Raw genomic sequence first — 144,179 nt, forward strand, 5'->3', positions numbered from 1 at the left:
AACATTTCTTAAGATGCAGTAATTTGGACTCAGCCTTAAGTGTACATTTAGGGATTATTTTTTTTTTTTTTCCTGACGGTGCCTCTGAAACAAAAAATGGATAAGCTTTTATTTTAAAGCTGACTTTATCCTCTGGCTGCTGATTCTACACTCCAGTGTTTAGGCAGGCTCCAACTGAGAGAGTAAATGGTGGGGGGGTCTAGCTACCAGTCATGGTGGCCAGTGTCTGAACTGTCACTAGATGAACACAGTACAAAAATATTTTCATCTATGTGAATTGCCTTTAGAGATTATTGTAATGTTTATTTAAAATCAAAATAATTGAATTCTTAGCATAGGTAATCACATGATAAACACAGATTAGTGAAATTTCAGTGGCATTGGAATAATCGGCCCCACAAACATATGACCATTGCCTATGCATTTATCTACAACCTGCATCATTTGAAGGCAATCTCTAGCCATTGTCAGACAGGTGTCTTTTGTGGTGCTTAGAAAGCTGTCAAAATTGAACAGTTTTGATTAGGAGATTTAAAAACTTGCTGTATCATAAGACTGAATGTCAAAAGACTGAATTGCACCCTTCATGGAAGAGAAATCAAAATTCTATGACCCTTTAAAGGCTTTTTTTGTATTTTGAGTTGTGTGTTAGAGCACTGCAAAAATTATGCGTAAGTACAATCCCCGTTACTCACTGTGTGGGCACTGGTTTCATACTTCAGCGATGAAGTGATGTGCAAAAGGGCCTTATTTCAGAGAGAATTTTCTCACTGGCAGTGAAATGGACAGCGTAAATTCTTTTCCCTTTGAAATGTCATCTGTTGACAATAGTGACTGCTACTTGACTAAGAGTCCAGCAACACCAACTCACAAATAGAGGCTAATTTTGGAACATTTTGTTTGTTATCCTTAATGTCAGATGGTAACACCAATGTCTTCAATCCTGTTTTAAAGAGGCAGCAGTGACTTCAGAAACTTCATACTTGGGGCATTTTGGTTATTGGAACAGAAAGAACTGTATTTTCAGTGTCATGAAAGAAATGGTAGAAAGATTGAATGGGAGTACAAAAGGAGGAGTAAATATTATTTCACAATTGTCTTTACTCTTAAGGCAGCAATCAAAAAGCAGAGCTCCTACAGAGTTCTGCTTATAGGTTAAGCATCTTTTTCACCATGTGTTCATTCCTTCATTGAAACCTAGTCAATCCTCTTTTTCCCCACAGTGCAAAAGGTTGAAATGCACTGAACTTTGAATCTAGGAAACTATTGTTAAGGATGAGGGGTAAGGGAATCTCAAGCTTCCAGTATTTGAGATTGTTTCATTTTGTTTCCATCTGCATTTCCTTGTTTTAGAAAAATCTCTTAAAGAAAAAAAAAAATCAACAATGAATGAATTTTGTTAGGTTAATGGTTGGACTGGATGATCTTAAAGGTCTTTTCCAACCTAAACGATTCTATGAATCTATGAAAACCTCAGAAATCCCGAGTCATCTATCAAAAATAGGAACAATGTTCTTGGTTTTCATATTATTAGGCTGTATTTTTGCTAGTGTGGACTTTTGCTTGTGTAGCTTAATTTATAATGCAACAGTGACATTCTTCTATCAGGTCTGGTTTAGTGTAATGCACATGGTTTCATCTGTCTTTTCAGGAGAAAGAGTAAAGGTCTGAAGAAATCACGTATGATGGCTTCTGACGCTAGTCATATGCTGGAAGCAGCTTTGGAGCAGATGGATGACATCATTGCAGGTATAGTAATGCTTTATTTTACACCAGACTATTTTGAGATTTAACTATGTATGTCTTTTTCCCTCCTGCAATTTTCCTGTTTATTTTTTTACTTTTTAATTATTATTCTCAATTTGTGAAGTTCTCTGTGACGCACAGTTTTCTCTGGTTCAACAATTATGTGAAGAAAATTTAAAGTAAAATAAAGGAAGAAAACCCACAATTCCACCTCAGACATGTGAATATTGAAGTAAGAAAGATTTACTTTGCTCTAATGCTATATGGTAACTTAAACACATCAAGAGCTATACATAATTTTCTTTATTTATGATGTACATATTTAAAATAGTTTAGCTATTCATTACCTTCATGGCCTAACGCGTTAGAATGCGTGCTTTTTGTTGACTTTTATATCCAGGAGTGGAGCTATGAATTTCTTTTTATACAGCTGTCTACTAGAAAGGCATATGATGCCAGATAGAATTTGCTGTCTTTTGGTGCTCTCATGGTAAGGCAATTAAAAAATTTTCTCTCAACATTACAACATCCAAGAAGATAAGTTGATTTCTGTGGTTAGGACTTGGTAGCCTTGGGGTTGGTGCTCACACACTATTCAGTATGAGCTCCTAAAAGAAGTATCTGGGTAGGGCCATGATCTCACTTGTGCACAATGGGAAAGCATTCACTAAAGCTTTATAAATTTAAATAATGACACCCATGCGGTGCCTTTTTTTTTTCCCCTTAATGATGAAGAAGATTATATCAGCCTCTTGTTGCTGCAATTGTGCTTCTTCCTGCTCTTCTTCCTGCTCTTCTAGTAAAGCTTTCTATCCAGAGACTAATATGGAGCTTCAGATATTACCATCAGACTAACCATGATTAGGCAGAAAGTCATTATCCAGGATTTTTAGTTTAAAGAATCTCTACATTTTTTTTTTTCTCATCCACATATGAGTCTTCACTTTATTCTAAATGTGCAAGCTTTAACAGACTGCTAAGATATACAGAAGTGTAAACGTGAATATGTGATAGATTTAACTCCACAAATAACTTTTCACACCAATGGAACAAGTTTGTGCACATAGGAAAATTTAGATATGTATTTAATTCTCCCTTCTTTTTCTGAATACAAAACCTTATTCAAATAAGATTTAAACCAACAGAAGTTGGCTGGGATTTTATTTTTTCACCTCTTACAAAACACATTAAACAGATAGGGAAGCTTTGGCCTTCCCTCAGGTATCTAAAGAGAGAATAAGAAAGCAAGTCCCAAACCACAATTCATAAACTAGGGAACTGAAATAATTTCTTAGCCATTGCAAACTTGGGTTATCATCCTGGCTAGTGCTATAAAGGAGCCAAAGTAGCATAGAAACCTGTGTCCCTTTAATTATGCTATGGAACCTGTGCTCATAAATTGCCTCCATACACCTGGAAATTTTAACTCAGTATCTTTCTTCTGTGATGATTTATACATAGCCTAGCACACACTGGTGATATCATGGATGCACTGACGATTCTATTCTTCAGAAAAAGCAGGAGAAAGAAAAATAAATTGATTTTCAGATTAGACACTTATTTTCTTCCAGGAGTTGTCAGAGCTTTGTGGTATGTTTTAATTTGAAGGAAAGGGTTAGAAAACTTGTCATGATTTTGAGGATTTTCAGGTTTGTCATTCCAATGGATTTCATCTGCTTCAATGTTTTCTGTTAATAGATTGTGCTTCCAACATATCTCAATACTTGAAGGTGCCATTTCATATTCCCTTCAAAAAAGTTTTGCAGGCTTACAGGCTGTATGGTTTTTCCACTGAGAGGATAACATTGCTACTCAGCAGCGTTTCTATGAATGGAAGCTCTGAAAAGTGGTTGTTGTGAGGCTAGTTCTGGGTAAGATTATTGTGGTAGTTAGTGTTGGGTATTTTTTCCACAGTATGGAAAGATAGCCTTGTAATATGTGGCATAACTGATTAAATAGCAATATATGACTGCCTAAGAAAATCACATACTTCATGCTAGAAAAATAATTGAGGTCAGAAGCCAGGTTTGATTTTTTTGGTTTTAATATTATTTTCATTTTCCCCACTCCTTTTTCATATTGTTTGTGCCCATGACATTTCAGGGTTTAATCTTGATAAGTAAGGACTACAATTAAATTATTCCAGGCTTCCAAACAACACCGCTTTTACCCCCTTCACTTAGTTGCCATGATGGTGGAGACAGTGATATAGAGAAGCGAAGCAAACGATGGAAGAAATGTTCTGTGTGAATTGGCAGATTGCACGTCCCATTCACAGCTGTTTTGTAGTAGTGTTGGTGCCTAAGCTCTAAAACAAAAAGATTCAGGCATGCTAGTGGTATGTAGAGTTTGTTTCCACAGTGCATGAATAGGTCATGAGCAAATTGGCAACCTCTTCAAGAGAGTTGACTTTATGACTTCACATTACTTACATTTTTAGTCTAATGTCCACTGATATTAAGTAAAATGTGGAAAACAGGCCTATATATCTAATGGGAAAAGAATCAAGATATTTCCCAGACAATGCATCTGTCAAGTCTCATCAGTGTTAATTGAATACTTCCCACATGATTGCAGAATTATAGCTACCTGTACCAATAAAAAAAATCATATTGCTTTATTCCTTTACTTATTTTTAGTTATAACACAAAGGAAAAGCTCAATTGGGTGGGAAGGTAGTTTACCTTATTTATTTATTATTTTCCATTACTAGAAATAGGTAAGACATTTTAAGACAGATTGAGTTAAGTCTGTTCTGGTCATTCTCCTCTAGCTAATGTTCTGTGTGTTCCAGAACTGTTTCTTGAATGTTCTGGTATGATTGAAGGACCAAATATATCTGCTGGAGCCTATACTTGGATAGGGTTATTATCCCAATTCATCTCAAATTAAGGAACATAGTAATTATTCAACTTTGATTCTCTCTAATTCAATCCAGTAAGCTTCTGTTTGCAATTTGGGCAGGGACTGGAAAATGGGAATGTTCTCTTGTCCTGTATGGCAAGAGAAAAAATAAGGTAGGAAACTCCTTCAGAGGGAGGACTGGAGGACTGTAATGAAACAAATCAGGACTGAGAGTCTTCTAACTGCAGATTTATATATACTATATTATGCAAATATTGGACATCTGTGCAAATGTAGCTGCTCTTAGAGTAAACTGGAAACAGCAAAAGATCAACTGTTCAGAGCTTGTTCTATTTCAGTTCACTGTATCCAGATTCTGTGGATATCTCTAGGCAGCGCTGGGTTCAAAGACTGAGGCTAAACTTTATGACTATTGGAAACTTACGTAGCTGATGAAAAAGATGTTTCCTATGGGATGAGGCCTGAGTGGGTACTAGGAGAGCTATGCTCTTCTCTTGGCGTCACAAACCTTTGCTTTAGGCACAAAATGAGCATTAATCACTATTTTAGAGAAGTGAGAAGTCCGTAGATGTATATCTCGCATTGGTTCATTTTTGAAGCTTGAATAGATGTGTACATATACACATGCAAAACCAGCATTCCCTCTGTTTAAGGAGAAAACAGTCCTGATGTCTTTTATTAGCTGTAGTTATTAAAATATTAGATTGTGGTCTTGTCCTTTAAGGTAAGAACTGGGCATGCAAATACATAGTAGAGATAGTTACAGATTTGCAGTCCTACTTTTAGCCTTCTAATTTTAAAAGTTATGTCCCTTACTTCAAATGTTAACATAGCTCATATGTGATTCGGATTAATCCAAATAAAAAGTCTCACTGTAGACTGTGCATCTCAGTGCAATACAAAAAGTATTGGTGTTTAGAGTGCATGAGAGTAGGATTGTGAAGCAAGATTAACAAATTGAATTTCATGGGGCTTGATCGAATTTGACAGATAGGTCAGTGTTCCCAAGTCTTTTATGCTTCAGTACATCTGTGCTGATAACCCACCCTCATAGCTATATAAATTAGGCATGCTAAATGATTAGCCTTATTTGACTAAAATAGCAAAAAGGGCTAATGTGATTGTCAATGAACATTACTTATCCATTAGCTAGAATGACTTGCACTCCAAACAGAGGCTTTCTCTAAAGAAAGTGCCTATATGTCAGATCTGTCTATGCATTCTTTATTTGAGGCGTATGACTTTGGCATTGCTTCCCTCTGAAGTTTGACCAAGTCATTACTTTCCCTTTTATCCACCTTTTACCCGTTTATTAAAATGTGTTTCTTTATAGGACTATAGATTTAGATTATTTTTTCTTTGCAATATATCCTAATGAATTAAAAAAAAAAAATATTTTACTTTTATATCAAACTGTTTCTCTCTGTCAACAATCTGGAAATCTGTTCTTTCTTTTTGTGAATAATGACCATGATTGTAAGATCTAAAACCTCCTGTCACAATATTGTAGTCTGCTGCAGCTCCAGGGTCTCTTCAAATTTGCCGAGGAATCAGTGTAATTATTAACTTTCCTTTTAACCAGAGCTCCTGCAATTATTGCTTATTGAAAAATAACGAAAAAGTTAAATGTGTTATCACGTGGGTGTGTACTGATATTTCAGCATTAGTACCAAAAGATTAAAAAATATAAATAATTAAAAAGTTTTTCAAGAAGTTGTTCAAGAAGCATGCATGTTTAAATTCCCTTCTCTTGAGGCAGCAGAACGCTTGTGTTCAGTTCATTGCTTTGGCCGTGTGCTACAAACCCAACCACTTCCCACACCCTTGCTGAAAAAGGGGCCTTTAGAGGAAATGATATTTAAGAGATGAACGGGATTTTAATTCAAGTTTAATATATTTTCCTCATGGGAACTATTTGCCAGAATTTGAAGGAGGACCTGTTTGTGTGGTGTTTTGTGTGGTTTTTTTTCTTCTTTTCTTCTTTTTTTCTTTTACTGTTCTGCCCCATCATAACTTTACTATGAAAACAACAGAGTTCAAGTTCCAGAGTGGTGCTATGTTCCTGGATGTGTTAGATTATTAAGTCACCTCTAGTTAAGTGATTAGAACGTCTATTAAAAATGCAGGAATGGACAAAAAATACTAACACTCTCATTTGAACCCCTTTGGATGAATTTTCAGGTTTGTGGAATAAGGTTTTCACCGAGTTCCTACTTTATGTATAGGAAATCAAGATTTCATAGTGACCTCATCCTTTACCCATGAATAGTCATCACAGGATTCATTCAGAATGTAAGGACTGGTCTCACAGCACTTTAAGTGAAGAAGATAGACAACTCTGTTCTGCTTCATATGGGATTGAAATTGTCCAGACGAGACAGAGAGCACTTAATCGTATTTTTTGCGGTGTGTGTTGGGGGGGGTGGGTGGGTCTTATCTGAAATACATGCTGGTTGACATGCAGCTGATGGGTAGTATGAGCTGCTTGTAATTGTGTAGAATGACTAGAGAATAGCTTCTATTTTTTCTTTTCAATTTGTATACTTCCAGATGGCTTTATATTTTTATCACTTATGTCCTATTCAAGGTTCATAGTATTTTCAAATTCGAAACTTATTTTCTATAGTAAAGGTGTATAAGTTTTTGTAATTTTAATACAGAGATCTTTGTAGAATTTCATTTTAGAGCACTGATCTGACACAGACTATAGTTGAAATAATGATGAGAGAAGCAGAATAATTTAAATAATGAGCAATTTCTTTCGTTATAGGTCAGAGTAACTGAACAGCAACAGCTGTGGTGGTTTTCTTGTATTTTCTAAATAAGTTGTAATTGTGTTAATAGGCTGTGCTTCAGTTATGATTAGTGTATTTCCTTTTTATTTTCTGTTCTTTTTCAATCAATAATTTAGCCTTTTTTCCGAACAACAGAAATAATATATCTACAGCACTTGTTACTTATCTTGTTACTGCTATGCATTAATTAAGGTCAGCATTTGTGAAGTTGTATTATACAAGATACTATAGCAGCTTTTGGAAACCATTAGCTAGAGCATATTTACGCATAGATCTTATAGCAATACAGATACAAAAAACGAAATTAAATAAATTACCTGAAATCAGGTCTTTGATAGAGAAATATATAACTTCCTGTCATAACAGTTCCAGAAAATTATGTATCAAGAATATTGTGAGGGGAAAAAAAGACAAAAATGGTGACCATTATCCATCCTGAATATTAAAGGAGAAAATATAAAAAATATAACACAAATATCTAGGGTTTATAATTTATAGTTCAACATTTATCTTTATTTTATAATACTTCTTACAGCTTGTTAGGTGCTGACATTTAGCTTCAGATACTCAACTTCGGAAAAGCTAGTTAATTAGTTAATTCCTCAGATGTTGTCAACAATAACAGATTTATAACAGTTTAAAATCTTTTAAAACTTAAAAAATATAGCAGTTTACAGTCTTTCTATTTATTTAATCCATAATTTTTCACATCAGCTATCTGTGGTCTTTCTTTTAGGTTTGTTAACAACATGTAAGTCACGGCCTCACAAACCGTGCGCACTCTTGGATAACCATTACAGCCATTTGATACTATATTTTGTAGGGGCTTTACACATGCTGTAGCCTTCAAGTTAAGACCTTGCGTAACTGTTCAGGTGCAGTTTTGATCTGTGTTTTAAAAGCATGTGAAAATCATGGCAACTTGCATGTTGATTGTGCATGTGCAGTGTTGTCTACTCATTCCTTAACCAGGGTTGCCAGAGCAACCCGAACTTTGGAATTTCCTCAATTTTGAGTGCTTAACCTTGCCAAGAGGTCATTATAGCTATGTGGGCTACTGTCCCTAAACATGCTTCCCATACTCTCACTATCCTAAGCATATTTTCTCACAGATAGTGGGGGCCTGAGCACAAGATAGAGAGTGAAGACTCTGAATCTTGATTGTAGTACTGATGGATTCCCTCTGTGAACAGGACAGTACCACAGAATCTTATGGAGCTGAAAGCATTGAGAACTTGTTTCCTATAAACAGTTAATGATATTCTACAAAAATAGATGTTTAAAATTGTTTTGTATAAGACAAAATTGTCCTTTGCAGGTCCAAGTAAAACAGTGATTTACTGATCAAGTTGGTCTTTGACTTCCCTTGCATGTGTTCCTGCCTTTCAAGCAAAACAACAAGATTTGAAGTTTTCTTGAAAATAACGGTTAAAACTAATTCAAAATGGAGAAATCTTTGCAATTGAAACATGCTACTTTAAATTCTTTATCTCTGACTATAGATAAACAGTTCTGTTAGTGTAAAACAACAAAAATAGTCATGACCTAGACACCTACATCAACTTAACCAAAAATGCAGTACTGCATTGTGTTTGTGCAAAACAAAATCCATACATCACAGGTATTTGTATAAAGTTTTGAAAAGGATGGAAAAGAAATGGAAATGTAAATAGCTGCAGATACCATATGTAGCAAAGAAAGGCAGTTAAACCATGATGGCCATAACCCCATAGGATTGAAAAATCTGAGACACAAAGGTTCTTTTGTGGTTTATATGATGTGATCTGTTTTTCAGTACATGAGTCACTCAGTTGTTTAATAGGCTAATGAACAGATTTCTAAGATTTAAATTTAAACAAGTTTTATCAAACATGGGTTTTCTTTAAATTCAAAATCGTAGCTTCTCAACTTCCTACTTTAAGGCAATGAAATTAATTTGAAAGAGTCTTTTTAAAAATCAAAATAGTGTAAGTTTTATAAAACAAGATGCCTTTATTCCCTCACAAACTGAATGCTCTTATTTTCCCTATGCTTTCAAAGATTCACTTTTTTCATGAAACAGTACTCATGTTACCAGTAGCTTACTACTGCTTACTACAAACTATTATGGATTTTGTACTAAGAAGATGTATTTGTTGTCTCACAACACTGTTCTAATTAGACTACTGGTTTCACTGGCCCTAAATACAATTTTTTTGTGTGTGTAAATACAAAAAAAAAGAGAGAGAGAAAATTGGTGCAAGTATTTGTTCTTCATTGTCTTTAATAAAATGTGTTGATCCTGTTTTTCCTGTGCGATGGAGACTCAGCCTCAAATCTCCATCGTAGCTGCATAATCATAATCCATCTTCCTTTTTTCACCAGCTGTAAGGCTGCTGAGCTTGTGTTTCTGGATAGGAGACATCTTTTTGTTGTAGTTGTGTATACAGTACTTAATGGGCTGCACATCACAGCTAAGAGTCTATAAGCATATAAAAGGAAAAAGGTTGAGTAATTACATAGATAATTTCCATAAGAAATTATAGATAGTTCTTGAAGATTGTCTCAAGAATTCCACGTGTCCTTGTAAATAAAGCTCAGTTGAAAATCATCCGACCTGCATGAAACTTGAATCTGAATGTGGTCATTAAAGTTTCTAGGCTTGGATGTTTTTTCCTAGGCTTCCTGCTAATCCAGCTTAACAGTTACTGTTTCCTGTAGTTAAAGATCTAAAAGCAGAAGTTTGAGGAGAAGCTAATATGAGCTATGATTCAAAACACATCATTTGTGATGTATTTTGCATTACAGTATTAGAAGAAAGGACTGTGTGAGCTACCTCTTCACTCCTTTGACAGAAGGCTTAGGAACGAGGAGGCTGAATTATGTCCCATCCAGACCTTACTACTAGTTTACATAAATTAACATTTTCAAAGCTATCTTCATGAGAAAAAGAGACTTGTGCTTCAAAGAAAATTACACTTTGTAGTCTTGAAGGAGAGAGGAAGAACTTGGACAACCTATATACTCGTTGAGTAAAAACTCAGGTAAAAAAAAAAAAAGTTCTTTAGCAGTGTAATGATTGACTGAAAGGCCAGAGAAAACGTATGTTTATAATTTTATTCTAACCACTGTTGGTCAGATATCAAAACTGTTACCCTTGAGTATTTCAGCTTTATAGGAAGTCATCCTTACCCCAGCACAGAAGTAGCTTTTGGGTTTTGCTGTGGGCCTGTTGTTTTTTTTTTTTTTTCTCTTTTCTGGACTAAAGGAGTCAGCAGTTTTAGGAAAATCTCTTTTTAACCACTGATGGTTGTGTATTACCAGAGCTTCTTTTCTTAAACCTCAGCCAGTTTTAGAGTGAAAAGACTGAGATAATAAGGATGAATGCAGGTGATTAGAATTTAAGATGCAAGGAAAAGTGAGAGATCAGAAACTATCTACTGCTAAGAGTGATAAAAGTTGGGCGATGGGTGAATGTATACAGTATAAACTGAGGAGAGCGGATTTTCAAACTGGCAAGGCTTTCTGCTTCTTTCTTTACTTCTGCTTAGTGACTTACTTTTGCAAGCCACCAGTAGTGCTGTTTTCTGAATAGGTTATGTATTTGCCCAAAAGGAACGTTTCTTTAAAGCCATTCAGCTAATTGCAAGGAACTTTGAACTAAAAATGTGCTTGCATGGTCAGAGTGTAGGAAATGTGTAACTTAAAAGTTGTTTTCCGTTTTTTTTATTACTTTTGTTATTCTTTCTACCATGCATATACTGTGCAGCAACGTTTAACCTCCTTCATCCACTATCTGTATGTGCAAGCCCGAATTAAGCTGCTTGGAATGTCTTAGTTCCAATACTTCCCCCCCACCCCCCACCCCGTTCTTTCTTTCCTACTCCTCTAAGGTGGACATTTAGGGTGATTAATTGTATTCCAGTAGTACACTAGGGAACCATGGTATTGAGTATTATATAAACATAATGACAAAAGATTCCCCTGTGTCCTGTTTACTCCTGGAAAAAAGGAGGCACAGGAAGACTGTGACTTGCTCATACAAAATGAGTGTTTTTGCAAGAGCTCAAAACTGTGCTCATTTTCCCTGAGTGTCTATAAAATTCTTGTGCTTGAACCATGTTCTCCCCCACTTTAACTATTTATAATAAAGCTACACACAAATTAATTGCTGTTAATGGTCGAGTATACCGGTAACATGTAGTGTTGTTTGCACTGTGGCATCTCTTTTTTTTTGCATCAGTCTGCAAGGAGAACCAAATTCTTATTGTCTGATGCTAAAACTTAATGTGCTTTGCAGCATGATGATGTAAAGGTTTAAACTAATGCAAAGAAATATAATTTTTTACTCCTACGCACTTTTACTTCTGTTTTTCAGGGTGTGTTCTTGTCCTTCTGGTGAGCAATATCTATCCTACTTAACATGAAACTACATGGAAAGCAAATAAGAGAAGCAAGCCTGTGATTCATTTGAATTTAAGCACTAAAACAGGAAGCTTTCTGAATTAAAATGCTGAGTTGAATTCCGCATTTCCACATTTCTTTACCTAGTATAAAGTGCATTAGTTGTTGCGTTCAGAGGAATTCTTCATTTTCCATTTCAGCCAGGAGAATCAAAGGTACTACAGTAGCAACCCATAGCAAACCAGTTTAAAAATAATTTCACAAGGGAGGAGTGTATGCATATATTTGACGGGGAGGTGTGAAGGGTCATGTTCTCTTAGTGATGCACTGAGATCTGTGGGTAGCTCCTGTTCCAGACAAGGAGAGTTACTTATGGGCGGGCTTTGTAACTTTTGTTGAGTACTCTGGCCCTTATCCAGCAAAGCAAAGGACTTTTAAGTCCTTGCTTAATATTTGTGATCCCAGTGACTTGAAACTAGTGGAATTTTGATTGCTGAAAGCTAGAATTTTCAGGACATCTCAGAATTATGCCCTGTATTCTCAGCATAATAAGGGTACAGATATGGTTTGGGTTTTTGTTTGTTTGTCTTTCTGATGGTATCAGTCATGGGTACATTCTTCTCTCACCAGTGCCTGCTTTTTGAAGTCTAAATACAAATCTTGAATAGTACTGATATATATATATTTTTTTTTTTTGATCATTTCTTTCATGGATAAAAACCTCAGTTGAAAGATTTAAAATTATGAATGAAATCCAGCCTTTCAATCTCTACTTCCTTCATTTAACTTTAGTTGGTATTAATCAAAGAGATGTTTTTCCTTTCAAGGTTTAAGGGAACTAGCGCATATAAAAATTTACAGACAGTTCACCTGTAAGATCATTACATCTTTATTCACGTAAGCAAACAAATACTGTGCTGTTTACTATTATTGGCTAAGAAAATTTTGAAGTATCTTTATTGTCTTCTGCAGTTTAAAATCCTGTACTATTTATGCTCAAAATCAATTCCCTGTCATAAGTATGGGGTAAGTCATAAGATATACCAGCTTTTGTATGTTGTTAGGTAGTTCAGGGAACATGAGTTTTCCTTAAGGATGTCTTTGACAATTTTCATTTGTTGCATCTCTTTTTGTTAGCATTGAATAGAAAAATACTTCCTTCTGGCTTCTTTTTTATTTCTTATTTCATGCAAACTTAAATGGAGGAAAACTTGAGGCAGGAAATGGAACTGTAAGAAGAAAACCTGAAAATTCTTAAATTGACTTGTCTCAGTCACTAGATGTCAAGCTGATGTTCCTTCCCAGTAAAAACACATTACCACCTTCCAAATGTCCCTACACAGGACAGGACTGTGATCAAGACTCACCTTAGGTTACAACTATGGAAACTTGGCACGTGTGCCTTACACATGGACCCAGTTCTTGAGAGTTCTGAGAAATTATGACGTTCCACTGGTGTGTAAAATGTGAGACTTTGAGGGTGCTTAGAATTCTGCCGGTCTGAACAGTCAGTTGAAGAGCTTGGGATAACTGAAGCATGCATATGGAGTATGCCCAGGAAATCACATAACATATAATTCCCGGCTGGCCCTACCTGTGCTCCAGCACTTGAGAATTTTTACCTTTATAGAACTGAGTTTCTGAAGGGTGACAGTTCTTTTGCTTGCCAAGATTAAAGAGTGTGCATATATGGTTTTTCCTAGTGTTTTGATAGGGGCAAATTAAATAAAAGCATGCCAAAATCTGTGAGTTTCACTGTCATTGAATTTTCCTACAGAATTTAAAATTATTTTGTGTAGAAAGTAGATGTTACCAGTAATGTCGTAGCCATGATAATCTAAGGATGGAGGCAAGATGTGATATGTAGTGAGGCATTTAGACTGGTGAGGGAAGATGTCACCAATACTATCTTCAGAAAATTTACAGTGGTATGTATGGTACAGCTGTATATTTGGCTGTATAAACTGCCTACTTAGTATAATTAACTGAACTCCTGAACAATTGTTTTAAATCTGTATTTAGCTTAAAGATTATGGCTTTTATTTCACACCTGAAGTATTGGTTGTGGGCCTGAAAGTTTGTGTGGTTTTGTTTGGATTGTGTGGATTTTTGTTTGTTTGTTTCTCTCTTGTCTGTGTATAAAAAGTATTCGTATAAATAACATGAAGAATTCTATAGCAGAATGCTCCATTGAGTTCTTCCCATTCCATATCTATTTTAAATTGTCAGTTCATTGAAGGGGTAGCTACCAAAGCTGATTATGAAATAACTTTGGATCCTGTCTGCTCTTCTGATGTGAAAAGTACTTACTAAGCAAAGAGACAGAAAAATGTAGCATGGAGTTTTGCAAAAAAAAGAGTGAGAAAACTAGTTTAAAAGTCCTAATGTCACAATAACCAAGGAAGCCACATCTTTAAAAGTGGCATCAATGCTACTTAAGAAGACAGTGCCAGATTTCAGTATGTGTGCATATCTCTCTTGGAAAGTAAGTAGTGAGCCACTCTGGCTGAATGAAAAGATTTAAGAGGTTATATGATCCAAATGGGTCTTACACAATTTGGAAATCTGGTATTTTTAGTTGCTAGAGTTTAATATTAATCTGCATTAGGAAGTACATAAACAGAAACAACTAAGCTGGCATAAGCTGAGAGTACAGAAATACATAAGAAAATATCTTCTAGTGGTTAGAATACTCAAATCCAGCAAAACAGTTGATCCTTTCCTCAAAAAGAAATAATTGAGGAAGACAAGTTTGATTTATGAGGTGAAGTTGTCTTGTGTAGCAGTCTCTGTAGCACCGGATATTGAAGAAACTTTATCTTGGACATGGTCTTGGCCAGAAATTAAGATGAGGTCTCACACTTGAGGTATCAAAATAAACTCATAAGCAGCGGACGTCAACAGGACCAAACAGGGAATATTCTGAGTTTGAAAAGAGGTTAAGACTATACAAAATACTCACTCCAGTAGTGAAAATAGGAGTGTTGCTTTAAAAAAAAAAAAACTAAACCCTACTACTGAGCCTTGCAAAACTAGAAATTTCTAGGGATGTTTTCGCATAGTTTACAACAGTCAAACAAAAAAGCACATCATACAGTAGAATTCAAACCACACAATATTTTGCAAAGATAATTGATCTGACAGAATTCTTTGTGTCATGAAAACAGTGGTTGAAGAAAACCTGGTTAATATTATTTAGAATTTTCCCAAAAGCTTTGAGTAAAGTTAAGCATTCACAAAATGAGAGACAAATTATTGTCTTGGATCAAAAACTGATTGAGATGGGACACAATATTAGGATTAAATGATCAGTTAGCATTTTGTTTAAAAACTAATCTAGGTGCAGAAGGCATTTCAGTGTACTAGGACCTAGAGTGCCAGTGTATTCCTGAGCTGTATTTAGGTATTAGTTATATATCAGGCCATAGGTAAAAAGAACCATTGGGTTCAAACATGGTTTGTAATGTCCAAATCATGGTAGATAAATAACCATAGCAGGCAAACTAACATTGATTGATGCAAAGTAGTGTGCATTCAAGAAGAAAATTTGAATTACTTATACATCTGGGTTTCCAATTAGATACATCTGCTTAGGAAAAAAAACTTAGCAAATAATTTTCAAAGGCGCAGTGAAGATTTCTGTTCCTTCCTAACTAAGATGTAAATGACATTAAACACAGGACTACAATGAAGAATAGTATGGAGATTATTATAATCCCCTTGTGTAGATCAATGATACAGTCTTCTAAGGAATACTGTATGCTATGTGGATCCAACATACACCTGTAAAGTATGTTACAAAATAAAAGGATTGAGAGGAGTACAGCATGAATGATCAACAGCCCAGAGCAAATCTCCCATGAAGTCAAATAAAGGGGGAAAATGCGATTGCTTATGCCAGAGAGAACAAGAATGAAGACATAACATGAGTACAATCTATTATGTACATGAGGCAATGAATTGTAAATAAAAGCTACAGAAAGTAGAGCAAATAGAAGTTTTCCATCTAACTAGTTCTTAAAGAAACGAAGGGAATTTAAGTGAAATCAAGGTCTGAAATTCAGGGCTGAGAAAAGACAGCTCTTTTTAGCGTGCATCTCATTGAAACACAGGGTATTAAGACACAAAGATTTGGTGATATTAGAATTTGTATTATTTATAATTCTTCCATCAAGTGACATATGCTTATTGCTGTGTTTGTTGTTCTTGAGAAAATAATATTGGTGCTAGAGGGCTGGCAGGAGGGAGGTGGTGTAATTTAGAGAGCTAGCAAAGTTTCATTAGCCATTTTTATTGCTAACTTTTTGGGTTTTGCTCTCTGTGGGGCCATTTTAAACCTGCTCAAGGTCACATATTTTTCTAGTTCTGGTAACACGATTTATTTTCATCTACGTTCCTTGTCAAAGGACTGCATCAGTCTTTCTTTGCTTAACACTGCTCTGTGTGGGGACTTCTGTGTAGTTGAGAAGTTAGTGACATCTCATGGTAACCATGGAAAATTACAGGTGATTTGTGGTAAGGTTTTGGCGTTTGTAATTTAATGGACGTTGCAAATGTTTTCTAGGTGAAAATTCTTTTTTAATATGCTTGTACATACTTCTCACATTTAATTCTCCAGTGTTTGTTATTTATCTAGAGACTAACTCAAGTATTTCTAAGCCTAAAATACTGATACTTGTCAGCATCTGAAGTCCAAATGTTGTAGTACCTATATATTTGTCACTTACAAAACAATTATATAACATGATTGTCTCTCCTGGTTTTACTTGGTTTAGGTACAAAGTCAGCTACAGAGTATGCTAATGGTGGTTATGATATTGTGTCACCTGCTCCATCAGTATACTTGGGCACATTTCAAATTTTGCATCTCCTGGAAGATCTAAAGATGGCACTGGAAATGCTAGAGGATCCTCAAGAGAAAGAAGCATTGCGAAATCAAATTCCGGGGGCCACAGCAGTGTGTATACGGGAGTGGTTTGAAGAGAATCTGGTGAGTAGTTATTTGTAGCTTTTCCATTTTGTTTGCAAACAGCATTGATTCAAGTATTTGATACTTCAATTATTTTTATAATAGCTGAAATCTGCATGCTTAGAGAACTGCAGGGGATGGTGAGCAATCATAGCAAGCTGAGGATATTACCACGTTATGTGCTGATTACTAAAAGCAATGCAGTTATAGGAGTATAAGAAGTTGGTAAAAAACCTGATTTTGTCCTTGGTGAGAGAGAAGATAGTAAAAATGAACGACCAAAAAGGTTACCTTTTCTGTGAGTTTTTTTGGTTTGATTTTGTTGGTCCTTTGCTGGAGATAACAAACAAGTTTATAACTAGTTATAAAACTTGTCATTTTTAAACAACCAATTTGGAATATGGTGGCATTGTCTGTTGAAGGGACAAATTCAAACTGGATGATTCTCCTATCATTTTCCTTGCTACACTTCATTTACCTTAACTATCAGTATTATCAATCTCCAAAGTATCTTGTACACCAGGTAGTGGTGGTAAACACAGGAAAGCTCTAGCTTCTGAATGTGAGACATTCATATTGGGATAGATGGGGAATAAACATTTGACTATATTGGAAAAGACTGAGGCTTACCAGGCGAGGAGCAGATCTTCAGACAGACCTTAAAAGAAGAGACCCATTGGATGTAAAGGAAGAGAAACAGCAGGTCCTGCCAGAACACTTCTCTTCACCAAGCCTGTCACTGCAAGTGAATGGTGGTTTCCTAATGAGTAAAAGCTACCTATCACTTTCTCAACTTCAGAAAAGTTTTCTAGATGAAAGGATTTTCTTCTGGCTTTGTCAATGCATGTTACTTCTGTGTAATTGTGTCTGTAGCTTCTGGTTCAGTGTTTATAATCTGCTATAGCTGCCTTATGCCTGTTGTAACCTAGCGTTGTTGGAAAGGTAGCTGCTTTTGTTTGAACTTGTCAACTGCTGGTTTGTTGGCATTCTCCACAGAGTGCATGTCTATGGCTGGAAAGTCCTGTTTGGGACTATATGAGAGAAAGAAATGAGAATTTGGTACCAGTTTTGAAAGCAAAAGGTGGAGGTAATCTTTAATTTGAATTTACAATATTAGATTTTGAGTCCATATCCTCAGGCCAGCTCTTACTGAATTCCTGCTTTAACAGAAATTTTAATGCTTTTTCAAAGCTTTTCAATAGCTAAAAGATATTTTTAATGTGTAAAAGACATAAATTTTCAGAGTTGTTCACAGTAAAGTTGGCCCTGGACCACCAAGTTGAAGAGTTTGAATCTGGTGGTCTGGCTTTTGGCCCTTCTATTGCAGAAATATTAATTAATCTAGCTTTTCAGCTCTGCAAGGTAGGTAACACTTGATGTTTTGACTCCTCATATTAATCTGCATATGCGGATCTCTTCTTTTTCATGGGAAACCAGCCAAAACAGAAGCAACAGTTCCCTCTTAGAGTTGCAGTTTACTGATGTCTTAAAAGCCTTGTCTAGTGCATCAATAGTAGTATTTATTTGATAAAGCAATTGGGCAGTCTGGATTCAGAACCAACAGAACAGGGAAATTGGTGGTATAGAGTATCTCTAGTGCAGTATGTTGAGGTCACTGTTTTTAAAATATTTTGCACTATTCTGTATTGACAAATTCTGCCACTTCTTTTAAAGACATGCACAGGGAGGGTAGTGCACAGTTTCTGTGACTGTTATTTGAAAATGGATAGGAATCTATGTATTTGTAGACCTTTTTTATATTTTTTAAAAATGCAAATAATTTGTAAGCATGCACAAAGCTTCCATGGACTTCAAATTCGGAAAAGCTTTCTCCACTGACAAGCAGCAGTTTCACTTGGAAATTGAGAGGAAATCTGATAAAATTCAGCTCAGTTCAGTGAAATGGAATATGTATTTCATAGTTATGTCCCATACTGAAAATTCCTTAATTCCAGCCCAGAGCTGTGAAACTTGATACTTGATATGTAGAAAAAGATAGTCAAGGTAGTAAGCTATAGAGAATGAGAACTCTGTAGCTGAGTGAATCCATTCACACTGGAAGCCTCAAATGATTTGGTAATCATTAGTCTATGAAATGTTGGAGTGCCATAAAAAACCCCACTCAATTCCCATGGTTTAAACACATCAAGATTGAAGCGGTTTGCTGATTTATTAAAGACATAATTAACTAGAAGTCAGTGAACTATGTATTTAGGATCAACATCAGCAATACAACAGATAAACTGGAATACTAGATGCCTAAGAAATGTTGAGGAACACCTGCAAATTTCTAAATGCAGTTCTATGACTAATTCCAAGAAGTTAAAATCACACAGACGTGCACACATACACATTCACAGTTACAGACATACATTTCTTCTCTCACAGCTGGTGCTGGTTGCAAGCATGAACAGCGTCTTCTGTGGATATGGGTTCCCCTATTTACACACATCTCCTAATGGACATGTGGGTGCTTTAGCTTTTGTGTGTACCTGTGGAGCTCCCTACGGTCTGCTAACCCATGCACTGGTGAGCAAGCACCCCACGAGTTCACATAGGCACCCCTGAGGTGTGGGTCCCCGATTGTTGCAACTGGTAACTATCAGAGAAAACATCAGCACATAGAAAATGCCAGACGCTCTCAAGTGGAATTTGCTACAAAGTGTCTCTTCTAAGCATTCTCTTTAAAGTTTAGGCTAATAATTCAGTACAGAGATATGGAATGTATTTTAATTGTTGTATTCAACTGAAATGTAACATAAAACAATGTTTGATATCAGTAGCAATAGTTGAATTGTAACAAACTTTGGAGTGGATGTTGAACTGATGCTTTTGAGCTTTTTTTTTTTTTTTTAGAGCTATTATAGGTCGGCTTGGAGGGGGATTTTCTTTCATGGACAATTAATTCCACATTTTAGGGTCCATGCACCTTCATTTGAAGCTGGAGGCTGCTCTGGCGTATACTGAATAAGCCACTGGTTTTAGAGAATACAGCAACTGCTTTGTTCCTAACATTATACAGGAATAGGTGAGGTCAAAAATATTCCCAGCTTATCCTGACTAGGAATACATTAGAAACTGAAGGTACAAAAAGCAATGTGACGTTTCTTTTCTTGAAAGGATCATGTTTATCTGCTTTAAAAAGAGTGTAATTTTATGATTCTTCTTCACTTAAATGTGTGCTTGAAAACTGTATTAAAGATCATTGCAGCTGCCATCCTTAATCAAGAATACAAACAATGTGCCTTATGGAAGTAATCTGAATTTGTGTTTTGCTGCTGCCCTATATTGGCTTTTATGGAAAACCACAGAAAGGGGAGTCAGAAAGATGGCTCAAGACTAGTTCCTGCTAGATAGTATCAAACAACAGTATTTAAGAGCTAGCATTTTGGTTTAAGTAGAAGTATGGAACAGAAGTCCCAATTATTTTTTTGTGTGCTCCTTCTGCATTAGCAATCATCATAACCTAATGCAGCCCTGAAAGCTCTCTGAGACAGAGTATGGCTATCCCCGCTATTTCTATCTGTGCCACACACCAGTATTTGGGACTGCAGGTTAGAGGACAGAAAGTGACTGAACCTTCTTTGTATTGTTCATTTGTATTGGAGTATCATCTAGAAACTAGAGGTCAATTGTACTAGGATGGGAAAAAGAACTTCTGCAGAAAATTGCCCCTTGGCCTTATAATTCAAGTAGCTTTGCAGTTTTGGTAATTGCCACTTAGGGTGTTGTACTACACCTGGTGTTTAAATAAATAAGACTGCGGAGTTTGGCCTTTTGGTCAGCTTTGAGGCACATTGGCTTGTTACTGATCGGTCAGGAAGCTTCTGTGATGTTTATAGATACTATAGCTGGTCTCACTAGAGTGTTACTTTCCTTCAGTTCCATAGTACCAAGCTATGGAATTTATCAGACATGAAATATTAACAAGTTGTGGTTTGTGATTTGTTTGATTTATTTATTTATTTATTTAAAAAAACCCAATTGTAACTGTTATGTTCTCTGGTCTGTCTGCTACAGGTGTGAATACCAACGATGTGGGAAAATTTAGATATTCCTAGAGTGTGAAAACTTTAGACATCATGTTTCATACCTGATACTACCTTGCTTGCTTCCTCTTTTGAAAGCATCTGTTTTATTCCTCTTTTTATGGAACCATTGGTAGTGATTTGGTATTTCAGTGATTTGGTGGAGTTGGATTTTGTGCTTATCCTCTACAGTCCTCTAAGGAAGAGGCATACCATGTGTGGAACTAAAGGTGTGCTTTTTGAAAAGGCTCCTTTTTGTGTTTCTGTGGTCTTGGATCTGTGAACATATCAGGTTCTTGAGTTTACAGTATAACTGGGCACAGTAACTGTACTGCCACTGCTTTGAGATAGATGAAATAGGTTTGACAAAGTTAGCGCTGAATTTGGAAAGATTGTTACTGTGTATCATAGAATGAGGCTTTAATAGTTGCTGTAACTGCACAAATCTTTTGACAAAGCTAAAATAGAATAAAGCATCATTAATTATAGACTTTTAACTACTTAGGAACGGTATTAAAAATTTTTGCCTCGAAGTGAATGTCTGGAGTGTTTTACATGCTTTACGATAGTAAATTCTTTGGCCTTAAAAACAGAAGAAAAAAACCTGGGGATTATCATAGAGAGTTCATATAAAACAATTTTGTGTATAGTTTCAATGCCTCTTGTTAAATATTTTAGTATTGCTAGTGACCACATGACATATCACAAAGCAGGTAGTAATTTCAGCATTAAAAATTAACTGCTGCAGTAACAGCTGACTGTGTTTGACTTGGTGAGCTATGAGAGAATGTATTTAGTTACATTTCATAACTCTAACTTCTACGCTGTTAATTCCTTTTTTTTATTCTCTACATCTTTATGGAACCCTTTTCTGAGTAAAGAGGAACCTAGTGTTCTTATAGTGGTCCTAAAATGATATTAAGCATGAATGAGAGCCTCATTTCCAGGACTGCAAAACATAATCTTCCTTCCAGTGGAACATTTATATTTAAAGCAAGCCACTTCACCATGTAGCTTTATATACTGACCCTTAAAATGCTGATTCTTGAAAACTTGTTAGTGTTTTCCTGATTATGTTTTTTCCTGGAAGCCTAATTCTGAAAATCTTTCTAAATTTCTAAATTTGAGGAAACAGGAAGGGGTGAAGAGCAGAAGAAATAGAGGAATGTGTGGTAGAGGCAATTTGTTAAAATAATGTGATTTGTCTTATGATAGATACTGTGTTTTGTCTCATTTCATGCTCTGTGTTTTTGTAATGGTAAAACCAGACTTTTTAGCAGAAATAGGATAATTTTTTTTGAGTCTTGATTGCCATTTGGTCATGATTAATGTTCAGAAGAGATTGTTTCCACTGTGTGTTAAAATCAAGGAATGTTTTTCCCCCGTTGTCTTCACAGGGACTTGGATTAAAACAGCAAATCCCAATTCAGAATTCTGACTTGGTGGAGTTTGTGAAGTTTTGAAATTACTTCAAAGTTTTATTTTAAGCATGTGTGAAAGTGCTCTGCTGAAACATAATCACTGGTCTCTTTATTTCACTTTTGTCTAAGATTCATTTTACAGAGTTATCGGTCCAGAACAGAGGCAGAAGATGACTGCAATACAGGGCTCTTCAATATACATGAAAACATGCTTTTATAAAAGTGTCAATATAATTTTTCAGCAACAGCTGAGTGGGAAGAGAATATCTTCCGAGCAATGCCAGTTAAAGCCAGTATATTTATCTGCTGGTGGATTTGACTGTGGGACTCAACTGTTGAGAGTCACGATGGAGCTATATATAGCTGAATCTTCTCATTGCCAAGTGGTATTAACACGTGTTAAATTGAAAATGGACCAGTAGAGCCTGCTTGGGACAGTGTAGAAAAGCTGTCATTCCATAAGCATTCGTGTTTATTTTTGCCAACTTGAAACATTAGAAGGATATGTTTTCTGAGCAGTAGTCAGAGTCAAAAGTTGTATGACCCAGTCCTCCGCTGTGCTCCAGCTCCTTTTCAAGGAGTTGATGATGCAAGGAAGCCCTGAACTGGAAGATCTGGTCCTCTCAGAGTTCTCCAAGCATGTTAGAGCAATTCACAGCACACAAGAAACAGCAGAGAAGTGTCCTTCATATGTGCAGCTATTTATGAATACTAGAGAGTGCCTTGGAGCTAGCGGAAAGGGGGTGTACACAGGTTGCATGGAATGTTTTCTAAACCAGGCCTGATTTTTTTAATGTTCTGTAGTTGCTTTATCTGGGAGTCAACCCTGTCATCTCTGGCTGTGACTGCTCACTGTAGTAGCTGTCAGCAGAGGTAGGAAAGTCTTTGCTGCACGAAGAGCTAATAGAAGCTTAAAATAGCTTTGCAGTGAGTAGGGCTGATTTAGATCTCTTTCTTAAATGACACGGTGAGACTAGTTTTTGGCATTTTCTTTCCCCCTTGTAATAGTCAGTAATGCTTAACAGAGCCACCTTTAAACTACAGTGACTTGAAGCGATTAAACAGAATTGTGTTATGGTCTTAGGCTTAGGGTACTCATGGAAGAAAGGTGGTATTCCTGTTACAGTAGCAGGGCCTGTGTTTTTTATATGTTAAGTTTTCCAAGATTTCAAGGTAGTCTACTGACATATTGTGAAGTTTAGCCCTTGGGGGCAATCCTCACCTACATGGGCTATCCACACCTTGATACTGTCAGAGGAAATAGAGGACTACTCTATAGGAAGCCATGATTGTATCCAGAAATTGCATGTTGGCCTTCAAAAGCATTAATACAATTTATTTAGTTCCATTTATCTAAGACTCTTTCAGCTGTTGGCTTCAGTGCCTTCCTTTACACTAAGTGGCTGAATATCATGTTAGTTCATCTTTCCTTTTGTATCTAATGTTATGCATGATGTCCCTTTTTCATTTCACATTATGATCTGTCACTAGAATTTCCAGCTGCATTGCTTTTCACTGATTTAAATATGATACACTATATTAATTTAACTAACATTAATGTATAAATGAAAGTGCTGTGAAGTATCTGCTTTTCTAAGTGTCACTAGAGGAAACTTCAGAAAATGTTTTCCATGAAGTAATGAACAGGGGGATTGGTGAGAGAGAATTATTTCATTAAACAATGGTGCTAACAGATAAGGTATAAAGATAATGGTCATGTAAAGAAGCTGGGGGCATAATTTTCTTTTTAAAGGTCCTGTATTGATTTGGAGGTATTACTTGAATGTTAGAGGAAGGGCATAAGTTTGAAGTATTTCTGTATATAACTGTTATTCATATTCACAGAATTTGGATAGGTTGACATATTTAATTTGCTAAATGTTACCGCTTATGACAAACATAGCAATAATATAATTCACAACAAAATTATTTCATTCTTTTTTGGAATACTGTGCTAATAATAGTGGTAAACAGCCCTGTATTTAATTAAAATGCAACTAAATGTATTTTCAAGTTTTGTGATCTTTCAAAAATGGAAAAAAATTATACTTATTTTAGACATATTATCCAACATATTGGCATGCTACTCTTCTTCATAAGTAGATAAACATGTGCTTTATTTTTCTGAAATACTGACATGCTTAAGAAGAAAATAATGAGTATTTGTATATTCCTTATCAGAAATAAGGACTTGTAAAGGTTTATCTGCAGCTTATTCTGGTTTGGGTTTTTTACAATTTTTTCCATTCTGAAATTGAAAAGATAAAATCTACTGTGTGTCATACTGAGGAGAGGCAAAATGTTACCTAATAATGTCATTGATGTATGTGCAAATATTTGGTAAATATCCTGTTTCAAAGGTTTCATATACTGATTTACTGCATATTTAGTAATTTCAGCAGTGCTTTGAAACCTTTCAGAGTTAAAACTAAATCTGAATTATTGTAATATGTTGTGTGGTAGAATTTAAATATATTTCTTTAAATATTTTTGTTACATATCAGTGTACTCTTTTCTTGCCTATAGCAATTGGGCGGGGAGTGTTCACAGTGATTTTGTTCTAAGTAGAAAACGGTTTTTAGTTTTTCTGCAGAAACTTAGTACTCCAGTTTCTTACAATCTACACTTTCTTCTAAATAAGTTTCATGCAAAAAGTTACAGCTCTTCTAGAACTTGGGCTGGAAAAAGTATTTCAGCATCTGGCAAGGAATGTTTGAAACTGCCAAGAATGTGCAAATGTCTGTAGATGAATTAATAAACAGTAACTTCACCTAAGTATTGGTAATATATTCTTTATGCAAGCCAAGGGAAGAGAGCTAGTTATTACTCGAGCAATAACCAGAAAGGACATAGTAGTGCTAGAGATACGTGATATCATACAGCCTGCAGATGGGAACGACTCCAAAGATGTCAGCACCTGTTTGAAGTATTACACACACACACACACACACACCCCGCCCCCCAATATGCAATAAGGGTGAGGGTTAACCATGCTGGCTTGGAACTAATGGCCATCTTAAGTCCGATTATTTCTGAAATACAGATTTTAATCACAGAATTAAGCCATTAGGATTGAGTGCATTTCATGCTGGGAAGGGATTAGTTGTTTGTGTATCTACGTAACATTATTTCTAGTCGGTTTCCCCGGAGACTTCTTTATTTTTTTTAAATTATCCAAGTAAAGCAAATGTGCTTATATACAGGATGCAGTGGTTTTTTCCCTTTTGTTCCAAGAGTTTCATCTTTCTCTGTCAGGCTTTATCAGTTAGTCATGATTAAGACTCTAAGACAAATTATCTTGCTGGAAATGCTTCATCTAGATTTCTGAAGCCATTCCTCACCATGTAAAAAGGATTTCTTCCTCCATTGTCTTTTGCACAAGTGGCCTGAATTTGTTTTTGCACAAGTATTCCTGTGCAGGCATGTTCTCATAATCTCTCTTCGCTCTGAAGCTCTCAGATTTTTCTGCAGCATGAGTGACAGGTGTGTGAATTCACATGCTGAGGAAATTTTTGCCTTTTAAAATCTGGTCCTAATCCCTTTGTTTCCAAAGCAGCCCAAACACTAGGACTGGGAAGAGCGATGTAGGAAAAGTTGATACTAATTCTTGGGAATGAGTAAATTTTTGTTGCGTGTCCATACTCAGCTGGACTCCCCTGATGAGGCTGGGAAGACACGTAGTTGGTCGTTTCAGTTCTTGGCCTGAAAGGCCAGGTGTATGTTCCTTTGGTGTTTTCAGAGGCTGATGGGTTTTGAAACCAAAATGATCTAAAAGTTATTGCTGAAGAGAAGTGCTATACTCCAAGGACCTGGACCTGATGGAGGCTGAAGAACTTCTGTTGTTTCCTATTCCCCTGCCCTCTAACCTCCCAGGCAATGCAGTGCCAATACAAGAACGCTATTGACATTTTGCATTTGTGCTGCTCTGAAAAATCACAAATAACTGTGTTTTAGCACAAATTTAACTGGATTAAAAAGTAAAATGGCTAAAATAACAGTAATAAATAGAATTTTATAATGTCAATAGGGCCTCAGCTGGGTGGGAGAAGGAGGGACAGTGGTGGAAAAGCAAACAACTGTGCTTCCTCAGCTCCAGTGTTGGTAGGAGAAGAGGGAATACACCAGTCAGATTGCCCTTCTCCCACAGTTATAAAAGGGTTTGTGGATGTTTTCTTGCCTCTTCATAGGTCTGGAATGGAGGGACAGGAGAAGTGTAACCAGTTGTTTAAAGCATTCCATTACTTTCAGTTTCAAAACTGTTACAGCATGTCTGTTTACTATTTGAAACAGATTTAATATCTTGTTTGAAATATTTGACGTTCTGGCTAATAAAGTAATGGGTTGCTTAGCTGAGGTTTTTTTATGGGTTATGTATCAGCAGATGTTCATGCGGCTAGCACCTTTGGTGTTCTGCAGATGGAGTTTTTAGTTCTGTCAGCAGTTTTCTATGGAAGTACAGAATTGGCAAAGAAACGCTAATTGGTTTTCATACAGCTTGTGGAGTATATAAACTTTGTTAATTTTAAACATTTTAGCGCCCTACATTGCACTTATATTGCCATAACGTGTGTGTTTGGTTATTTTTTGAGACAGCACTGGAGAAAATAAACAATTTGGTGGGGGAAGGGAGTAATAATAGCTAGATCATTCTCTCCATGGGGTAACACTTGAGGGTGGTGGTACTGCAGTGTTTGTTTTTTAATTCTCCATTGAACTAGAAGTTAGTGCTCAGAGAAGAACTACACACAGACATGGATTTCCTACAAATAAGAAAAAAAAAATAGCGGTAACCCGATGAAGCAATCCCCAGATTGCAACATATTTTCCTTATTTTCACACTGCCCAAAGAAACTAACCTGCGTTTCCAGTGAAACAGAAAAGTATTCTAAGCAAATCTGGGGCAATTGATTTGCATTCGGTTTGTGTCTGAAACTTTTTCAGGCCAAAGCTCAAGCAGGATGTAAAGTTCAGCATGCAGGTGACAGGCTAAAAGTGAACATGTGACTGTCTGGAATGTATGTTGTCAACATTCGTGGCTGATAAGATGCAGAAAATTCAGACACGTTTACCTTTTAATCAGGAAGAATGACTGTAACAGAATCAAAAGTCTTTGCATGAAATCCAGGACAAATGACAAGGCAGAAATAAGGTATGTTTGTCATTTTAAATACTTTTAAGAGGAGAAATAGCTACTCACCTAGCTGCAGACTCTATACTGAGGCACTAATAAGTGGAGTAATACAGTTTTCCCGTAGTTGATTTAAATGAAAAACAAAGTCATTAAGAGATGATGTGTAGTAGAATATTTTGAGAGGTACGTTTCTCCCTTCCCTAAACAAGCCTGAAATTAGAGTCTTAGAGCCTATGTTTTGAAATGGATGAAATGCGGAACTTAAGGCTCTGTAGCGGCAGTGCTATGGGATACACAATACTTATTGGGAGATAAAGTTTGATGTATTTGCTGTTCTACATAATTATATAACCAGTTTTCTGGGGGAAAAAAGCACCTTAAGCTGTAGGGAGTTCATGTTTTAATGTCAAGAGAACCCTATTTGGTCTTCAGTTTGTCAGCCATGACAGAGGCTGTCATACACAGAGAAGTGTAGTATGTTAATTGCATCTTAATTTTTTTGATTTTTTTTTTTTTAAATAGACCATTGACAAAGTAGTGAGGCTTTTGCCAGATGGTGTGAGCTATTAAAGAAATAGCTGCTCTCATCAACTTTAAGATAGCATAAAAACTTCTACAACCAGCGTAGAATAAGTACATTCTATGTACAGAGCAACCCAAGTCCTCTTCAGGTCTGTCTTGTGGCATGGTTCACTTTTGGAAACTGACAGTTCTTTTATCTTGTCACATTTACTGGTGATTTTAGGTATCCTAGCACCTTTAGAAGACTTGTAAGACCCACTTTTTTAAAAACCTTTTGTATTTTTCTTGTCACATGACTTTAAGTAACAACAGGTAATAAATACATGAAGAAAGCTGGAAGTCTAGGTTTGTATCCTTGCCTCTTTGTGTCATGGAAGATCCTAAAAATAAGTCCATCAGGTCAAAAGGATCAAGAATAGTTGAAATAATAAAATCCCACGTCCCTTGCGGTAACTGTGTCATGTATCTGTATCTTCCACAGTTTGGAATGTGGGTAGATGGCTAAGTGAGGCAGGTCTGTGTAAGAACTGCTTTTCAGGGCATTATGCAGCTTCAGACTTTGAGTTCTTTGTATATATCATTAATATATCTTTGTATATATCACTAATGATATATCATTACTATGATGGGCAGCTTTGAAGAGCTTTGGCTCTTCCAAACTGCTGTTTTACTTTGCCTTAAATGCAGGAGTGAGTTTGGCTGTGGAAATGGAAGAAAATGGGGAGATAAGTAAATGTTCTGAGATCGTCCCATGGGGACAGCTGTGTTTTGGCCTTAATAGGTGTTGCCCAAGCAGTTGTCCTTGTGTGTAGAAGAATCAGTTGCCCAGTTTAAGGCCAAAGCCACTTTGAACTAGTAGGAGATACTGCATTGGAAACTGGAGTTTATTGGGAAAAATTAGAACTTAATCATAACTACTGTGTGGAGGCAGTAGAGGACACTGCAGTAAAAGGCAACGCTTTTAAACTTCCCTTCTTGCCAGAGCATTGCCTTGCATATGCATTTATCTTGGTGTTGCAAGTTTGAAAAGTTGCCATGCTATGAGACTTCAGCTTCAGCAGAAGCAGACAAAAATCTTAGAAGGGTATCATCATCTTTTGTTAAGATGGAAAATTGCCTCTTTGGCAATAGCCGTATTTATGGGATAATTCACTTATCCACAGGATTGTCCCTGAATTCCTCCTCTTTTATAATGTCTTTTGGGAGGACAGGCAAGTAATTCAAAGAGCAGAACTTATTTTTAGGTTTAGTCTGAGCCTGAAATAAACTGAGAAGGCTGAGTAGTGTTACGATAAACAGGGAGTAAAACAGAGACAGGAAATAGGGGGTCTTTGGTAATGAGTTCCAGCCACTCTTGAAACAGAAAGCCAGAGAAGGCATTACTTGAAAATAGTTTCTCAGTGACAGCTTCATAATTTTTAGCGTGTTATTCAACATTAAGAGGGAACAGTTTCTGCAGATTTATACTATTCTTGAAAGATCCTTTTTTAAAGATCATTTAGCAAGTTCTATTTTTGAAGTTTTTAGAGTTACATTGTTCTTGTTGCTAACTGCTCTGCTGTTTAAAAAAAACAGATGTTTGGGGGAGAGTCTGAAGTTTATACAGTTGTGTGTTATATATACATCTGTGAGAAGCATTTAGGATAAGACTGTGGGACAGAGGCAGAGATTTAGCTTAAAATGTGAACACGCATTCAAGATTGTAGCAGTTGAGGGTTGAAAGGGGAAGAAGTCACAGCTATATCCTGTAGAACAAAGCAGTGTGCTTGCTTCCAAAAGTTTCTTTTAACTCTGGGAATGTGACTGCTGAGATGGGCCCAAAGCATGGATGGTGAGATTGATATTTACAAGCACTTCACGTGGCTAAAGAGGGTAAGTGATTTGCTGAGCTTTGTTTTCTCTTCGTAAATGCAGTTTACCAGATCTTAGAATTCTCAGCTTTGCGAAAGGAACCATATTGAGTGCCTCAGACATAAAATAGTGTAAGTTTCTTCATGAGAAATGAATTAAAGATGTCTCTTCATGTAGGAGGCGGCGGCTTAGGGAGGGGGGAGAGAATCAGCTGTCTTTGTCTTTAAAAAGGAAACTCTAGGATCAAACTTCGAACAAATGGCAATAGATCCTAGCAAGTGCTCGTGCTTTCCTCAGATTGTAATACAACAAAGCAAATCCTGCATGGGAATGTATGGCAAAAAAAGGAGAATATGCTGTTTACCGTGTTGTGCTTTAAAATGGAAAATTACTTGCACTAGTTCTTTGCTTAATCAATTCTTCATTGGGTTAACTGTATGAGATATTTTAGGATGCCTTTGTTTTGGATAAAAGCGGTGGTACTTTTTTTCCTGTGCATATTACTCTGATAAAATTATGGTTTTTAAAAAGACAGTGCTATTAAAGTCTGAATTTTGTGTTGAACTGTCTGAACATGGATTAACTGCATGAGATTTGTTTTTTGTCTTCCTATAAAAGAAAAAAAGTAGGTTTGTGCAGTTGTCTCATCACCTTGGAAAAATCACTTTGTGTTTTTGTCAGCTTTTGGATTTTTTTAGGTTCCTGGTATTTATTTTTCATTGTTTTGAAAAATCCATGAATGGGTTTTGAATAGCTCCTTCACAGTATACTGGTTATTTAATTACAATATTCATTTGTGTGTCATGTAAACAGCACATCCTCTCGTTATACTTTTAAAATCTATTTTAACCTGTGTGTACTTTTCTTGCAAATTCTGTGCGCACCATCTGTGTCAGTGTTTCTGTATGGCACTGGATTAAAAACACACATGTATACATGTGCACATGCACTCTATTTTTTTACTCTATTTTATACTAGCTGTATAAACATAAAATGTAGGTAAATATGTGAAATGTGATTAGGAACTTTAATTTGCATAGTTTCTTGAATGAATGTAAAATAGTCATCATATAATGTCAGTCTAATAAAAGCTTGAGAATCTTGAAGTTAATTTACAAAATAGTTACATCGGGTTCTGGAAACTTTTACATTTCTGGAGTGTGGATGGGGAGGGGATTAAATGGGGAGGGAGTGGGATAGTGAAGAGAAGACAACAGGAAGTAGCAGTTGGTAACATTATACTATTAGTTTAACCTGTGCTCTGTGCAGTTAAAGCTAAATAACTCTTCAGTGGTTTTTGAGATCATGTATTAATTTGTTATTTAAATGAGGTTTTGAATACAGTATGTCTGCCACCCATGCTTCCTGGTTTAAATTTCATTTCTAAAAAGATAGGTTTGCTAACAAAAGGCTAAGGTGTGCTGTTACCAGGTTGTGTGGCGTTCAGGATACACTGAGGACAATAACATAGTGAGAAAGGGATCGAGAAATAGCTTCATTGAAGAAAGTCTCACACTGAAATGTTCACAGATTTGGAGGGGTTAACACAGGGTGTCTTTGGGATGATTTTCAAGTACTATATTCAGAAAGGATACTGTGTTCAAATGTAGCACAGGCTTTTACAGAAATTAATAATGCTATTACTGTGGTTGTGTGTAATTCCTTTTATGTAGGGTACATAAAGGAGAATATCAATACTGCTATTTTTCCTTGCAAGCTCTTTAAGGGGGTGAGCACGTGTGGGGGAAGGGAAGAGAACTGAAAATGATCTTGCATTGTTCCCAGGAGAACTTAAGCAGTCTGCTCCCAAATTCCTTTGACAAGTGATTTTTTAAAAAAGTAAAAAACAATCTAAGTTGTTTATTTTATTCTCATGTTCAAGAATCCTGATGTCACATGTCTGGCACTGATTGTGATAGCATATAAAGATTGCAGGCCCTGCAATCATAAACTGTTGCTCTTTGGCTGATAATGAAAGTATGAGTACCCTCCAGAGTAACAAATGGCACTTAACAGAGAGTTACTGCAACAGACTTCTCTAAACCCTTGGTGAAGTATGCCAAAGCTGGCTCCAATTTCATCATTAGCAGAAATCACTTCAGAGACCAGGATCAGTTTTGATGTTGCAGTTGGCTGGCTAAGCTAGATTTGTGTGGTATCTGTGGCTTGGACCGGGTTAGGGCAGCAAACATACAAAAATCACGAGATCCAGGCAGGCAAAATGATAGATACAACTGCTATTTTCAGATGCTTAGAATAAAGGATCTGGTTTTAAGCGGTGGTCTTGTAACATAATGTGTACAGTAGCATCATGCAACAGCAGCAGGGACAAAGCAATATTTAGATCAAATTGAAATAGGGTGTCACCAAACTTCAGCTCTTTCCATTGGACTTTCTTGATGTTAAAATGACCTGTGAAAAGTGCTGTGCCAAGAACGGCCATAGGTACGGACAAGTGGGCAGCAAAATGTAAGAGCAGATGGACAGAGCCAAAAAACTATTTAGCCTTGTCTCAGTTGTATATGAGGCACAGTTAATATGTTTTCCTTTGTTTACTCTTTTTTCTCCATTTTACTTTTTTCTGCTTTTGCCAGTAATAAAAAATGTTATTCTGCATTATTATTTCTCAAAAAAGAAAGAACTTTCTCTGATGATATCTTACCTAATATCAGAAAGACAAAGCTCTGCAATGGGTACAGCTATACTGTACTTCACGGTATGTGGTACTTTGATGGCAATTTCAGAGCTGTCCCGGTTAGCTTATTCTGGCTAAGAAGCTGAATGATACCTGACATAGGCACATAGTACCACCCTGGTTTCATGCAGTGTTATACGAGGTTGAAACAATGCCGACATTCAAGGATACCTTCTTAGTAGGACACAAAGCCCGGCTAAGGAGGTGACAGGAATTAAGGCAGGCATGTCTCTCAGCAGTCTGTTTCTAGAAGGATATGGAAAAGTTCATACAGTGCACTTTTAACATTACAGCTCAGGCAGCAGCGTAGTTCTCATAAAATAGTTGGTGGGCAGTTTGTGGGAAGCATTTTGGAGATCACTGATGTTGGGTTCTTTTACAGGGCCTAAGTATAAATCTGTCACTGTTAAAATTTTCTGTTGCAAGCTAAGGAACCTGAGACACTCCCCGCTACCTGAAGCTGAAATTGTCTCATCTTTAGCAAACTTTCTTCGGTTTTCTCAAGAGACTTGGGCTAGAGGGTTCACATACAATTTCACCTGTTGTTCTGTTGCTTCATTCTTGTCTTTCCATGTGGCCTTAATTGGAACACACCATTCCGAATAAAAATGGCATAACTCCCATTTTGGTATGTAGGTATAACCACAAGCTATTAACAAGCATCACAAACATAAATGCTAATATTTACTACAAAGAGTATTATAGGCTCTCTGAGGACAATGTAAATTAAATGAGCTGTTTGAACTGCAGTGGATGGAGTGTAGCAAAATGGAAAGTCTCTTGCCTCTGGAAAACTTTGTACAGTGGTAAGATGTCTCATTTTGAAAGAGAGACGCCTTCGTATGAAGTGGAGGCGCTTGATGACTGTTGTAGCTTGCTTTTGAAGTGCATGCAGCACAGGACTGATGGCTGACCTGAAATAGGTGTACATTATTCTTATGCTTTGCTTTCCTTTCTTCCAAATGCTATTCACAACCTGCACTAGCAGGAGGTGGAGCGATCAAACCCATGCTATAGCCATTAAACTCATGATATTGAGGGTGAATCTTATGATTTCTGTAAGGATATCTTCCTTTAAGTAATCTAACTGTCTGGAGGAGAAAATAAGTATTAGTATTAGGAAAAATTATCCAGGTAAAATATAAATATTTGGTCAAAATTCTTTTAAGGACTGCAGAAAGTGACCTAGCTCTGTCTTTACTTAATTTCAGACTATATGCTGTTAGCATATAAAGCTGTTAGCTTTTTCAAAGTGACTGCCACTTTCACTTACCCAACAAGGAACAATGCCAAATAGAAGGTCCTGTTGTTGCTTTATTAATTGCCTTCAGATGAAGGGCAAGAACTACAGATCCAGATCCAGAAATCATGTTGCAGCATTCTCCTCCTCAAGTATACTGAGTGAATGTACATATATTCAGATGGGTGTGTATCTGAGGTAGCGCTAACATGCCAAGAGATTAAGTTTGTATTACATCCATGCCAAAATAAAAATGTTTACTGTGTAGGCTACTCACTCATCACAACACAATTGCAACTAGTGTGACTCATAACATCAATTCTGCTGACCCAGAAGAGTAATAAAGAGATGGAAAGTCCATACTCTTCTAAATATTATCCGCTCCAGATAGGCTGGAGAAAGTCTATAGTGTACATTTTCTTGTATTGAAATATAATACTGTGGTCTGTGAGCCGCTGGTAGTTTGCGGGAAAACTGACTGGTTGAACTCTGCTGGTTATATTCCTTGTTTTGAGCTTCTAAACTGCAACAAAAGACAGTATGTCAAACATGTCCCTAATGTTCCCCATTAATGCAAATACTATAGTTGCCACAGGCATCTTATTCAATTATCAGTGGAACTGAAGGTGATTCATGTGACTGAATAAGAAGAGAGGAGGGTTATGACATAATCTGTCTTCTAAAAGAGGCGGGTGACTTGTTGAAAAAGCTTACAAATCACCACTCTAACTGACTGCCAGGTTTCTTTTCCCAGCTCCTCCCCCCTCCACAGCCCAATATGAGATCCATGGTATTAGGGACAAATTTCTGCGTAGCAGCTTGCTGATCAACTTCAGAAGTTGGTATTTTTTTTTTTTTAAATTAGCTGTGTTGGAGATTCTTTGAGCTGAAACTGAAACAGCACACATGAGGAGAACATAAACTGGCCTGTACTCAATTTTATTATCTTGCATATGTGCTTGCTTTAAGGGGCTTACTTTTACAACCTATCAAGATTCAGCTAGAAGTTCTGTTACTGAAACTTCTGAACAGAACATCTGTACAGAAGCGCTAGACAATGGTTGTCGTTCTGTTCAGACAGTAAGCTGCATTCTGAATTGTTTCCTATTAAAGTAACATGCAAAAAAGCATAACAGTCCATGCTTACCAGTCTCTGAGAAGGCTGTTGAAAAATGAAGATAGCTGAGTCAATGAAACCTTTCTTTCTTTTTTGCCATACACTTTTAAATTTTTGTTGATTAACCCAATTTTAAATTAGAGCTGTTGAATCATACTCTGAAGTCAGATTTTTTTGGTCATATATTCTGGAGGAATTTTTAAGCCTTTTTCTTGGAAAAGGACTCTGTAATGACTTGATCATGTAAGTGATACTTAGACAGTCAAGTTTCCAGCAGCTACCAATATTATGTCCGAGGTAGAGTAAAGACCATATTCCAGAGAGAGATTTGGAAACTAAAGATGAAGAAGAAGCTGAAGCAGGTGATGGAATGCAAAAGCCTTTTTTTTTAACTAGCACTGTGGGAAACAGTTGATTTGGAATTGTTTGAGGAAACATTTTATGTTAATATCTGATGCAACCTGATGGGCATTAAACTATATCCAAAATATCTATGGAGACAGATGTTTCACGTCATTACTTTGCAGCTCCCTTAGGCAAAGTATTTATGGTATATGCTTGACTTTTCATCTGCAGTGGTACTACCATCAAGGTAGTTTCAGCCACTTTGCCTTAGCATATCTTTTCTTCTACTTTGCTATCATGTGTTATCATAAACTTCTTTACATGTTTTATGCAATTTCTTTCATTCTTTCGTTACAAGAAATATAATTAACATATTTAGCTTATAATTTGTGGAGCCCAGGTAATGATTTTTGGTTTTTAAGACTACATCTTCTGAAAAAACATCTTTGTGGAAAATCTTGGTGATTCAGCCTTTTGGTCGTGTGGTTACACAAGTCTAGTGTTTTATTGTTTGTGAGCTCTTAGACCAACTCGACTGGTCTGTAGTCTTATGACTTTAGTGTTATAGGTCCTATATTCAGTTGCTGATGATACATGTGATATCTAACTATACTTGCTCAGTTTCTTCTCGGTACTGACTTTAACAACTGCAGAATGCACTCCAACCATCCACAGATGGCCTTGGTTCATATTACATTGTTTTATCTTGTCTTTATGCATGCCACAAAGATTTCCCAAGTCTTAAACAACTGCTGTGTGTCAATCAGCCAGTTTTATTTAGCAGGTCACTTTCTGTCTACTGTACCTTCCTGTACTTATCTGAGCACTCTCTGGCTGACCTATTGGCAGGGTTGGTTTGTTTTTTTTTTTTTTCCCCTTCCCCCTTTTCTGTTCACATGGGTGTGATTCACTAGGTTTTACATGGCTATTGAGTATTAGACTTCAGCAGGGGATATTTCACAGTCACTTGGTGCAGCAGACAACATCAGAGGCTATACATTTGGAAAATGTGAGTGTAGTAAAATATCTTATTTGTGATTTGATGTTGAACTAATTCTTAATTATTCTGGTTTGCATTCATGACAGATTGGTTATGTAAAAATGTGTTGGCAGTAATTTGACTCACTGTGCCTGTAAGGCTGGGGGGGAGTGGTTACACAAGTGGTTACAGGTATATTTCTTAAATCTAGCCTAGGAAAATAGCAAATGATGGCAGGAGAAAGGGTGCAAAATCTATCTGACTAGGCAGTCTTCATCACTCGGTTTTGTCATTAAGAGAATCTTTTCCTGCCTAGCAGTGTGCTGTTCTTCCCTGAATACTTGATGTTCTAGGTGCAGGGAAGTCTCTACCATTGTGTGTGAGCCAGAGACATACTGGGGAAGGCCTGTAGGCTCTCCATTGAGAAAACTCATTTAATGGTATGTAATGGAGCTTTAACCCTAATGGAAAGATAGCCGCCAAGGCTAAAGATTTTGGATTCTGAAGTACGGTATAAGACTTTGTTCTGCAAGTGGAGTAACAACCCTGGCAGAACAGCTGGCAGTGTGATTGAGGATACGTTGCCGAGGTTGAAGAATTATCTAGGCAGACATACGGAAATGCATGTTGGTTACTTATGAGGATTCCTTATTTTCATTATAGTACTACAAAAGTTAATAAGGAATAAACTTTAAGACTGTACGGACTGACCGACTGACCAACTTTTGACACAAAGGGCCTAAGTTAAACTGAAGATGCATGTTTTATAAATGGGGGGGGGGGGGGGGGGGCTGGGGTGTGTGGTATTTTTTTAATAAAAGGAGAAGTCTTGAAAAAATTACATTGAGATGTTAGCAAAGATGGAAAGAAATATTAGGGCACAGAAATTCTAAAAAAATTAGAACTATTTAAGAGAGGAAGATGGAGTAAAGTCACCATTCCTTTAAGGGCATTATGTACTTAGTGCCACTGTGTAAGTATATCTACAGGTGCCACTGTAAAAGCTACTAATTTGTCTGAGACTTCTGTTTGTGTGTAAGTTACGCACTCGGGTGTGCATATCTAGAGCCATTTCTGTGAGGTCTTGAATCTTAGTTGGACCTACTATAAACTGGTCAAAAGCTAGTGAGAAAAGTATATTCTGAGTAAAGAAATTCTTTTGATCACTGCTGGTAAGGTGTGGAGTGAGGTTCTGCACCGTCTGTTCTTCAGTGTTCTTGCTGACCCTTTAAAACAGGGAATAAGGACCAAGTGTACTGAATTTATAGGTGATTCTAGTTAAGCAGCACCTTGCAGCCATGCTAAAGGATGTGATTAAAACATAAGAAGAGCCTGATACATAAGAAAACAGTATAAATAATAATAGGACAGAATTCAGTATAGACTGGTGCAAGGTTATACATTTAAGCAGAACCAATGAGTAAACACAGGATGACGAACAGGATGCTAGGTAAATAAGAACATTAAAAAAGGATCTGGAAGTTATGGGTCCTAGGCTGAAAAAAAATCAGTGTTACTATATGGCTGACATGAAAAGAAATATGGCCCAAGGATCTGTGAAAAAGTTTTTTCCACTTCAGCCATTTTCAGCTAGAGTCCTGTGTCTACTCTTAGGCACTTAATTTCAAAAGAAGTCAAGGAACAATTGGTGAATAGGAACCAAAAGAAAGCAACAAAACAGATCCTGAAAAATTAACCTGTGAGGAAAGGACAGAAAAACTTGTGTTTGTTTAGCCCAAAGAGGGACCTGCTAATTAGAGATCTACAGGTGGTCTTCAAATATGTAAAAAAATTTCTGAAGCAAAGAACCTTTTTTTTTAATCCATGGTGGTATAATAAGAAGCAGTAGGTTGAAGTTGAAGAGATGATGATTCAGGTTAGACATTAAGAAAAATGTTCTAATGATGGGTAGCTAATAAGTAGATTATATGGGGAGGCTGCATAATCCATTTCTGGAGGTCATTAGGAGTAGGCAAGACAAGAATATTGCAAATAACCATCTGTCCTAGGATAGAATAATGAACCAGATGATCTCTTCAGGCACCTTTCAGTCCTGTTTGTTGGTGTCTTTGTGATTCTGTCAATTCCTTTCAAAAATGTCAGAGGCAAGCATGCTCAGTTCCTCAGAGCTCAGCTCATAAAAATGCCACACTTATATCTAGTTCAGCACTTTATGGCTTGAAAAGTGTGGTTTAGCTTTTGGTTGGATAAATATTTGATTTCTTGATTTGCATTAATTAGCACCATGTTTATTTTCATCATCTGTTTTACATTTGGGCCTGTAGACCTCAGTGGAGATCAAGAAGCCATGAATAGATTTAATATTAAAAAAAATCCTATTCACAAATCCTCTGTTGAAAAAGAAAGGAGAGTGGGGGGGGGAGGATTGTGCCATTGTACAAGCAATGATAAATGAGTAGTCAGCTGCAGACTAGTGTAGTTGAAGAGAACTCAGTGAAGTTGGATTCATGTGTTAGCTGAAAAGCCAGCCAAAGTGTTTTATTCCCCGGCAGAAATGCATTGCCTGCAATGGAGCTGGGAAGTGAACTACTAAGGGCTCATGTTACTTTTGATACTTTAAGCAAACAGCTTCACTCCCACAGTTACACAATGGTTTAGTATGCAGAATGAAGCTATGGGACTCTTCTAAACTTTTAAAAATAAATCTGCAGGGTTTTTTTTTATTGTTGTGTTTGTCTGTGCAGTATTAGAATTCATAGGAAATGGGACATAATAGTTAGGAACAGGCCATGGTTTAGAAGTCTTGCTCCTTAGAGCCACTTAGAAATCCATAAGTGATTACGTAGCTAGAATAGTTCCTGATAAGAATTTGATAATTTAAATAATTTGTTAATTGCTAACAAAAAAATTATACTTTCAGTAATTTCTAATTTCAATAATACATATGGCAATTTTTACCATTTAAACATAAACACCAAGATTCTTTGACTTTGGCAAAAGACTGCTGAGACCAGATATTTCAAATTAAATGTTTTTTGTCTTGATGAGATGGCATTTCCCAAGGAAACAATAATTTGCTGGAAAATATCGAATCTATTGCTATACCATTCGTGATTGCTGGAAGTGAGACAGTATTCAAAATCCAGCTAAAAAAAGGTACATACAAAAGGTTTAATGCATATGAAAGAAACAGTTTTGATCTGTAGACACAGTTTTGCTTTTTTTTTGCATTATAACAACTGCTCAATTTATATAAATTTTTATTTATTATTGCTTGAAATTTTAATATTTACTGTAAAAATTCTCATAGCATTTTTTCCTCCAGTCACAGGTTAATCATCATTCATCTAATAATGAAACCTATCAAGAAAGATTGGCACGATTAGAAGGTGATAAAGAGTCGCTCATTCTGCAGGTATGTCTTAAAGAGAACATTGTCTATGTAGTTGATACTCAGTGAATAAAAGCTGAAGTGACAGAGTATTTTCTGTTAAACAAATGTTAGTGGGTCACCAAATGTAACAGGTATTTAATCAAGAATTAATTTATAATTTGTATAATCCATCTGAGGTTTCATGGTGGGGTAACTGGGTAGAGGAGAAGGGAGTAAGAGGGAGAAGAATGATAAAGGAAAAAAAAACAACTTAAAAATAATGCTGTGAAGTCCCAAGACAATGCTGTGGTAGTGGTTCTCACTCTAGGTTTGCTAGGTTGTACCAGTTGATTTTCTAGGTTCTGTGTGCCAGCCTTTTTAATTAACTGGAAGACTGGCAGGTAGGTAGAACTGATGTTTTTCCTGCTTGTATACTGTACCAAAGTTGCTTTACATCATCAAAAAGCTTAAGGGGAGGTAAAGGGGAAAAAAGAAAGAGTAAAATGCATGCCTAAGCTCTTCCAGGTTTCCCATTTCTCAGTTTACCAAGCCTTTTTCAAACAGATCCCCTGTCCCATGTAAGTTTTCCTCCTGGATAAAACACATGTTGCACAACTTGAAATAAAAAAACTTAGGTTTTTTTTTCTGGATATTTTCACTATTACTAAACTGTACATTACATGCTTTTTAAAACTGAAGCTGGAGATTCTTTAAATGGTCTTTGCATATCCTTTCTCTTTATGCTTACAAAAGCATATTATAAGCATATATGTTTATATCAAACAAAACTTAACTATACTGGGTAGGTCTTCTCCCTACTTTCAGTTACTAGTTTCTGTAAGCATGTTTTATCCTGTATGTTCTGTTCACACTTGTGTTAATTTACTGAGCAGAATTCTCACTGCTGTTGTTAAATAAACAATAACTGGTTTGTGAGACATAAGCTTAGGCTTGGTTGCATTTTTTTGTTACTGTTAAACTAAAATTGCTATTACCAAATTTAGAAAAAAAAAATCCTGACTGAAAAACAAACTTCTGGTTGGAATTTAAATGTTTAAGTGTGTGCCGCAAATTCCCTTTTTTCTGAGAGGGAATCAGGTCAGGGGAGACAACATCACAACTGATATTTATTGGAACACCTTTTATTAATCAAGTGGTTATTAACTGTAACATCTTGATTCTATTAATAATAGCAAACAACTTTTCACACAGTGCATTCACTTCTCGCACAGTTCACTCACATGTGCGCAGATTTATAATTGAAGCAACAATTAGGAGGCCAAACTCAGCTGTTTACTCAGAAGCAGAAGGTTGTACTGATGCACCTGTGGCTTTGTACCTGAAGGCCTCCTTTGTTTCATCGCGTGTGTGTATAGTCCTGTAATCTTTGCCTGCATATAGCAGCCACTGTTGTCTTGGATGTGGTTCATGCTATACAGCCAGTTGTTGATGGTCATGTGTGCTGGTGGGCTTGTGGAGAATTGGCAGAATCTTGGTGTTCAAAGTGTATCAGCTTTTGTGGATTTAACAGGACTGCTAGTCTCTAGCACTTGTAAGTTTCTGAAGACTGTTCCAGGCTGCTTCTCAGTAGGTACTTTTCCTGTCTTTGTCCTGCTGATTTTTAGTAACTATTTCTTTATCCAAACAAATGCAGCCAGGCAAACTTGCAAAGAAGGGGCTTTTATGACGTGGTTTGGAGACCTACCTAGAGTTTTTCTCAAGAGCTATGTAGTAAAATCAGGTGTAGAAATTGTCTCTCTCTTGCCTTTTACCCCATCAAATCAAGAGGCTTAGTCAGTATTTACACATTTTTCCTATCCCACTGCACAGTATTGTAGTAGAACTCCAAAAACCCCAGGCAAATAACATAGATGGAAATCTCAGTCTGATAGATGAACATCAACAAAAACAAAAAAAAAAAGATGCCAAGATGGAGCTGGGGTTAGAACCTGGTTTACACCAGTTCTGCATATTCTATCTAGGCAGTCAAATAAGAGGAACACAAACACGTCCCATGCTGAGGTTACACAGGCCTGAGAGAGCCTGCTGGTACAGACCTGGCTCCTGGGTGTGACTGTTGGCATGAAGGATGAGAAAGCAATGGGAAACAGAGCACCTCTAGTCTATAGCTCATGTTGCATTGTGCCAGTGACTGTGGTCCATAGCTGTAATCTATAGGGAGTATGTGGTTGGGAGCACTCCAGTCTTGCATCAGACTTGCTGCAGAAGAAGCAGTACAAGGCACCTTGTAGTGGGCACAGGCAGTGCCCACTATCTCTGTCCACCACGGCAAAGTCAAACAGTGCACCTTGGAACCTGCTTCCACTCTTCAGTCTGTAGTGGAGACTGGAAATGCTACAGCATCTGGGATACCTTCTTGTAGCTCAGCGCCTGTGTATAGGAGCTAATGCACTTCTTTAGGTTTTGTTTGGTTTGTTTTTTTCTTTCACAAAGATATTTTAAACCCTTATACCACTTGATTTTTAGCTAATTGTTCAATATGCCTCACTTTTATAGATATTTGCAGAAAATATATTATCTTACAGAAAATATATTATCTACAGGCTGACTCTTGCGGGTGTTGCACTGCTAAGGCAAGATGGACTTGCCAGCATAGCATACGCTGGGGTTATGTTCTGTGTGCAGCCTACTGATTCCCTGAAGAGTCTGGCAGATGTAATCCTGAACAGAGGGGAAAATACGAGCTCAAAGTGGCTAATGTGCTTCTCAGCCTAACTACTGAAACATCCAACACGTGCTTCTAAAGTGTCTAAGGTTTTACTAAATTCCTTTGCAGGTCACATTTAACATACAGAGTTTTCCTTACAGGTTACAGTGCTAGTTGGAACCTAACCGACCCTTTAAGTAGAGCTTGCTTTCCTTCTCTGGAACCTGCATCAGACTGAAGGAGAGGATTCAGTTTGTTTCTTCTTGCTTTCTGACCTCACGGGGTTTTTCTTTTTGTGTGCCTTCACTCATTTAATGGGAGCAAAACAAAAAAGTAGACAAGCAACAGACTTCCTTGTGGGGAGTTCTCCCCCTGCCCCAGCTTGGGTGTATCCCCTGCCATCTGTCTCCACCCACTCCTTCCTGTCATCTCTCATCCTGCATTCATCTGTGCTCTACCCTACAGCCAACTACTTTAAAGGAAAAAAAATAAAATAGTCCCCTTTTTTTCTTTTTCTATGTTCCTTTCCCAGGCATGCTTGTCATTATGTTTGCAGATAAAACAAATACAGATCACACAGTCACTCCCTCTGCAGCTTCACTGAAGTGAACTCAATTGTTCATTGATTGGGTTTAGAAATGTTGCGTAGTGGGTACATCTTAAAGGTTTCACTTCCACGTACTGTACCTTTTCCTTTTTTTTTTTTTTTTTTAAATAAAGGTGTTGAAGGGTTGGATGTGAGGGCATAGATAAGTTTTGTTAATGCATTTCATTCAAACAGGAGTTTAAACACCTAAGGTTGCTGTTTTGTTTGAGATTACATTTTTCTAGTATAATCAAGGCTTTTATATAAAATAAATAGTAAAAATTAATATACAGAGTGTATGTGCTGCTTAACATAGGAATTAACACTGGGGTTTTTTTCTACATCCGTCTAATGTTATCCTGAATGTAGTTTTTTCAGCTTTGCAAGCTTTGAGTTAGGCTGCCGGGCTTTTCTTACTACACATTCGCCAGTCAGTACCATCATTCCCACAGTTCCTTACCAGTATTGCTTATTGTTTCTTTTCCTGGGATTCATTGTCTGTATCTCACTTCTTTTGCTTTCATGTTTTGGCTTGCAAAGCCTGGGAATTTTTCTTGGAATAGAACTTTGCCGCTGCTAAAACATGCCTTTTACTCATTGCATTCTTTATAACTTCAGAACGCTTTATTGATAGGTAAGCTGTTTTTCTGTTCTTGTAAGAAGTAAAGTAATTGGTTGGTTTCCGGATGAAGAGTTTTATTGTTTATCCGTTTTAGGAAGTGAAATGCCAGCAGAACCTGAAATGGCAATGCATGCTCCAAAACCACTTAAAATATTTTCAGTATCCTATGTTCTTGTTTGGTGCTTTCACATTTTTCAGACTTTTGCATGAACTAACTCAGGCTACCTATAGGTAGTCTTGATCTCTTCTAGAAATGCTCTTTCTTTTTTATATTAAAACAGAATAATTGGGGGGGGGTGGTGGTGTCAGAGGGTAGGGTTGAAGCAAAATATAGGTAAGACTGAAAAATTGTCTATCTTGATAGAGCAGGTTGCTGCAGTGCACAAGAATATTAAACTGTTGAGGACTTTACAAGAGAACTTGCTGTTAAAATGTGCATTTGGATGTTAATTGTGTAAGGTAATTGAAACTTATTTACAGTCAGTTCAGTAGCACTGTGCTTCTCTTCTCAAATTACAGGTGAGTGTTCTTACAGACCAGGTGGAAGCTCAAGGAGAGAAAATCCGGGACTTAGAAATCTGTCTTGAGGGGCATCAGCTGAAACTGAATGCTACAGAAGAAATGCTTCAACAGGTAAAAATCTGGATTGGAAAGCTTCTTGTATAATCTCTTCTCCAGCAGAGGGTTGAACATATATGGTCAGCTTATGGTCTGCATGTGTGAGTGCCTTTGGCCACAAGATAAAACAGGGAAAAAATTCTTCTCTTCTATTGTTCTCCTGCTGCTTTGCACTTTTTTTTTTTTTTTTTTTTTTAAAAATAAATGTTTCTTTGTGTTCCTGTTTCAGAAGCGTTTTAGTGGCTGGTTGCATAATACTGTACATGGCAGCATGTAAAATGAAAGTATTGTGTCTTATTTGTACTGTGCTGACTAACTAAATTTGGGCATGGTCGAGTAACTGGTTAGACAGGTTAAATGTATCTAATATATGTAGGAGTTGTGGAATTAAGTTTTATTTAAATATCTTCTGTTTTCGTATGGCTTTGAAGCTGAACAGGTAGTAAGCTGAATTACTGTGTCAAGTTTGGTTCTATAATCACTTTTGCTTAATTTAGGAGCTTTCCCCTTATTTTTGAAAGAAAATTAGTATATAAAGACATATTTTTCTTTATTTCAATCAACAGTTTCAGGCTATGTGATTTAATTTTTGCTCTTTCATATTACCTGTTGAGGGAGCAGAACAAATGATAAATTATATAGCTTACATTTCATGTGTTACTGCAGGGCTGGCAGGTCTGTTGATGCAAAAGAACTTGCCCAGTGCAATTTTCTGTTATTACAGATGCAGATCATCTACTGGTAATACAGTTCATAGATATCAAAAGTAGATTTGAAACTGTAAATAACCCTCAAAATCTATGCGAGAAATTTGCAGGCTCGATACTGTTCTTGATGAACGAACTTCCTCTCCCTACCCAAAATGTTGTGTTATAAATATACTATTTTAGTCTATGTGAAATACATAAGTCTTTCTATGAACTATTCATAGCTTTAAATTAGAGTTCTGTTAATCTCTATAAACTTAATTTACTATGATAAGGATCCGTCTATGTATGTATGTAAACAGTAGCAGTTTCTATAAGATAAACTTGTATCCTAAACCTTTTAAAGTTATAATTCTCCAAGCTTGTCTAAAAAACCACCTTGGTCTCACACAGCTTTCGCAGCCCAAAATGCTTCCAGCTGGGAAAAGTTTTATTCTCATACTTAAATGAGGGGACGTTTTTAAAAATGCAAGTAGCGGATAGTGCGTTGAGTTTTTCAGTTACATCTGAAGTGAAATTCAAAGAACAGTAACTATTTAAGTTATGAAAATCTGTTTTCAAACTTCAGGAAGGCATTCACAATAGAGTGTAGAAGCTTCCTGTTTCAATCTAAAACTAGATAGTTGTTCTGTTACTTCTGCTAAAACTGTTTATTGTTTCTCTGACTTAAAATTTTCTGCTCTGATAGTCTTCTGAGGAAACTGTGAATTTAAAGCCTGATTTAACAGAACACTGAGACATGTGAAAATAGAATAATGCATGTACATTGCTGTTTCAGTGAAAATGTTTGAATCTACCCGTCTGGCATTAGGCACGTGCACAAATTGCTTACAAAGCTGATCCTAAAGTGATAAGCTACAAAAGTCTGTACTAAAGCTACAAAAGTCTGTACTAAAGCTAAGGAAGTCACAGAATCTCCAAATATAATTAACATAAACTTTAAATCTAAATTTTGAGATCACTTTGAGAAGCTGTAATTGTTGCCAAATGGGAGTAATTTCAAATTTATTTTATTTCCTGTACACATATTAAGTAGTTAGCAATAAGCTCAAATTTGTTGTTTTGTATCATAGTTTTGAGACCTTGCATTTCAATATATATAGCTTACAGAAATACTGACAAGCTTGCTTGTTGATTGCTAAATTTCTGAGTGACTGATCTCTCATGCTTACAGCATATATGATAGCTTGAGTGTGTGTGTGGGGGGGTTTAAGAGAAAGAATTATCTAGGCCACAACTTGGTAAAGATTTGTGTTTCATTTTAATCCTGCGAGTTTGTCCATTTGAACTTTGCACAGATACAGACATGTACACAAACACATGCTTAGTATTTTAATTCTAGCATGAGTGATATACTTTCAGTAGCTGAACCGAAATTAAAAAATAAATTCAGTGTGGAACTGAGATATTTAGAATTTATTTTCTCACTGGAATGAGAAAAAATTATGTTGAGTTAACATTTTGGTTTTGTGAACAGTAAGAAGAGCAAATTAAGTGAAATATTAGAGGATGATGAGGGAATGGTAGTTGTGGTGTGTTTTGCACATGGATTACATCCCCCAGTAGACAGTGAGATACGGGAAACCGTACCATTAGATTTCTCAAAATCTCAACAGTCAGAGAAGTTACACATTTATTATGGCTCAGCAGAGGGCCCTATTTGTCTATAATTTATTTTGAAGGTTCTTTTCTCAGTTCATCTTGTTGAAAAGATTACCCTCTACAGGGAATGAGTTGAGATTTGGAGAGAAGGGGATGACTTGATAATATGATTAGGATGTTCGTGTAAGGTATGTGGCCAACAGGCCTTCTTGCAGTTAATTTGTCAAAAGCAGAGTGAGTATCTGGCCTCAGGGACTTCAATAGACTGATGGATCAATCAGGTTTTGGGGAGAGTTGGGTTCATATCTTCTCAACCAGCAGTTGCCAGTGTCCTGTATAAGTGCTCATGATGCTTAGCAAAGAGATGAGACACTAGTGTTGTCACTGAGTTTTTCCAGTCAAAACTATTTAGTGGGTCTTTCAAGACAGTATTTCTTTATTTTTACAGTAAACTAACTTATTTCTAATAAGAAAAAAATAATCTAGCTCTCTGTACCTATATAATTATTCTTGCTTTTCAGAAAGACTTTTACTATATTCCTAAGGTGCACGTAAATCCAATTTTATTTCATGGTTCCACTTGCTTATTTACAATATATTGAACTCCAATGATTTTTACCTTTGTGAACTTAAGTCAACTGCTTCTTCTAAATGGAAAATGGAACAATAAAGATAATTGCTCTTGCTTGAAAAAATCTTTAATGTATATTAGTAGAACTGCAGTATGGATAAATATACTATTTACTTATCTGGGAAACCATATACCTGAGTCCAGGATAAGCCCTGTCCTTTTAATTTTGGGAACTATAAGAAAAGTGACTCTTAATTCTGTGCCCAAAATGCTACAATAAAAACAAAAATCATACACTTTGTTAAGATAAGTTACTGATGGTATCTGGTAGTTCCACCACAGAAAGGGTATGTAATGCTACCCTGCAAAATAGTTTTTGCTGAATGTACGCTAGCAGAGACTTGTCCACTTTGTCAGGGTGGGGTTCAGGCTAAAATCCTCCTGGCTTATGATTTATGTACAGTTGTTTTGAACCCCGCTACAAAGCGATCATGGAAACACTTTTGAAACAACAGCTAAAAAAACTTTTATATGAATTACATAAAATGGCTGTTCAGCGTTTAGGATGGACATCTTGAATGCAGAATAGTTCCAACAGACACTGCTGCTTCTTTGCAGAAAATCATGATTCTGCATCACTCTAAGAGGACAGTGCAATATCCCTTAGTCGAAATGTGAACTTTCAAGAAATGAGTTGAGCCAATCTAAAGGTTACTGCTACATAAAGGAGAAGGTCTCTTTCTCTTTTCATCCTTCTCCCTGTTCCTGACCATGTGCTTCTGAACTTACTTTATACTGACTTTCATGCTCATCAGACTTTTTCCTCAATGACTCCACAACTGGGAGAAAACTAACTTGGGGTTTAAAAAGAAGGGGATGTTTTTCTACTAGGTTAGTGAGTTGAAACAGCTCACAGAAAAGGTCAAGGCATGGCATAAGGGCAATGGTGAGATGTGCATTTGACCTAGCTGCTTATGAAACCACAGCCAAAGAAAATACAGCTCAGCAGCGTTTGAGAAACAAGAGAATCCTGGGTAACAGATGCAGAGATGCCCTGGTATGCACAGGTACAGGTAATGCATTTATGTTTTCATGAGATATGATGGTTACGGTGTCAAACTCAACATTTTGCTTTTGTAAGGATACTTGTTCCACTATAGACTCTAATCAAGAGAAAAGCATTTTTCACCTTGAAGGTGTTTGCATTGTCTTTCTTTAAAATGAAGTAGGTCCTTCAAAAACTCATGAAAGTCAATGGCAAAACTTTAAATCAGTCCTTAAGTATGGTTCCGGTTTAGGCCAAAAAACACATTTCCCTGGTCATCCTTCACAGTAAAAGTTCAGAGAAGATTTTCTGGAGCATGACTGGGAGCAAGATGTCAGTTTGGTCTCACTGAATTGCCTTCCAGTGGTATCTCTGCCTTGCCATCAAATGTGTAAAGAATATGGAAATGCCAGCCTGTGTGAAGTTACCTGCCTTGCCCCTTAGCACATTGTAATGAATGTCTTGAAATTAAAAAAAAAAACAAACCCTCCTAGAATTATCTTATGAAAACAACTTAGGTTGTGACAGTCCATTCCCAGTATATTAGCTGCTTTAAAATGTAAAATTACAGTGAATTTTAGAGAAGAATGATGTGTATGTGTCTTGTTCTAAGTTAGTTTGTGGCATTTCTAAGTATTTTCTTCCAGTCAATTTTAAGAAATATTTTTTAAGAGAAGAGAGGGTCTTGAACATCTGCTCTTAGCCTTGGGGGAACCTTCTATCAACTTGCTATCAACTTTTCTTACAAATGAAGAACAGAATTGGAAAGCAAAAGTAATTTTTGCTCTATAAAGTAGCCTAAATTGTCCCATAACAGAAAGTACCAGCCATGCATAATGTAAACACATTGGTGCTATGGAATCTATGCTGTCAATCTTGACAGCTGTGTTAAGTCAGTCTGAAAAGTGAATTTTCTGCACATACAGATTTCACCTCCACAATTCTTTTAAGGGCATTTGTTATGGTAATTATCATGAGTAAGAATAGTTAGTTACCTCTTTGCTATTCCAGTGCTGCATTTGATTTATTTAACAGATCCTAGTTCCCACTGAAGCTCTGTGGCATAAAGCTTACAGTTTGCTTTGCCGATCAAAATGGTGGTCTGTGTGGTAGTGTCTTTCCTGTACCTGACCTGTACCAAATCCTAGGTGTGGTCTGACTGTGTATTTCTGCCTTCCATCTTATTTCTGACACATAATTGTGAGAAGCAATCCAGGGGACTCGGCAGACGGTTGCATTGTGTAAACCTGACTGTGTCTTCCAGCAAGTAAATTCTCTTGCAAAGTACAAAGCACTTGGCTTTAGGATTTTTTCTGTGTTAAAAATACACACAGAAACTGAAATGCTTGAATGCAAACAGGAGTGAATTTCTGTTTCTCATGTCAGTTTATGGCCAGCTTCTGCCTGGGTGCAAGGAGCAGGAGGAAGTGTGCCAGACAGTGCCCTTTGTGAGGCACAATGAGGAATCTTTTAAAAACCAGTGGATTAAAAGAATGCAGGCAGGAGCTGTATGAGAGTAGGAACTTGAACCCAGTGCAGTTTAGTGTGTACCTGTTCTGGTTTTGCAGTTGTCTTCTACTCAGTGAGCCAGAATCCCATCTTGGTAGCAGAGTATAAATCTGTTGTGTATCTGTTTGCTTCTCAGGAACTTTGCTGGCTGGCAAGGATCATGCCTTCAATTTTCAATTGCCTGAGTTATCTGATCTTAGATGAATTTCAGCACTTGTTTATAGCATGCAGTAACTTCTTGCCAGCAGCTAGCATAGTGTTTCAGATTTTGAAGTGTGTGCTGGTTGTGAGGCGTTGAGGTTTTCAGAGTGTGCTCTCAAGTTGTGCAGCATATCTATACAGGTGAGTATTACACTGCTTTGTAATTTTACAGTTAACGTAGGCACGAATCTGTTCGTCAGACGTATGCAAAGGGCCGTTCAAATTGGCAGTGCAGTGGGAAGTTCTGTCCTTTCCGTTGCTTAACTATATAATGGGCAAATGATGAATTGGAGGGCTGTAATTCAGTCTCTGCTACTGACTTGCACTTTCGTGGTGATTACACATGTACATTGCTCTCAGCTGTGTTTTCAGTTAAGCAAATATCTTATTTCTACCACAGCTGACACACAGCACTTGAAAAGTGCAGTCCTCAGTAGCGGTGGTTCTTGCTGAATTTTGCTTACCAGGTAGGTAGCTCAGTCTGTCTCTCTCAACTGTTTTAATAAGGGTGAAAAGTAAGGCATTTTTTGAGTGTTGTATTTTGTGCAGTGGGCAAGGGCAAAATGGAATCTTCGGGGTTTCCCCCCCACACACACTTGACTAAAATCTTTCTTATGTTTTCTTAATCAGTGTATGGCATGATTGTTTCTTCTGTTTTGTGGAGTGCTGAATATCCTGGAATTTTCTGTGCTTGCAGATGACAGTCTAGAATAGTGTAGTGTCCTCTTTCTAAGATGTTTTCTGTCATGTTAAATTTTATAAGCAGTTTTATAAGAATTACATATTTCCAAGACAACAAAATGTGGAAGTGAGATATACAGCACGTGCTTCAGTTTCATTGGGAATATTGAAAAGCATGATTAAATATTTTAAAAGTACGCAGTGTGAATTTTAAAAGTACACAGTGTGAATTTTAAAAGTACAGTTGTGTTTGGAAATAGTTTGCCGTTCATTGATCTGTTTGGTACATGCATATTGTAGCTTCTGCATGGCTCATCTTTGTAATTATTCTACTCTAAAATAGCTTTTTTCCTTAATTTTTAAACTTAAAAGTTGATTTGAAAAAAAAACCTACTTTGATAAATTAAATGATAGTACATTTTAGAATTAAAAACAAGTATCTTCTTTATAAATAAGATTCCCTAGAATATGTTCCATTTCTGTTCTGTATTTCAGCTCTTTAAGATCCTCATAAAGCTGCTACAGCCCAAATTACCATTTTGCCTGTCTTATATTATCTTTTTTTGCTTTAAAACCAATAACATAAATTTGTATTTTCTTTTCTTACAATTGCATATTTATTCTGGCTGAATTCAAGTTGCATCATACCACTGAAATACACTGTAATTTCTCTGTAACAAAATGGGTCACATTCTTAATGAGCTGTTCACTGTGAGCATCTGCTCGAAGATGAAAATAATTGCTTCCAGATGTTACCATTTCAAGAGGGGACATTTACTTTAAAGGGCACTTTCTTTCAAAGCAAAAGTTAGTCTCTCTAGATGCAAGAGAAATTGTCAGCTGTTTTCAATCAGTGTAGCTCCATTGAAAACAAACTAGGGATAGTTAGCTATTTTGTCTATTTTAAGGCAAGAGTTTTATGCCAGTTTACACTAGCTGAGGATTTGATTCTCCAACTTCAGAGAAAACTGTAAAACTTTGACTTGATTAAAAAAACAAGTCAGCTGCCTTCATGCTCACTTACACCAGGTAGCACCTTAGTGTTCACATCAAGCTACTGAACTCAGAATGAAAGCAGTGAGGTATTACTCTCCATTGCATAACTAAGTGTAATTTGGGAGTCTGTAGAAAAAGTAAGGAGTAATGGCAGATGGTGCCCTCAAAGGAGAGATCTTTTGTTAAAAATCTCTGGAGGGGATGCCATGTCTCTCTGCCTTATTAAGAAATCTTCCTGTTGTATGATGGAACACCATGTCAGTGTAAAAAAAAAAATTCTAAATGGTGTTTCAGCTCAACAGTGAATCGAGTCTGTCCATGGGGCCAAAGTCACCTCATCCTGCTAGCCTTTTTGATGTTCAGTGGCATTGCTTCATATCAAAGTTCTCATTTATAGCTATGTCTTAATCTGCAAAAGTCTGCTATGTTAACAGCTGTACAGAGCCTGTTCCAGTCTGGACTGGAATATGCCTCTGGAACTTGTGCAAAGTAGGTTTTTTCCGGTCGATAGAGGAGTTACTTGTAATTAAAATTGTAATTTGTAATCACCTTTGTAGAAAGCAGCTACTACTGAGATTTCATTAGGTGACTGCCTCTTAGAGTTTCTCAATAAAAAAAGTCAGTGCACTGTCTTTTCCCAATTAGTGCTTGATTTATTTCATTCAGAGAAAAAAAAACAAACCATGAGGCTACATTTCTGTTTATTTTCCCATCCATACACAAATATCATTGTCAGTGTCAGCAGGAATGGGCATGGCACTGGGAATAGTGGGTGGCTTAGATAATTGGTGTTGCAATGCAGATGCAAGTTGAGTACTATTTTTAATTTGGGCAGTATTCCCCACCAGACTAAAACGATCTACACGTAGAGGAGATTTGGGTTCCAAATAAACTTTAACTGTATAATTTTTAAACTAACCTTTGTGGTTTCTTTGGCTCCAAGCCATTGTCTACAACATATACAGTTTGTGGAAGAGTTGAGAAAAGGGTGATGGACAGGGCAGTTTCTGATCACTTGGTAACATCAGTGTAGATCCGGAATAACCATGCCAGCTTCAGTTAAGTCACTTCCATGTAATAATTCAAAGCAGAATCTGCTGCCATTCCTCAGTGCATTTCACATGATCAAAACACCGATGTGAGTTATGAATTACCAATTCAATTTTTGAACCATTTAGAAACCTACGTTCTTTTGCAAAAATTAATTAGGCGCTTGGAAAGTTAGGTATTGATTTTTTAGTAAGGCTTAAACTCCTGAATAGATTTTTTTTCTCTTTGAAAATGGGGGCCAACAGAAGTATTATATATATATAAAAAAATACACTCTGTTAAATTTTGGAAGATTTTTTGCTTTGGCTTTCTTGAAAACTGAAAGATGCCATGAAGGTGTGACTATTGAATGTTTTCCAAACATAGTGATGCCACTCTGTCCAAAGTATGACTTTCTCTGCAATCTGAAAAACAAACTCGGGGCACACAAGCAGAAGTCATGGCCAATTGTTTCTTGTTTACACTGTTACTCAGTTTAGGCATTGCCTTTTAGATTGCAGTTAGGGCATTGCACTTCTCATTCAGTGCTGTTCCCTCCAGAGTGCATAGCCTTCAAAAGTTAGCAAGTACTACATGGTGTAGACTTTCAAGTACTACTAGCATGACTGCAGAAATGTTGCTTGTCTTTGGTACTCTATTTTCGTTAGGGTGCTCATTCTGTAGTACACCCTTCATTCACTAACACGTGGTAAGAAGTTCTAAAATGTTTCATTGTAATACTAAAATGTAGCTTTGTCTGATGAGTATTTTAGGAAGTAGCCAACTGTTTTGTAATGTGTCATTCAAAGGTCTTCATGGCATTATGCAGGTTTGTGTGTGTTCACCCTTAGTATTGTTTTCTGATTTCATGTCTTGCCTGCGGATTAACTCTGCCACACGTTTTCTTGCAATAGGGAGGGGGATACAGTGGTTTAGTGATTAACACAGGAGAACATTTAGGTGAAAATAGCTGCAGAAATCAAGAAACACGCAGTTCAAACAGTTCAAAGTATACGTGCTGTGAAGAGAGGTACAGAAATTTGCTTTCATATGAATTTGCCGATCACTCAATTTTTTTTTTTTTAGTTACTTTTTCTGCCTGCAGTAAATGCTTACATTAAATCTATCTTGCTGCATTTTTTGCATTGTAAAGCAGTAGCAAGTGTGACTTTGGAAGAAGAGAATCATTTTGCTTTCATATTGAAAGCGTTAAAACGCTGGGGTAGAGACTTTTCTGTGGTTCTGCCAGTAAATCACATAGTATTCTGTCAGCATTCAGTTGAGTAACTGGAGAAAATGTTCTGCTCTGTTTTCAGGAGTTGCTAAGTCGAACATCACTAGAGACTGAGAAATTAGATCTCATGGCTGAAGTTTCAGACCTGAAGATTAAGCTGGTTGGTATGGAAAAAGAACAGAGTGAATATGAAGAGAAACAGAACAAAGCTGAGGTGAGTTTCTTTCATTAGCTTGGTTTGGTTTGGTTTGGTTTTCTTTTCCCTATCATGAGTCTGTGGTATGCTGTCATACACCTGAGCTTTTGACCTGAAATCAGCATGCAAGGGGATTTTCCATGCTTACAGCACAGGCTGTATCATTGATCCTGTGAATTCAGTGAGGAATATGATTATGCATTTTTGGGATGTGGTTTCTTTCCCCTCTCTCATTATACTTCAAAGGTTGCTGTTTGGCTTTAATCAATGCACAAAGTCCCTTCCAGCAGCATACATTACAATTGACATTCACTTAACCCTTTCCTTTCCACAGGAGCTGGACTGGCAAGGCCATGTGAGGCCTACCAGAGCTCTTCTCTTTCCGCATTTATGTGGCAGAGAAGACTAGACATGAAGACTCAGTAGTATCAGGTTGCTACAAACACTTAGATGATGACCCTTGGCGATTTTAATGTGTTCATGGCACTTGGGAGGGGAAGGCAAGGGGCAGGGCATTTTCCTCAAATGAGCCTTTCCCTTGTGGTTACATAATAAATAGTGCAAAAAACTGACATGCATTGGAGGAAATTCTAATCTTTACTCCCCTCAGATGTGGAGAATTCTGGACATCAAAGAAGCTTTGCTCTTTACAATATTGGTTAAGAAAGAGAGTATGAAAAGGGGAGTCATATGAACAACATCCATTTCATAGTAGTGAGCAACAGGTAGAGCTGGGAAGAAAGGTGATTGCGGAAGACAGTAATTCATACAAATTGCCACGTGTTGCCCTACTCAGTGGTCCTGTAAGGGGACCAATGGAGAGGATTACCGGGCAAGGGAGGATTACTAGGTCCAAGATTTGTAAATTGCTGACTGAAGAAAGACTTTCTATTCCACATTGACTTAGGAGAATTTGAAATCCAGGCAGTGTTAGAGAACTGCTTGTTCTCCATTACGTTGCTAGTGGAATATTTGATAACTATGCATAAGTAATTTACCTGCAGTGACATAATATGTTTGGGGTGTGTTTGGTTTTGACTTACTTATCCTCTGAAGTTTTCTTTACAGATTAAAAGATAGCTTAAAGAGAGCAATTTCTGGCAGAGGTTGCAAGTCAGAGAGGCACCAGCTGCTGTTTTTACCATCTGTGGCCTTCTCATGCTCTTTCACCCATAATTGTCAGTGTCTTGCATACAGAAGGCCTAAGCAGTCTTGTACTACCTGAAAATCTAAACGGGTCTGTGCAGCGCTTAATTGCTGCAGATGGCAGCCTGCTCCCAGCAGTCGCCTTCCTGAGAGACCTTCAGCACTTCCCGTTACATGTTGAATAGGAGGACAGGGCTGCTTGAATTATTGCAGGACGTGCACAGTCAGCCTGACTTCTGGAAAGCAACAAAGCTTTTGAGTGCATTTGCATTGACAGGACTTTTAAGTACTCAGTAGGTCTGGGCCTGTGATGAGGGTGAGGCTATGACCCGTGAAATTCTTCTGCCACTGCAACAAGGTGTGTGGCCCCCTTGGATGGAAAAGTTGAGCTTTATTGGCCTGGAAGCCTTTGTTGTATTGCGAAGTGATAGGAAACAGTCCTGCTGAGATGGAAAAGGATTCTAATCTGATGGAAAAGTTCAGAATCATTGTGTTAAGTGTGCCCTGAATTATTAACTACCCCAAGATGTGGTTAGATTTCTGGCCTGTGAAAGTTGCAAACCTGTGTATGCAAAGCAAGGAAAACAGGTGTTGTAAGTAAAGCTGTGGGAAATAAACTGCATTTTTGGTTTGCTCATTGAGCCATTTTGAAAATTATTTCAGATTGTTCTGAATAAGTGTTAATCCAATTTGTCAAGATGAATAGGCGTTGCTTTCAGTCAAACTGGATGCTTACTTGAATTCTAATGCTTTAACCCTGTTTCAGCTCCATTTACTGTAAATTTTACTAATTTTCAATACAAACACAATTTCAAACATCAGAATGACATTTATTAATACAATTTCTTTATACTATTAGACTACAGCTGCTGCTTAAATTGGGTATATCGTTGAGTGTCTTCCTGAACTCCTTGCCTCCACTGCCCAGCTACATTTTTCTGGTGAATAAACCCCTCTTATGTATGCCAACAGTCTACCTTTAATTTGCTCTTGTTTATGCATACACAGTTGTGTTGTGGTAACCTAATTGCTTCAGAGTGAGACAGTTCTCCAAACTGACAGTGACTGAATGTGAAATTAATCTTCTTGTAATTGTATCTCTGAATGTCGTGGCTACTACAACATGCTCTTACAGTGTATAATTCCTCAAATGAAATTGCAATTAGTATTTTTACATAAGTGCAATAAAGCTATGGGTGACAGAGGTAGAGCGTTTCTTATAGACTGAAGCTGGCCAATTGCTGCTTTCAAGACTGAGTTTAGGATTGACAAAGGTGAGCAGAACAGTGATTTTATAGATTTGCTACTGTCAGAAGTAATAGTCCTCAGTTTTCACCCTTGTGCATGTGTTATAGAGGCATCCAGTAGTTAAACCATTTTGAACAGCCTGTTAATTATACTTCATAGCTGACCCTGCCATTTCTAAATATAATAATGGGTTTTTAAAAGTTTAAAATTAAATGTGACATTGCAGAATAATTCAACTAAAACATATTTGGTCTGTACCCTAATTTTGTGTCAGCTTATTTCACAGCAGCTGTTTCCAGTCATGTAGAATTTATCTGTAGAATTACTTCTCTGGTTGTGCTGGGGGGAAACAAAACAAATTAAGATATCCTGCTAAAGATGAGCAAGTTTTAATGTGTCAGGTTCGTTTCACTTTATCTTGTGTAGCTGTGGTTTAGTTTTGGTTTTAGTTAGCAGCAAAGAGTTTATCAAACATCTCTAACCTCTCAAAGGTATTAATTTCACACTGAATGCCACTTGTCTCTGGCTCTTCAAAGCACATGCTAAATTTAAAGTGCTATTTACTTATATATATAACACAGGAGCTGGGAGAATAGCTGCTTGTAAATGGACAGTCTCACTTGGTTTTGTCATTTTAATTCCCTTTTTGTGAAATAATGTTCTACTTTTGCCGTAGTGATGCTGTGAGGGTTTCTGAATTCCCACCTGAGGGAGTTTGTGTACCTTTTCTCTTACCTGAGAAGCCTTAGAAATTTTGGAAATGTGTTTTCTTAATGTAGCAAGGTATGAGCCAGCAGCATTATCAAGTGATTAATGGCAGCCCAGATGCATGTTCTACCTGAACACAGACAAAAGAGACCTTCTGTCATTATCAGGAGACTGCAGGAATAATTGTCCATTTCAACTTGCTTAGCAGCCTTTCTCATACTTTTTTTCTTCTAGCATGGGATAAGTTTTGTGCGTTTTGCTTTTTCATACTGAGGATCTGAAGTTTGCTATAAGCTGCTGGAAAGTGTTTTTTGGCTCTTGTGTGGACACGTCTGAATTAAGTATCTAGTGGATAGTCACTAGCAATTTCAAAGCAACTTGAGTCAGTGAGCCACTGACTCTCACTGGGGAGTTTGGTCTGTTGTCTCACCTGAATCAAATTCAAGATAGAAGCCTTTTCTGCCTTGAAACTATAAACAACTGTAAAGGCATGTATTGCAGCTGGAGCTTGTCTCTTTCTCCTCCGTAGGCCTCTTATCCTTCACTGGGGTAAGGATTTCTGCCATTTCTGTACTGTCAAGTTTGCCCTGAGGGAAGTCTGTGTGGACACAGAGTGTTTCCTATTCCCGTTTTTAATGTGAGGCAAAAGAGAAAAGAATTACAAGCAGCAGCAGAAGTGTTTCTGAACTCTCCCATGTTGCCACAACTGGAGCAGCTGTCAGTTTGTGCTTAAAAGTCTGTGCATCTTGTTTGAGCAGTGGTTCTTCAGAACCTTGTATGGGTTAACGGTGTTCTCTGTCAAAGACAAGCGCAGACTAAAACCTTGGTGCTTAAAAGAAAACAAGAGATGGATGTGTGTCCTGATGTTTCCAGTTTCCAGTTGGTACTGCTCAGTGAGATGTCTGATTGTGGAGATGATGGAAAAAAAGAAACAAAATCAAAGCGTGGAAGATGGAGAGAGTGTGGATAGTATCTAAACTGTACATACAGCTAGTCCTACGCGTGTTCTACTCTGCAGCGTTCTGATAAGAGAATGAATTAGCTAGGGGGATGTTCTCCTCACCATTGTCTCACTGTGTTGCTGTGAAGTGGCTAACGTAGCCACTGAACTTAGGAAGGATATGGTTTCACCTAGGGGAGCTGATGCTGAAGGAGGCCATCTTCTACCTGTGCAGCCCTGGCAAAACATGTCAGCCTATGAAGGCTGGATATTGCAGAGTTGGTATGCTGGGGCCCAGTACTCTTTCCAAACTTTTTGTTTGTTTACAGAACTAATCCTCATTTATGTGCATAAAAGGTTTATTGGATGAAAGGATAAGCATCGAATGTTGTGATCCTGACCAAGAGTAATATGTATACAGTGAAACATATGCAGCTGCTTTTCTGAATTTCAGTTTAAGCACAGTGCCCTAGAAAAATACTTAACTGATGTGAAACCCTTTTGCCTAACTGATACATATGCTTTTGAAAGGGAATCTTTGTGAATGTTTAAAGTTTTCTGTGGATGCCGATACAGTTTGAGATTGGTTGTGTTAAATATTTACCTGGTCAGAGTAGCATCCAGTCCTTGCAGCAGCTGTTCCCTAGCTTTGAGATTATTGATTCACCAGAGAGTTGAGATTACAGGAGGACTGTTGTGCATTGTAATGAGGAAAAAAAAAAAAAAATGATGCCATCTCATCTGTTTTTGTGTCTGCTAAAACTTTTTCACTCCTTTGGGAGATGGAGTAATCTCATCAAATTTATTCCACTTGAGAAGATTGAGAAATCACAAAACATATGTTGTTAATGTACATGAAAATCAAGAGAAAGGCACTCCAAACTTGTAATACCTGAGAAAATACCCAGCACTATTTAAGTGAAATGTTATATAGATTTTAATACTTGTCTTTGGTTTGCTTTCTGTAGCTGGATTTTTTTGTGTGTATCACTGATACACAGAATTCCAAGAAGCTGGCCAGCAAATCAGTGCACTTTAAAAGCCATTACTTTTTCTCCTGAGGTATCCTTTGATTCTCTTATGTATGTTGCTTAACTCTTTCTCCATGTCAAGATACTGCCTAGCTAGGAAGCTAGGTAATGGAGTTATTTTTCTGACCCATGCTAGACCTGGAAACAGAATCACTTTATTAGTAAATCCTGTGTATAAATTGTGAAAGAGTAGGTTATGGCCCCAACTGAGCACTTAGCAATTTCTTCCTAGTGGATGATTTGGCTGTGTAAATGAATGTAATCAAGTCCATTTCAGCAAAATTGTGCCTCTGAGCCAGCATATTAAAATATGTTCCAGTTTTTCCCGATATCTGACTTCATGTGACTGGATAAGTTTCCAAAAATGAGGGGCCAAATTTCTGATCTTCACATTAGGATCAGAATCATGAATTAGTCAGGAATATAGATTCTGTTCTATTTAAACTGTAGCTTTGTGCAATATTCCAGATTTATACCCATTCACACATACTTTATCAGAAGGGAAACACATCATCTGTTTTTTAGTTTGCCTTTTACGTGCTGCATGTATTTCTTTGTGCTGCAACTGTAGAAGTATCTTCTTTGCATCATTTTCTTTCTCACCTGTCTTTTTTTGTCTTTTTTTTTTCTTTTTTTCCTTTCTTCCTGTGTTTTCAGTCAGTAGTGAACCTGATCAGTGAGCTACAGGAGCAGATGTGTAGACTGCAGCTGGAAATTAATAGTAGAATCCAAGAAAGAAAGTCTCAAGATAGGAAATCAGACTTGACACCTAATGGTCCTCAATCTAGTGCAAGATCAGTGGCAGAGACTCTCAGCCAGAAGAATTGCTCTCAGTGTGATGTATGAGATGTATACCTTAGCCTGTGTATTGCTGCTTCTCTTCTCTTGTAGAAACTAAATTCTGCTAACCAGAGCTACGTCGTGAATTATTGGCATTAATCTTTTTGGCTTTCATTAGTAAAGAGTGAGGTGGTCATAAAAATTACCAAAAAACCCCACCCCAGATACCCCACCCCTGATTATTGGGACAAATTTGGTCACCATTGCTGTCTGTCTACTACAGCACAGATACCTGCAAGACCCAATCACCTCTTTCAGGGTTGTTTTTTATGATTTTCATTTTACTTGTAGGTCTGTAGTGCTGGTGTGGTGTGGGGTTATTTGATTTAGTTTGGGGGTTTTTTGCCTTAGTTGTGATTTGTCAGTTTGATATGCAGCATGCTGGCATGGTTTGGTAGTTTGCTAATTTTCCTCATGATAACGTCGCCCTAGCTGTGCATGATGGTGCACCCTAACCAGTCCACTGAACACAGATTATTAATTCCTGAATATCTTAAAAGCTTAACACGGGTATAAAATACAGTTTCAGGTAAGACGATCTGAAATGTATCCTTTCTTTTTCTAATGATAATGTTAAAGTGAATGAAGAGAGCTAGAATAAAAATAATCTGCTTGTACCTTTAAAATAGCAAATGAAACACATTTTTGTTTATTTCCTGACATTAGCAGTTACTAGAAAGGCGTTTTTGAGTTTACATTACAGATCCTAGTTGTATTTGGTCTAAACTATGTCACATGTCAAAACAAAAGCTACTTTGCATAAACTGCTTAAATTTCCTGAAGGTGGAATGATACTGGTATGCCTGAAAAAGTCTATTTTAGTATTTGCTTTTAAATCAGTTTGCTTTAGTTGCCACATCTCTTCGCTTAAAATTTGAATCCCCGGAAGTTATTTTATAAATAATCTGCTTACGTTGTGAGGGAGTTTTCCAGTAATTTTTCTCATAGGTTTATTTTACAAAAATCACTCATGTGGGCATGATGCCTATTTTGAAAATAGTGCTGTTGTTTCTGAGCTTGTCTCTGTTCAGAACTAATTAGTGGACTATTGGACTACAGTACAAGCTGCATATAATCTGAGAGTCAAATCTGGGAGTCATTCAAAATAAACATTAATTTAATCCATGATATTAGTATGGTTGCTTAATGTATATACTATACAGGATTTCAAAATTGAGTTACACTTCCAAATTTTTCCATTCCTTCATTTGACATTTGGTCTCATCAGAGCTCTCTCAGGGATTAAATAATGTTGTCCTTCAGAACAAACAATAAGATATAGTTCTATCAAAGAAAGGGAGAAGGGACGTTTAAGAGACAACTTTGTCAGAGGAATAGATGCAGAATGTTAGGAACCCTGCTTGGCTGCAGCTCTAGGCTGCAAAAACTCAGTTTGCAAAGTGGCAGACATCAATGCTGAAAGTAGCATATTTGTAGTCATATTTGACTGTGTGTGTATGGTATTAAATGCCTGTAACTTGCTAGATACTATTTAGTCTGAGTGTTGTTTTTTCTTGGTAAATAGCTTAAGCACCTGTTTGGGGAGAGGATTGTCACTTTAATTAAAGTTAATAATCTTTTAGCACTGTGTGTTTCTGCTTGCTTTGAGGTGGCTGGAAAAAAAAGAGAAACAAAAAACCCAAACCAAAACAACAAAAAAACCCCAACTCCCCCCAAAAACCCAATCGTTAATGTCATATGAGACTGCAGTTGTGGATTTTTTGGCTCATTTTCACCGAGACACACATGACTTCACCAGGCTCAGCTGCATTCCTTAATATGACTAAGAAATTTGCTCATAATTTCAGGTGGAGAGTTTGAGAAAGTATTCCTTATTTCTCAATTCAAAATAATTTTTTTCATCTTAGACTAGGTCACAGTTTTTAATGTGGTGGTTCAGTGTTCATTACTGTGTGGCTCATGCGTGATCTTTAATTCAGGTCTATGGAAAATTAATATCTACCAGAGTAATTATACTTTTAGCTGCTGTTCTTTCTTTGCAGGGTTTGCTACAGGAACTTAGACTCCTCAAAATTAAAGTGGAAGAACTGGAAAATGAAAGAAATCAATACGAGTGGAAACTAAAAGCAACTAAAGTAAGCAGAATACTTGGCATTTCCTAATGACAGACTTATTTCAGCTGGAAAGGGATATGCTCCACTTCTCATCAATATTTACTCTTCTTACAATTGCCTTGTGTCACAGGGCCTACTATAAAGTCAAGTTTTCTTCAACCATCTTCGGAATAAGTATTTTGTTTTAAAGTTTTTGTAGCTTCTTTTTGTGCCTTTTGCTCCCTCCCTGCAGTTTCCAGTCTTCTACCTTTTTGTAATGCTTATTTAAAAAAAAAAAAAGGGGGGGGCATTTTGACTTACAAAAGACCTGTTTTGAGGAAAGGCCTCTCTGAAGGTTTTCTCTCTTTTATTTGTGTAATGGTGACAAGCCTCTGTGGAATATGCTTTCCAGACTGAAGAGACGTGCAAAGTTGGCTGGGTGTTCACTTACTATGGAATTTATTTTAATAGACTTTAAGCCCAAAATACACCATTAGATCATATGCTTTGACTTTGTGTATATCAAAGTGCATAGCTGCCTTACTCTTCTGTTGACCTTAAATCCTGGAAAGCTCCTGGATCGTAATCTGGAGAAACTCACATTCGAAACATTTCATCATTTTTCCCAGTAATTAATTTTTCTAGTTGAACATTCTCATTGTTAAACAGTTGCACTTTATTTCTAGTTTAAATTTTTAGCCCTTTTCCACTAGATTAAAAAGCACCTTACTATTTTTCCCTGTTGAGGTACACTTTTGTGCTGTAATCACATCTCCTTTCATTTGTGTAGTACTATAATCCCTGTTCATACAAATGACTGACTTTTTTGAGTTGTGGTTGGATCTTGGAAAAACAGTCCAAACTATTAAACTGAGTTTTCTTTTTAATACTCGATAGTTTCATCCAGAAATGACAGATAGCTATTATTTGTATTAGCATTTCTTTCTTTTGAGAATTCTTAGATGAATATTGAAATGTTGCTATTGTGTCTTTTATCATATTAAGATAATAGCTCTTGTATCTATGAAAATGTTTTCTCTGACGTGGTGGAAATGAAGAGTCTTTGGGAAAATATTTTCTCAAGCACTGTGTGGCCAGCTGCCAAGACAGATAAAGATTATGGAAAGTGTAGGAGCAGAATGAAAGTAAGAAAGAAGAATCGTAAAACCCATTGAGTGAGAGAAGATACAGGACTAGAAAGGAAGAAATGTACAGGGAAGGAGAGAGGAAGAAGAAAAATAATTGTAGAGATGACAGGAATGAGATGTTAAATGAAAAGAGGGCATTTAAAAGAACTATGAGATCAGATAGACCAGGGGAGGCAAATCCAAATCTGGTATAATGAGGTCTGCAGCTTTTGTCTTCCTGTTGCTCTAGCTTCTTCGATGAGAAATTGGAATATTTCCATGGCTGGATATAAAAAGCCTATTAGTCACTGGGAAGTGTAGAAGCCCTTCAGAGATGCAACAAGGCAGATTCTTCTATTCCATTGGGAATTGCAGGCAGAGTGGTGATATTTTGCTGCCATCCAGCTGCTTGCTTCCTGGTGAAAATAAGTTTATGTATTAAGAGTAAATGAGTCCATGGTTTTCCCTGTTTGGATAATGTTGTTTAGCGTTTTGCTTTTCTTCCTGCTTTATTTTAGCATTTTGAGAAACTGGTCACATGAGTGATTTTTTTTTTTTTCCCCTTCTTCCCTCCCCCCCCCCCCCTTTAACTGCAAGGAGCTTTGGTATGCTTTTGCTGGGAGAAATGCAGAATATTGATATATAAAGTCTTTAAGGCTGCCAAAGAAAATCTGAATGAAGCTACTGACTTAGTAAAGTATACTGTTGACAGTTTTTCTCATAAATAGGAAAAAGAGATGAGAGTCACTGTATTTCAAACTGGACAGTCACAGAATTCTTTTCTCTCTGTATTGTTGAGGTCTTTAATGTGTGATATTCTATCCAAATCTACTGGCAGCACAAATTGCAGTAAGTGTAAGTGAACCACTGATATTTTCTTGCATATATGTGGTTGTCTTCCAAGCCATGCTTTGCTTCTAGCCTGTCACTGTAGTATCTGATATGAGGACGAACGGTTTTGTCGTGCTGCTGAGAAAAGGGCTCAACATTAATAGATTCTTAGTTATATTAGTAGGTAGTAACTAGGATAAAAAACCATACCTTTTTAAAAATGCTGTTACCTTTTAGTGGTCTTCATGCAAAACTGAGGAGTTGCCCTATGATAGTGACTATTATATGACCAGCACTGTAGCAGAGAGCTTTCCAGAGGTTTTTTTACCTATATAAATCCCTGAAAACTTTACCTTTCTGTAAGTCTCTTTTCTCTGAGAGAGAATTGTACTGGAAAAAGTGAGCGTCTGTAAAAGGAACAGGATAGTAACACCATGAAATATGTGAGGCTGTTACAGTGTTTATGAAATGTCCTGAATTGGGAACAGGACATCAGTCAAAGTAAAGTGTTATGCTTAGAAGCCTTCTAGTTCATGGGAAGGAATCGCAGAGAATCGGTGACGATGTTATTCTGAATTTGTTGTACTCTCTTTCAGGCTGAGATAGCCCAGCTTCAAGAGCAATTAGCTCTCAAAGATGCAGAAATAGAACGCTTACAAAGTCAGCTATCTAGGACCTCATCACATAGTGAAGTGGCAGAAAGAGGTAAGAGGAGGGGAATTAAAATTAAAAATCTAAACCCCTACTTTCACTTCACTTTGGTAGTAGCCTGGCTCAGTATTTCAAAGGAATACAAAGAGGTATAAGAATGGACTTATAGAATTTATTTTGGGAAGAAAAGTGGTGAAAATTTATTTTGTCATCTAGTAGAGGCCTGTAATGTGTGAAATTCTGTCGCAGTCTAGAGCCAGCACAAATGGCAGTAAGTATCCTAAGGGCATTGAAACTTTTTCTACTGGAGTTTTATTTATAATTTGAAAGAGTCATTGTAGTTCAGTGGGAATATATTTTCTGTGTATACCTTCAAAATTTCTTTGAAAAATCTTTGCAGTTTCCATTTTTTAAGAAAAAAAAATTGTCACAGTAGTAGCTAAGCATAATGTTTAAATGTCCAAACATTCTAAAACATAGTCATTGATTCACATCTTTCCTTTCTTCAGGACTGTATCTCATTTAGGCTCCCTCTCCCATGAAAGGCTGGACCAGATGGTCTTTCAAGGTCCCTTCCAGCCCGGGCTGTTCTATGATTCTATGATATTGCAGGTTTCTGTTTTAAATCTGCACTGTTGATACAGGTCAATGGCAAATAAAACAGTTTGTTTAGCCTTTGGTCTCAACCAGTCACGTCACAGTTCTCTGAAATACTGACTCTCTGGAGCTTCTGTCAATTGCTGGGCTGTGAGCAATATGATATTAGTGACCTTTTTCTTCTAGAACACTGACACTTATTCATGCAGGAATATTTGTGTGTAGTTGACCACAGTGCATCAGCTTAGCTGCACTAACTTTTTTTGTGGGTGTTAACTAACGCTTCCAAAGAGTGCCCTTGTTGAGATGTGACTTGTCATGTGCTGTGCTGCCTCTTTCTTGGGGCTTATCAAGAATCTCCTTACAGGAATTAATGCAGACGTGTCTTTTCTAGAAGACTCTGTATTTTGACTGTTCTTTATTCCAAATAAGTGACTTAACGTATACTTGGTGCTGATTTCACTCAGCTGCAGACCTTGTGCATGTAGAGAACTGCATGTCTAACTAGAAAATTAGTTTGTCTAACAGCAGCATTTTGTAGAGCAACTCTTATACTAATAGAATTTTGTATTTTCTATGAGATTCACAAATAATGTATGATATGTCAAGGGAAAGATAGTGGTATGACAATAAATCAAGAGCTCAGCAACTCTCAGCTTCTAGTAGTAGTTCCTGTTCATGCTGAAGATGGGTGAAACTGTCCTTGATTCCAGTGGGAGAAGAATCAAACCCTGGACAGGTTCTTTAGGCTACATTTAAGGAAACCACTTAAACTATATTTGAATGGAAACAGTATGCAGCAGTAATAATTCTTCTGCAAAAAAAATACTGATTTATCAGACTTTTAGGTGGTCTTCTCAAATAAAGTTGGAAAATAATATCAATGTACTTGTAGTATGCTAGAATGCATATTCTAATTAAATTGCAAAATTTATCTAATATGTGCTTTTTCTACATACTTTATTTGACTCTCATCATTTACCATCGTAGAGGAAGTTTATAGGAGAAGGCTAAAAGAAAAACGTAAGCCTTGCAATTCACTTTTGGCTTTTATCTCACTGTTCCTTTCACACAAATTATAACTCAAATGCATTCTGCAGGAATAATTCAATGTTTGTTTAGATTTGGCTGTCTAATTGTAATATATATGAGACATTGCTTTCATTGCTTGCAGCAAGCAGACAGCTAGCTACTTGCCCTGTTTAGTAAGATTTCACTTCAGAAAAAAAAAATCAAGACATTCACAAATTGGATAGTTGGACTTCAGAGGGACATTGTCAAGGTTAACAGAGCCAAAACTTAACCTTTACCTCTTTTTATTTGTACATATGTAAAACCCATATAATATCTGGAAAGATGGCTTTAATTGAAAGCCTCCTTCCTTGGAGGAGAAGGATTTGGGCTTTTTTTTAATCAGTGCACTAAATTAAAAAAAAAAAACAGCCTGAATAAAAATGTTTCCATACTTGATGTTGTTATAAATATTGTAAGCAAAGTTTGCTTTAATGTGCTTAGAAATACCTTGACACCAGTTCTTTTTGAAGTCTAATATTTATAAAGAGAAATTAGTAGGACTGTGATTTTTAATGGCTTTTTAAAAATCTTCCAATTGCTTGCCCACTGCTTGCTGGCTTGTTTTTGATTTGGCTGTGTCTGTGCATGTCTTGTGTTACTAAGTGTTCTCTTTTGCAAGAAAAATGTTTGCAAAGTTCATTTACTTGTTTTAAAACTTAATCATTACAAGGTGTGTATTTTTCAGAATGACTACGAGAATAACTAATTACAGTTTTTGCCAATGGTCTAGATATGAAATTGTATGTTCAACATTTAGTTGTAAAATGTTTTTTGTTTTAAAGATGCTCTTTAGGAGTATTTTCTTTCTTCTCTCTCACTTCATGCCTGCCACATCTGGTTTTCATAGTCTTTTGTGAAACAAGTTGGTCTGTGTTAATGTCAAAGCATGAATCCCTTGAGAGGCAGTTACAGCAGATAAACTATTTCAGGTTCTGTCTCCATCATCTAGACTTTATTTAGTATAGGCTGGTACTGCAGGACTTGCTAGGAACAGTGTGCAGAGAAGAAATGAAAGATTTGGTTCAGCAAAGTTAGGATGACAGCCTCATAAATTTTCAGAGAGTGTTTTAATTGTATAACATTCCTGAATAACCTCTATCTTGTAATACTAAATTGTGCGAGGCAATTCTGTATTAGCTCTTGATGTAGATTTTAACTCAGTTATTCGTACTGAAATGTTTTAAGAAGAAAAATTTACAAATTTTCATCATTTCAAACTAGGTTTTGTTTGAAAAATTTTTCATTTCCAAGTTTCATGAATGTCCTTGAACTAAACTGGTGAACATTTTTCCCAGATGGAATATAATTAATTTTCAATCATCCTTAAATTTCCTTAAATGTATAACAGAAAATGCACTCTCATCTTTTGCAAAATAAGCTTTGATGTTTCTTTTTTTTTAATTACTTGACTTTTAGAGTATAAAATAATATTATGTAGTCTTTTATAAGCAAAACCAGCATGTTTGTGTTGTGTGATGCTTTTAATAGTTCAGCTTTTGAAAAGCTTAAAGTTAAATGTAGTTTTAAGAGGCATTTGCCATGCCACTGACATGGTTTTGGTTACTTGTAAGAAATAGGGAGAGTATCACAAAACATATTGTTTACACTAAATATAGCAAGTGTATTGTCCATATAACACTTTAAAAACATTTCTAGATCAAGAAGTTCAACGGTTGAAGATAGGAATGGAATCATTATTGGCTGCAAATGAAGAAAAGGTGAGAAAATAATCCTTGTTCTACATAGTAAGAGTGAAATGATGGTTTTGAATCTCTATAATGATCTGAATAACTTGCTTTCTGTAAGTGTGGTATTGCCCTGAGTTTTGGATTCTCACATGAGATTGTGACAGAAGGTTGATTTTTAAATAGAAATTGTGGCTGACCATGCTAACCTGGCTGCAGAACTTGGGAAGCTCATTAGATTCCAGAGGGGAGTAGAAAGCCAAGGCTGTAATGAGCAGAATCTCCTGGTTTCTGCTATCGAACAGATCACTACAGTTTGGTCACCTCTGGCAGCTCTTCATCTTCCAGTCTAATCTGAAGTGCATTGATATCCCCAGTTTAGAATGCGATATTGAAAGAAAGTCAAAGTGGTCTTCAAATCAGACTCAAATTTTGGAAGAAAGGGACGAGGATTCAAAAGACAAGGGTTTGTTTGTTTTTGGTTTTTTTTTTTTTAAAAAAAGAGGAGTACTAAAGGAGAGGAGGAGTGAAATTAAACTAATTTAAATGGTAAATATGTTTTTTGTCTCTTACACCTGTATGCTGTTTGCCTGTCAATCGGACAATTCAAGTTTGGGGTTTAGGGCTGTCTTGGAGGATGTTAAATCTCCACTTTCAGGTGCCATTGACTTACTATATAAATTGTTCCTTATTTTTGGAGGGGGTGGGCAGGGTTGAGGGCGATTAACTCTTGAGGAAATTGTAATCCTTGTTTCATGATGATAAACCAGGCCATAGGATTTTCCTTTATGGTGACACACTCGTATACAATCAAATAGACAGTAATATACATCCCTAAAAACTTCCTTTAGGAAGTGGGGAATCTGGACAGGGCAGTGTTAATTCTGGAGAACAGTAATGTGACTCATAACAACATTTAGTTCTTAAAAAAAAATCAAAAAGCCAAAATTTACATCTGGAAAATAAGACGTGGCATGATCGCTTGCAAAATTATTCCAAGTCTGCATAAGATTTTTGCATTTGAAGGGAACACAAAATATCGTCGCTTATGTCCTAATATCTGGATATACACATAGAAAAAGGAGGGTTATTTCTTTGGAAGCTGTAGTGTTTAAACTAGTGGACTGATGGTTGACCCACAGCTTCTTAAATGTTTAATGGAGAACTGTTAACTTCAATAATATTGCAAAATTAAAACACTGTTCCTGAGGGAAAATAGCTCTAAATAGCTTTTGGGATAACTCTATATGTTCCTGGTGTCATTTAGGACAGAAAGCAGCACTCAAGTTGCTAGCAAGTGATGCACATATTTCTCTTTTAAAAAACTGGTTCTTTTTTAAAAAATTTTCTATGAAGAAGAACCTATTGCTTCTGTCCATAGTTGGGATAACTGGGTATCTAGTTTAGGCCTCTTTTGTCTTGTCTATACTTGCTGAGGCGTGAAGGGAGGATCAGCATCATCTACCATTCTGTAATGTGGTAAAGGTCTGGTTTCTGCGCAGTTACTCCTGCAGCTCAGTTGGTATCTGCTGTAACTGTAATGAAGCATATGTGTACTGGCGCAGATTTTAATTGAAATATCTCTGACACTGACCTAGCTATGGCACTGCAGCAGCTCACTATCAGCTAATCAATTAAATACTTGCTAACTTCCCTGGAAGGTGGGGTTTTTTCCAGTGCCCACTTCTCTTCTCTGGATTTCCTGACACCTGCTTGTGAAAACTAGCTCTTTTATTACTGGCTTGGGTTTGTATTTGGTGCTCTGTAGTCACAGCACTGGGCAAGATTATTGCACAGGAATAGTTTAGAACTGGGGTCAGAGAAACAGGACAAATTATGAGAGTTCAAATTGCCCAATTGCACGCGTAGTGACTGATAGCAAGAATTTATTTGACCAGCCAGGTTAGCTCAGTTGGTTAGAACATGGTGCTAATAACACCAAGTTCACAGGTTCAATCCCTGCTTACTGCAGGGGGGTTGGGCTTGATGATGTCTCAAGGTCCCTTCCAACCCAAAGCATTCTATGATTCTATGATTATCATTGGGGACACAATATCATATAGAGAAATGACAGATCCAATCACATAATGATTACTACCCATCACTATGTTGCATCTTTGCAAAAGGCAAGCACCCTCCCTGAATACATAAATAAAGATGCTTTCCATACGTAATAGGAAAGTGTTAGGTATTGGAGAAAGAGTGGAGTTGGATAATGCATCAGCCATTCATGAGACCTCATTTCTTTGGTTCTGTACGGTTTTGACTGCCTAAGTTCAGAAAGGTGTGTTCAAAACTGGAATAAGTGTAGAGGTCGGAATGCAGAACATATCCTACAAAAAGGATTAAAGAATATGACTAGATTGTTAAACTATACAAAACGTAAACGTGATTTACTTTACGATTAGAGGTACAATGCTAGCAAAAAAACAAACACTGCCCACTTCAGGCAGTTGAGGTTCAACTCCAGAATATTCCTTTGACTCTTAGAAGTGAAAGTAGATTTCCAGATTATGCTTCTGTAAATAACTAATTTACTAGTAATGTCAAACTCCTTTGGTTTCCTTATATCCATAATTTCACAGTGTCCAGCAAATATTATGTACAATGGCAAATAAAAGCCAAAAATGTTCTTTACAAGGTATGTGGGAGACCTGATCCTGCTTTCTGGAAAAGCAGGCCAAAATCACAGAAATGATTGTGTAATACAGTGTTTCTGCAGGTTAAAAATGTTGGATTTTAAATACGATTTTATTTAATGCTTTTCACAGGACCGTCGAATAGAGGAGTTAACACTATTGCTAAGCCAGTACAGGAGGGTCAAAGAAATAATGATTGCCGCTCACGGTAAAATGTCTTGTGAATAAATTCCTGATATCAGGTCTTTCAAAAACTGCATGCACTACAACTGCTATTTGTTGTCCTTCTAAATATATGTGTATAGAAATATATATTTCATCATGCATATTTTTGTATCATGTTGGAGTGCTATGAGAGCAAGTATACGCTCTTTCAGAGAGAACACAGCTACGTCTTGAGCGAGCTTGTGTGTTACTGCCTGTACTTGGTGGAGATTTTCTTTTTTGTTTCCTATGCTGCAGTCAGTACGAAAAGACAGGCTGAAATCTCTCTGGAGATTTAGTTACGTTACTATTCAGCAAGACTTCTGTGCCTGAATCTTACGCTGAACTCCCTAAGTCATAACCTAAAATTTGTTCTACGTCAGTTAATAGTAAATCCCTCCTCGCAGCCTGATTTTGGTGCTATATATTGTTTTAGACAGTGTCAGTAAGGATTCTGATTGATAAGGAAGGATGACCGATGGATGTTACTGCTCTGGTTGTACAGCTGTGTGAACTGCTCATCAGCTGGGTCTGAAACACTGCAGTTCACACCCTTACGTGCCAAAGCAACCTGAAGTCAGCAACTGCTCTCCTTCAAACAATTTGCTATATGTACTGCAGTGGGGCAGGAACTTTGGTTGCAGAACTCCTACATCCATGTAGCGATGGCTGTATGGACAGCTGCGGCCATGGTTTTATTAGCTACTCCATGCAGTCCTGTCCCTCCTCACTGGTGGGACCCCTGTAAGTCTCTGCCACAGTGCAGGCCTATGACATATGTCCTTCATGGCCAAAGCTTCATACTTCTTTTTTCACTGCTGCTGGTTGCCATCCCCTCAGTTTTACGTGGGTTGCAGAGGCCAGACCAAAAGGAATTACAGCACGAAGTGTGAAAAGGAGGGAGCAAACAGAAGGACACCCGTGCAGATGTAGAATTGTCAACGCAGGAAAGTTCCTTCAAATTAGCTAAAGTCATGAGTTTACAGTATTCTTACTAAATTGCATTATATCCCTCCCAAGAATCTATTATTCAAAATTAAAATGGCATTCAGTTTGATTTAAATTAATTCATCTGTAGGAGATGAATAAAGTATGCAGATAGGTATTAAGTTTGTATGGTGTTTCCTGTGACCATTGTGAGTAACCTGTTTTTACAGTGTAAAATAATATCGGGAGACCTTAGTGGACGATGACCACTAATTAATTAAATACGTCCTATATTCAGATTTCCTACACCACAGTTCAGTGCAGGAATGGCAGTAATGATCAGCTGCCAGCCAGTCAGCTAGCATCAATGACACAATGTTTTCCTTTTATGTCATGTTTTTTATATGGCGTTCATAAAAGGGAAGCTGATCTCAGGTGCAATTTGATACTGTTAGGAAGACTTTTTTTCTTCTTTGCTAAAAAATGTTGCAATGAATATAGTAAGTTCTGTTGCCCTTCCGTTCCGCTGAGAAAAATCCTGACAGCCAACTAGGCGAGTTCTGGTTTGGAGAGAACAACCCATGGTTGCTTTGATGCACACAATATTACATATTTAACTTCAAAATCTGAGGAAAAATCTTTGTCCCATTTATCAGTTACGCTGTGGGAAGTGGAGTGGGTTTTAGGATTTTAAGTTGCCACCTTAGTTTTCAGGGCTAAATTTAGTCTGGGAAACCTGACCTTCTGAAAAGGGAGTTTTGTTCAATGTATATTATCACATTAACAAACACAATATTTTCAGGTCTTGTACAGCAGAATGGAGACTTGTATTTAACCCACAAGAATAGGGAACAAGAGTCAGGTAAATCTCTCTCTGAATGTTCATTTAAAGGGGGGAAAAAAGTTCTCTCACTTGAAAGGTGTTCTGAAAGGAAGTCCAAAGGTGTGATTGTAGCTTTTGGAGACATATTGACGTTAACTCCCAAGACAGCTACACCACTGTTACCCTGAGAGTAGGTGCTCTCAACAGTCACCCCTGCAGTTCCACTCTCCTTGGCCACATCCTGGTTGTACGTATGTGAATGCACCACCCTGCTGTGGGACATGGCTTTTGGAGGACGCTTGTGTGCATGAGCAAGGAGCAAGCCATGACACTCTGGCTTGTTGAGTTGGTGCTGCAGGGGGTATGATGGTGTTAATGTATGCTAGTATAGACGTTCAGTACAGTGTAAATAAAAAAAACAGTGATGCTCAGCATAATAAAACAAAAACAAAACCCAAAACCTGTGTGGGAACTAGAGTGTATACTGAGATTGTCCACACTGAGGTGCATATTGTGATGGCTACAATGTTATCACAGCTAAATGAGCTTGTTACCTTATGTGTGTTTGTGGGAGTCTCATGTTTAGGTTGTCAAGAATATCTTGCTGATTTTTTTTTTTTTTTTTTTTATTTCTAGAGGTGCGTTTTAAAGGTTCCCTTTGAAGCATAATCCCTGCTTAAAAACTTTTGATAGAATCAATGGGTTGAAATCTTCTGTCTCTGATAACTGTCTCAAATAATTATTTGACAGAAGCGTTTCTTACTTCTGCTCAGGGCAAGCTACAGATTACGTTGACAAAAGGTGACTGACTCTTCATAGGTAGCACATACATCTAAAAAACCAAAATCTCTTTTGGATTAAAGTAGGGCAGCTGCTTGAAACAGCCACCGACAGTTGAGTAAAATGTAAAGGTGCTATCCTGAACTTGACTATAGGTAGCTCTCTTGGTTTAAATAATTTGTGCTAATTGAAGGGCTGTGTACCAGGAACCATAGCATAAGATTCACTTCATATCCTGAAGGGCCAATGGTCAGTATCAGGTTTGTTGACAGTCTTTGTAGCTGAACAGCGTTATAAACAAGCTCGTGTCTAATGAGTTTTCAAGGGATCAATCTTCTAGTAGTGCCAAGGCTTAACCATAAGATTTGGTGTTTTTTTCATAACTGCCTTAGGGCTGCTGCATATCTATCACATAAATTAGGAATTATTAATGTGCTTAAAGGTCAGGCTGAATTTCTCCATCATGGCATAGCAGCCCTTCCACATCCTGTATGCAACTATATGCATAGGAGATCTCCAGAAAAAAATTCTTATCCAAAATATTCCAGAAGTTTGCTGAGCACTAAATATTCACACCCTGATTTAGTATTGCAGTTTTGACAATTTAGGAATAAAAATCCTACTAAATAATGGATTTGGAGTATTTCAGTATTTGTTTAGATGTGGGATGTCCAGAAAAACATGGAGCGTGTCTACCACGTTCACCCTTGAACTGAGCATGGGGCACCGCATTATGGTACAGATGATGTCAAATGGGCATACTACCTATAAAGTGATACACTGTGAAAATGGTACCAACTTGAACGTGCCTCAGAACATCAAACTATGAATTGGAGTGGTTCAGGAGCTGCCTCGTAAGCTGCCCAGCTACTCGCAGCAGAGCACAGCATCTAACAAGAAGTGGTAAATTTGTTGCTCTAACGTAAATCAGCTTTCATGTAAGTCAGAGCCCAAAGGAGGGGTGGGGAGTGGAGAGGCTGGTACACTACATGCATCAGATGAAGACCGAAGGGGAGTTTAGAGACTGAAGTATTAGACTGTCTGATACGGTCCTAAATGTTAACTTTTTTTGGCCTGTTTCTCTCCCTTCCTACTTCTAATCTTTAATGCTCACAGGCTCTTCCATCTCTGGTGGCAATGAAGAGGAACTTGAGACAACTTTAAGGAAGTGGAATCTTTTGAATAATCCTCAAGGAGAATTATTCAAAACAGAGGTACTTACTAAAGATGTTTTAGCAGCAAGTTCCGCTGTATATATGATGTGTTTGTATTGGTTTCTCTGTAGTAGCTAAGGTGATGTAGATGAGGGTTTGGCCCTGGCTGAATTTTTGTGCCTCTTGGTATGGGCACTGTAGATTCAGAATCAGGCACTAGAGTTACAGGCTTGAAACTCTTATATTTTACATAGGCTTCTTCAGGAGAATTGTCACCAGCTGTGCTCTCTCCAGCGCCACACAAAGCTATGGAAATCAGGCAAGACCTTTTTTTTCTTGTTTTCAGTGTGGATTGTCCTAAGTCTGTATTATTTAATCTGTTTAACTGTTGGCATCTTGTCTTGCCTGTTCTTGGCTTTGCAAGAACTTCTGGGTAGTTGTGAAAACAGTTTGCCATGGGAGTTTGCAATACGTAGTTGTATAAGATTTTAATTACAGGAGTAAATTAGCACTTTTATATATCAGAAGATATATGAATTGTAGTACTCAAAACAGTGTATTTTATTCTGATTTAAAGTGGAAACATTCCAGTATCTTCAACTAATTTAACCTCTCCCCAAGAAGAATCTTTGGAAATCATAAATAGGTAAGAATGAGTAACTTCAACTGAAATGTAAAACACATAGCCAGAAACTTTTTTATAATTCTGCCTTTTTCCATTTTTTAAATTTTTTTAAAAGCCCTTAATGTTGCACATGGTTCACAGAGAATTATGACTGTCTACTTTTGCTTCTTAAGAGCTTCTAAAAAGTCATATATAGATACAAGGTTTAAAACTGCACATTATGCCTTGTTGCCTTTCATTGTTGATCAGAGGATGTCTTGCTGTTTCTGACTTCGTCTATTGCAGTTCCCAATACTATGAGTTTTAGGCTAAAAATATCACAAAAGAAATTAATTTCCTAATTCTGAATTATCTGTTATATGCAGACATGTGACACATACAGCTGTGGTGAAGTTGTGGCATATGCAAACATACTGTGTTGTATTAACCGTTGCTTTTTTGCCTGTCGTTATTTTAAGGGTTCCACAGAAAAAGAAGTCAAGTAGTTTAGAAGACTTGCAGAGTGAATCCCTAGAAAAGGTTGGTTTATTTGTAATCACAATTTCTGGTGTTTAATATCACAACTAAAAGATAAAGGTCAAGTATAAACATTCTTTCTGTTTCACATATAGTAACCCTAACCGCCACTAACATTGTATGTAGGAAAACAGCCCTAATGATAAAATAGTTCAGGTTCTTTCTTCACCCCATTGCCAAGCTTAGAATAAACAAACTAGTTGACACACCCATATATACACATCCTCAAATTCAGCTTTTCAGCTGAAAGGGAAGAAAAATATTTGTGAGAAATACAACAAATAATGTTAATGAGGAGTCATTTTTTTGAACGGCAGTATTATTTTGTTTATAGGTAAGTGTTTTTAAAATAATTTTGACTTTCAAATTGCTAAAAATGTTAAGACAGCAAATCCTGAAAGTAATTAAATATTGGGACTGGGTATTTCCACATAGGATTCCTTTTTGAGTGTTTGCATGTAAATGAGTGTCACTCCCTAACTTAGACTTCTGATATAAATGGCATTCCTGAAGATGGTAGTGATGCTGCCTTAGTTAAAACAGCAGGAGCACTGTTGTTAATTCAAAGGCTTAATTTCATTCCAGAATAAAGACTTTCCAGTATACAAAGTCTCATGACATTATGGTCCAGGGGCTTGTTTTGTCATTATATACACTGAAATTTTTCTGCACTTGTAATTATGCTTTGTGAGACTGTTATTGACACTTTCTGTACTCAAATTAGGCTTAATACTAGATTACCCACACCCAGTAATGCCATTTAAAATGGATGCTAGTAATATGATTGTTCCAGTTCTTCAAATTTTCTTAAATATTTCTTAAATCTCTGAAGATGGCAGTGACCAAATAGAATGTTTGAAATTTGTGTTGCACTCATTTAATTGTGGTCATACATGTGGCAAATCAGTTCAGAACTAACATTTCATTCCATGTGGAATTTATGAAGGTCTGTTTTCTTTTCATAACTTTTAAATTATTTTCCTGTCTTAAATTCAAAAACTTAATTTGTCTCTGTGATATGATGTGGTAAGGCTGTACCTACACATTTAGGCTGTAAATCTGCTCTATCTGTTAAATCAGAGTCCATATTAGAACAAGGAACTACCAAGGATATATGAGAGAATTGTAGCAAGCCAGCCCCATGTTCAGCAAGGCAATGAAATCGTTTGCCCTAATTTAGGCATGAGGCTTCTTAGTGAAATAAATGAGACTACCTATGTGTGTGAGTGAGTGGTTAAATGTGAATTAGTTACAATCAAAACTAAGGGCAAGAAAACCTGTTTTGCTGACTCAGCATAACAAGACTTTGCTTCTTGCAGTAAGTCCGAGAGAACCTGCACTAGCGACGCTGCTTACTGCAGCTCTTCTACTTTGCACAAAAATCAAAGTCCAATTACGTCCAGCAATAATAAAATAAACCAGAACACATTGGTGTCTCTGACCTAGCCGTGCTGGTTTTTTTATCACTTCATTTTTATCACGGCTCTTTATGGTTTCAGCTGGATACATACAGTGTTGTGCATGTTCTTTTTTTTATGTCAGTCATTTTTATATTATTTTAACTGTTAAACAACTGTTATGTTCCCAGCTTAAAGTAAGTCTAAAGGGACCACCCAGAAGCCTGATAATAGAAAAATTCCTTTGATCACAACAGAACCTAAACAGGGCCTGAATTTTGTAGAGGGGTTTGAACAAACACATTTATTATTGAATATTTTATTGAAATGAAATGAAGAGATAACAGACCTTGTAATATACTGTCAATGCATTAAGTAGCATCAATATAGTAATAGGACTACAATTGATGTTCTGTGTATGTATGTTAATACTAACATTTGTCTGTTGCTTTTTTCCATAAAACTTTGAAATTACCCTGCCTGCAACTCCGTAGTATGTAGACGGAAAACCAGTACAGCCTGTTGTAGAACAAGAGGTATATTAACTGTAAACTCTCTTAACATTTATCTGCTGTGATGTGCAGTGATGGTACGGCTCTGTTTTCATTTTATATTCATTTTCTTTTTAAAACGTTTGCATAGTTCGAGTACTGACAAACACTGAGAACACGGGTAAGGATTTGAGAGGGAAATATTTCTTTATGTAAAAGCTTTTGTGTGAGGTTAGAAGCTTGAAGTCAGTCAATTTCAGAAAATACAGTGCTAATTTAATAAGGAATTTCTCTAGTCATGTAATTTTTGGTACCAGTCAGGATGTACTCCAGCAGTTGCCAAAACAGGAGCAGGGGGTGAGGAAATGAGGAATCTGGACTGCAGTTATAGTATCACAAAGATCCCTTTAGGCCTTGAAATAAGAATAGATAATCCAGTTGTTACCTCATTAAATATTTCATGTGTCACCCTGTCACAGACAATGTTTTAAATGTTTTAAAACAATTCTGTTAGAATGGAGTTATTAAATAGCAGCATACGGTATGTTTCTGTATACTAAATAAGTTTTGCATATTTTCAGTGCAAAGGTTTCCTACATAACTTCCTTTCTGATACTGAACCATTTACCAATATGAGCTTATTCCAAAACACACATTGAATGTATACCACTCCCACTAATGTCATTTGGAGTTGCAGGTTCACTGCATCTCTGGAAAAGCCTCTATATTCCTATAGTTTTGCCAGTTGTGGGATATACGTTTTTGTCCAGAGTGACGGCTCCTTCATCTTTTCGTTTCAGTATTGAAGAAGTCTCAACGTGCCATTTCCAAAACTGTAGACAAGTACCTCTGTGAAACGCATACTTTGGCTGGAAAAGTAGCTTGTTAGGCTCAAACCCACCAGATTCCTATGCAAGCTCTAATCTACCCTTGTACGGGGACCAAGAACCCCAGTGATCAGTTGATCACTGAAAAACTGAATGCAAGGAAAATTAAGAGATAACGCTATTTTTAGCAAATCCTACATATCAGTTCCCTTTCAATACAATGTACTTGAGTCTTTGAGGACCACCTCTTGTGAGCTCTGTTGCTGGAGGAAGGTCCTCCCAGCGTACGCTATCTCCCTGGTGCTAGTGACACTGTGCACGTGTACCATAGCTGCAGGCAAGTGTACATTGGTGTCTATTGTAGCCTGCTGGACAGAAATTGTAGAGTCAGCAGCCATTCAGACTTGCCCTAAAATACAGCTCACTCTATGCTTCTCCCCACCCCCCAGTATGTATCAAAAGTATACCTTGTGCTTCGTTTCTATAATAGAATTGGCAATTACATATTTAGCCATATATTTGGCAACTCTGTATTTAGCTATAATTATTTTTTTAAAAAAAAACCTCACATTTGTAATGTTTTCTAGACAAAGGGATTCTAATTCTTACAAAAGTTAAATTTCTGCAGTCTTAACTTCATTGTTGATTCTTTTATTGTTATGAATGGTGGTGGACAAATGTGTTTGACCAAATTTGAGTTATACAAATCCTTTTTGCTTAAATTCTAGTGAGATACAATTGTGAGGCAGAAACATAGTCTGGTGTAATACAGGCAGAAAAATTCACAGAACAAAGAATGGGCTGAGAAGTAACTAAATGCATTTCTGGCACTGTTAAGGTTTATCTTGGAAGGACTAAATTATTATAGGGTGCCAGGGTCCCAGAGGAAAGGGAGACAGCTAGAAAAAGTCTTATGATAAAACCAGATAATATCTAACATAGATTATATTTTAATGTAATGTACAGTCCAGCTAAAGTAGAAGGAACAGATGAGGGAAGAGAAGGCTGTGTCTTAGCTAGAAAACTTCGTCAGCTGACCATTGGATTTAAATGCAATTATCTGTAGGAAGGAACATGGAGGGGGTGGTGTCATTTTGAACCATAAACTTCAAATACTTTTTCTCTACTTTTAAAATATTGTGTACTGGATTGCAAATGCTATGAGTGATTTGATTGATTAATTTCTTTTGGTTTTCCCTCTTGAAAAAAAACAGAGTAAACCAGCTGTGAAAGGCAGCAAGTATCAAACCTTGCCAGGAAAGCTGCCTCGACCCGTACAGAATGGAGAGCAGGGAACATATAATTTGCCGGATGGGTGTGGCATGAACGACAATGAGGACAACAGCATCCTGGGCCTAAGTAGGTATTTGCGCCACTCTGAGAGGGTTATGTAGAAGGGAAAAAAGCAAACTGTTTGAGGGACTGGTTTAACAAGGTGAAGTGCCAGGTCCTGCACTTGGGTCACAACAACGCCCCATGCAACGCTACAGGCTTGGGGTAGAGTGGCTGGAAAGCTGCCCAGTGGAAAAGGACCTGGGGGTGTTGGTTGACAGCTGGCTGAACATGAGCCAGCAGTGTGCCCAGGTGGCCAAGGAGGCCAACAGCATGCTGGCTTGTATCAGGAATAGTGTGGCCAGCAGGAGCAGGGAAGTGATCATACCCCCATACTTGGCACTGGTGAGGCTGCACCTGGAATACTGTGTCCAGTTTTGGGCCCCTCAATACAAGAAGGACCTTGAGGTGCTGGAGCGTGTCCAGAGAAGGGCAACGAAGCTGGTGAAGGGTCTGGAGCACAGGCCTTATGAGGAGTGGCTGAGGGAACTGGGGTTGTTTAGTCTGGAGAAGAGGAGGCTGAGGGGAGACCTTATTGCTCTCTACAACTACCTGAAAGGAGGTTGTAGTGAGGTGGGTGTTGGTCTCTTCTCCCAAGTAGTTAGCAATAGGACGAGAGGAAATGTGCTCAAGCTGCGCCAGGGGAGGTTTAGATTGGATATTAGGAAAAATTTATTTACTGAAAGAGTCATCAGGCATTGGAACAGGCTGCCCAGAGAGGTGGTGGAGTCACCATCCCTGGAAGTGTTCAAAAAATGGGTAGAAGTGGAACTCTGGGACATGGTTTAGTGGGCATGGTGGTGTTGGATTGATGGCTGGACTGATGATCTTAGAGGTCCTTTCCAACTCTACGTGATTCCTAGTTTTACTTTCATTAAAAAATTAATCCAGCCACCAAGCCAGGAAACATGAAAGTAATTATTCCTCTACCCTTAATTGGTTTAGTGGCGGACTTGGTAGTGTTAGGCTAAGGGTTGGACTGGATGATCTTAAAGGCCTTTGCCAACCTAAACCATTCTATGATTCTGTAACATGGTACATAATCTGCTATGCCAGAACAATGGACTGTGATGTTCACGATTCAGTTAGGGAAAGTTCTGCTTCTTTTTTTAACCGTGTACCAAAAATATTCCACATTAGCTCACTGGAGAGTAAAGGATGGTTTTAAGTTAGAGCATTCTTTTCTGTTGCACTTGATGATATAATTTGCTGACATAATTTATAGCATAAGTAATGAAGAGACACTGTTTTGAAGATCATGGGGAGAGCGTTCCAAAAGTCAACAAATCTGTAACTAAAAATTGGAACTTTCAGAGATGCAGGCGTATTGACAGTATAAATAAGCAGTACGTTTTCCAGACACACTTTCAATGCTTCCCTGAGCTTGCTGATCTGTTTCCTTAAACAAACAAGCAAGCAGACAAAAATGCACAACCAAGTACATCATAATTACTTTTAAAAAAGGTACACTAGATTGGTGTATTAAAACAAACCAACCCATCCCTTGCCATCCCATTTCATTTTAGCGTGTGAAAGTTTACAACATAATTAGCACTAATGTGCATATTTCGGGCAAAAATCCTAGTATCAGCACTATTGGTTGCTTGCTAGGTGTAGGAAAACATCAGTGGATTTTAAAAATACAAGTACATTGTTATTCCACAACCACAGCCATATGTGGAAGTCTATTAGTTTCTTTTCAGTGACATCTTAAGCATAGATTTATTGACAAAATCATTAACAGTGAGGCACAGAACCACATATCTGCCAAGGACTGAAGAGCTTGGGAACTCAGGCACAAGAGTATCCCTTGCGATTCTGAAGTGTTCCTAGGCTTTAAAAGTTGTGGTGGGGTTGTTTTTGTTTAGTTGGGGGGTTTTTGTGTGTTGGGTTTTTCGTGGTTTTAAGGCCTCATGGTTCTGAAGGGTGGTAGGGTACGGCAGTTTCAAGATTTCAATAGGTTGTGGGTTGTTTAGTTTTTAAAATAGTTTTTCTGTGATTGCTGCATTGTAGGCAATGCATGAGCCACGCTATTATGTCTTTAACTGCAGGATTGTCCAAGGGTGGGTGATCTTGTAAAGGAAAATGTTCTTTTTCTAGAAACAAACAATGATTCCTTAAATACACTGAATTAACAGACTTTTTTATGCAGGTTGGTTTGTTTCTTGCATGTGCAGTAAACTCATTACACCTCCAATTCTGTGTTTCAGAGGAATTCGATGCAATCTTAGACTTTGCTTCATTTCAGATGTTCTGCAGGCTTTACGGAGCTCTGTAGTATATGCTTCATGTGTTAAAGTTGTCTAAGAATAGTTATAAAAGCCCACAACAGATAAATAAATGATCATCCCTATCTATTTAAGATAACCTGTACAGAATTCTTGGGCCTTGTGCCCACCAATGCATATTCACTTTCATGTCAAGCGTAACTGCTGCTTTTCTTTTTGTTTCTGCTTTTAATGCTTAGCTTACTACTTTGCTCTTCTGTAACTTTTATTTGCTGGTGTTTTATTTCTTCTTTGCTTCTTCATCTGGCTTTCTGCTTCTTGGGATGACTGAAGATCGCATCAGGAGTGTCAGTGCACCAGTGCTAGGTACTGTACCCAAACAAGATGCAACTTCAACGTGAATTTTGCTGCTTACTTTTTTTCCCTTTCCTTTTTCCCTCCCTTTCTCTTCCCTATGAAATACGAATACCAAGTGGGCCATCCAGATTGATTTCCTTAAGGGTGTTACTGAAATGAAGTAACAGCTTTTGCTGTATGGCATTCTTTAAAATACTTGTTGTTTCATTCTGTTTTCACTGAAGTCAGCAAAAAAATTCCCACTGATTTTGATGGAGGAGTTTTGGTATTAAGAATAGGCAAGGCAAGAGTCTGAAGAGTCTGCTTCAGCCCGAAGACATTGAATTGATTAAAATAATGTATTTAAATATAAATGACTGAAATAACAACGCTATTTTACCCAGTGTTTTTTATCATTTTCTTTTTTGTATCAAATGTACAGCAACTGTTTTTTTCACCTTCTGAGCATGGGGTTTTTTAATACAAGAACAATTTTATAGATACCTTTACCTTTTTTTATTATGTTCTGCATTTAAACATTAGTCTCCCAGATAACAACTTTGTTAATCATTAGTATAAAATATGACTATGTTACTGTTCTTAACCCAGGAGAAACAGAGAATGTGGATGGCACAGTAGTGTCGGATGACTTTTCACCTCTTTCTTCGGGAACGGATTCAGGTCCACAATCTCCATTGTCTCCAGAAAACAGAAAGAGTCCAAAAGGGATCAAGAAAATCTGGGGAAAGTAAGATATGTGTGTGTATATATATATTGGGTGGTGGTTTTTTGTTTTGTTTTGTTTTTTTTTTTTTAGTTCACTCTCAAAGCATTTTGGCTGAGAATGAATCCAGTTCTCAGCAAAGCTATACTATCTACAGCAAGAATAAAGTAAAATTCAGGAAAAGGAGAGAAGGCAGCTCTGTGATTGTATGGGGTTGTGTCTATGTACACATGGGTGCAGAAAAATGGATGGTAGTGTTTCACAGCATCATGCTGTTGGGAAAAATAATACACTTTGCTATATTATTATAACACTAATAATTCAGAATGCCAACAGTGTTTCATTAGCTATGAAAAAGTAAATGATAGCAAGGTGCTCATTACAGAAGCCATCAGGTAAAAAAATGACAGAAAATAGAAGAAACAAAAAGCAGAGGCCTGAATTTCACTGTGTTTGCTTTATCCACTTCAGGACAGCAGACACTTACCAGTCTGGCCTGCAGTGTGAATTATTACTTGGGCTGAAGGGTTATGCCTGCTCTGCCGAGCTTTTTTGCCCTTTCCTCACAGTTAGGTCTAGACCGTGTTTGCCTGGCACTTCTTCAGCTACCACTTGAATTAGGTGTTTGTGGTTTACAGGAAGATTAATACAGCTTCTAGTTGTCACTATAGTTTCCGTATGAAACAAGTGTTCTCTGTTGCAAGCTAATAGTGCTATTCTTGGCACTCTTGTCTTGAAAGAATAAGAAGAACTCAGTCAGGTAACTTCCCTGCAGACGATCTGGGTTTGGCAGAGTTTCGAAGAGGTGGTCTCCGTGCAACAGCTGGACCTCGGTTATCCAGATCAAAGGAAACCAAAGGCCAGAAGAGGTAATGGTTCCTTCTTCACCTTGCACGGCATATTATGTGGTATTGTTAAATGTGCTGAACAGACAGACCCTCCTCTTGTGAAATACGTTTTTTTCCCCAACATACTTCATTACACATGGAATTCCGCAACAACTGGAAAGAATTTCTCTGGTATGAAATCTGTCCTGAGTAGCTCACTCATCTGCACTCCTTCAACTGCAGGTTGCAGCACTACAGTTCTTTGTTGGAGTGTCAAAAAATTTCACCTTGTTAAAGAACAAGAAATCTTATCATTAGCTCATGTGGGAATATCTGCAAAGTGATGAGGATTCAGCAATTCCCTTTTTCCTCTTTTCAAACAGAAACTGGGAAGTTCTTATTTTCCACCCACCCATTCACCCCAACTGTTCACAAGTTGAGGCTGGGCGGTCAAATGAACTAGCACCCCTGCATAGGGGGGACTGCAAGAATGGCTGTTGGCTTTTATTATTGCACAGAACACAGCACACCAAAACATACGCTGTAATACTGCCTCAGCATGTGATGAGCTTTCTGATAATAACCATAATTCTTTCCTTTAAGAGTTTCAAACATTTCTTGTACGTTTCAGTGACTACAATGCTCCGTTTGCTCAGTGGAGCACTGAAAGAGTTTGTAACTGGCTTGAGGACTTTGGTCTCGGTCAGTACGTCATTTTTGCACGGCAGTGGGTGACTTCAGGCCATACACTGTTAACTGCGACGCCTCAGGACATGGAAAAGGTAATAATCTGTTTCTCTCAAGCAACCATACTTGTTGATTCTGTACAACCAGGCCCCTTCAAACAATTGGCAAGTTCTACCTTTCTGAAATATGTAGTATCTATTTTTGTAGATACCTAATGAGATGAAAAGAGCCAGAGGCAAGGCAAACTATTTGTTAACGGTTATTGTTGCAGGAAATGGGCATAAAGCATCCACTGCACAGGAAGAAATTAGTTTTGGCCATTAAATCAATAAATGCAAAACAAGAGGAGAAGTCTGCGCAACTTGATCATATCTGGGTGACACGTAAGTGTTTGAACTATCATGGAATTGTTTCGAAGGGAATTTCCCCTGCCCCTGTGGATGGGCTGCCTGATACATTTGTTTAAGCAGCTACCAAACATCATTTTAAGAGCACTAAGTTCCAACATAGTAAAATTTTCCATAGAATGAGGATTTTTACGTTGTTCTTGACATCCAAATATACAGCTATGCAGTATGATCTCCCAGTGGGAACTCTTGTCATTCACATTGCAGGGAAGTAAACAGTGGTGGGGGTTCAGTCTAGGAAGAGCTATGTTATGCCGCAGAAGGTATGCGCCCAGTCACACACTGTGTAAATATATCACAGGGGCATTGTGGACAAAGCTGTTCAGTGGGAATTGCTTTTAGACTTCTGGTAAAAGACCGTCCTTTGGAAAGGTGAATAGGTAGAACAAGCTACCCAAATGCCTCCGAAGAAGCCAGCCCAGACAAGAAGGGGAGAAGGGCTTCATTCCCACTGATCTGGATATGGGTACACCACTGTTCTTGTATCTGCAGGATGGCTTGATGATATTGGTTTACCTCAGTATAAAGACCAGTTTCATGAATCCAGAGTTGATGGGAGAATGTTGCAGTACTTAACTGTGGTAAGCTAAAATCCTTTTCCCTCAGTTTAACCAAATTTAATTTCAGAATGACCAAATAATTTTACAATTTTCCTTTGAATGTGAGCAGTTAAAGAACATTTTGCAAGACAGAAATAGTGCCAGTAGTAACTCGTTTGTGTTGTCTAGTGCATGATTACTATTTCTAAGGCATGTAAAATAAGTCATAGGCTATATTATAGCTAACTTTGGCAAAGTCTTTCTTTTTGATATCATATAGCGTGCCACAGTTGAAGGTATAATGACCTATTTTGCACGCAGCTTCTGGAGCGTGTTGTTCTCCACACCAAGTTAGCATCAATATTCAGTACGCTAAAGATAAGCAGCAAATCAAGTAATTTGTACAGCTCCGACCATGTTAGCAGCAAACCATGCACTACACATGCCACTGTGTTTTCTTAGTTTCCCTGCCCAGGTTTAGACAATTAAGTATTTGGTTTTGTTAACTGTGCTATGAAAAAAATGCCTAATTTAGCTGTTATCAAAAGTACAGCCTTGTCTACACTGCTTAAGGAGCCTTTGTTGCAGGAACATGGTCCCTACTGTTCCCTGCCTAGGTGTGTGTTGCTAGCTGCAGTGATCCTACCCACAACAGGGTCTTAGCCAGATCAGAAACAGTTCAAATATTTTAAAACTATCCACGAGGCTGGATTTTACTTAGTAGGCTACAAGCTCTCCTTCATTTTTTAGCCAGGTCTTGCTATGGTGCAATGTTTTAAAAAAAACAACCAAACAAAAAACAACACAACAAAACAACAAAAAAAAACCCTCCAAAACCCCCACCCTAAAAACCCTCTTTAAAATATACACTTTTATTTTACCTAAACCATAGTTACTGTGGTTTATATAAAACTATACAGCAAGCTTAAAATCTTTCTTCCTGGGGGAAGTACCTCTTTTGGTATGTATTCTGTGCCACTTAAAAGGCTCTCTCCTTTACAGAATGACCTTCTTTTTCTGAAAGTCACCAGTCAGCTGCACCATCTGAGTATTAAATGTGCCATTCATGTGCTGCATGTCAACAGTTTTAACCCCCACTGTCTACGCAGGAGACCAGTTGAGGAGGTAAAAGAATGTTTAAATAATTTAATTTAAACAAGCACTAATTACCTGATTCTAGCCAAGGGGGATAGAAAATGAGCACTGTATAATGATGCAATAGAATCACTGCTACTAGGGAATTGCGTCTAAAGCAGTAGATGCGCCGCTTTCCAGCTCTGGAATGTAACATGTACTCACCCATAATAAAAATCTACTCACTCCTTAAGTGCTTGAACCACTTATTAGTTGCATCTCATGTGCTTCCCTTCAGAAATTATTTGCTTAGTTTGAAGAATAATTTGAATGTTGTTTCTTGCCTGTCCTAATTTTTAACTCTCAAAAACTGTAAGGTTTTTGCCTTACCTGGTCAACACAGTTTATTCTCTTGGTATTACAGACTGACAATAATACTGGTCTCAAAATGCTCCCTTTTTTACACCCAGCATCTATAGTCTCTATTGTTACACTGCTTGATGCAATATATGGGGTTTCATCTGTACTAGACTATGCCTGCCATCTCAGAGGCTGTTTGAAAGAGGCCTTGAACAGAAACAATACCTTAGGATTGGGGAAAAAATACTGCTCTTTGAGGAAGAACAATGTTTTTATCTGAACTGAGGATACATACTGTGAACACGCAGCGACAATGCAGGCTGTATTGTCATTGTCTTTTCTGGTTACTTTAACAGAATAACGTTTCACCTTCTGAAGTAGTGCAGTGGTCCAATCACAGAGTGATGGAATGGCTCAGATCAGTCGATCTGGCAGAATATGCACCAAACCTTCGAGGAAGTGGAGTGCACGGTGGCCTGATTGTAAGAATTTGTTTTACTACATATCTAATAAAAATCGACAGGCTGTAATATAAAACATCTTTTATCTGGTGTTTGTCAAGCAGGAGGAAACAAATACATCTGCAATATGACAGCATAATCAGGCCTTCTAAAGAGCCTCTGCACCTGATCCATGCATCTTAATTTTACAAAGGAAAACTAAAATAAAAAAGGAACTACTAAAATATTTTTTTTATAATCAAAAGCTGAGCTGTGTGTGAGTGTTTAACAGCAGTACATAAAAAAAGCAACAACCCCAAACTGTACTGTGGGAAAGTTACGTATTGATACGGTATCATTCAGTGTTTCTTTGAATGGTTTTAATTGAATTTTGAGCCACAGCAAATAACTGTCCTGAACTCACAGCAGTCTTGCCAGCAATCAGGAATGACATTTTTTAATTCAAAACATTCAGAAGTATTCACAGCTTAGTAAAGTCGGAGTTCTGAAATACCATGATTCTAATGCCATAGAACTTTTGCAGAAATGAAATAGAAAAAATCGTGCTAAGATTAAGTTAATACTCTCAGAGTAGAGCAGAAAAATCTGAAAACAAATTTGTTCAATCCAAACAAATGTAAGGTTTGATGATAAATATAGATAAGTTTTTACCTGATCACACTCTGTGTTTCTTAGTGCCTACTTTCAGGTGTTTCCCATTCAAACCCTCGTGAGTATCATATCACGAGTGAGTTATAAAAGGTCTAATGTAGATAGATAGCTTAGTAAGAATGAGAAATCCTGATAAGCACTGTAATGGCTTACTATTGCAAGTATTTAGCTGTATTAAAAAATAAATATTCTGCCATTTTTTAATAGATTCTCGAGCCTCGCTTCAATGGTGACACACTGGCAATGCTGCTGAATATTCCACCTCAAAAGACCCTACTGCGACGCCACCTAACGACCAATTTTAATGTATTAATTGGACCAGAGGCACAACAAGAGAAAAGAGAAATAACGGAGACAACGACATACACACCTCTGACCACCACTGCCAAAGTTCGGGTACGTACTGCTTTCAAAAAGGGGGTATTTCAGACTTCCTCTCCTTTGTCTTATAAAGAAAATAAGGGACAAACATGGGCAGGGAGAGGTCAGTTCTAGAAGGAATGTTACATTTTCCTTAAGTCTAGATACCAAGGCATTTAATTGGTATCTGTTTAAATCAGCTTCTGAAAAAAGCATGCAATCCCTTCTGTCTTGTCTTCAAAGGAACACTACCTAAACATATTTAAAATCAACTGTAACTCCCAATTTGAAAACAAGTAAATTTATTTAGTTCAGAATCTATGTACTTTAAGGACTAGGGTATAGCAGTTAATCAAAAAGGAGAGGATTTTGAATGTTTAAAGGACAAGCTTATCTGTCTTATTTAAATCTTGTTGACATCTTATTTTAGCCAAAGAAACTTGGATTTTCACATTTTGGAAACTTAAGAAAAAAGAAATTTGATGAATCAACAGACTACATCTGTCCTATGGAAACAAACCCAGCTGCTACGAATGGTACTCTGAAAAACTACAGTGGATACAAAGGACTTAGTCCATTCACTGATAGAGAACTGGATCAGGTGGGACAGACTGACTGATGCCATTCTCATCTCATCCTCTCCATGCATTCCAAAGCTTGCAAATAACCAAATGTTAGCATATAACAAAGTATTTGCTACATCCGCATGAACTCATTGAGAAAGTACTGGCTATGGACACTGGAAAGAGTTCTATACTAAGAATGTCAGGTTAATTCTTTTAATCAACATAATAATAAACTCATCCAACTTCAAGCCCTTTTTCAGGAATATAACACCTTTACACTATGAAGATCAATGTATTATGACAATTAAGGTGGAGGTTGCAGTAAACATAAGACTTTTGTACTTCTAGCTTTCATATGTGAAAAGTGTGGCACACTACTTTTTTCATTATCTTCATGGGTGGTTTTTAATAAATTTATTTGGATGAATTTGTACAAAGCTGTCAAGTTATATATTAAAGTACAACTGGATTGTCTATTTTTAACAGGCATTAATCAAAGAATCCAACTGCATTTTTCCTTATGTACAGTGGGGAGTAGTTATGCTTAGACAGTATATGTGAAAACAGTGCATCAGTAATGAATAAGATTATTAATAAACCAGTACTTAAATAATGCATTTTTGTTATGTAGTAGTTGAAAGCGTGAATGAAACTGTCCTGACATCATACAGACAAATGATGAAGACTAAAACCCATCAAATTTTATTCAGCTTTGCTGTCGTGTAAAGGGATGTAAACCCTGAAAAATGGAGTTCCTGGAGTCTTGTGTGAACTTTGGCAACACACAAGAGCCAGAGGCAGCTGGGGTAAACTGCCCTATCTCCAGTGACCTTAAGCGAGATAGAAACACTTTAAACCTAATAAGAGAATGGTCCCAAAATTGAAAAAGACTAATTGTGAAAGTAACTTTTTCCTTTGCATGGTTTACTGCATCTAACATCTCATTTGTTTTCATTACCTAACAGTTCTTTTTCATTGTACACCTTAGCAGAATAAAATACTGTTCCTAAGCGGGGACAATACCAAATCCTGACTATAATTTAGTATGGATGTCCACTTGCACAGTTAAGAGTTGCAAGTGAATGCATTAACTTTGAGCCAACAGCTTACACTATGCAGTTGTTCAAGCATTCCAAAAATACAGGATTTTTCTCTAGGAGCATGGTCTTTCAATTAAGCATGACTTCTGAGCATGTGGTCATCCAGTGAAATCTCAGTGCCCTAGACTGTATCATGAAGGACTCTAACCGCTTGCCTGTGGAACATGACTACCAGAAGTATAATAAGTGTTACACCATCTGGAAAATACTACTCTACACTGACAATATCACAGTTAAGCTTTTTCCTTTCTTGTGCTAGTTACAGCTCAAGTTTCATGGAATCAATCTTCCTTAACCAGGATTCACTCCTCCTATCATTAAATGCATTTTTCACATAACTTAAAGCATGGAAGCATTTTTTGTTAAATGTGCAGAAATCCGAGCTTTTAAATGTACCACAACTTCATTTGTCCAGGCACAGATACCACCCAAAGATGCATGTAGAGTGAATAAAATTGCACGTACTGTCTGATTTGAACTAGTTCCTGAATACTTTTACAGATGGAACATTCAGAAGGAACAGTAATGCAAATAGGGGCTCTTTCTCAAGGCATAAGCCATCTTACGGTATGTACTAATTTCACGCTTGTTTTAAAGTCACAAATGTATTCTGCTAGAATTCAGTGAAAGTTGGTCATTGCTGGTGCTAGTTAAGAGTATGGGGGGGGTCATTATTCTTGTTAAATACCTCTTTGTAGCCTGGTTGCACATTCACAGTCAAAAAAAAAAAAAATCCTGGTTTTAAATTGCACTAGAAATCAAGTTTTGTTTAGGCTTATTTGAAGCTCTTGTGAACTAACTCATTTTGACCCGATGACAGATATTCATCCCCTTAAATGCAAACAATTCTTCAAAGATTTTGCAAGTAACCACCCTCAAATACCTCAGTCACAGCAAAGTCTAGCAAAGAGGAAGAGACTTGAAAAATTTACATGAGCTAAAACTCCATGGAAAACAAAACAAAACAAAAAATTGTATTAATTCCTGACTCCATAGCAGCTAATTAAAAAAAAAAAAAAATAGTTGACTGAAAGGTATAATGAAGAATTACATAACATAGTTGAGTCACATGCTATGCACAATCTCTGTGAGAATTTCCTCAAGCAAGTAAATTTATTTAAAGCTGCATTCAAGAAATTCCTTTTAATTTTATGTGGCTCAAACTCCCTCTGTTGTGAATCTGATCGCATTACAGTTGGATTTCTTTAACTATAGGCCTCTAACTGAACATGCTTACTTGTTCACATCCTGTTTTTTTCAGACAATGTTAAGCCAAGATGAAATGCTGAATGACAGCAGATTTTTAACACCTACCTTTGAAGACTAGAGATGATGTTTCAACATGACCAAGAACACTAATACCTCATGCCTGGCCAGAGGGGTGGCCAGGAGAAGCTTGATGCTGCGGTGCAGAAAAGCTTTACCTCTTTTCTGCCAATGAGACTTACCACATAGCACTTAATATTGTCAATGTAGCAACACATTACAGGTAACTCTCCTCCGTGCTGTTTTCCATATTTTGTAATGTGAAACAGGTGTTGAGAGAGAAGTGGTACTCATATCCCAGAGTCTGGAAAGCCAAGACTGGCAACGTGTTTTACCCTTTTATTCAGTCATCTTTTACATGGTATGTTTATCTACTGTTACATGAAAGATCTTTTGTAATTTTTTATTTTTATAATTAACTTGTAATGCAGGAATCATTAATAGTCTGTAGACTAATAGAGCCACCTAGAAATTCAGGCAGATGCTGGTGAGTGCAGCGGTAATGGCTCACTAACTACTACTGCAGTCTTGTCAGAGACTGTTTCCCATAAAAGGATTTTAAATCTCTCATCCCTTTCATTAGCACATGTCCTGCCCTCTTTTTATCTAAGTGCATGCAGTGTAGAATGGGAAGAATGGAACATAATACTGTCCATCAAGCCCCTGCTTTTATCAGGAGGATGACAGCCAAGATGGCATGTTCCCAAATCTTCACCTAACTCAAAAAGATGCTGAACAACTACAGCAGGAAATGTAACTTTGAGAGTACCAGAAAAACTGATGGACTCAAAAGCTGGTACTTCATTTAAAGTGATTTTTTTTTTTTAAATCATGTGATTTTTACATGTTCACTAAGATGTTCACAATCAAGAGGCACTCACAACACTTAACTAATGTAAAATGGAACTTTAAGAATGGTGTTTGCTGTACCCTGTAGGGTAAGTGCAACAGAATTTCCAGCATGATCCATTGTTTAGTTTTAAATGACAGTCCTTTAACTAGAACTATTGAATGGGCTCTTTCTGTGCACTGGTGTTTTGCCTGAAATGGCTAGTGCTGACACGCATGTGCAAGCATCAGGATGCTCAGAAGCCTTCTAAACAGTCAAAATGGTTCAGACAGTTTCCTGAGCCCCATCCCTGATAGGTCTGAAACATAGCACAGGCTCCCAGGAAGGCAGGGATGGTAATAAGCCTATTTGCTTTCCATAGTCACACCTAATTAAACATATGGCTGCAAACAGCCCTAAGTACTACTGGACAATGCAGTAGAAACACTTTTGTAACGTTTGCATGAGAACTGGTGATGTTGTAAACAATATTGCTGTTCACTCTCAGTTCTCTTTTCATTCCAGCTACAGATTGATTTTCAGAGTACTTTATTTAGCAATAGGAGACAAACAGTACTGCTCTGTGATGTGTAAAATGTCACTAAGGAGCATCAAGCAAGTACCATAATTTTTGTTTCTTTAAAACACCTGACAAAATAGATCTATTGCTATTCTACTGAGCTAGGCAGGACTGCAGCACTCTAACAGAGGGAAATTTGGCCTCTCACTACTTACTTGAAGGGCTCTTCAAGGGGAAAGTGTCACCTTTACAGCAGCAATTGTTTGTGGCATCTGTTGACACATGCGTCATATTAATAAGGTTTTAACAAGATACTTTAGGGAAACACCAGAAAAGAAATCTGCTCAGTTGTAAAGGAAGACTTAGTGTGTGTGTGTGTATATATGTATGTATATATATGTATATGGACGGTTTCCATTACTCTCTCCTGGCTGGCTGCAGGGTGTTGATTTACATATTAATACAGCCTGAGGGCAGGTCACTCCCAGCCATAACCCTCCCAAATAAAGGGGAAGTCTCAGGTATGATCCAGAGTATGCAGCAAGGGCTCTTCGAGAGCTATTAGTGGCACTTTTTAAAGGTGACTTATTCTAGTCCTCATTCCATGAGCCTCTCATGAGAGACCCTGCACTGTATGGTCAGATTTTAGAAGCTAAACATATGATTTTATTGTCCAAAATGGTAAAACCAAGGCAAATTTTTTTCAATCACTGAACAATCATAGAATCATAGAATCATTTAGGTTGGAAAAGACCTTTAAGATCATGCAGTCCAACTATTAACCTAACATTACCAAGTCCACCACTAAACCAATTAAGGGTAGAGTAGCAATTTCATGTTTCCTGGCTTGGTGGCTGGATCATTTATAATGAAAGGAAAAACTAGGAATCATTAAGATTGGAAAGGACCTCTAAGATCATCATTCCAATCATCAACCCAACACCACCATGCCCACTAAACCATGTCCCAAAGTGCCACATCTACCCATTTTTTGAACACTTCCAGGGATGGTGACTCCACCACCTCTCTGGGCAGCCTGTTCCAATGCTTGACTACCCTTTCCATGAAGAAATTTTTCCTAATATCCACTCTAAATGAAATGATAATGGACAATCCAAAGGGAGGAGAAGTCAGTCTACACATCAGCAAACTAAAAATGCTTAATAAAAGGTATTAAACATACTAGTCAAATACATCTCTGATCTGGCAATGCAATCGACACTAGTGACCAGATCATGTACTACAGGTATTTGAAATGCTTTATCAGGTTAATTAGCCAGCAAACTTATTACAGCACTACAGATAGGATAAGCTGCTCCAACAGAGGCAGCCGGAATATCACTGCGATATTCCAAGCAGATTTTCAGATTTCAATGGTGTATTTATAACTCAATGTGGTGGTGTGCTAACTTGGCTGTGAATAGTCAATCTACAAAACTATTGATTTTTTTATATATGTATATATAGTAAGAAATCCTAATTAGCATAAAACAGGCATAAACGCTTATTTCTTGACTGTTATGAATAAATTCTGAATGTTCTTCCATCTCTTGCTGACTGTGGAATGATTCTAACACGTGGTTGATCTCTTATCAGGGACAGAATCACAGTCTGAATCCCTGTGTCTGTCTTTGCATTGTTGCTACAAATGTAGCTGATGAAGTACAAAACCCCTATGTCAAGTTTTAACTAGTCAATTCCTTTGGTTTTGCTTTAGATGAATAAAAATATTTAGTGAACATTTTCATTAGCAGCTGAAGAAACAAGTCTTCTGGCTCAGGAATTTGTCAGACCCTAAACCAAATGTAGTATAAACTAATTCCTGGCAATGAACATGCAGTATTTCAGGCACTGAAGACTAAGAACTAAATGCTATGTGGTAAAAACACTGAGGTGAAGCATGAGCTGAGTTAAAGGTTGACTCAGCTTACAACAGGAACTAAGAAGCCATGTTTTCTCTTAAGCAAAGGAAATTTCTGAAACTGCCAAAAGAGCAAGCACTACACTTAGAGAATGACATTCAAATGATGTAACATCACTAGATAGTTATGTCTGTGTATGCAGCCCAAATTCTGTTCACTTTTTCAGTAGCATCCCATGACTTCTTTCTTAGTCCCTGGTAAAGGGTTTTAAAACAGCATTACAAAAAGAAAAGATGACTGTTCTTTGTACTCTCCTTCCTCAGGATGCCCTAAATTAATTATCTATAGAGCACAGTCAAATAATCCTAGCCCAGTTTTATAGCCCTCTCCTGAATTCCATGCTCATGCTAACAAAAAAGTGGTTTTTATCTCTGTCCTACCTCTCCGATCACATTTTTTTTTCCTCTCAGAATTAAAATTTAGTCTAACCTCTTAAGTTAGTACAAAGTTACTTCCACACAATTCAAGATGATCTCTCAAGTTCTTAGTATTAAGACACACAAAGGTAATTATGAAGTTATAAACCACAGACATTACATTAAGCAGTTAAACACACACACACACAGACAAAAAGAAATACTGCACAGTTACATACCAGTCATTCCTGTAGGAAAATATGCAGTACTTTCGAAAAGGTATCAGATGACATCAGTGTTAATAAGAAAATGTACTGCTTTTGGGATAGCCAAGTTTGTTGAGGTTGGGCTGACACGCAAACTGAATCATAGGTGGTGGCCCACACATGAGAATGAGCGTCTCGCTGCCGGGGGACGGGAGGTGGGTTTTAATCATGTCTGCAGTGACAAAGCCAGAACTGTACTTCCAATCTAAAACAAAGAAATTAAACTATTAATTTGTATCTTTGTACAGTCTGAAGCCTTTTTAAGCTGCATATGATGTACCCACAAAGTGGCTGAAGAATCAGCAAAGCTATGCCACCATCACTGCAAACACGAATACCCATGTTTCAAAGGGGATTCAGTAGAGTTCAACCTCTCCCTCCATTTTGAATTCAGTGTTACACCAGCCTCTATAGATTAATGCCTTAATCTATACACATGGCAGCTCTGTAGAATCTAATCTAGGGCTGCTGCAAAACAAAGATGTGCATTTTCTATTTACAGGTATTAAACAATTTAATGCCAACAAAATGCTAACATAATGTGATTCGGGAGTTAGCCCAAAACAGAGCTGTAACTTTTGCTAAAAAGTCCAAGAAACTGGCACATCCTGAAATGCATGAAAAGATCCACTGAGTAACATGCACCTTGCCCAACAGGAGTTAATTATTGATTCACACTTTCTAAGGCCCACCTGGTTTAGAACACTTTTCAAAACAAGTGTTGTGGTATTGTTTCTGAGGGGTTAGGGGGGCATTCTTTGCTGTTTAAATTAGTGTGAGACAAGAAGACTTGATATTATACCAATGGCCCCTTGAACAAGAGTGAAACTCTGACTGTTGTACTGTGACGAGCAAAGGCACTTCCAGGGTGTACCAGTAGCCTACCTTGTGGAGGTCTGTCCAGTGTATACCAAAGCGTGAACTGATCAGGATGCCTCTTAGCAATGTCTTCTAGCTCAGCTCTCAGTAATATATCTTTCTCTGTCTGCAAAATGAGACTGCTGTTTAGCTCCAAGCCATCTCAAGATGCTCTCTAATGTGAGCTCATCTGGCATTCAACAAGACAAATGCAATGATAACTCATTCAAACCAAGAAAGGGATTTTTTTCCCCCTTTACATGATAAGTAGGCTATTACCATTACAGGCTTCTGTAAATTCAGAGTAAGAACAACAAACTATGAGACTTAATAGCCACCTAAACACTGTCTTAAAGATGGCAATTTGAACAACTTTTAAACCCAGACTAAAATCACAATTAGCTGGATTTGTCTCTGACCCTGGCAAATACAGCCCTGTACCAGCATGGTGAAGGTTAACTGTAGAAACAGATTAACAGAACAAAATCCTGTTTCCTTGAAGTCAGTGAAGGAATAAAACATGTAGAGGGATAAGGATCTGTTCACACTGTTTATTCCCTAATACAGGAATTAAGGAGTGTAAGCGAAACCATGAGCAGCCATCTTCAAAACAAATAGAAGATCATGGGAACTATGACAGTATCATGTGGTATTTATAAGGGGCCTCATGGCTAATTTTTTTTATTCAGTTTCTCCCCTTATATCATTTTAACCCAAGACAATAGATTAAGAACTTACATAATAACCATTTCCTGCTCCTCCCTATACTGATCATTTTTAAATGTGCTATCTCAGATAATATTTTCTCATAAATGGTTGGGTGAAAATACAAACCCAAAGACAATGGAAGAGTATGAAACATGCAGAGCAGTATTTTCTCCAGGGGTCAATGTCCCATCAGTTTAAAAACTCAGAGACCAGCAAAACAAGTAGGCCATTAAAGAAGGAAAACAGATGAGTCAGTATACTCACCTGATTAGCAAAGAGAAGGTAACATTTTGTGGAGTCCTTAGGATCATTTGTGATATGACGGATCAGCTGCAACATAGGAGTTATTCCTGTTAAAAAAAAAAGCAGTTAAAAAACAGGTGTCTCTTTCAACCCATGTAAGGCTGCAAGTTTCAGTATTAATGCTGCCTTCCTTCAGTCTTCAGTGGGAGCTTAGTTTGCACAGGGCTACATACCTCTGAATTTCTAATCGATGCCAAATGCAGAGGTTGGGTGTTTCTATTATTCCAAATCATTTCAAAACAAAAGCAAAACCACATTACTTGTATCTGGGGCTTTCCTCTTCAGCATTCTGTATTGCATACAGTAATTTTACCCTCAAGACATTCTCCTAAAATATTTTTTTGTCGCTGATACTGAAGCTCAGAGAGACGAAGTACCTCCTCTGAGGTCACACAGTAAATCAAGACTAAAGCTCTGAAGTTGCTAGCTCCAAGCACTGAGCTCAAGCCACCGGAAAGCCTCAGTGTCACCAAATACTCATGAAAAGAAATACAGGTGAAAGTCCGCTGTTATTAAAGTACAGTGCTTAATACTCCTCACACGCATCCATAAAGATATTCCATGAGAATAGTTTTACCTGTTCCTCCAGCTATCATCCCAAGATTCTTTGCAAACTTCTTCTCTGCTTCAGACTTCTTATGAGGTTTGATAAGAAAGGTACCTAGAGGAAATATTCAAAACCTATAGGTACATTAACTCCTAAACAAACATGGATACAACTTCCATGGGAATGAATTGCTACAGCCTACCAATTAATTGGCACAGATCTTCTGGAAATGCTAAATGGACTCTGCACAGCATTGAGCGTGAAGAGTAGAAACCTCTTTGTCTCTGTAAACTCCAATCCTAGCTTTGAACAACTGATTTCCTCCTTCCCTACTACCCAACATAATTTATAATAAACTCAAGGATTCCCACATCACTGCCTAGAACACAACTTGGCAACGGTGAGTGTTAGTGGTCGCTAAAGGTACCCACAGCCCCTACTACAGAGAAGCAGGTTTCTTAGGCCATCTTCATCCTCCTCACTTGCACCATGGATCTACATATTTGTGTGTGTCCATGTTCAATGGAGTTGTATAAAAACAGCATCGAGCAAAAAGTCCCTGCAAATATTAGAATCAGGAATGTTGGAGCCTTGCATACTTTTACCATCAAGCACTTTATTACTGTGATTCACTTCTAATTAATGAGATCCCCATGACACTTGCAGTCAGCTAGGTGACTACCTTCTAGTATCCTGTGATGAGAAGACCTTGCCGATTTCTGCTCCACACCTGGGTATACCATTGGTTCAGAACTGTCAGAAAACCAGACAGTCTGTAATTGAATGAACCTCCAAGGACCAAGCCAAGTGAAAAGCCCATGAAAAGTATCTTACATGAAAAGCACTTGACATATTCCAAACATCTTTTAAGAGATCTGTAACTAGTAACAAGCTTTCCTAGCTACTCCTCTTTATAGCAGCCAAAGCAGAGCAGAAACGTTTGTAAAATATGCATCGCTCATTTCCTCTGAGATACAACAGATTCATCAGTATATTACTCGTCATAGAAGGTTATGATCCAGAGAAGCACTGAGCTCTTATCCCCCCTGAAGTAGAGTTAAAGTACACAGTCCCTCTTAGTCAAGATCAAAGCAAAATCTTCCACTTGCATCTTGAAAGATGATTACTTCTCTGAACTTACTTCCTCCCAGTCAACTCAGACCTGGTTTAATCATGAAATAGAGCTGGCTCACAGTCAGCGGGGTTATTGAGTAACAGCTGTGAGATTCTCAGAGGGCATTTTAGGCTATAACCTCCCTTGCTTAAGAAGCATCTGGAACATCTCTCTCTATATGTATAGCTGGGGTACTATTTCCAGTGCAGCATTCTCAGTAAGGTAAGGCAATAGCGATTTTTTCAGATTTAATTATGTGGTCCCAGGAGTGAGACACCCACCAGCTATTCCTCACACAAAGTAAACACGAAGTACTCTTTCCCATCATGTCAACCCTGACGGGCTCTTGGTCAAGACCAGGAAAGGCAGATTTTCTCTTTTCTGCTTTTTAAAAAAGATTCTCTACAAAGTCATCAAGTTTTATAAACCACCTCTGAAAATAACCAATACAAGTTCCTCCCTTTCGCTCTCCCACCTTCGTGTCACAGTACCTGCCCCCTTATAGACAAGGAGCCCATTTGGCCCTCTGAAGTCAATAATATCTCCAATCTTCATGTCATCTAGGTATTGGGACATCTTCCCACCTTCTGGAAACTTGGGATTCACTTTTTTGTGGTAGACCTGTAAAAACAGTCATTTGTATGATATACCAACCATTAGCTTTCCTGCAGACAATATTACAAACTGTAGAACACAATATTCCAGGTCTGAAATTTAGCATCTGAGAAAGAAATTGAGACAATTCTTTGCTCTCGGTTACCTGTTGTGCCTTGCAGCAGGAAGCAGCCAAAATAAGTAAAATGCTCTCTCATGCACATGTTCCTATGCTCTCTGCAAACAGCCAGGCTAACAGGAATAGATGGCAGGCAGGTTATGTACTGCTGCCCTCATTCCACTATCGCTCCAGCAAGAACCTTATGTTACCCTATCTCCGTAATCGATCCTTCTGAAAATAGCATTGCTGCATTTTTTCTTTCTAGGACTTTCCCAGAGAATTCAGGCACATGACAGCTTTTCAACCTTTCAAAGCACACAAGTAGTTTATAACAAGTAGTTAATAACAATTCACCATACAAGTATGAAGAACATGAACATACATGAACATACAACATGAACAGCAGAGAAGGCAAAAGCAGCCCAGATTTTTACCTAAGGACAAACTCTATCATAGAAAAGGATTAGAAAATCTAGAAGTCCTGGAATCAAGTCATCCTGCATTCCCTGGCTTAAAGGATTTCCCTTGTTTCTGTATCCCATTTTCTTAATCAATAAACACATTAGCACAACTTCTGATGCTTACAGATGTAAAACTGCAATCTCTGTAGCATCACCAAAGATAGCAGTTCTTATTGACTTGTTTCCTACTTACAGCTATTAGCAGTAAGTACTAGTAGCAGCATAGGCAGCTTGAGGGTGAGTGATTGCTCCTCGTGTGTTGCCAAATAAGAGATACTAGGGAAGTTCCTGCAGTGCTGCCAAGGAAGTGATTGGAAGTGATTCCCTTCTCCATCTTCCCTACCTCTGCTATCTCTCAGTGACATGCAGCAGATACACAGGATACAACTTACTATTCAAAGATAATGTAAAATGACTTCACCATACAGTTATCCTATTTGAAAGATCAATCAAAATAAACTCTGTATTTCACTAAAATGAAGCACTTTCCTTCCTTCCAGTTAGCAATTTATCTATACTAAAGGAATCCAAAATTTACCTTTATAATTAAATCAACATAACCTTTTGTCTCGTCACTGGAAACTGGGGTATAGGCTCGAATCACCAGATTACCATCGATTTTTGCGGAAAGGTAAACATGTTGGCCTAGGGAGAAAGAATTACAATCTGATTATTTATTGTTTCATCTGTGGTTTCAAACTTTTCTCAGGCCTGGAGGACAAGACAAGAGAGAAAAAGCAGGTGGTGTAAGCCATTAAACACAAGCAATGATGGAGAAAATCTTTACCATATAAATGCTGTACAAAACATCTGGTCTCTTCTTTTTTCAGCATGAGTTTCTGGAGCATGGGGTAACTGAGGAAAGCCAGTATGTTACAGAATCAAGGATAAGATACTAGGAAAGTAGGAAATTTATAGTAAAATAGTGACATTGAAAGTTTGATGCTTATTAAGTGCCCTCTGTATTTTGGGTTCTACTGTTCTCATATTCATTAAAGAAGTGAAAGTAAGGACACACCAGTTCACAGAGGCAAAGAAAGAAATAAGTATTACAGTTTAACAGCAGCAATCTCTCAGAGCAACCTTCCCAGAGATTCTCTACCAAGACATCAAGAACAAAGCCTTGGGCCATATTCCTTCTCAATAACTCCTGCCTCCGTAATGCTGCAGCTTCCACAGCATTGGATGCTGCTGTCCACAGAGAGCTCTTTGCCCAACCTAATGCTCCAAGAAGCAGACTCTGAAAGGCACCAGTTTCTTTCTGCTGATTTGAAGAACTGAAATTCCTTGCCAAGAGTAGTCTTCTCAGCCAGACGGCACTAATCTAGAGAGTTGCACAGAAAAACAAAAAACAGAAACAGTGCTGGCAGAAAACACTTTATTTTTAGCAAAATGATCCTGGTAAAAAGCAGAAGGCAGCAATCTCCCACAAAGTAATCTGTCCCATGCAGCTGCAGGATCTTATTCCCAAATTTTTAAGAATAAAGTCTGGATAAACACAAGCACTGCAGGGCACATCTCAATTCGTTTATCATTTATCTAGTTAACGTGGACAGTTCAATTACACTTTTCCATACAAGCCAGAAGAGAATGTGGAGAAAGACTGATGCCCTTGACAAGCAGCATGCAAGAAGGACGTGCTCACAGCATGGAATGGGAAAGGCCCTGACGCTTGCCATATAGCAAGGGAAACTGCAAAACATAATACAGCACAGACAGGGCTACATCTGCCACATCTGCAAATCAGAAGGGGAGACTTTCCCCTGCATAGATTACCGTTAATTCAAGGTCCAAGGTTCAATGCCATCAGTTTTGCAGGGTACAGGAAAGAAAACTGTGCCAATCCTACTCTGAAATGAACTTCATGCTACAGAAAGCAAGACAAAGTTGTACACTTATGTATGTAAATCAAAGGTAAGTGCATTCACAGAAAAGGCTCTGAATATTTCAGCATCTTCTATATACAGTAGATGTATTCTACTGTTGCTAAGTTGCAAGCTTCTCAGGCAGAAGAGTTGTTCTCTTTCCTCGTTTACAAGTGTGACTGTATTCATCAAAAGCATACGGGCAGTTGACAATAAACTGAAGGCACCAGATGGAAGTAGAATGCAAGTAAGAAAAAGCTTTGACAGACACCATTCCTGCCTATATCCTGACTGGTGGTGAATTTCATCAGACTCAGTTCAGTTTCACCGTTCTTGTTCTGAACTACACCACACAATTTAACACAAGCAGAACAAAGCACACACAAAAGATCTGAAATACAACACTTTAGGAAATCTGACATTGCTCTCTGACACAGCAGCATTCAGACACAGCTTTTAACGCCTCGCCTTGCTGAGCATTAAATTCCCAAACAGTCAGAAGTCTCAGAACTATGATTACAGTTATAAAGCCTAAGAACAGAAATACATGTAACGAAGCATTTTCAGTACTTACCTACAGGTAATCCTAATATGTGATCTGGTGAAGGTAGCCCAAACCGGAATTTCTTGGTATCATGACTGATTTCCTAAAAAAACCAACCAAACAAAATCAGAATGAGGTCAACATCACCACTGCTTCGAATTTCAAACTCTACTCAATGCAATATGCTTTAGTAAGTCTGTTCTTTGTTAGCATGCAAGCCAAATGCTAGGAAGGGAAGGAGAAATAGCTTTGAAAAGTTTAAACAGATCAGAAGTTTTAGAGCCAAAGTCTTTTCCTCTTTAAATAAACAGGAGAGACTTTTGCCTGTCTGCACAATCCATACAGCACCTTTACATAAAGAAAATGCAGAAACCTCTATTGCCCAAGGCCAGCAAGCACGTTTCATAATTTATGGCCAAAGATCAGGCAAGACACGACGTGCAGAAATACAGGCTGTTGGGGTTCTCACTGATGCACGTTGGACAAAAATCAAGGGAGAAACACAGCTCTAAACTAGGATTTAAACATACAAAGAAATGAGTCCATCCTTCTCTTGAAACAACCATAACACTGTGGTGTAGGCATAAACACTTTCAAGAATCCTGCTCTACCCTAGGGAAACACCGCAGCCTGGCAGCGGGAGTCACGGCCGCCTCTCGAGGGCTCTGTGCGCTTCTCTGGCCCCAAAGCCTGGGGCAGCCTGTGACCAACCGCCCCTCAGACACCCACTCCCCGGGGCCAACGGACCAACCGCCCCTCAGACACCCCCCTCCCCCCGGCGCCAACAGACCAACCGCCCCTCAGACACCCACTCCCCCGGGGCCAACGGACCAACCGCCCCTCAGACACCCACACACACACCCCACCCCGGGGCCAACAGACCAACCGCCCCTCAGACACCCCCCACCCCGGGGCCAACAGACCAACCGCCCCTCAGACACCCCCCACCCCGGGGCCAACAGACCAACCGCCCCTCAGACACCCACTCCCCCGGGGCCAAAGGACCAACCGCCCCTCAGACACCCCCCTCCCCCCGGGGCCACCGGACCAACCGCCCCTCAGACACCCCCCTCCCCCCGGCGCCAACAGACCAACCGCCCCTCAGACACCCACTCCCCCGGGGCCAACGGACCAACCGCCCCTCAGACACCCACTCCCCCGGGGCCAACGGACCAACCGCCCCCGCCCGCCCCGGCCGACGGGCATCAAAAGGGCCGGCACGACCCCCGCAGAGCCGGGACGAGGGAGGGGGTTCAGACGGGCGAGAGGCCGCCCCCAGCGCTCGGGCACCTCTTTGTCCACCAGCCGCAGCGGGTATTTAGCGAGTGGGTCCTGCAAGGTGATGAGGCCGCTCGTCCTCCGCCCCGTCCCTCTAAGCAGCAGCCGCAGCAGCAGGGCAGACGCAGCTACCACGGCCACGGCGACCGCCACATGGGCGCCCTGCGAGGAGAAGGGCAGGCGGTCGGGGGAACAGCCCGCCACACGCGCACCCGGCCCCACGCCGGGGCTGCCCCGGGCCGCCTCCCTCCCGGCCCCTCACCGCAAGCTCCTCCATGGCGGCCACCCGCAGCTCCCAGCGAGCAGGCACCGCTCCACCTGCGCCCTCCGCCCGCCCCGCCTCACGCCGCCCCCGCCGGCGAGCGGCCCGGCCCCCAGCTGCTCCCGCGGGGTTCCGCCTCCTGGTGCCCAGCCGCCGGGCACGCGTGGGAGGATGCTGGCGTGGGGCAAGGCAGAGGCTGGGGCACAAGGCGTGTAATGCCTGCTCAAAACCCGCTCCTCTCACAACCCGGGCTGAAACAGGTTACCCTAGGAGACGAATTCCCGTTTGAAGCTAAGGCGTATGTAGGGATACTTATCAGCATTTCACATGTCTTCAGGTCTCGCTGACAGAGGGGACTGCGAGGCCTTTTTGGACAGCAGGCCCCACTCCCCAGGATGGGAGCGCACCACTTAAACCGCAGGCCACTGCAAGCAGCACAAACCAGTGGGACAAAAGCAGCCACAAAATCCAGTTACCCAGGGCTATAGTCCTTTTCCCTCCCCTGCATTTTCCTACCTCAATTCTCATTGCTTTCATGTTCAGCAACAGAAAACACTTATGCAGGAGTTCGGGTCCAGTCCCAGTTTGCCTGCCAACTAACTAGGGAAAGGGCGGGCAAGAAAGGTGAGGTTCACCTAGTGTGACTGGGTGTGGTGGTACATCTTCCCCCTGCCCCTGTTTTTTTTTTTCCCTGTTCTGTTTTTCCCCTTTACTCTGTCTGCTTTACAATCTCAGGAATTTGCAGGCCGCAGCTTTTGCGTAGAGAGTTGGTCAGTTAAGCGCTCCTTAATTGTACCAGAAACTCCTACACGGCTGGAGCAGAGAGCAGCTCTGTTCTTATCAATATTCATATTATGGCTAATGAGGGGAACGAGAACAAACAGCTACCCCAGACAGCCTTGAAACAGGGTGGTATCATCGCTGCTGGAATTCCAACAACAAGCCGACCCGAATTGTGGCTCGGATGGAAATTTACTGGTGATTAAAGTCAATCATCTCACAATCCTATAAACAGCAGTCCTAAGTGAGGCCCTTTGAGCTCTCCTGGACTGCCACGGGCTGCACCAGCATCTCCCTCTGATTGAAACGTCTCTCAGAGTCAGCAAAAACTAGCAGACTCCAAAAGTCTGCTGCTACCAGAACTCCATTGCCGGAGATCGACAAGGGAGCCTGGGCTGCTGATATTCTTCACTCCTCGAGACTCTACTCTTGCCCGTTGAGAAATGCCAAGGCATTAGACGTGAGTATTTCACTAAACTCGAGGGGAATTTTTAACAGGTATACTATTTTCATATATGCATTTATAGTTGTAAGTGTGCATGCATGAATCAATTTAAGTAGTTTGTAGATGTATGATTTAATTTTAAAAAGAGTTTTATATTGCTGTATTATTCTTATAGCATTACTCTCCTAAACTGTTGACCAAGTCTGAGACTAAGAGTGGGCCCAGCCGCACCTCAGCTCCTCTCTGAGAAGGAGTCTAGAAAGCAAGGGGGTCCATTCTGAACCTCATGACTCAACGGGAGGGCCTCCATATCCCCTAAATACAATTTCTCTCTCATAATCCAAACTTCCTTTATATACTTTTCCTATGTACTAGATATACATATATGCATATACATATATTACTCTTATCCATATAAACTGTTGACCAAGTCTGAGACTAGGACTAGACATAGCCGCACCTAGGCTCCTCTCTGAGAAGGAGTTTAGAAAGCAAGGGGGTCTAGTCTGAACCTTGGGACTCAACGGGAGGGTCCCCTTTTGCCTGCCCCCCCCCCCCCCCTTTTGCCTTTATTCCATATATATGCAATGCTTTTATGAATCATCTTAACTTCTTGTGATTTAATTCTCTTATGTGCTTCTGTATAGTAATAGAGTGAACCTTGCCATCTTCGAATCTGTAACTAAGTCACTGTTTGATCAATTTTGTCTAATCACTTTATTAATCATTGATGATTGAGTGCTATTGAAAATATTATAATCAAATTCTGCAATTCACTACAAGTAAATTCTAACTTTTACTAAATCAAACTGTGTAAAGTCACTCATTCATAGTGAATCGACATAATCAGCAGGATTCACAAACCTGCATTCGTGACACTGGGAGAACAGAAATTATTTCCTACTTTCTCCCCTATCCCAGGGCCAAAATTTTACTTTGTGACAAGCAGCACTAACAAATTATTTAGTATCTATGGACTTTAAATTGCTTTAAAAAAAAAAAGAGACTAAGTATTATTATTCTCTTTAAAGAGTGTAGGACCAGGAGCACTGAAGTTGGTGACAGACACAAAAGTCAACTAAAAGAAAATACAAGACTTTGAAGTCCAAGCCCGTGCCACAAGGTTCAAAGTAGTTTATTTAAAATAAAAGCATGACCATATCACACAGACACGTCTTTGTCCAGAGGAAGAAAACAAACTGATCAAACCTATGGGGAAGGAAGGAATGCTGGGAATAATGTCATAGTGTGCCAAGCTGTAGATGGTGATAGAAGGAGAAGATATTAAATCAGAGTTATTAGTTTTTGAATTGCTTCTATTACGTGACTTGTAAAAAGACTGAAAGAAAAATACATTCAGTCTCCTGTGCTACTGAAGTACTGACTTTGGAAGACCAGAGAATTAACAGCCCCCAACTCTTTTTTCATTTTTTGTTACTATCAGCTTTCCTCCTCTGACTTCAAAAGCAGGGGAACCACTACCAAAATATAATTCAACATTCTATTATGCAGGCTGCTGAAAACAGGGAGAGGCTCAAAGCTACATATTAGAGCTCCGTTTCTGAAGTAAATTAACTCCTTGTGTCAGTGTCAAAGAGCCACTATCCTCACGAGTATCGTAACCAAGCCCAGGACCTCCAGGCTGAATGGCCCATTCTCCATGACTAAAGAAGCTAGATTCTTCCACCAAGGTGCTGTGACTTCATATTTTCTAACAATATGGTAATGGTACAGCTTTTAACTTTTATGTATTTTGCTTTCATCAGTGACCTACCATATTATCCATGTGGCAAAAGGCTCTGAAACTCAAGGAGAATAAAGCAGAACAATAATAATAGAGACAAGAAACATTCACATCTCAGTCAGAATTTATCCTGAAGGATAAATAGGAGTAAGTGAAGGATAAATAGGTATTTATGCTTTTTTTTTTTAAATTTTCAAGACAGGATCTACTTTACTATGACTAATAATCGCACAGCTACACGATTACCAGTGGTTCTCTGAATTGCATTATTGATAGGAAGCATTAATCTTCCCTCTAGAACAGGGCTCTTTCCTTGCCTTTAGTAAGATAAGGGCAAGTAAGGGGTTTTGTAGAGCTTGAGAAACATTTGGAGATACTTCTTATTTTCTGCATTAACTATTCCTAAATGTCCTTCAATTTTTGCTGATTATTTTCCTTTCCTTTGAATCAAAGGCAGGGTTTTGGTCTATATAAAACTTTTTTTTTTTTCTTCAAAGTACCAAGCCTAATTCTTTCCTCCTGTTAACTTGCCTTACACAGACATCACATCCACAGTTGTTCTGGTGTTACTGCTCAATTCACTCTTTTGAAAGCATGCAAAGAACCAAATCTAGTCACTTTAGCTGAAGAACAGGCTTTCCGTGCATCCAATACATGACAGTAAATGGATTCCTAAATGAGAAAAAAGCTACCCTTGTGCCACTTGTCCTCAAAAAGTACAAAGGAAAAAAGGCTAGGGGAAAAGAGAAGAAAACTGGGAAGACCACATGAGAACACAGTTCTACAGCACCATCTGAATACTATGATTGTCAGATCCTTTTGGGCAGACCCACTCTGGAAAGAAAGAGTCAGGAAATACATGGCATGCATACCTCTAGGCAGAGTACATCTAAGGGAGGATCCCATGCTGCTGTGCTGTGGCTCCTCTGGCTTCATGGGGGAGGTTGTGGGAGTGCAAGCAACTGAGAACAGTACGATGCAGTAAGCCACTATGCTGTCCTAGGCTGGAAAAGGAGGAGATGGCAAAGTAAGAGAGTTATGAACCAAAAATTCACAGAGGTAATGCCACAGAGGCAAAGATCAGCAATTTTTTTAACATCTTTTGTCAGGCTATATAGCCAGAACCCAGATTTCAGACAACAATTGCTTCCTCTTCTGTACTATTGCTAGACATGATTTAACAATGGACATATGCTTTCTATTTTCTGATGAAAATCTCCCCTTTCCAACAAAAATTACAACAATGCTCTAATAAACACTCCTGCAAAGGCTACCTAGGTGCATCCATGGCAATATGGATGGACTCCCAGCATGCGTGCCCGTGCACACATACAGAGCAGGACTACCATTTCAGAGCTAAGCAGGAAGACTTAAGGTCACAGATGCTCACATTAACCAAAGGTCAGAACAAGATATTTTAGGATGTAGACTTTTATTCTAAATATTTAGCACAGTGCCAATGAACAATGCAATGAGCCTTCATTTGCTTCCATGTAATGTTACAAAGAAGATATTTTTACTTACATGCCAACAGAAGAAGGTTTATATCCAGATTTTAAGCACGCAAAGGACCTGAGCCTACCTCAGTACTCGGGTAGGCTACTAGTATCCTACCTTTTGACTGTAGGGCTCGGAAAAGCCTCATATAACTGTCAAGAATTAAAGTGGACTTCATATAAATTTTGTAAAAACTAAAATACAATTCCATTACAAGAACTCCATTGAAAGTAATTTTATTTTAAAATCAGATTTCATTTGCATCACAAAACAGTTCACATTATTGCTAGAAGATAATGGCATCTTACAATAGACTAAAAAGATACAAACAAAAGCAAAACTAGACTACTTGTAAAACCATACTAGAAGAAACACAAAAGGTCAACATCACGCAGTCAAGCAAAAAGTACACTAACAACCAAATCAAATACAAATAACTTAAGATAGCATTCCAAATATATGAAAGGAATTTTTTTAAGAGAGATCAATTTGTCAGCATATAACCACTGCATTCAATAGGACTAGCACAGCTGATACCACCTGTAGTTCTCCCCCCACCTTTTTATTTCTCTGAACACACCCACTTGATACCCTTGTAATAGATTAATAAGCAGATAAAAACTTTACAGGTATTTTAAGTCATCTTGTTCCCGTTAAGCAAAACAGAACACCGAAGTGATTAGACACATTTGCTCCCAGCATAGTTAAACTGATATAGTTAGCTAATAGCAACTTCCACCATAACTGAACATTAACAGACTTCCACAATGAAAAATTACAAAGGATAGTTTTCCTCCATTGCTTTCTGAAGACCTCTTCAAAGAGCTTATCAAAGATAGAACAAGCATACTCTATCAATAATGTAATACAGCTATGCCTTACACTTAATCTGAATTTGTCCATAGTCCTTCCACCATGAAGTATTTTCATAGTTTCACAGAAAGCTCATGCTCCAGATTATTTTGTGGGCTTTTCCCTAAAACTTTACAGTGAAGAAAAGAAACTGGTGAAAAACATTTACTGTGTTCATTTGGGAATAAGGGTAGAGAGATTATTTTTTTCCCCAGCTACAGAATAAAATTATATCTTTAAAAAAAAAAATCAGAAGTTCTAAACTAATGTCATCAAAAAAGTAGGGTTACTGGCATCAAATGCATGTATGGGAAACACATCTCAATATTTTTTGCCAGCAACATCAACAGAAACAAAATGAGATGTCTTACTTTCTAGTTATTTTCCGGACTATTGAGTCAAAGAATGATTATACTTGTGTTACCTGTTGTACTATCACACTGACTAGCTTCTAAACACTTAAGACTGCACAGAACAGTCTGCAAAGCTATTTGGAGCCTGTCATCAGAATTTCTTGCATAAGCAGCCATTTGGGCATTAAATAAACTGCCATTTACAAGTAAATGTGCTCAATTTGCAGTGTGGGGATTACACAGTACCTCTTTAGTTACATGTACAGATTAATTAGGATAGCTGTCAGTCCTTGCATGGTGCCAGAGGCCCTTGGCCTGTAACACATGTCTTTTCAAACACTTCTATCTGTTTAAACAACACGCAATTTGTTCAAACAGGAACTGTATTAAAAATATCCTTTTCCCAGCAATTGGACTGATTCACATCACTAATGACTAGACAACATTGTTCTGCTTCTCAGTGATGCACTACTACTGCCACTGCCTAGGTCCTCTCTGAGCCAGTGGTTAACACTCTTATTGACCTTAATGGAAGGATGACTGACTGCCCCTTCAGTTGTTTTACACAGGCACTTAGTTAATCTCCTTTCTGTGGTATTTTTATGCGCTCCAATACTACATTCAAGGACATGCTTGGCATATGGTATGTAGTGGCTTATTTTCCCTCTCTTTCCTTCTAAGATAGGTCAGCAGAGTGTCAGAAGCCTGCAAGTAACTTGTGTCTGCCCCAAGCACATGCATGTAAAGCCAAAGACTCGATTCAGGTAAATCAGCAGTAAATTCACCAGGGTAAGTATCAGCTACTTTGGAATCTGTTCACCAATCATGAACTAACACGCTCTCACTAAATTTTGCTTTCAATGACGTTTGTGCTTCGGAATTGTTTTGCAATGTGGTCCATCAGAACTGCTCTTTTGATGGTCACATCATGAAAATGGGGAGATCTACAAAAAGGAGAAAAATAAAACAGGGTAAACATTGCAAAGATCAAAGGCAGGCTGTAAACTTGTTGAAATGGACTCAGCTGTCATTCATGTGTCAAGTTCATGCCTCCCTGCCTCCTCCCAACTCTGAGAAATGAAGCAGCGAAGCAGCAGTAAGGAAAACATATTCATCAACACAAGAAATGCAATACAGAGGGGAATAATAATACATCCGGAAGAAATAAGGTTTTCAGAAGTGACTACTGATTTAGATTCAACTGTTTCTGGGCATTCAGCTAGAGGTATTTTAAGCAGCAAAGATTTCAGGAAGTGCTGGACACACAAATATAAAAATGGCATTCTGGGAAAGACCTCGAATTAAGTGTCTAGCAATAGCAAAAGGATTAATTTAATTGGTTTTGGGGTTTTTTTTTTTTAATACATACCACTGCTATTAACACTCTGCTTGATCCAGTCAACAAAAACACCGACATTTGTGTATACTCCTGGGTAGCTCTTCCTTCCACATCCCAAGCCCCAGCTAGTGATTCCATGAAGGGTGTAAAATCCCGAGTTATCTTCTGAAGGACAAACTAACGGGCCACCAGAATCACCCTGCACAAGGACAAAGAAATCTTGTTAACATCACTCCTTATGTGTTTAAAATATCAGTTCAGCTATGAGAGGTCCCAGCTGCTCATGTGTTTGGGCATTTCTTTTTTTAAAAGCCAGAGAAAGAAATAACCTCTGTTCAAGGGAAGTACTCTTTTTGCAATAGGAGTAATTAAAATCCTATTAAGGAGTCTTTCACTGTAAATCACCTCCAGCCTGTTTGCAAGAAAACAGCTTGTAATGAGGTTTTAACGCTCCCCTTTTTCAGAACCCACCTGCCCATACCCCAAGCATCAGAAGGCAAAGGTGGTGTGCGCAACTTACTGTGCATGAGTCCTTGCCTTCTTCCAGAGGGAATCCAGCACAGATCATCCGCTGGGTCACTTTACTGGGAAGATTTATGTAATAGCTCTGACATGTGTCAAGCACCAGGATGGGGACTTCCAGCTGGTGCAGTTTTTTCGCCTTTTCTCTGTCTTGAAGTAAAAGACATCTCAGAAAACAGAGGCATGTATTAGTGATTCCAGAAAGAAGCTTTACTCTTCCCCTTTTCAAACGGTCTCAATCTAAATTATCTGATTTCTTTCCTCCCACCCATTTCCTTGCATCTCTAGGTGAGCTTACACAAGTGAAAACTTTTAGCACATCTGTTCTCCAGAAACTAATGTATAGACAGAATGAATGTTACAACACAGAACATAGTATTTAAAACACAGTTATAGCATGCTCAACCTTCAAAATAGCAAAGACCGCATACCTTCTTCATGTGCACCCCATCCTGTGACAATGCACACCCTCGAGGGCTCAATCACCTCCTCCTTGGCAGGGAGACACACTGGGCGCACATAGTGGTTGAATTCCAAGGGCTCGGCCAGTTGCAATAAGGCAATATCAGAGTCCATAGTGGTCTTGTTAAAACTTGGATGTATAATATACTGCTTTACTGACCTTTTCTAGGAAAGCAAGGACATTGACATTTTCTGAGTGACTTGGGAATTTGAGTCTTTAAGTAACTTTGGTTTTATAAATTTTCAGGCCATATGCAAGATGCCTTAAGACGAAGAAACATTTAAAAGCAGCTGCTAAAGCCACCAGCTTTCTTATATTAACAAGTCAAGATTATGCCTCTTGAACATGGATCAGGAAACATGCAGGAAACTCCATCCAGCAAGTGTAGGAAGAGGGTCTTGGAAAAACATTTGTCCAGTCTGAGCAAAGTGGCAAGTTCTGCCCCAGTTACTTCTGTCATGGTAATAGTCACCAGAGAATTTAGAGACAATACACTCCTCACTCACACATCTTCCAGGACACCGAACTTTGGAGTTCACTAGGATGAAGGCACAGATCTGTGCTGATACAATTTCTCTGACAGTCACACAAAAGCTGTTGTGTAAAAGCAGATTAAGGTCAGCATGCAGGTTGTTAGACTGCTGCATCATGAACAATCTGGAAGATGTATTTACATTAAAAACTATTCTATAAGACTGATTTATATTTTATTATTAAGCAGTACTTATAGTACCTGTCTGTATTCTTGCTCTCCAAGATCATGAAGTCCCGTTACCACCATCCATAAGTCTCTGTATAGTTCCCTTAAAACAAATAAACAAAAAAGTACATTCTCAGGCTGGTATAACCGCATTCTTGAAACTTGTGTATCTTAAAACCTCTCCCACCCAAAACAGTTACTCGGGCCTTACACATTCCTGGGCCAACAGCTCCTGAGGCCCATACTCCCATACAAATCTACAGAAATCTTCCCACTGACTTCTAGGGAGCATGAAATATTCTCATGATGAGGCAGTAGGACCTCTCAAAGACAGCAAACAGAGAAAGGTCACTTCTATAAGGACTGGGGGTGCCTGATGCAGAACACAAGGCCTGCATGGTCCACATCATCCAAGGACAGTGCTGGTCCCTACCTTCTTAATGAAAAAATGGATGACCTCTAAAACATTACTACCTATCAAATGATATAAAATAAATGCAACAGAAACATTTCATTTCACCCTTTGGTTTCTTAACCAAACCCTCTCACTGCCTGAAAACCTGTTGTAACTCCCGGATGAAATTAGTTGTGTAGAATTATTAAACCACGTATGCAAATTCTGATGTGATGGCAATGTGCAATAGAGAATTCCTTCTTAATATGGCACTTAAAACAGTACTTTCACCACAGTGCAACAATGTTCCTGACATAAAATTTTGCAAACTAACATTTAGAAACTTAGAAGCCAAAGTCCAAAATTCAAAACAGCACTTGCATTTCAGATCCCCAGTTTTGAGGGGGTGGGGAAGAGAATCAAAGAAATGGAGAATATAAATGTCTAAGCATCTTTGGTATTTGAGGCTTTTGAACGCTTACCCCTCATTTTCAAGTAATTGCAACTTTATTTGAAAACAGGCCAGAATACCTTATTATCAGCAATCCTGTAAAGTATTTTTTAAAAATACTTTAATGACCCAATGTATGTGAATTTTAAATTAATGTATTTGTGATTAATTTGAACTTCAAAACAGGTAGTGTTCAGCCTAAGAGATGAATAAACAAGTTGCAGTTTAGAAAGTATTTTAGAGTCTGAAAGTCACACAGACCATCCTTTTGTCTCCTCTCAATAAAGACAGAAAAATGTCCATGTAATCTAACAGACTGATAGGTTCTTAATAAGGGAATTGCATTAACCCTGTGCACAAAAGCCTCCTGTATGCCCTCCAAAATCTACACAAATTCAGTAATTCTGAAATCTTTTGATAGGTTGATTCTACCTGGATGAGAACATGCTCTGTAAATGACCCAAGCACAAAGAAGTTACCTAAGAGTAAGTGATGGATGACAAGGGAATTAGTATCTTGTCATCTCTTCTGAAAACTGATCTGAATGAAAACCAAGCCTACAGAAGTAGGCTACTTACTTCCTTAGTAGCCACTGTGATCCTAGTACATGTGTGTGGAGCAAAAGAATCCAGTTCCAGTGTGAGCTGTAAGTAGGTGGTAACCGAAACTGTGCCAGCCACCGTGGGCAGAACCACCACACTGCAAAGACGCGCCACGAAATTACAGACGTTCCCAGGGAAGGGTTCATCCCAGTGTACTTACTTAGAATTAAAGCAGTGAGCAGCTGTGACAACCCATTCTTTGGCAAGAACTGCTCCTCCACAGATATGCTCATCTGAAATTTGTACACTGACCTGCCAAGGCCATGAGTATGGTACAGCTTCTTCACCTCCAATTATCCTACTGAAGATGAACCTGGGCTGATTTGAAGGCATTCCACAAATACCATCTGAAACAGAAAGCATTAATGTCTCAAGAATTCTTTAGAGGTTAAGATTTGGAGAAGCAAAGAATACTCCATCTAAGAGCTACCCCACAGCTCCTCAAGATTCCCCCGTCCCCTTTTTTGCTAAATCTTCCAACTTCCCTCATTACAAAGGATCCAAATGTTTAGAGGTAGCATGAGGAGATGATCTTAGCAGAAACAGAGCTTCACCAAGATGAAAGCAACTGCTTACCTTCAAAAGTTTTAGCCTCAAACCTACAATGAATAGGGACTCATCCCATTCTCCATGAAGTACTGGAGGGAAAAAGGGAAGTTCTAAAATGTTGCTTATTATTTTCAACTACCCTCTACTCTGCAATTATTTTCACCAAGGCAAGTAGGTGTAAGCTGACATACAAGTTGAAATAATGTCATTGCACTGCTGTAAATGACTTCACAAGATGAAGGAAACAAGAAAAAATAGGTTCTGCTATTCTAAAGCCAAGGCATAGAAGTATTACTATTCATCTTTTTATTTCCTCAAAATATCTGGACGAAAAAATCCAGGATAACTGCATCCATTAAATATTTGGAGACAACACCATTTAAATTACAGTCCAAAAGGTACTCCCCATTCCCATGAAGAAAATATAACTCAGGTTGGCTTACCTGTTGTAACCTGTATTTCTTCTTCAGTCGTATCCGTATCTTCAAATTCTTCTTCACTAGTTGAATCTAAAGTATCTAAATCTAGCAAATTAAAATAACAAATGTGTTAGCAGGCTGTCTCAAGTGATATTTTTATTACAAAATCACTTTTATTTCTTTTATTATAATTTCTGTAGAAGGAACAGATTTCTACAGTAGGGATCTGTGCTATTACATCGCCACATGGTAGTAAAGTGCCATTTAAAATGCACCAAAATACTCTTACACAAAATAAAACTCTGAAGGTTTGGGTAGATTCATTGTTTCTCTTCACCCACTCAACAGGCCCTTTGTTTAATGCCTCAGTAGGTTCACAATACAGTTTTTTCACTGAGACAATTTGTTAGATGAGAATCTCCTAGAGCAAAATAATTCTGAATAGCCAGATTCACTGAAGAACCAACCCATTGTGGTGCCCCAAAGAGGCAACTTCCCAAGTTACTTCTATTTACCTGTTACATGAACAAAAGAGATTGTAGCTCTGAACCCTCCAAAGGTTTCTGTTTCATCAGAGTGAAAGACAACCAGCATCATAGCAGAGGAGCTTAGAACAGGTGCGGGTAGGGCAAATCCACAAGACTTAGCTAAAGATGAGAAAGCAAAGGTTCACTGCAGATTAATGCGTACTGTTTCATCCTTTTCTCTTTAAACAGTGAGTACCCAATATTCTGTGCATTCCAGCTCTCACACAGGAGGGTAAAAAAATAACTAGGCACAAGAGAGGAGTAGAGATAAGCCAACTGAGGCTTATGTTCTATTATTGCTGACAGTCTGTCCTTGTTCAGTAATTATCGCAGAAGAACAAGGAGACTCTTGCATTACTTCACAAGTCTATTGCAGCACTCATGCTCACAGGTTGCCATTGCATATAGAACACACTGGAAACCTGATTTCCCCTTGTTAGTGTTTCAGCACTAGCATCAAGCAAGTGCTGAGATCAGCTGATTGGGACAGGTCTTCCTCTCATTCAATGTAAGCCAGAGGAATCTCCAGCAAGGTGGCAAGAATTGTATGAATGCTCATGGGGAGTGAAGAAAAATTGGACTCTGAAAAGGAGACCTCTCGAGTGCTTTCTGTGTCTGATCATTACCATAAACACAAATTATTGTGTTATGCCCTTTTCTTCATTTGCATTAATTCAGTGCTGTATTTCATATAGAATTTAAATACACAAAACTGTTCTGTTCAAACTGGTTTTGCCTCTGTAAGTGGAACAGAAGCAGCAATACCTGCAAGTATTTTTCAAGGTACTGAAACTAGTACCTATTTAGACTGTAAAACTGGGCTAGTGAGAGTCACAAAAGAAACAGGTCATCCCCAAAATACATCAAAAATCAAAAGTCAAACCAATTTCCTCTTCTTTTCCTACATCTTCATACACAGTCACAGCATCATAAGAGCAATCTTCACTCTCTTCTACTTCAAAAGACTGGTACGTAAGCTTAAATAAAAAATGAAAAAGTGAACTTTGTTGTTAAATTCACACAGAAAAAATTCTAAGATATATAATAAGGTCTTTCATATTCTCAATGATTCCTTTAGGGTCTGGTTTCTGTGACATTCAGACCTCTTGCAGGCGATACATAACATATTACATTTGCTAGAAGAATCTGTCATAAAATTTAAACCAGGAAATCTTATTTTACTATAACCTAAAGGAGAAATCAAAACAGATCTGGCTTTTGGGATGGAAAATGATTTCTCTTAACTGCATCCAGCAGCATTATTCAAGCTTATGTTGCTTGATCTTGCTTGTCTTTAGCTGTGTAATTTCTTGTTAACTCAATGGTGCCCACTTCCATTCTGTAGACACAAGAGGGGCTCACATTTTACCTTGACTACATGGTCCTCTGGTGCACAAATAATCCACTGACAGTCTGCCATGTTGCTGTAGCGCTCTGGATAGTGCATACTTTGTAACACTCCTTCTTCAAAAAGGACAGCTAAGGACTCACAGCCAGAATCTGGAAATCCAGGAAAACAAAAATGGAGGCACTGTGATTTCCTATTAAGTCATTCACAAAAAAAAATTTAAATCCAGAAAAACTCTTGTGGAGCTTTCACACAGCTGAGAAAGAGAACAGGACAAGAGCAGCAAGACAAATCCTTCTGTTTGAAAAAGATGCAAAGAAAATTTTTAATCTGTTCCCAGGCAGAAGAGCAATTCAACCCATGACTATAACATTCCCCTTTGGCTACAGGCAGTGCACTCCAGGCACAGGTACCTGTGTGGGGTGAGAGAAGAGCAGGACACGGGAGAAGAGGAGGCTGAGGGGTGACCTTATCGCTCGCTACAACTACCTGAAAGGAGGTTGTAGTGAGGTGGGTGTTGGTCTCTTCTCCCAAGTAGTTAGCAATAGGACAAGAGGAAATGGGCTCAAGCTGCGCCAGGGGAGATTTAGATTGAACATTAGGAAAAATTTCTTCACACAGAAAGGGTAGTCAAGCATTGGAACAGGCTGCCCAGAGAGGTGGTGTAGTCACCATCCCTGCAAGCATTCAAAAAACAGGTAGACGTGGCACTTTGGGACATGGTTTAGTCTAAGTCTACTCTTGATTGGTTTAGTGTGGACTTGGTAGTGTTACATTAATGGTTGGACTGGATGATCTTAAAGGTCTTTTCCAACCTAAACGATTCTATGATTCTATGTCAGAGGAACATTTGCCAGCTTTCTTTGGAGACCAAAGTGGAGACATAAAACACAGCCAGACTACATGTGTTCCTGATGGGCTATGCAGTGGCAAGGCCCGCCAGAGGGGATTCCTCTCTACACTCTGCCGTTACACTCTGCAAAGGAAAGAAACTAGCTGGAAAAGCTGCAGAAACAGGAACAACAGGTGTCTGTCTAATTGGATTGCCCACACTCAGCAGATGGCCCTTGGGCCTGCTCCCTAGTGATGGTGAACCACTCTTCACAACAAAACTAAAGTAATTCTCCACAACATGTATCTTAGCATTAGCTGCCTCCCTCAGGGCTCCTCCATGACAGCATGCTTAGAACTAGCAAAGCAGCTTTTATCTGGAAATTCTGCTCATTTGACTAATCTTATTAATTGAGTTTTAAAACATTTCGGAAGTAGGGAAGGAAATGAGATCTTGTATAAAATGGATGGAGAAGAGGCAAAGTTAAAGAGCTCCTCTCAACAGCCTCTATCCTACCTCTTTTGGCATCCAAGTTTCTCCACTATGTCACACGGCAGCCTAACCACACTTACCTTGTTCACAATATCATCCACATAGAAATATCACAGGAGCTTCCTCCGATTTATTTTCTCCTGAAATTTTTTTCAGGTCACCACCCAGGAATGCAGACAGGTATATTACTAGACTTAGACTCACCAGGAAGAATATCTGGTGTAAGAGCTTTGTAGGTCATGGAAAAACCAGTTCCATAATCCTTGTTGTCAGAAACAAATTTCAGCCTTATACTATTGGAGCCAATCAAAATAGGTAATGGAAGATCTCCTCCACAGAATTTCCCTGAAAAATAATATTAGAGAATAATCACTGTTTAAAGTCGTTAGCCACTTGAGAAAACATGCATGTACCATTCTTAGTACTTAGCTATAAAAATTTTAGGATGAAAAGGAAATTGCCTATTCATTTCTCTACATTCCCTATTAATCCATTAGTACAAATAGATGCACACTATTAAAAATTGAAAATCCTTGACAACAGAAAGTTGTATGCTGACACAGTTCCCCACCAGGAATTTTCTATTCTTTTCTCCTCCCACACTCTTTGTCTTTTATTTTAGATCATATGTCACAATGTATTCATCATGAAAATGTAAGTAAAACAGAATCAACAGCAATGTCCTCATTGGGTGTACCTGCTGTTAGATTGAAAGAGTACACTGACAAATTATTTCAGAGAATAAGGGGACAGCAACTCACCAACAAGCCTGTCGTCTTTTGAATAGACTGATAAAGAATCATAGTCACAAAATGTTTCTGGCTCTATATCAAAGTGGGAAAAACGAAGCAATATATAATTCCCTTCTGGTACAAATAGAGTCCATACACACAATCTGGAACAACAAATTAGTTCCCATTCACGAAACTGCAGCAAAAACACAACTACACCAGTACGGGCAAGAGTTTCTAGGGAAAGACTGTGTTTTATCCACTTACTGGTGGTTTTGATAGAACTGTTTGGGACTTCCAGGAAAATGTAATTCTCCTTCACTGTCAGGGAGTTTGCCATCCTGAATGCTACAAAATGCTGCATTGTAGAGTTAAACAAAATAGAAGGAATCAGGTTTGACACATACGCAATTATCTGTTCCACCAAAAAGCTCAAACATTAGAGAATATTGTGAGACTCAAGATTGCTCAGCTGTACCTTGTTTTTGCTGGCAGACTGATGCTGGGTCTTCTCTCTTATTTGGTATTATGTTAAGTCAGTTTTAAAACACAATTTGGGAGCAAAAGTGAAGCACTGCCAACATGCTATCATATTTTATTGTAAAAGTGGCAGTACTTGCTTTTTACCTCAAAGAAACTACTTGTTAAACGAGGATTTTGGTGTAAATATTTTTCAGGGAGGAAAAATGCATACCTCAGGACCTAAGAAAATTGTTCATTGCAGCCCATTTGTAATAACATCCTTAGGTATGCTACAGCAGGAGACTTTTGAGAGAGTACGATACGGTATTATGGACAGTTCAATAAAAGCAGCAGAAACTTTCCTCTCCAGGTAAGTGTCGCTAGAAACACAATTATGTACAAAAATTATCTCCTCTTGCCTTTCCTTCTCCTTGCAAGGTAAGCCAGTAAGACATTTATCAACAACTATGTATATGAAAACAAATTTAAGGAGTCATGTACTTATAAGATTATCTTACCTGAAGCGCTCTAGGAAGACCAGTAACAAATTCAAAAAAGACACAAACAGCACTTAAATACCCAATTCTCACTGGCCACAGCAAGTCTATACAAACTGACCGTGTGCCCAAGCTCGTTTATCATCTAAGAAATCTCATTCTAGATTACTAAAATTAAAATTTTACGATCTAGTTCACAAGAGTTGTTTCTAGTATGTTTATATGAACTTGTACCTAGATGAACAGTGTCCAACAAGAACATAACATGGCAGAATCAAAGACTTCAATTTTAAAATGTTACATTTGGGGTTAGATTTCTTTTTTTTTTTTTTTTTGCATTTTATTCATAGAAATAGACATCAGACAAGTAGATAGATTCATCATAGACTGCACAAAAGTACTACTAATTTACCTCATACTTTCTATTTAGAATCTGTATTTTTATACAGAATCAACCTCACTGACTACATTTCATGCATTGCTTGAGGTTCTGTTCTAAATTTTTGCTGTTAATTTTATTTGCATTTCAATAAAAATATGGCTTTATATATGTAGCTGCCTTAAGGAGAATTCCTTTTTGAAGTCACCAGTACATAAGTACAACCCTACATAAGTAGGTTGTGGGTTTTGTTTTTTTTTTTTTTAACAGAACCAGGAGGAAAAGAAGTAAGAAAAAAAGTATATATTTAAAGTATACATTTAAAAGTGCTTTGATGAGTTAAGCTTCTTCATGTTTGTTCCTTCATAGATTATACATTGGACTATTTTGGGGGTCTTTTTATGCTCTAACACAGATAGAAGATACTGAAAAAACACTGTACTCACCTGTGGAGCTTTTCATTTTCAGATCTAATAAAGGAGGGATAGGGAAGGGGATGGAAAAAGAAGAATAAATTACTGTAGTTTCATATTCATGATATAGACTTTATTTTTATCCACGTGAAATGGTGATTTTAAACAGCTAGCACTGAGGCAAATTCAAATGCTTCTTAGGGACATAGTACCTACAATAAACTAGGCTTAGAATTAAAACAAAATTGTGAGTTCAGGCCATGCTGACTTTGGAATAAACAATTCTGGAGTAGCCACTTCTAGAATTAATAAAACGTTGACAGGCTACTGCTCAGTCTGAGCAGCACAATACTCTCTTTCTACATACTTGTACAGTAAATACTATTCATTTCAGGTTAGGGTAGCAGAATCCAACAGCTAGCATCACCTCAGGGACACAGAGACATTAAGCCTGACAGCAATTACAGTTAAGATCTTTTGCACCAGTGTGACAGTATAAAAGAACGACTGAGCAAGCAAAGCTTAGTGCAATGCAATTGATAATTGTGTTTTCAATTTACCTACACCGAATTGCTTTTTCTGTTTACTGGAGCCAACACGCTTTAATTACCACAATAGCTAATCATATTATCTTTTCCTGATAATAAAATGGGCCAACAGTAAATTTTTATTAAAAAGACCCTGTCTCTCTCTTTTTTTTTTTTTCTTTTAATTGAAAACCAAAATATTTTTCAGAAGCTAAACCCTTTTCATTTTTCTCTGACATTATGGGGTTTTCTTTTTCCAATCACCAGTTGAGGCTGGTTTCTAATGGGAAAGTTATTTTTTTCCCCTTGCAAGTTTTTTCTTTATCATTGACTAGCAAAACCTCTTAAACAGCCCTCCTCAATTTTTCAGTTCTCTGCGTAAATTCTAACACAGTCTCCAATACATTTTCATGAAAATAGCCCAAACTGGAAGAAAATATTAATTCAGTTTCTTAATGCTCTGAGTGAAGTTCACCCCTGGACAGACTGTCATTTATATCTCCAGCTCCATGACTTTGGAAGTAATAGATAATTTTCATGCTGTTTCCCTGCACAGAGGGCATATGTAGACTTTTGGGCAGAGTAAGCAAAGACACTTTGAGCACATGACTTTTCCCCATGTAGTCAAATGTCTGATCCAACACGTTTTAGCTGGGAAAAATGACAAGTAACTTCAAAGAGCTGTGTATGGAATTTCAGACACTTCCAACAGTGAATTTCCACTTAAAATAAAAATACCAGGCTAACTGGCCAACTGGATAAAAGGGCCAATCTTAAAGTTAAAAAAACCCAACCAAACAAAAAAAAAAACCCAACACAAAACAAAACCAAAAAACCAAACATATATACACAGACACACACACATATATAGGTCAAGTAAGAGACAAAGGGGAAGAGAAGCAAATATTTACAATGCTGTCAATTCATTTTTGGCAACTGCCAATCAGTACCATATACTTAAAGGCATTGTGAAATGCTATAGTGCTTTGCCACGAAAAATGGGGCAAAATATAAGTGTCATGTCTTGAAAAAGATAAAATTAAATGAAGTATTATTATGAGACAGAAGAGTTCTCAAAAGTGAGGCACAAATAACTGCAGAGGCTTAATAATTTTTTTTTAATATTAAATTAATTTAATATTAAATTAATACCAGCACCCATGTTCTCTTGAATCCAGGAAAGCACCGCACTGAGGTCTGTGAATATTCCCGGAGATCCCCTGTCATAATGTTTCTTCTTCTCATTACTTATCCAGCCACGAGCACATCCCATCCCCCAGGAGATCACACCAGCGAGAGTCCAGGCACCATGCTTACGTCGGCACAGAAGAGGGCCTCCTGAGTCTCCCTGTAAAAAACAAGTAAAAGCCCACAACCCACAGCTTACAAAAGTGCATGCATACCACTGAGGAAGCCTTAAAGAGATTATGGGGTTCTCTTTTGTGCCATACTGACAAACCTGCAAAGGGAATAGTAATTTAAAAACTGTGAAGAAAGAAGATTTCTTTTTTTTTGTGTTTAGTCAGGATTGTCAAGAGGGGGAGAGAGAGACTAATGCCCTCACAGCTGTCATGTTTTAGCACATGAAAAGGAGTGAGGAGTTTTATCACTTAACCTTTATCTCACTTCCTTTGCTTCCTGTAGTCCAAGGCAATACTTTCTACTTTCCTCCTTAGGATCTTAGCAACATTAACCAATTAATTTATCAAGTGCTCTGAAGTTACAAAGCCCCAAGCATTATTGCTCTGGGATACATTGCAAAATTGCTCTCAGGAACCTGTCATCCAACTCATATAACAATTAAAATGGAATAATGTAATTCGGTGCATTGCCCCATACAGGACCCTTGAAAGAATTCACACATCAGAATACACACACTCCAAATATCACACTTTGCAGTGTATTTATTCATTTAGGCACACAGAGCCTTCAGCTTCTGAGAAACACTTGGATGTACACAAGGCCCTCTGTTCAGCTGACCTGGCAGGCATCTTTTCCTCCATCTGGAAATCCAGCACACATTATAGTGTCACCTTGGATGGGTTTCTTTAAAGTTGATAATGCTCTTGAACACTCTTTAGCATTTAGGATTGGTAGATTGACTTCATATAAGACCTGAGGAAGTACTCCATCTAAAAAAAAAAAAAAAATTGTTCATAAGAAATGCTGAAAGGTGACCTTAATGTCACTGCTAATACACAAAAAAAACCCCAAAAAGAGTTGTAAACTTGCTCCAAGCCATTTTACAGTTACATAAATATCCAGTTTTGTGTACATAAGCAGTTTTACTTGAATAAATTTTAAAATGTTTCAAAATTGAAATACACATCTACATATTGTAGTGATCCATTTTGAGATAATTCACAGGTAGTCATAGAAGCTAGCAAAGATCCCATTTTGAGATTACAATTCTTATGACCAGTTGATGTTTTTTCCTGGTCTGTCTATGACCTATGCAATCAAGCCCTTAGCTTCAGAAATAAGACACTGAGAAACCTGAATGTCAAAGAACAATGCAAGTAGCTTACTCTCATTTAAACGGCCCCAACCACAAGCAGTGCAGATGTATCCTGCTTCAAACTTTTCACCTGGATCAGGAAGACATGCTGGCAAAACCGATGAACCTGCCACACAGACATGAATTTTATTGATAAGTATTTGAAAGAACAACAACAAAAAGCTTCCTTTCTCAGTTTTTTTTTGAAACTAAAAAGTATTGTTATTTTTGCGGCATCTGAAAAATTAATCTGGCATTTGACAATTTATCTGTGCCTCCACTTCACAGTGTTTTGGAATGGAAAAAGAAAGGCAGGAGCACCACAAACTTCAGCCCAGGCCTTGCCATTCAGCTTAAACTTAACTGCTATCATGATACAAACTGCCATTAGAAAAAGCAGTCACTCGCCTTTGTGCTAGCAAAGAAAGAGCAACCTAGTGACGTGAGCTGGAGCCTTTGGAGAAGCAAAGCATACACACCTCAATACTACGTAAAACTGATGTGAAGTAGTCTTTCAGAAAACCTGACTGTAAGGCAGTTAGTGTAGAGCTGAGAAACGGCTGGCTCACAGGCCAGCAAACAGGGTATGAAGAGCTGTCCTCCCCTCACCTTCCCCTTTCCCTTACAGCCCCCAGATGGACCATTCTGCCACTACTAAAGATAATCCCAGGTTCTTTTTCGCTTCTTGCAGACTGCAGAAAGACAGCAAATAGCAGAGGGGGTGTGAGCAAGGTACAGACAGTAGCAAGGTATGCTGTGAGCTCTGGCCTGCCTTTGACTAGCTTTACTGTTCACTAGAGACAGAAATCTCCACCTACACCTTAGATTAAAATTTGACCAAGTAGGTGTTTTTATTTTTAATCTCCTGCATACGAAGAACAATACCTTTTCTGCAAGGGAGTATTAAGTCTGAAGAAGACCATTTAATTCAACTGATACATTTTTCTGACTTACCTCTGGTATTTTAAATACTTCAGTTGCAAAATACTCTGGAGATTTTCAGTGGTATAATCTGACTGTTGGGAAATGGGTTTAAACTGAGTTTCAAGACTTTTCGCAGCCTGTGGGAGAAACAAAGGCCTTACCTTCCCCACTGAAAAAGATCACAGATAATTATGGCCTTACTGAAGTTGAAGGCTCCATCCAGCTTCAGAAGGGCAATGTCATAGTTCATTGGCCTTCTGGGGTCAAAGTTTGGATGCTTAATGGCATATTTAACAGGGAGCGTCTGCTCGCCATTCTCCCTGATCCTCAAATCATACTCTCCTGCAGTGACATTCAAGTACTGGAGTAGGTCCCTATTGAACAGAAAAATAAAAGTTCAGCTACAGAATCTTCAAAATTAAAAACAACTGTATTTATTCCTTTCAACAGAAAAGTTATTACTACTGATACCTAATACCTTTCGTCTTCAGATTTTAGAGCACTTAATACTATCAGCAAGAGTTGAGTATGCCCCGCAGTAGAAATTAAGAGATGAAAAGGACTGAGAAGAAAGATGATTTGGCTACACTCCTGACTGTGTAGTGACTGTTCCACTAAGGAACCAGGTCCTCTTAATGGGTTTAAAAATGTTCAGTCACACTGCTTTTTGAAGGAAGGGGGAAGATTTGGACATAGGAAAGTACAGAAAAAATAAGACTACTTCTCTAGCATTCTCTGTTTATGCCTTAAAAACATAGTGAATCCTGCTTTAGGGCTTCTAGTACCAGATCAGATGTGCAGCAAGGAAACACAAATGCAATCATTATAAACTTTTTATTCTGCTTCAAAATTATTCACGAGACTTGAAGAATTACTTTTGTGTCAGGAGGCTTTATGCTGATTTAGACATTGCCTGTGCTTCTGTAGTTAATATAAACTCTGCAGCTATTGGCTAATTTCACCAAGAGGTGATCACATACAATGCCAGATATAGATCAAATCTATAATTCCAGGTGACCCATTAATACAAAGATTCAGTACTAACTATAAGGGAATTAGAATCTCAGTGAAGCCACCACAGAATCAGGACTGAAACCTTCTGTGCTACATTCACAGACCTCTTTTTTTTTTTTTTTTCCCCTCCGCACTAAGGCTGAAAATCATCCGCATGCAAGAGGTCAGTACTATATCCATTCACCATTTAATTGCATATACTCTGCCAGTTGCTACCTCTGGGAAAAAAAAAAAAATTGCCATCACCTGATACTTATAGCTAGGTAAAGATTTTTACCTACACTTCCAAAAAAATCAGTCTCCACCAACCCCTGTAAGTTTATTTTATTCTTACGTATTTTTGACATGTTCAAAGGTTTTGGTTTTTCTCCCTTTCTGTTAAAATGTGGAAAGTACTGGTTACAAATGAAAGGGTAGCACCTGTAAGTAATCACCACAAAAAGATACTACAGCACACACACATTTTGCAATCAATGTTTTTCTGCACCTGCAGCCTACTCATGCAATATCACATCCATACCTGTCTAAGATGCAGTGAGCTGCCGTGACCACCCACTGAGCAGAAACAATGGTGCCTCCACAGAAATGCTTTTGCCTTCGTTTCAAGGAAACCTGCACCTCATAAAGAAGGCATGTCAAATAAAGAAAGTCTTTATATCTGCTCTGATTGCATTTGAGGAAGAAAGGAGAAAGTACATGCAGGTACTCTCTGAAAATTCACATAACTAGAGTACATGCTGCATTTCAAGCAAACACACTTTCATGGCATTGTTATGGTCCTTGAATCTAAGAAATCCTAAACCTTGCTGTTCTCCTTAGCTATAACTTGGTACCTGGATAAAAGCAACACACATGTAACAAATGCCAAGTCACCGAGGTACTTGGCATGCTGTAGAAGTTACTAGTTAGTTGAGAATTTTTCCTTTGCAGGTTGCTGGGAGCACTGGAAATCCATGATACCTGACAACAGTCGGGGGCTGGAGGTGCTGTCCTTCGGTTGCCTTCTATTTTTGAGTAGTTTCACCCATGCCTCTTTACAATAGACTGATCTACAGATGCTCTTTCAGAAAGAATGATAAACAAAATAATAAGTGATAAGCAAAGGCTTCTTAAAGAGCAGGATGGGTTCCATGTCCTCTCTACCTGCTTCACTGCTTTTCATAAAAGCAGAGTGGAGCTCAATAATACACCGTAAGTGTCAGTAAGCACAAAATATACCTGTTCTCTTCTCTTGTCATTTCTATGAAAAGTCAGGACTCTGTTTTGAAGATAAAACCACATTTGCTTGTGCAAACCTGCCATGGATGTGAGCCTTGTTTCACCTGGTTTCCCCCAACAATCCGAGTGAAAAGGTTAAGGTAACTCCAGGGTTTTGTCTCTTGAACTTTCTGCCCACACTTTGGATCTGAGGTGTAAAAGGGGGAAAAGAAGGAAAGATTTAGTCTGGATATAAATTTTTCTACTTTTTAGGAACACAAATTTGGAAGGCATGGCCTAGTGCAGAGGTCAGTGCAATCTCTCTGCCACAACAGGAACCTTCTTACAATTCCTAATACAAAATGTCCAGACTAAGGGTAAACTGCGCTCAGAAAAAGGCAGTGTACTTCATTTTGCAGAATCTCTCCAAATGAGCACTTTTTGGTTTAACTGTATTGCAAATATTAACTTTTGCCTTCCATGAGTGTGTGCATTAACGTTCTCATTAGGTCCACGCTTACTTGAACTTTCTGAATGCGAACATTCTCTTTTAGGCAAGTTTTGGAATTATTTTGGGACTAAATCACTGTTTCATTATTGCTTTCAGAAATCTCTTTACACCCAGCAATTGTACTTAAAATATTTTGGACAAATGTGGTCAAAATGCACAACATTCAGACCTCGATGACCAAGAACAGTGGCTGAATTTCTCCAGAACATCTACTACTGGGCCAACTTTTTTTCTTCTTAACTCACTATTGTTATCATCTACCATGGCTAAGTAAAGCTGACAATATTTATGTGTTTGTATATTTATAGAAACAAATATTTGTGGTGATAACTACTGATTTGGTAGTATTTTAAGAAAGATAGAAGCAAAGCAACCAATTCTGCCAAGCAGCACATTGTAACAGAGGAATTCTTTGTAGTGCACTTCCCAAACCTAGCAGTGGCCACAGTTACTTTTTTTCTTAAAGCTGTATGGAAAGTCAATGAAGCCAAACACATCTCTAATACATTTTACTACAAATTCTGTTAAACACTACATTGGGAAAAATTTAGTATCCATAAACTTGAAACATTTTGTTGTTGTTCTGGCAGATAGGTGGCTGTATTCCAAGGGTGGAGGACCAATACTTGCATACACTGTCCGGAAAATGTGAAATCCTCCAAACCATAAAATGCAGCTTACAACACCTATAAAAAGGGTTTTACAGTCATCCTCAGGATTAGTATGGCTGATGCAAGTGATTACAGTGCCACAATAATGCTGACACAATGCTACTTATCCTAGCTTTTAAATAAAAAAGGCTTTATATAGAAACGATCCAGTTCATTTATCTGATTTTTTTCACTCTTTCCTAATTCTCACTGCACCCACCTTTTTCCCATATGCAAAGATACATTGAGGAAAGGGGAAAGAGGAAATAGAGGCAAAAATTTTTAGAAATAGGATTTAGGTTTTACCAAAAGGAATTTGGTAGTCAGGAAATGGGCAAAAATAAATAAAGTGAAAAAACAGATTCACAAACTAAAACCTTCCTTTTTTCTTTCAGCATTGAATAAGCCTATTCTCCTAAGCAAGATTAGCCTAAAAGTTACAAGTTACTTTTTATATTAATATATTATACTAAACTTATCTATATTTTGACAAACTCTAAAATCTTCTGCGCCACGGCATTTGTAAGCCCAAGAGATTCCTGCCTGCTTTACAGACTGCTTCAGAACCAGTGTCGTTCACTGGTCGGACGAGAGATTTCTGTGTAAACTGCATCACATCCATCTGCATGGCAGGACACTGAAGCAAGAGAATACCATTCTACAGAATACTATGCTTTGGACTGCTTAAGTGAGCAACTTATTATGATGATTTAGATGCCACACCTGTTTTGACAGCCAAAATAGGAGTTTTTACAATGAAAACAAGTGATTTGTAGAATTTAGAAAATCAAGCGGTAATTTTCCCTTTTTTACTACTGCAAATTTAAAAAGGAAGCAAAATGGTTATGCAAACAGCCAAGATCTGATTTCCGCTACAGTTTGCCATAAATCAGTAAATCTTCATGAAGGAAACACAAACAATTGCAATCTTTGATTGTTCCAACAAAAAAAAAAAAAAAACCTCTGGATTTTAAGATGTAAGACAATGGAAGAGAGGACTTGCTGTATTTTGTTTGCAGCCCATGGGTAACATGCTAAACCATGGCGTTCATTAACTTGCTGCAAATCTGAGATTATTTAATTTTATTTAATTAATTATAAATCATATTTAATGTTATTCATTCTGAATCATCAAAGAATCAGATAAAAGTTTCATAAGGATTACTCATTAAAAGATAAATTCCAGTTACAGACTTGGATTGGAACAAAAGCAACGAATGAAAACTAGACCATTTATTCTAATGCTACCATGTCTCTAGGCCTACAAGCTCTTAGGGTCAAAAACTTCAGGGCTGAAACGAGTGCAGCTTCTTTATTTCAGCACTGACTCCAAGGCTTGTCACTGCCTAAGAACAGAACTGTTAGTACTGAGGAAAACTGTTAAAGCTAGATGTGAAATTTTCATCCTACCTTTCTGAAGAGCGGATGGTACAGCACGAAACTCTGTAATACAAACTATCCCCATCAGGAGTAACTGCAGCTTACTGGGGGCAATGCGCATCTTGGGGTGCTAAATGACTGAGTGAAAACAAGGAGAGTTTGTGTAGGGAAAAAGAAACCCAAAGACTACATTGCAGGAGAGCAGCAACTAATTGAAGCAGGTTACTCATTAATCCAGCCATAAAGCACTTAGCTGCACAAGTAAGTTTTCCACATTTAATGGAGCATGATTCTTTTATATGTCATTACTGAAGTCTCTACTGTAAAATACTAGCTAAAATCCTCCCTAAAACTAGTTTTGCCAGGCAAAATGACAAAATGAAGTTACCATTGCTTGCTTTGTTAGCAACGCTAACCCAGGCTGATCTACACATTGAAGCAGAACACACATGAACAGAATGCCAATTGCTATTTGCCCCTACAATTTCTACAGCACTTGAATAGGCAATACTCTATTTCCCGCACACTTTATATTTAGCCAATTTTACAGATCTGAGAAACATACCAAAAGTTGATCATTTTTTTGGTAGCATGCTCAGTGTTATACAAGACAAAGATAGCTCTCTCCATCAAAGTGTCATTTTTTCAAAAGAGCAGTGTTTACATCCCATTTTTGAAAGGCAACTAAGGAAGACAGGGCTCAGCTTTTCAAAAATATTTCAGTATTGCTGCCATCAGCAGTGCCAGTTCTGAGTCACTTTGATGGCTAAGCTCCAGTTTTAATAGCAATTTAAGTGCCAGTCTCTTAGAAGGCTATTCAAATCCTAAATGAGAAACACATCAGCAGCTAAATTAAAAGATTTCACAAAACAGAAAGCATAAGTTAAACTACCTTGCAAATTCACCACTTAAAACTTTTGTCTCATCAGTTTTAGAAAGTATTGCCTGAGTTGGAAATGAACGAACAAAGTGGTCAACACAATTAAAATACTATCTGAACCATCTTGAATTCATATAAAATATATAAGCATCAAGTAAGACATTAAAGTCATCAAGAGAAGCAACAGATTTACTCTGCATGACAGAAGCCACAAGTTTCATTTGTACCAGAAAGGGCAAGGGATATTTATACCTGGGAAAAAAAGAAATATTTACACAAGACAAGGAAAAACATTGTTTGTTTGTTTTCTTGGCTTAACTGGTTGAGATTGTCAGCTTCCCCTCTCTTTGCAAAAAATCATTCAATACTTCCACCTTCAATATTACCATATGAAACATAATTTTCACATGGGAAATGCATCAAACTTTGAAGACAGAAACATGAGGTAAACAATACGTGCATGTTAATACAAATTTCAGTCTTGAGCACCTTCACAGTCATAACCTATTAAAAGTACATTTTTTCGAGATGCCAACAGCTAAATGCAAAATATGTCTTCTTTTAAAATAAGTTGCAACAGCAATTAAACAGTCTCTCTTTTTGTGGTTACCATCACTATGGACAAGACTCACATTTTTTAATTCTGCTCAAGCTCCCAAAGAAAACAATCTTATACTTGACCCATGAGCCCCAGTCTATTGAATACGTTCTGTTATTTGGCCCAGGATTTCACAATACCCCCCCAGTCCACCATCAGTCAACATCCCAACAATCATTTATGTATTTATTCAATCCTAGGTTTTTGTTGTTCTTTTCCTCCACCAGTCAGATGATAACAAAAACCAGCTTTTACTCTGAATATGCAATTTCATAACAAAAAACTGAATACAAATCCTGTCCTAGAAACTTTGAGTTGCAGTTGTTTTTTCTGTTATAAATATACAGAACTCCTTAAGACTGCAGTTTTCCTACTGGTCCTGTGGAGATCCCTAATTCTGCAAATTCTGAACCCTGTATCACTAACATAATTTCAGCTCTAATCAAAAACTTTGAAGGCTGCTTTCCTTCACTAATTCCTTTGAATTTTGCAGGTACTAAACAAAAACCCCAAAGCCCCCAAACCAATTCCATGTACAATCGAGCTCTCTGATCACCCACCACAATGACATCCTTTGGAATGACGCCATCCAACAGGATGATATAAAAACAAGAATAAACAATATCTGCAGTTGTAAGTGACACTGTGCAAACTACGTCTGTCACATCACCAATGAGAAACAGAAACATCTGGCTCACTGGCAAATGGTGAAACAATCAGCTCATTTCAAATTTATGACAGAGAGGCAACACTTACTGTGCAGCAGCCAAAGAGGTCAGAAAGAAAAAGCACAAAAGGGCACGTTCTGTACAACCTGCTCCTTGTCTGGGATGGCAAAACAGAAGTGCAGGCTTTCTTGTCCTACTATTCTTTCTTTGTTCTCCTCTTTTGCTACCTATTTATCTCTCTCCTGAAGCCGTTATCTTTACCCTGTGTGCCGACAGAGGCACTAATGACGTTACCTACTTCCCCCACTGGATAGCTGCTATTGCTCCTAAAAATTGCAGCCTTGGCAGGCAGTGCTGCCAGCATCGTTCCTCAAAGGCAGGCAAAGGTCAAATCTTACGACTTGATCTCCCATCCATGCATGTGCTCCGAATTTCAATGCAGAGCTGGCTTTGTATCCTGTTAGCGTCCTGTACTTTTGTAGTAAGACAAATAAAAGCCATTAAATCACCAACTGTCCAAAATGACCATGTGCTTGAAATCTAGGCCTGAGCCGTGTTTTAGCAGGTAGGGCCAGTCCCCAGCCCTAACTTAATGGCGCTAATCAATGCTAGTCAGTCTGGCCTGTCCCTTCTTCTTTTGCTGTGCATTTGATTTACAAGCATTTTATTCCCCAAAGTATGCTTGATGATGTAGAAATACATATAGCTGCTTCTTATGAGATTATTAAAAAATAAACATGCACACATACAAATAAGTTTAAGACCAAAAGAAAGCAAAGAATATATATGGAATAGAATAGACAAATATTCATCATCAGAACCTTCCAGAATGGTTACTCTGTTTCTCTGGTTTTGAGGGGTTCTTCAAGGGGGTCGAGGTCTGGTGGGAGGGAACACAGGCTACTTTTCAGTGAAGGTTAGTGGATGACTGAGATGGCCAGACTGCAAGATGTAAAAAACCACTTTCTATTCTTGCTAGAAAAGTCGCTTCATGTTGCTCCTCCTGTCTGAAGAGGAAGAAAGGTGGAAAATTTATTCACCTAGCGGCCAATGTGAAGTCTAAGAGAAGAGGGAACAAGAAGTGAAGGACAGAGGGCAGGGAGGGTAAAACAAGCAGCAAATGCTGGTTAGTAATTAACCTGTTAGAAGAGCAGTAGCAAAGACACATTTAAATTGGAGGGTTTTGTATTGGGTTTGGTTGAGGGTTGGTTTTGGCTTTTTTTAAACACAATGAGCTGTGCTTTCACGGGTCACTGATCATATCCGAACCGTTTGCAAGGTCACTGCTGGAAAACTATTAACTCAATGAAATTAACTGTTTCATATTTTAAACAAGATGTCTTGAAATATTAAACTTCATAAATCTTATCACTCATGTATTACATTTATGAATCCAGTAGTTCTTAACTGAAAGCAGATTTAGTTTTAGTAGGGATTAAATATATTTATGTTTTGATAGTTGTGCATAAATTTTGATTTTCCAAACCTATTTTTCACCAGTTTTAGCCTACTGTAATTCTAATGACTTGATTCAAATTATGCCAGAGTTTGATGTAACAAGAAAATCAAGTTTAATTCTCAAGATAAGCCCATTATTGCCTACCATTTCCTCAAAAGGAAAGACAACACTAAGATGCATATAAAAGACCCTGAATAGCACCAGCACAAAACTCACTTCAGTTTTAATATGCTTAAAAACACCCCACCACCACCACCCACACATTGAGAAAGCTTAACTTCTCATTCACTTTTTTCAGCTAAAGCCTTCATGTTACTTCACAGAGATCAATGTATTGAAAAGCTGAGAGAATTACTTCCTTGAAATTCTCCATTCCTAGAACAAAACATTAAATAACTCTTCAACTCGCAAACACGTTTTTCCCTCTCCCTCTCTACAAATACAGTCTCATCTCAGAGCAGAACCATGCCGTTCTGCCACATTACGCCTTCAGTTGGGATTCATGTACTTTTTTAGATCAGTAGAGATCGTGGATAGATTTGCCTGACCTCCTGCAAGAGACAAACCGCAGAATTTCACCTCAACATTCCCACATGAATCCTAGTTAAGCTAGTTTTATAGTTTAGGATTATAGCTAGGTTTGGGCAAACACTGCAAAAAAGATCTGCAAACTAAAATTTTGCAGTAATAATGCTCACAATGCTATCAATTCATCTTCCAGAAAAAGATTCATATACATGATTTTTCAGTTGCTGGGACATTTTTGGGGGGAGAAGTAAAATGTTTGCCTGAAAATTAAGCAAATAAATATTTAGGAAACGGTCAGAGACAAGTTTTAAGCCAGTACCATTCTGAACCTATTTAATATCCATCTATTAATAAAAACAGTGCTGACAATTGATTGCTATTATACCAAGGACAAACAGGAACTGTTGAAAACACACAAGGCAAATGCTTCACATGTGATCCAAAAAAACTGATGTATGTTCCAACAGTGCTTGCAGGTTCATGATAGCTTTAAACCAACCCAAATCTAGGCTGCTCCCAAGAAGGCAGTTGTGCCCCACCTCCTGTGAAAGTGCCTGTTGCTGCCATCCCTCTTGTGCTAGCCTCAGTTCTGGTCAGGCTGTGTGGAGAGCCGAATACTCTTCTTTTTTATGTAGCTGGATTTTCTTTTATAGCTGGATTGGTTTCTTGCTCAAAGCTGTTACTCAAAAATTGAATGCTAGTGCCAATGCGGAGGAGGAATGAATGCATGCACTAGACCGATTGGTTCATTCCTTTTGATTGCAGCCTCTACTTACAATTTAAAATATCTAAAGCAATCATGAACTTCAGCCGGACTGGGTTTTAGACACAGTATTGTCCTAAAAACAGACACAGAGTTTTCAGTTTTGTTCCAAGCTTTGTTACGACCTCCTGTCCGGTTCTGGTTAGTAAACATGTCTCAGCTAAATGTTCTGCAATATTTAAGTATCAGCTATCACACTCCGGGGATCATGAAGTCCCTTTTCTTAAGGTGTGAAGATCCCTTGAAAGGGCAAAGTATCTTTATAGACTTTTAGCAGCATAGCAGAAGTTGAGAGATACAGTTACCTAGTAACTCCACAGTTCAAACAGGAAAGTTGCTACCACCCCTGCACAATTACGTCCAGCCCACTCCACATCCTCCCAAGTATTAGTCAGCCTAATATATCAGATGCCCTTGGATGCAGACTACTTTCTAAGACTTGTTGCTTTTAACGTCTCCTCCCCCACTACCACTGTGTTCCCATTACAGCCCTCTGCATAACTGAAAGGACCAGTGTTCTTGCCTCACAGAGAGACATTTAGTTATGTTTTATAGCTTCTAATTAACTAAAGTAAGGACTCAGAGGGAGCAGTACAACAAGAAAGGTTGGCTTCTGATAATGTTTTTACTTCAACTTGCTACATCCTCCTAAATTCTTCAGTTGACCTGTCAGGGCACAGAACAAAAGTGAACATCGAATAGCAAGAATGTTCAAACGAGTACTTGGTAGAATAAGGACCCACAGAAACCCCCCCAAGACGTGGTTTCCCAGAACATTCAGTCTTTAATTCAGGCTTTTGGATATGCATCAAGATCTATTTGCATTTCCTGTGCAAAAACGAGTGCAACTTTAGAGGAAAATGCACTAAGCTCTTTTTCATTATGCAAAGCAAAGCGTGCAATAGTTGCTTTACTAGCCAAAAGTAACCAGTAACCGAGAACTAAAAGAAAGAACACCTGCTGGCCTTTTCCCACTTTTCACAACAGCTCCATTTTTCCTGCTTTCGGAGCTCACCAATATATAAAAATTGTAGACACAGGCTCAGTTACTTGCATGTGAGATGAGTAATGCTATGACATACATTTTCCTTTTGTAGCCGAGTCTTCTTATGGACGGAGATTTTACTTTTCAAGGTAAACAAGACCAAAACCAAACAAGATGAACAATGTCAACAACTGCAAAAACACTGCAGGCTATGAAAAGCACAATGTGTTAAGATACAGGCCAAAGCTTCCCCTGGACAGAGTCCAGCCTTACATCTACGGCATAACTGATTAATTGGGAAAGGACAAGTGAAGAAAGGGAACAAGGGAACAAAACCATTCTTAGCTCAAGTATTTGGCCTGAATATCTCAAAATGCTTTGTAAGGGAAGATCCATACTAACGCTTTTCAGCTAAGGAGAACCTGGCGTATGGATTAAGCAAATCAGTGACAGCTAGAAGTACGCTGGTCACTTAGCTCCCAAACATACAGCATCCGCTCAAGAATGTTTTGTTGCTAATGAAATACATAATCTTTAGCACAGTGCCAGCTCTTCAATGCAAACATAAATAAAAAAAAAAAAAAATAGAGGAACACTAAAGCATTAATGTCATGTAACTGTACTGTTTTATGCTGAGCTAACATACTAGCAATTACTGGTTTTGTTCTGCAGGTGTCTAGACCCTATATTTAGCACCCTCTCACATCCAGAAGAATAAAGCCTGAAATGCAATGGACTTGAGCTCATGAGGCTTCGTATCACAGAGAAGTTACTATGAGCACAAAGGGCGTGAGGTCCTGCCTCTCCTCAGTCAGCAAGCACCTCGACTATACGAGATGTAACGCACTGGAGAAACAGGCCCTCCACTGCTGCCAGCTGTCCCAGCTGTTCTGTGCTGCTTTGCACACAGACAAGTCAAGTCCTTCCATCCCTCCCTCCCTCCTCAACCTCCCTCCCACCATTGATATTGTGTGCACGGGGAAGAGCCCTAAGGATGCCTCATACAGCTAACTCCTGCAAGACAAGTATGCCAGTCAACAAGCACATTTTTATATTGTACCACACTTCAATGAGGACAGTTGAAATGATGCTAGTGTAATCTGGCATGATTTGGCTGAACATTCATCAAGCAGGCTTTGTAGATTAGGAGACAATTTTTTTTCCCCCCAAGAATGTAATTTCTTCTCTCAGAATGACCAAAGAATCAAATGCTTTCTAGTGTAACTAGTCAAGCCACTTAAAAATACATATATGCCTATTAAGATTTATCTTTTGTTCTCTCACCACCCTCTTGAGAGGAATCATTCTGATATGTTTATATTGACCCTCTTGTAGGAATAAATCTCCAGCTCACCTATACAAGCATCAGCTTGCGCTTTGCTTACTGCTCCTCTCATCTTTGGGCCCGATACTAGGAAACTGTAACTGGACATGCAAGATTTTCAAGGTCTGAATGCCCATTCTGATTGAGGATTTCTATGATGGCTTTAGCATTTTATGAAACACAAACAACTCCTGAACATAAGAGCTGAACATAAGGAACAACCTTTGGTATAGCCTTTTGATGACTGCATTTTTTTTTTATACCCAATACTATAAATGAGGTATATACTGACAAGTGACAGATGCAAAAGTAACATCAGGTAGAAGGGGCCATACAACCTCTTCCCTGTCATTGGTGTGAAACAAATCCGAGTGAGACTACAGTCCTAACCTGTCTCCCCTCCCCAACCTCAGGTACTCTTACCCCAGATATGCATTTGCCAGCAAACTCGGATTCTATACTATCTTCCAACAAGGTTCAAAATATCTTAACAGAGCAAGGTATAAAAGGAAAGTTTGCCTACTACATATAAGACATTCATAATAATTACTGCACACCTCTTATTAAATTGATGCATTTGGACACATGGTCCAAAATAAATCCAAAAAACTACTTGATTTTTGGAGAGCACAGTGAATACATGTTAATGTCTGATTTTAACAAGGGAAAAATATATACAGTATTACAGTGCTTAAAAAAATATGCTCAAAATACATAAATACACCATCTCAGGCAAATAGCAGCAAGATGAATTCTTGCATGCTTTTTCAGAAACATACTAAAGATAAAAATGTATTATGTTAGCATGGCCATGCTGCCAGTACAGTGTCTGTACTTCACATCACATCAAGAACAGGACATAAAAGGACAGCACTCCAGGTGCCTGCTAAGTTCAGCACTGGAAGTCCAAAACTCTTGGTATCATCGCACAGCCTATTTCCCAGAGGGTACCACTGCCTTACAAGGAGACAGAACCAAGTCCAAACAGCAGGTGATCAGAGATGAATGATTTGTCAAACTAGCTTAAAAGACCAGGAGAAGGAAGTCCAGAAGTAATCCATGTATTTGCTCTTGATCAGTCAACAGAGACCAGCTTCCACTGTTACAGAAAACTGGCACATAACCATGGTCTGTTTGCTCTTGGCCAGGCTTGGTCTCCATGGCTAAATAACTTATTTTAGCCCAGGGGAAAATGCAATCAGCTTAGGGAGAATCAGAGAGCAGGTTCAAAGCCCTCAGCTATTGGTTTAGACTGAGAGGTCAAGCCAGAAACAAGGAGAACCGCGACAAAGTAGCATGCTCACAGAGCTATTTATATCATGCCAAAACTGTCAAAAGGTGGATTTAAAAATCCTTGGGGGTACTTTCCAGGCTGAAATAGGGGTAGTGGGTTTTGGGTTTCTTTGTGAAAGATTGCAAGATTCACAGTCCCCACCTTTAAATACAGAAATGGAGACACAGAGAAAAAGGGAACCAGAGAGGAAGTCTGCAACAAAGTTAAAACCAGAACCTAGTCTCTTCTGTCTACTATCTTACACTACCAGAGAAATGTAAGAGTGTGGAAAGCACAAGCCAAGTCAGCCCAAGCGCAAAGAGAAAGCAATTTCAGAGATATGGGGGAAGCCAAGCCAAACAGGATTACTGAACAATGATGAGCTATTTCCTTTATTTATAATTAAAATACAGCCAATAGCAGACTCAACTGCATTCATATTTATTCTTCTAGCTGCCCCTCTTTAATATGCATGAAGTAATCTTCATTGGAACTGAAGTAGGAAGTGTTGTGTTCTGTTTTCAGCTCTGCCATAAGATGGCAGAGCAACACCATTTCTGTCACGGAGTTAGTTGATCTACATGTAGTTTGACATTGCCTGGTATAGTAAACATGCAGCCATGCAAGTAGCTGTAGAAATAAAAAAAAATAAAAGAAAGAAAAAAAGAATTGTTTCCCCTCTGTACTACAAGACAAGCCTCATTCAAATAGAGTAAAATATCTGAAGTCATATCAGAATGTCTAGTTCATAATCCTCTTAACAGACTTTGAAGAAATAAATTTTAAACTGTTTTCATGATTGCAGAGAAGGCTTAAGGCAAACCAGGAAATCTGCAATATTATCTAATCATAATAAGGAACTGCATTATGAATAACAGTGACACATAGTAAGCACAGATCTTGCTGCATGATTTTTGTATGGCTTTTCCAGTTCCATATCTCGTTCTCAGTGCTGAGTGTACAAGGATCAGTAATTTGGAAACCCTTTCTACCCCACAGCAAACCTAAGTAGGATTCATCCTAGTACAGGTATATGCACCGACACAAAACCATCTGGGTTTAAGCTTTAGCTAGCTTAGAATTCTCAAGTTGAATTAACATGCCTTAACACTTTCATAACTAGCCTCCCGCTTCCAAGCAGCAAAAATTTAGCAAGCAGCTTGTATCAATGCAACCACCCACAGTCTTTTCTGCCACAGGGGACTCAGTGCTTAGGTATTACCAGCCAGCAATGAAACTGCTAGTTCTCTCCTTTAGGGAAAGATGCAACATACATTGTGCTACAGTAAACACCACAGAGTAGGATGAAAGAGGGGAAGCAGAAAACTTTTCTATTGAAACTGAGAGGATTCCTTGTTTCTGCAATGGTAGATGTAGTTCTAAACACCAAGTAGGAAGTGAGAAGTTTGCCTTATTAAATATTCACTACTTTGAATGTGCAAACACAACTGAAGCCTTTGTAAAAATAATTGTGGGAAGAAGAAGAGGCAAAAAGAGCCAAAGCAAAAAAGCTAAATAACTGAGCTACGAAAAAAACCCATTGTTGTACATAAGTAATGTGATCATGCATACTGTAAAGAAAAGACATGGATGTACAGTCATTCCATCACACTTCTGCTTTGGAAGGGATAAATTTCAACTGCCTCAGCAAGATTTGGCAAAGTTGCCAGAGTTTGAGGGTTTAGGTTACTACTATCACATCTGCAATGACAGGCCAGAGCAAGCTCCAAGCAGCATATTGCAACAAAATGATCAAGGTATAGTCTTAATAGCTTAAGTAAATGACTTTAAAGGAGTTCCAGGGCCAGTGTGAAGCTTCAGTAGCTTGAAAACTGAACTATGCACTGGTCAATTCTCTTGTAGCAATACAGTCTAACATTGGAGGCCTTTAGTAAACGTCACAGAACACTATAGAAACTACATTATGCTCAAAGACAGGAAGTGGCTTTTGCTTTTCATCAGCAGATGCATGTTATTCCACACAATCAGCATTAGCTGAGGCTGCTAAATTCTTTCCACTCGGAACAACTGCAGTACAGTCCACCTAAGCTAAGCAGACAAGTTTTAATGTCAGCTCTCTTTCTTCAAGAGACAGTTATTCCTAACATAGTGGCACATGGCACTAGGATACTCATCAGTGCATTTATTCGTGGCTTAAAAAGACATGTGAATTCAACCAATACAGACACAGTGTTAAATTAAAATGAACAAGCTTTATTCTTAAGTTGATGCAAACAGGAGATAGAACTAAACCACCCACAGATTCTGTACACGCTTAACTAAGACTTCAGTGCCACGGTGGTCGGCCACATATTTGTGAGCTGCAGCACTGTGCTGATCATAGAATCATAAATCATTTAGGTTGGAAAAGACCTTTAAGATCATCCAGTCCAACCATTAACCAAACACTACCAAGTCCACCACTAAACCAATTAAGGGTAGAGGAATAATTTCATGTTTCCTGGCTTGGTGGCTAGATTATTTTTTAATGAAAGTAAAAAGTAGGAATCATTAAGGTTGGAAAGGATCTCCAAGATCATCAGTCCAACCATCAACCCAACACCACCATGCCCACTACACCATGTCCCAAAGTGCCACATCTACCCATTTTTTGAACACTTCCAGGGATGGTGACTCCACCTCCTCTCTGGGCAGCCTGTTCCAATGCTTGACAACCCCTTCCATGAAGAAATTTTTCCTACTATCATGCAAGATGTCTGACCAGTTCTGAAAAAAAAAAGAAAAACCACAACACCAAAAAACCAAACTAGACAGCAAATACTAACTCCCTACAGATAAACAGCTGAAACACACTGAATGGCAGTGTTTCTTTCACATCTTTGCGCACAATGCAACCCTTTTTATGTAGGAAAGTGCTATGTCAAGCCCTCAGAACACTGCAGTTCACAAATACTGCAGAATACTGTAGTTTTGTGCCACTCTGTGCTAGTTTATATTGAATTAGCACACATCACTTACTGCACTGTTCCTTGCCCTAATGCAATATGCATGGGTTGCATCACTAATTAATGATTTAGGAACTCTCCACCTTCTCTAGAGCAGAGGTGAGGGGTGAACTGTAGTTTTTTGTTATCTTTTCATGCAAAAAAAACCCCAACATACAAAGCTTGAATGGCACATGTATATGGATGGATGAAAGGAAATGGTGTAGGACAGATAAATCTACAGCCCAAGTATAGGAAACTTCAGTGAGGTACATCTTAAACCTCCAGAGTAACCTACCACAAAAAAAAAAGCTTCCAGAGGCCAAAACTGTGTGTGGTGTTGAGAACAGGAGACCTAACAGGGCTGTGGACTACCATCACAAGCCAGCCAATGGAAGCACTGCCACTGACATTCAATGGAAGCACTGCCACTGACATTCAATAAGATCTCACCAACACACAAATCCTTCAGTTTAGCAGCTTCTGCACCTTTTGCATGCTTTTCTCCACCGAGATGAACAGAGCCATTTTCTTTCTGCACTGTTTCCACCTTGCAATGTTAGAGGTCCTCCATGGGCCTTGTATATTCTTTGGAATCATGAACTGTTCCCAGGTAGCAAGAAAGCAAACCAAAAGGTTTCTGCAGTTTCAGACACCCCCTCAACTTGCAGGAAGGATGCTGGATTTAGGACTATGAAGAGTTAATATTTCAAGCAGTCTCCGATATTTTCATTGTTACAGGCAGGAAAGAATCATGCAAGAAACTAGCACTTAATAGATGTGTTCAGTGTGAGTCATTTCCAAATACCAGATAAATTAGAGAGTTTAATACTGCAGCACCACAAAGCCTATCCTGTGGACCTGGATTCAACACACTGAGCACAAGGAGCTTCTGGTTAGAGTCTGATTTTCTGTGCTTTCGCAGCCTTCACCACTTGTGAGCTGTGTTTAGCTGAGGTTCTCCTACTTCCTAGATTAAGTTAAAAATAAAGTTGACACACACAAAGCAACTGTCTAGACTTCATAAATGTGGAAATACTTTGACAACAGAATTTGGGTACACTTTGCCTCAAAACTTCTTAAAATTGAGTTGGTTTGGGTTTTTTGGTTTTGTATTGTGGTTGATTTTTTTTCGTTTTTTTTTTTTTAGTTACCCTCATTCATTCCTCATGCTGAAATATCTGGTTTGCTGTACAAAATTCTATTATTAAGTGATACAAACAAAACCAGAATTTCATCTCTCAATTAACATTGCATGAGTGGCCACTACAAAGGTCAGAACAGCAGAATGGCTAAATTAACTTAAAAACAGAGAGAAGAAACAAACCAAAATCAATTCATTTTACATGTGGTTCTGAACATATAGACATCCAGAAACTTCAATATCTGAAACTCCTTGAGTTCAGCTGAGGCTAATAATATTGACTTCTCAGCAGAACAGTTGAGCCCAGAAGAACCTCCATTTTGCCACAGCTAGATTGCTACTGGCACCCAAACTTCCCAGCAAGCACTGCAGTCTTTGCTAGTGTTTTACACTATACTATACACACTCTACTATAGAGAACTTAACAATTCTTTAAGTAAAAAATGCTGCTTTTAGAATTAAAATTTGTTGGCTATCAGATCATCTGTTGCAGTGTAGCTTTAAGTAGTCAACCTCAAAGAGCAGCTGAGCTGGGTTGTTCACCTGTTTAGTCATTTTTCCCTCTCAAGAACATTCTCTTTAATCAGAGCAATCCTCTTCCCCAATAATATGGTAAGAGTGCATGCGTGCACAATAGTCCTTGGGAAGAGTCGGTTTTGACATGCATAGCATCCTTGATGCAATGCCTGTTTCAAACCCCCCAGAAGACTCATTTTGATCTTTCAGTTTGCGATCCTGCAGTCAAGCTCAACAGCAGCAATATCAGGCCTGGCCTGTTTGCCTTGTTCCACCCTGAAGGGCTTCAGGCTACAGACCTAGAGTTTACTATGGAAACACAGACAGTATCCTAACAACGGGGGCTCTGAGCAATGCTGCAGGAATGTGAGCAACTTGGAGCTGGTCATCAGAATTTCCTGTATTTCCTATCTCTGCACACAGAGCATTCAGAGCAGCGCCAACAGTGACAGTGTGCAGTATTACCATGTAACAAGAGAGAAATAAGTGTGCGAAACAAAAGATTAGATATCTGTCTCAAGGCATCTAACTGCAACTCCATTACACCAGTGCAGTTAGACAACAAGCTAACAGCAGTAGCAACGCTGTATTTGTCAGAAGGCACAATTAAGTTTTTCAAAACAGAGCACACAATAATTGCCCTCAGCATGCACTCTATCTATTTATCACTGCTTACCTAACAGTCTGCTTGCAACAACAGTCCATTGTACAATCCCCGTTTTAAAACCGCCTCTTTTGGCTTGCTCGCTCTATTCAAATGAACTGTCAGTCCATAAACTCACTGAAGCAACAGCATCTGCAATATCGTTATTAATGGTGTATCAGCACTTTCACTCAACCACTGTTTAGCTGTGCATTCAAGTTGGCTCTAAAAATTAACTCTAGAATACAGCTCCTACAGAGCTGTAGAAAAAGTAAACTTCATTTCTCTCCCCCCCCCCCCAAATGTGTGCAGTTACAAGCTCCCAGGTTGTTTTCATTAACTGGCAGGAGGAAAGTGCCTTTCATGGAATGCAACTGAACTTGCTCCTCTTCTCTCACCCTACCATTTATTGTTACCTACTCAAGCATGTGCAGAGAATGTTTTTAAGACTCTGATATTGTCTCTCTGCAGGTTCATTTACCAGTCATCAAGCTTTCAAACCCATCAGTAAACAAACTAGAGCTTACACATCTTAATGCAGTCATAAAAATAGTTCTTATGACATCGTTTTTAATTTTTCAGTCTCTTCATGAATCCTTTCTATTCAAAACTCAGTTGTTCTGCAGCAGAACTTTGCAACAACACATGCACCAGCTTCTCTATGTGCAGTAACTAACTTTAAAAAAAACTATAAGGGTCCAAACTCCACACTGCATTTAATATAATGATGAAATGGAGATGAGACAAACCTTTTAGTCTTGTAAAGAGTTGAACATCCTCTCGTACACCTTGCACTGCAAGCATTTAAGCTTTTGCCACGAAGACTGAAACTGAAAAGCCACTCATACATTTGTGTACATATATGTGTGTATACACACACGTATATGCTTGTAGGGTTTACACAAAAAATAGGCAAATCATGTAATTTGGAGACCATGATTTTTACTGGGAAATACTTAAGTTGGGGCTAGTTTTTCAATCTTCTATTCAATAATGACATGGAAAATGTTTAATTCTATTACACTTAGAACTGTCTGCCTAAATGTGACAATATAGCAGGTATTGTCTGTGCAGCACTAAACTTCAATTGATTTGAAAAGTATTGAGTGTGTAGATTATTTACTTCAGTACTTTTTAAAATGCTATATTGGTAGACATGCACCACTTACAGTCTCCCAAGGCAAGCCTCTTTCCTAGAGAAGTTAATTTGCCAGGTAAGAGAAATCTGGGCTCTGTGTTTCTTAGTTTCCAACAAACAACTAATCTTCAGTCATTCTTTTCTAAAGAAAAAAAAAAAAAGAGGTGAAAGAACAGGAGTGTCACAAAATCTGCTATGGTAATGTTACAGTCTGAGTATGTAAAGAGAGTAATTGCGTGTCACTTCTTCACAACACTGAATATTGCTTTCTGAATAGTAAGCTTACTAATGCACACAGTTCAAAATGATAGTACAGTTAAGTCTAAGCAGATCTTACCAATTACTATCACATGTATT

The 144,179-nt window shown here is 38.1% G+C and overlaps 3 protein-coding genes across 3 annotated transcripts; 1 reads left to right on the top strand and 2 right to left on the bottom strand.

Annotated features, from left to right (window-relative positions):
* Positions 1–1,682: 1,682 nt before the first annotated feature.
* Positions 1,683–90,980, top strand: PPFIBP2 (PPFIB scaffold protein 2). The gene is made up of 29 exons (XM_075712022.1): positions 1,683–1,749; positions 16,565–16,779; positions 39,374–39,463; positions 43,817–43,930; positions 53,573–53,704; positions 59,417–59,599; positions 61,603–61,695; positions 64,208–64,316; positions 65,850–65,882; positions 67,590–67,651; positions 70,390–70,465; positions 74,108–74,205; positions 74,400–74,464; positions 74,723–74,791; positions 75,229–75,289; positions 77,178–77,219; positions 79,216–79,360; positions 81,895–81,927; positions 82,507–82,645; positions 83,362–83,490; positions 84,080–84,230; positions 84,407–84,518; positions 85,035–85,123; positions 86,084–86,206; positions 86,872–86,997; positions 87,835–88,023; positions 88,418–88,588; positions 90,155–90,220; positions 90,915–90,980. Exons 1-29 carry the CDS (start codon positions 1,683–1,685, stop codon positions 90,978–90,980), a joined length of 3,048 nt encoding a protein of 1,015 aa, XP_075568137.1.
* A 3,864-nt stretch (positions 90,981–94,844) lies between these two features.
* Positions 94,845–103,482, bottom strand: CYB5R2 (cytochrome b5 reductase 2). Its single transcript, XM_075712760.1, has 9 exons — positions 103,468–103,482; positions 103,218–103,367; positions 101,958–102,030; positions 100,057–100,163; positions 98,834–98,963; positions 97,259–97,342; positions 96,643–96,728; positions 95,698–95,797; positions 94,845–95,017 (listed from the first exon to the last, which is right to left on the bottom strand). The coding sequence occupies exons 1-9, from the start codon at positions 103,480–103,482 to the stop codon at positions 94,845–94,847; spliced, it is 918 nt and encodes a 305-aa protein (XP_075568875.1).
* Positions 103,483–110,059: 6,577 nt separating this feature from the next.
* Positions 110,060–129,079, bottom strand: OVCH2 (ovochymase 2). The gene is made up of 21 exons (XM_075712934.1): positions 128,989–129,079; positions 126,516–126,625; positions 125,741–125,832; positions 124,408–124,580; positions 123,314–123,409; positions 122,766–122,917; positions 121,938–122,133; positions 120,292–120,315; positions 118,775–118,865; positions 118,538–118,671; positions 117,981–118,121; positions 116,474–116,604; positions 115,988–116,081; positions 115,093–115,224; positions 114,602–114,682; positions 113,770–113,956; positions 112,196–112,265; positions 111,431–111,626; positions 110,998–111,149; positions 110,508–110,676; positions 110,060–110,082 (listed from the first exon to the last, which is right to left on the bottom strand). Exons 1-21 carry the CDS (start codon positions 129,077–129,079, stop codon positions 110,060–110,062), a joined length of 2,535 nt encoding a protein of 844 aa, XP_075569049.1.
* Positions 129,080–144,179: the final 15,100 nt, after the last annotated feature.

This window comes from Pelecanus crispus, chromosome 6 (assembly GCF_030463565.1).
Source record: "Pelecanus crispus isolate bPelCri1 chromosome 6, bPelCri1.pri, whole genome shotgun sequence".
Lineage (NCBI taxonomy): Eukaryota > Metazoa > Chordata > Aves > Pelecaniformes > Pelecanidae > Pelecanus > Pelecanus crispus.

What these genes read in the sequence shown, in the direction of transcription:
- PPFIBP2 (XM_075712022.1), top strand. Translation starts at nt 1,683, where the DNA reads ATGATGGCTTCTGACGCTAGTCATATGCTGGAAGCAGCTTTGGAGCAG. An exon ending in TAGTGAAGTGGCAGAAAGAG is followed by an intron (nt 64,317 to 65,849) that starts GTAAGAGGAGGG and finishes TTACCATCGTAG; the next exon opens with AGGAAGTTTATAGGAGAAGG. An exon ending in CACAAAGCTATGGAAATCAG is followed by an intron (nt 74,465 to 74,722) that starts GCAAGACCTTTT and finishes TCTGATTTAAAG; the next exon opens with TGGAAACATTCCAGTATCTT.
- OVCH2 (XM_075712934.1), bottom strand. Translation starts at nt 129,079, where the DNA reads ATGCGCATTGCCCCCAGTAAGCTGCAGTTACTCCTGATGGGGATAGTT. An exon ending in TCAAGAGAACATGGGTGCTG is followed by an intron (nt 120,316 to 121,937) that starts GTATTAATTTAA and finishes CTCCTTTATTAG; the next exon opens with ATCTGAAAATGAAAAGCTCC. An exon ending in GCAGAGTGTTAATAGCAGTG is followed by an intron (nt 110,083 to 110,507) that starts GTATGTATTAAA and finishes TCCTTTTTGTAG; the next exon opens with ATCTCCCCATTTTCATGATG.
- CYB5R2 (XM_075712760.1), bottom strand. An exon ending in ATGTTGATTTAATTATAAAG is followed by an intron (nt 98,964 to 100,056) that starts GTAAATTTTGGA and finishes CTGTTTTTACAG; the next exon opens with GTCTACCACAAAAAAGTGAA. An exon ending in ACTGGACAGACCTCCACAAG is followed by an intron (nt 95,018 to 95,697) that starts GTAGGCTACTGG and finishes TCTTTGTTTTAG; the next exon opens with ATTGGAAGTACAGTTCTGGC.